General features: G+C 39.0%; 19 protein-coding genes, 8 long non-coding RNA genes and 1 pseudogene across 41 annotated transcripts; 12 read left to right on the forward strand and 16 right to left on the reverse strand.

Annotated features, from left to right (window-relative positions):
• Positions 1–2,186: 2,186 nt before the first annotated feature.
• On the reverse strand, positions 2,187–2,686 carry LOC148175600 (uncharacterized). Its single transcript, XM_088034713.1, has 2 exons — positions 2,592–2,686; positions 2,187–2,543 (listed from the first exon to the last, which is right to left on the reverse strand). Exons 1-2 carry the CDS (start codon positions 2,604–2,606, stop codon positions 2,244–2,246), a joined length of 315 nt encoding a protein of 104 aa, XP_087890839.1. The 5' UTR covers positions 2,607–2,686; the 3' UTR covers positions 2,187–2,243.
• A 13,176-nt stretch (positions 2,687–15,862) lies between these two features.
• LOC148175601 (uncharacterized) lies at positions 15,863–16,355 on the reverse strand. The gene is made up of 2 exons (XM_088034656.1): positions 16,261–16,355; positions 15,863–16,212 (listed from the first exon to the last, which is right to left on the reverse strand). The coding sequence occupies exons 1-2, from the start codon at positions 16,273–16,275 to the stop codon at positions 15,913–15,915; spliced, it is 315 nt and encodes a 104-aa protein (XP_087890782.1). The 5' UTR covers positions 16,276–16,355; the 3' UTR covers positions 15,863–15,912.
• Positions 16,356–18,062: 1,707 nt separating this feature from the next.
• Positions 18,063–19,100, reverse strand: LOC148175602 (uncharacterized). Its single transcript, XR_015769994.1, has 2 exons — positions 18,926–19,100; positions 18,063–18,294 (listed from the first exon to the last, which is right to left on the reverse strand). It is a non-coding gene; the product is annotated as an uncharacterized LOC148175602 (long non-coding RNA).
• Positions 19,101–19,110: 10 nt separating this feature from the next.
• On the reverse strand, positions 19,111–20,633 carry LOC148175603 (uncharacterized). Its single transcript, XR_015769995.1, has 5 exons — positions 20,026–20,633; positions 19,783–19,971; positions 19,414–19,719; positions 19,249–19,362; positions 19,111–19,198 (listed from the first exon to the last, which is right to left on the reverse strand). It is a non-coding gene; the product is annotated as an uncharacterized LOC148175603 (long non-coding RNA).
• Positions 20,634–21,326: 693 nt separating this feature from the next.
• LOC148175604 (uncharacterized) lies at positions 21,327–22,714 on the reverse strand. Its single transcript, XM_088034522.1, has 3 exons — positions 22,620–22,714; positions 22,216–22,571; positions 21,327–21,412 (listed from the first exon to the last, which is right to left on the reverse strand). The coding sequence occupies exons 1-2, from the start codon at positions 22,632–22,634 to the stop codon at positions 22,272–22,274; spliced, it is 315 nt and encodes a 104-aa protein (XP_087890648.1). The 5' UTR covers positions 22,635–22,714; the 3' UTR covers positions 21,327–21,412; positions 22,216–22,271.
• A 1,707-nt stretch (positions 22,715–24,421) lies between these two features.
• Positions 24,422–25,369, reverse strand: LOC148175605 (uncharacterized). Its single transcript, XR_015770031.1, has 2 exons — positions 25,285–25,369; positions 24,422–24,653 (listed from the first exon to the last, which is right to left on the reverse strand). It is a non-coding gene; the product is annotated as an uncharacterized LOC148175605 (long non-coding RNA).
• On the reverse strand, positions 24,890–26,138 carry LOC148175606 (uncharacterized). Its single transcript, XR_015770032.1, has 3 exons — positions 25,777–26,138; positions 25,612–25,725; positions 24,890–25,561 (listed from the first exon to the last, which is right to left on the reverse strand). It is a non-coding gene; the product is annotated as an uncharacterized LOC148175606 (long non-coding RNA).
• LOC148175607 (uncharacterized) lies at positions 25,997–28,385 on the reverse strand. The gene is made up of 4 exons (XR_015770033.1): positions 27,524–28,385; positions 26,389–26,573; positions 26,146–26,334; positions 25,997–26,082 (listed from the first exon to the last, which is right to left on the reverse strand). It is a non-coding gene; the product is annotated as an uncharacterized LOC148175607 (long non-coding RNA).
• Positions 28,386–29,586: 1,201 nt separating this feature from the next.
• Tbcd (tubulin folding cofactor D) lies at positions 29,587–33,559 on the forward strand. Its single transcript, XM_088033552.1, has 7 exons — positions 29,587–30,058; positions 30,106–30,374; positions 30,421–31,264; positions 31,302–31,571; positions 31,667–32,619; positions 32,668–33,175; positions 33,222–33,559. Exons 1-7 carry the CDS (start codon positions 29,699–29,701, stop codon positions 33,504–33,506), a joined length of 3,489 nt encoding a protein of 1,162 aa, XP_087889678.1. The 5' UTR covers positions 29,587–29,698; the 3' UTR covers positions 33,507–33,559.
• A 657-nt stretch (positions 33,560–34,216) lies between these two features.
• Agpat2 (1-Acylglycerol-3-phosphate O-acyltransferase 2) lies at positions 34,217–36,717 on the forward strand. Of its 3 annotated transcripts, none has more exons than XM_088033563.1 (4): positions 34,217–34,441; positions 35,705–35,915; positions 35,973–36,448; positions 36,494–36,717. In XM_088033563.1, the coding sequence occupies exons 2-4, from the start codon at positions 35,737–35,739 to the stop codon at positions 36,640–36,642; spliced, it is 804 nt and encodes a 267-aa protein (XP_087889689.1). In that variant the 5' UTR covers positions 34,217–34,441; positions 35,705–35,736; the 3' UTR covers positions 36,643–36,717. The 3 variants fall into 3 exon arrangements, with proteins under 3 accessions (XP_087889689.1, XP_087889687.1, XP_087889688.1); XM_088033561.1 differs by lacking the exon at positions 34,217–34,441 and adding an exon at positions 34,472–34,572; XM_088033562.1 differs by lacking the exon at positions 34,217–34,441 and adding an exon at positions 35,241–35,572.
• Positions 36,718–37,548: 831 nt separating this feature from the next.
• shi (dynamin-1 shibire) lies at positions 37,549–45,312 on the forward strand. 6 transcript variants are annotated; one of them, XM_088033554.1, is made up of 15 exons: positions 37,549–37,797; positions 38,022–38,095; positions 39,969–40,118; positions 40,169–40,372; positions 40,423–40,825; positions 40,884–41,091; positions 41,140–41,277; positions 41,330–41,487; positions 41,536–41,833; positions 41,884–42,003; positions 42,411–42,425; positions 42,573–42,782; positions 42,834–43,225; positions 43,923–44,045; positions 45,014–45,312. In XM_088033554.1, exons 1-15 carry the CDS (start codon positions 37,634–37,636, stop codon positions 45,075–45,077), a joined length of 2,721 nt encoding a protein of 906 aa, XP_087889680.1. In that variant the 5' UTR covers positions 37,549–37,633; the 3' UTR covers positions 45,078–45,312. The 6 variants fall into 6 exon arrangements, with proteins under 6 accessions (XP_087889680.1, XP_087889679.1, XP_087889681.1 ...); XM_088033553.1 differs by lacking the exon at positions 42,411–42,425 and having other exon boundaries at positions 41,884–42,036; XM_088033555.1 differs by lacking the exon at positions 42,411–42,425.
• ND-ASHI (NADH:ubiquinone oxidoreductase subunit ASHI) lies at positions 45,134–45,984 on the reverse strand. Its single transcript, XM_088033566.1, has 3 exons — positions 45,897–45,984; positions 45,625–45,845; positions 45,134–45,577 (listed from the first exon to the last, which is right to left on the reverse strand). Exons 1-3 carry the CDS (start codon positions 45,976–45,978, stop codon positions 45,362–45,364), a joined length of 519 nt encoding a protein of 172 aa, XP_087889692.1. The 5' UTR covers positions 45,979–45,984; the 3' UTR covers positions 45,134–45,361.
• LOC148175612 (uncharacterized) lies at positions 45,926–48,398 on the reverse strand. 3 transcript variants are annotated; one of them, XR_015769880.1, is made up of 5 exons: positions 48,207–48,398; positions 47,555–47,691; positions 47,297–47,349; positions 47,124–47,246; positions 45,926–46,160 (listed from the first exon to the last, which is right to left on the reverse strand). It is a non-coding gene; the product is annotated as an uncharacterized LOC148175612 (long non-coding RNA). The 3 variants fall into 3 exon arrangements; XR_015769881.1 differs by lacking the exon at positions 48,207–48,398 and adding an exon at positions 47,874–48,011; XR_015769882.1 differs by lacking the exons at positions 45,926–46,160; positions 47,124–47,246; positions 47,297–47,349 and adding an exon at positions 48,019–48,158 and having other exon boundaries at positions 47,566–47,691.
• A 150-nt stretch (positions 48,399–48,548) lies between these two features.
• Positions 48,549–52,086, forward strand: LOC148175613 (uncharacterized). The gene is made up of 8 exons (XM_088033559.1): positions 48,549–49,117; positions 49,169–49,362; positions 49,413–49,567; positions 49,623–49,709; positions 49,769–49,877; positions 50,064–50,117; positions 50,215–50,309; positions 50,941–52,086. The coding sequence occupies exons 1-8, from the start codon at positions 48,672–48,674 to the stop codon at positions 51,724–51,726; spliced, it is 1,926 nt and encodes a 641-aa protein (XP_087889685.1). The 5' UTR covers positions 48,549–48,671; the 3' UTR covers positions 51,727–52,086.
• On the forward strand, positions 51,697–52,207 carry LOC148175614 (uncharacterized). The gene is made up of 2 exons (XR_015769883.1): positions 51,697–51,785; positions 51,999–52,207. It is a non-coding gene; the product is annotated as an uncharacterized LOC148175614 (long non-coding RNA).
• A 28-nt stretch (positions 52,208–52,235) lies between these two features.
• Tango14 (transport and golgi organization 14) lies at positions 52,236–53,201 on the reverse strand. The gene is made up of 2 exons (XM_088033565.1): positions 52,774–53,201; positions 52,236–52,726 (listed from the first exon to the last, which is right to left on the reverse strand). Exons 1-2 carry the CDS (start codon positions 53,066–53,068, stop codon positions 52,293–52,295), a joined length of 729 nt encoding a protein of 242 aa, XP_087889691.1. The 5' UTR covers positions 53,069–53,201; the 3' UTR covers positions 52,236–52,292.
• Positions 53,202–53,264: 63 nt separating this feature from the next.
• On the reverse strand, positions 53,265–54,383 carry LOC148175616 (putative dimethyladenosine transferase). Its single transcript, XM_088033560.1, has one exon. It carries the CDS (start codon positions 54,202–54,204, stop codon positions 53,284–53,286), a length of 921 nt encoding a protein of 306 aa, XP_087889686.1. The 5' UTR covers positions 54,205–54,383; the 3' UTR covers positions 53,265–53,283.
• Positions 54,321–62,274, forward strand: sNPF (short neuropeptide F precursor). Of its 3 annotated transcripts, none has more exons than XM_088033568.1 (4): positions 54,321–54,369; positions 60,755–60,875; positions 61,482–61,627; positions 61,925–62,274. In XM_088033568.1, the coding sequence occupies exons 1-4, from the start codon at positions 54,346–54,348 to the stop codon at positions 61,970–61,972; spliced, it is 339 nt and encodes a 112-aa protein (XP_087889694.1). In that variant the 5' UTR covers positions 54,321–54,345; the 3' UTR covers positions 61,973–62,274. The 3 variants fall into 3 exon arrangements, with proteins under 3 accessions (XP_087889694.1, XP_087889695.1, XP_087889693.1); XM_088033569.1 differs by lacking the exon at positions 54,321–54,369 and adding an exon at positions 56,715–56,822; XM_088033567.1 differs by lacking the exon at positions 54,321–54,369 and adding an exon at positions 60,594–60,708.
• A 792-nt stretch (positions 62,275–63,066) lies between these two features.
• LOC148175618 (uncharacterized) lies at positions 63,067–67,280 on the reverse strand. Its single transcript, XM_088033784.1, has 3 exons — positions 67,202–67,280; positions 66,812–67,156; positions 63,067–66,767 (listed from the first exon to the last, which is right to left on the reverse strand). Exons 2-3 carry the CDS (start codon positions 67,109–67,111, stop codon positions 63,177–63,179), a joined length of 3,891 nt encoding a protein of 1,296 aa, XP_087889910.1. The 5' UTR covers positions 67,112–67,156; positions 67,202–67,280; the 3' UTR covers positions 63,067–63,176.
• Positions 67,281–67,693: 413 nt separating this feature from the next.
• Positions 67,694–74,238, forward strand: LOC148175619 (uncharacterized). The gene is made up of 4 exons (XM_088033782.1): positions 67,694–67,863; positions 70,102–70,362; positions 70,408–71,208; positions 71,258–74,238. The coding sequence occupies exons 2-4, from the start codon at positions 70,102–70,104 to the stop codon at positions 74,153–74,155; spliced, it is 3,960 nt and encodes a 1,319-aa protein (XP_087889908.1). The 5' UTR covers positions 67,694–67,863; the 3' UTR covers positions 74,156–74,238.
• A 27-nt stretch (positions 74,239–74,265) lies between these two features.
• Positions 74,266–83,862, reverse strand: drn (zinc finger AN1-type doctor no). Of its 2 annotated transcripts, XM_088033788.1 has the most exons (6): positions 83,698–83,862; positions 82,790–82,861; positions 76,419–76,628; positions 76,241–76,369; positions 75,812–75,989; positions 74,266–75,753 (listed from the first exon to the last, which is right to left on the reverse strand). In XM_088033788.1, the coding sequence occupies exons 3-6, from the start codon at positions 76,515–76,517 to the stop codon at positions 75,605–75,607; spliced, it is 555 nt and encodes a 184-aa protein (XP_087889914.1). In that variant the 5' UTR covers positions 76,518–76,628; positions 82,790–82,861; positions 83,698–83,862; the 3' UTR covers positions 74,266–75,604. The 2 variants fall into 2 exon arrangements, with proteins under 2 accessions (XP_087889914.1, XP_087889915.1); XM_088033789.1 differs by lacking the exons at positions 82,790–82,861; positions 83,698–83,862 and adding an exon at positions 80,731–80,889.
• eIF2Balpha (eukaryotic translation initiation factor 2B subunit alpha) lies at positions 83,833–85,548 on the forward strand. The gene is made up of 8 exons (XM_088033787.1): positions 83,833–84,287; positions 84,335–84,436; positions 84,492–84,631; positions 84,679–84,795; positions 84,842–84,954; positions 85,004–85,148; positions 85,195–85,320; positions 85,365–85,548. Exons 1-8 carry the CDS (start codon positions 84,275–84,277, stop codon positions 85,521–85,523), a joined length of 915 nt encoding a protein of 304 aa, XP_087889913.1. The 5' UTR covers positions 83,833–84,274; the 3' UTR covers positions 85,524–85,548.
• FER (tyrosine-protein kinase Fer) lies at positions 85,513–93,438 on the reverse strand. 2 transcript variants are annotated; one of them, XM_088033786.1, is made up of 12 exons: positions 92,899–93,438; positions 88,295–88,391; positions 87,984–88,179; positions 87,800–87,937; positions 87,530–87,751; positions 87,288–87,471; positions 87,077–87,235; positions 86,785–86,982; positions 86,560–86,736; positions 86,144–86,510; positions 85,972–86,094; positions 85,513–85,924 (listed from the first exon to the last, which is right to left on the reverse strand). In XM_088033786.1, the coding sequence occupies exons 1-12, from the start codon at positions 93,283–93,285 to the stop codon at positions 85,647–85,649; spliced, it is 2,526 nt and encodes an 841-aa protein (XP_087889912.1). In that variant the 5' UTR covers positions 93,286–93,438; the 3' UTR covers positions 85,513–85,646. The 2 variants fall into 2 exon arrangements, with proteins under 2 accessions (XP_087889912.1, XP_087889911.1); XM_088033785.1 differs by lacking the exon at positions 87,077–87,235 and having other exon boundaries at positions 92,899–93,375.
• Positions 93,439–93,448: 10 nt separating this feature from the next.
• LOC148175623 (uncharacterized) lies at positions 93,449–93,743 on the forward strand. The gene is made up of 2 exons (XR_015769894.1): positions 93,449–93,597; positions 93,651–93,743. It is a non-coding gene; the product is annotated as an uncharacterized LOC148175623 (long non-coding RNA).
• Positions 93,711–94,453, forward strand: mRpS24 (mitochondrial ribosomal protein S24). The gene is made up of 3 exons (XM_088033790.1): positions 93,711–93,838; positions 93,886–94,069; positions 94,117–94,453. The coding sequence occupies exons 1-3, from the start codon at positions 93,803–93,805 to the stop codon at positions 94,404–94,406; spliced, it is 510 nt and encodes a 169-aa protein (XP_087889916.1). The 5' UTR covers positions 93,711–93,802; the 3' UTR covers positions 94,407–94,453.
• A 472-nt stretch (positions 94,454–94,925) lies between these two features.
• On the forward strand, positions 94,926–96,265 carry mRpL1 (mitochondrial ribosomal protein L1). The gene is made up of 4 exons (XM_088033807.1): positions 94,926–95,060; positions 95,109–95,286; positions 95,331–96,044; positions 96,095–96,265. The coding sequence occupies exons 1-4, from the start codon at positions 95,042–95,044 to the stop codon at positions 96,219–96,221; spliced, it is 1,038 nt and encodes a 345-aa protein (XP_087889933.1). The 5' UTR covers positions 94,926–95,041; the 3' UTR covers positions 96,222–96,265.
• Positions 96,266–96,336: 71 nt separating this feature from the next.
• ss (aryl hydrocarbon receptor spineless) lies at positions 96,337–119,468 on the reverse strand. Of its 2 annotated transcripts, XM_088033805.1 has the most exons (8): positions 119,338–119,422; positions 110,301–110,491; positions 99,157–99,254; positions 99,018–99,107; positions 98,755–98,964; positions 98,408–98,702; positions 98,216–98,357; positions 96,337–98,154 (listed from the first exon to the last, which is right to left on the reverse strand). In XM_088033805.1, the coding sequence occupies exons 1-8, from the start codon at positions 119,391–119,393 to the stop codon at positions 97,053–97,055; spliced, it is 2,184 nt and encodes a 727-aa protein (XP_087889931.1). In that variant the 5' UTR covers positions 119,394–119,422; the 3' UTR covers positions 96,337–97,052. The 2 variants fall into 2 exon arrangements, with proteins under 2 accessions (XP_087889931.1, XP_087889932.1); XM_088033806.1 differs by lacking the exon at positions 110,301–110,491 and having other exon boundaries at positions 119,338–119,468.
• On the forward strand, positions 114,330–115,005 carry LOC148175627 (cytochrome b-c1 complex subunit Rieske, mitochondrial pseudogene; annotated as a pseudogene).
• Positions 119,469–126,097: the final 6,629 nt, after the last annotated feature.

Here is a 126,097-nt window from a genome sequence, read left to right on the forward strand (position 1 = left end):
TTCAAAAATTTGGCCATCTGGAGACAACCGAAAAATTCAAACGGCCATAACTCAGTTATTTGTTGTCGGATCTGAATTTAAATTCCAGATTTGGATTCAGCGTGAGATTCTGCGTAAAATGAGTCAAAATTTATTGAGTTTACCTACGAAATAAAGAAAGCATTGACCAAAAACTGTTTGGAAGTGGTCATTTTGGGGTGATTTTCAATCAATGTTTTCAAAATGAAAATGACGTTTAATAGCATTGAATTATATATCAGTCGAAAGAGGAGCTCAAAATCTATCCACTGGCCCAATTTGAGATCGATCAAACAAACGGTTTACGAGTTATGGTCAAAAATAAAAAAAAATAAAAATTTTCATCGTTTGAGTCGCAATTTTTTTTCGCGAAAAATCGACTATCGAATTTTGGGCTTTTAAGCACTTTTTCTAACGTAAAATGAGCCGAGAAAAACGATGGCGCAAACCGCATCTCAATATCTCTAATAGTTTCCGAGATATTTAACTTTGAAAATTGGGAAAAATGAGAAAAAATGAAAATCAACTATCCGAAACTTTGATCGGCCATAACTCGGTTATTTGTTGTCGGATCTGAATTTAAATCCCAGATTTGGAATCTGCGTAAAATTCTGCGTTCACTGATGTATAATAACTCGAGTTTACTCTAAAAAATAAGCGAGATATCGATATGAGAAGTTTGGCCATAGTTTTAGTCATGAATTTTTGCGAAAATTTGCAAATTTCGACTTTTGGAAAATCTAAAAACGATTTCTTATGTAAAAAATCGCGAGAAAAACGATGCCGCAAACCGCATTCCAATATCTGAAATAGTTTTCGAGATATCGAGCATGAATTGTTTGGAACCTTCAAAAATTTGGCCATCTGGCGACAACCCAAAAATTCAAACGGCCATAACTCAGTTATTTGTTGTCGGATCTGAATTTAAATTCCAGATTTGGATTCAGCGTGAGATTCTGCGTAAAATGAGTCAAAATTTATTGAGTTTACCTACGAAATAAAGAAAGCATTGACCAAAAACTGTTTGGAAGTGGTCATTTTGGGGTGATTTTCAATCAATGTTTTCAAAATGAAAATGACGTTTAATAGCATTGAATTATATATCAGTCGAAAGAGGAGCTCAAAATCTATCCACTGGCCCAATTTGAGATCGATCAAACAAACGGTTTAGGAGTTATGCCCAAAAATAAAAAAAAATAAAAATTTTCATCGTTTGAGTCGCAATTTTTTTTCGCGAAAAATCGACCATCGAATTTTGGGCTTTTAAGCACTTTTTCTAACGTAAAATGAGCCGAGAAAAACGATGGCGCAAACCGCATCTCAATATCTCTAATAGTTTCCGAGATATTTAACTTTGAAAATTGGGAAAAATGAGAAAAAATGAAAATCAACTATCCGAAACTTTGATCGGCCATAACTCAGTTATTTGTTGTCGGATCTGAATTTAAATCCCAGATTTGGAATCTGCGTAAAATTCTGCGTTCACTGATGTATAATAACTCGAGTTTACTCTAAAAAATAAGCGAGATATCGATATGAGAAGTTTGGCCATAGTTTTAGTCATGAATTTTTGCGAAAATTTGCAAATTTCGACTTTTGGAAAATCTAAAAACGATTTCTTATGTAAAAAATCGCGAGAAAAACGATGCCGCAAACCGCATTCCAATATCTGAAATAGTTTTCGAGATATCGAGCATGAATTGTTTGGAACCTTCAAAAATTTGGCCATCTGGCGACAACCCAAAAATTCAAACGGCCATAACTCAGTTATTTGTTGTCGGATCTGAATTTAAATTCCAGATTTGGATTCAGCGTGAGATTCTGCGTAAAATGAGTCAAAATTTATTGAGTTTACCTACGAAATAAAGAAAGCATTGACCAAAAACTGTTTGGAAGTGGTCATTTTGGGGTGATTTTCAATCACTATTTTTAATGTAAAAACGACGTTTAATTTCGACTTTTGGAAAATCTAAAAACGATTTCTTATGTAAAAAATCGCGAGAAAAACGATGCCGCAAACCGCATTCCAAAATTACGAATTTTACTGCACGTGACCATCAAATGCACTCGTCTAAAGTTGGTAGCAGCCCCTAGGGATGTTTATTGGTAACAGTTAACGTCTAGCGCAAGTTTGCCAAAAACCATAAATGGAGAGAAAAGAAAACAAACCTTCCATCCTTCCTCAAACAAGCAGCGATGCATCCAGAATTCCAGATCTCGCGTTTTCAAAAAACCAATAAAAATTCTCTATAAACTTCCATTCCTTGATGTTTCTTTGACTTCACAAAATAGCTGACAAGACACCAGATGACCTTCAGAGCCTTTGTAGTATTTTCTTTCTTGACAACTGCATCTCGATGATACTTTGTTTCCGTTGGTTGAGTTCCTTTGAGCCTTCTCTGGAGAAACACTCGTTTTTTGCTCGTAGACTCATCAGGTTTGAAAACGTTGCAAACTTCGTGCTCCCGCAATGAAATCAGCAACACTCTGAACATTTCCCAGTCACTGAACGACATCTTCAACCACTGGAAACAGAACATTTGACTTTGACTTAAAACATGTTTAAATTTAACCTTTTTCATCCACATTGCAGTAAAGCAGCACCTTTTTCATGATGTTATGCTCCTTGATCAATTCACTGTTCTCTGGGAGCACTGAATGGGTGGTTTCTTCAATTCTGTGCAATAACTTGCAGAGTCCTTTAGCGTTGAGCGACGACAACCGCCTTTTCGACATCTTAGGCTATGGGTATCATCCATCGATTCAGTCTCTTAATAATAAACTCTGGTAATGAAGTTGGAACCTGAAATACCACGAAACATTTCAAGGCTGGAATTCAAACAGTTTTCAGCTTACCTGCGTTTAAAAATTTCAAAAAGACCCATCAATTTGTTGCAAATCAACTCCAACTCTAAATAGCTTCAAATGAACTTCTTAACTTGTGTAATTTCTTTGCTACCATGCCCAGAAGAACGAGAAAGTAAACAGTAAAGAATTCTGGTAGTCTCTTGTGCAAGCAGGATCGTTGTTAATCATTTGTTGTACTCTGAAAATAAGTTTAGTAAATCATGAACATAACCTCAATGTGTGCTGTCAAAATATTCAAGTTAAGACATACGTTAAGATAGAGACACAATACCATTTTTAAATAATTAATAGAATCGTAACCAAGTCGTGAATGTTAAATCAGACTTCAGATTCTTACTCCTGAGGACAAAATTAATAAAAAGAGTATTTTCTTGCTTTAATTTTCATCGAAAAACTGCAAACCAAATAAAAGTTTCAAAAATTAATAAAAAATTAACGGAGCGTCGGATCGAAAAATCTTTGACGGATTCTTGTTCCTGAGGTCCAAATTGATGGAAAAAGTCGGTTTCAAAGAGATTTTATTTTTTGTCAAAATCGCCAAAATCCATGGATTAACCCCTTTGAACTTTTTTTGGCGAAAAACACGAAAGTTTTCAGATCGACACGAAACTTTGCACATGGCATAATTTGACATTTCTACATCCATTTCTGGTCTCCGTTCCTCGCTATCTGTGAGATTTTTTGAGAAAATGCAAATTAAAAATTTTAAAATTCAATTTCCCGCGTCAAGCAATCTGTCAACGAAGCATAGAAGCTAGGACATGCGTCAACAGTCTTTAGTCCATAAATAATATTAAATAAAATATTAACAAAGTCGTAAATCTTAAATCAAAGTTCAGATTCGTTTTTCTGAGGTTAAAATTAACAAGTTAAGTAGTTTATTGTATTTATTTACACCGAAAAGTGAGAGTAGTTTTTCCATAAAAGCCACCTAGCGGAATAACGCCGAAGTTGATAGTTCACGCCTCCTCTCACCAGAGGGCTAAACTTTTGTTTTTAAAACTTACAATTTTTGAATCAAAACCATTTGCAGGAATAAGGAAGAATGATAAAAAACAATACCCTCAAATTAAACTAAAGGAGTATTAATAAAATAAAAAAACACAAACTCGACACTCTCCCTCCTTCTTGCAAAAAGTGTGAAAAAGTTTCATTAGGAACATGTTTGTTGGCTTACCTAAAAAAGACGAGGGAAACAATCTGAAATGGACGAAGCTATCCATTCTTAATTAATGGTAATTGATTATTGCTCTAATTCCAACTGATCCAAGAGCCAAGAGCCAAGGTTAGACCTTCGCAAGTGGCGCTTCCTCAAAAATATCTCATTTAACGACTTCTTCAATTCTTGTAGATCATTGTTGTTTTTATATGCTGATGTAACCGCAGCCAGCTTGTCGGACATTTCAGTGCTCATTTCATTTTCCGACTAAAACAAACCAAATAGTTTTAGGTGTTAATCTTCCTCTGATACTACAAAAGCCATGACATCATAAAGACACTAAATTTAAATCCCAAATTTGCAATCTGCGTAAAATTCTGCGTTCACTGATGTATAATAACTCGAGTTTACTCTAAAAAATAAGCGAGATATCGATATGAGAAGTTTGGCCATAGTTTTAGTCATGAAATTTTGCGAAAATTTGCAAATTTCGACTTTTGGAAAATCTAAAAACGATTTCTTATGTAAAAAATCGCGAGAAAAACGATGCCGCAAACCGCATTCCAATATCTGAAATAGTTTTCGAGATATCGAGCATGAATTGTTTGGAACCTTCAAAAATTTGGCCATCTGGCGACAACCCAAAAATTCAAACGGCCATAACTCAGTTATTTGTTGTCGGATCTGAATTTAAATTCCAGATTTGGATTCAGCGTGAGATTCTGCGTAAAATGAGTCAAAATTTATTGAGTTTACCTACGAAATAAAGAAAGCATTGACCAAAAACTGTTTGGAAGTGGTCATTTTGGGGTGATTTTCAATCAATGTTTTCAAAATGAAAATGACGTTTAATAGCATTGAATTATATATCAGTCGAAAGAGGAGCTCAAAATCTATCCACTGGCCCAATTTGAGATCGATCAAACAAACGGTTTACGAGTTATGGTCAAAAATAAAAAAATTGAAAAATTTTCATCGTTTGGAGTCGCAATTTTTTTTCGCGAAAAATCGACTATCGAATTTTGGGCTTTTAAGCACTTTTTCTAACGTAAAATGAGCCGAGAAAAACGATGGCGCAAACCGCATCTCAATATCTCTAATAGTTTCCGAGATATTTAACTTTAAAATTCATGAACATAACCTGTTTGTGTGCTGTCAAAATAATCAAGTTCGGACATACGTTAAGATACCTGTCCTATGTTTAGACACTATAATTTTAAATAATTAATAGAATCGTAATCAAGTCGTGAATGTTAAATCAGACTTCAGATTCTTACTCCTGAGGACCAAATTAATAAAAAGAGTATTTTCTTGCTTTAATTTTCATCGAAAAAATGCAAATCAAATAAAAGTTTCAAAAATTAATAAAAAATTAACGGAGCGTCGGATCGAAAAATCTTTGACGGATTCTTGTTCCTGAGGTCCAAATTGATGGAAAAAGTCGGTTTCAAAGAGATTTTATTTTTTGTCAAAATCGCCAAAATCCATGGGTTAACCCCTTTGAACTTTTTTTGGCGAAAAACACGAAAGTTTTCAGATCGACACGAAACTTTGCACATGGCATAATTCGACATTTCTACATCCATTTCTGGTCTCCGTTCCTCGCTATCTGTGAGATTTTTTGAGAAAATGCAAATTAAAAATTTCAAAATTCAATTTCCCGCGTCAAGCGATATGTCAACGAAGCATAGAAGCTTGGAGATGCGTCAACAGATCTGTCCTATCTTTAGTCCATAAATAATATTAAATAAAATATTAACAAAGTCGTAAATCTTAAATCAAAGTTTTGATTCGTTTTTCTGAGGTTAAAATTAACAAGTTAAGTAGTTTATTGTATTTATTTACACTGAAAAATGAATGCATAATGTGTGTATAATTGGTTGCCTACCTACATTACAAATTTTAAGTAAACTTATAATTACGTTTTGAATCCGACTTTAGAGTACAGAATCTTGTTCCTGAAGTCTAAATTAATGAAAAAAAATGTTTCAAGAGGGTTTCGATTAAATTTCAAATATCAGTCGCGAAGAAACCTGTTTAGTTTTCAACCAATCACACACAGCCCAAATAAGAACCGGCAAATTTAAAGAAATTTATTAATAACACGAACATTAACATGAATAAATTAATGAGTACAAAGTTTCTACTTAAAAACTACAACAGGACATAGAAAGACGTTGAAAACCGCCTCGACTACACTCCTTACATTAAATCTCGCTTCTTTCGGTCTTTTGACCGTCGTTAAATTGTTGTTACTACAAGCGAGACAGCCGATTTCGTCTAACCCGACTTGTACCTTGAACCCCCCACCTCGTTATTGAAAAGTGTCCCCCCTTAAAATCCCCGCTTGCACTTTCGTGGTGATTTCGAACGTGTACAAGTTGTACCTCTTGTCGATTTGATCGCGCTGTAAAACGAGCTGCACTCTTCGCGGACTGCTTGCGTGATCGAAGATGGTGCGAAAACTGTTCGAAACCGAGCGGATTTTAATATCGTTTTTCAGTTTTCTGGGTTGATTTCAGGAGGATTAGAACCGAGAAGACGACTTGGATGAAAGCCGTGAATTTCTTGTACCGTGTTTGGGCGGTGAGGACCACGAAGAGGCAGAGAGACTGAAGATGAGGCCGGTGAAAACGAAGAAGGGCTAAGCTTCCGCGGAGTCAACGTCACGTGCATCGGAAGTCGTGGAACTCTCGCTTCACCTGCAACATTTGGAACGTGACAACTTGTCACTAGCATCAGCACCACCAGCAGCTGCGTTTCTGACTTCGCCAAAAAGAAAAAGGCTAGGAACCATACCAACTTCAAGTACAAGATCTTAAGGGCTAGATGTGGGTGGAGAATCGACCTCTGGACGGACCAAAGGGATGTGATCCAAAGCCTTCAGATCAGGATGGGATTAACAATGGGTAAATGTCCGTGGGAATAATCCACCGTGGCCGATGGGTAAAATGATGTATAATAACGCAAGTTTACACCAAAAAACAAGCGAGATATCGATATGAGAAGTTTGGCATAGTTTTTTTAATCATGAATTTTCGCGAAAATTTGTTTCATAAAAATATTATAATCTTCTATAACTAGACATTTAACAATCGTAGATAATATATATTAAAGAGCCACTTTGGGGTGATAAAAAATGACATAATAATTAAGTAGAAGCGAAAATTGCAAACGATTTGAGCACTTGTTTAGAAATGATAAGACAACAACGCTCGAATTCTGTTTTCGTGTTTGACGATCATCGCCTTCAACTTTCTTATTTCGTCGGCGAATTCTGGCAACGTTTTCTCCTAAATCAACAAAATTAGTTTAAGAAAAACCACAAACCTAAACTTGTGTTTGGTTTTGAGTCTTCCCCGATTTCGAAGAGCTTCGACACAGAAATGATCGCTTTCGATTCCATCCTTGAGCGAAATCAACAGACTCTTCAGTCGACAGCGCGCGCGCGCGCCGCACTGTCACCCAAAGTATCTGGATAGTCCGGTCAGTCCGGAGTTGTTTAGCCTATAAAACCTCGAGATTTCGCATCCTCTCTTCGGCATCATTCCTATGCCTGAGTTGAGTGTTGATGTAATATCACGCCTTCCACCATCTTCCTTCCTGCAAGAAGTGTAAAAAAGTTTCATCAAGAACATGTTTGTTTATCTCACCTGAAAAACTCTTCTTACTCTGTGCAGTCAATTGCTGTTTCTTCGCGGCAAAGCTTTTAATTGCGCCTGCTTCTTGACCAACAGGAAAGACAACAAAGTTGTGTTAAGCTGCAACTAAGAGATTAAGGTGAGACCATGAATGGAGAGAAAAGAAAACAAACAAACCTTCCATCCTTCCTGAACAAACAGATCTCGCGTTTTCAAGAAACCAATAAATGATGTTTCCTTGACTTCACAAAATAGCTCACAAGACACCAGATGACCTTCAGAGCCTTTGTAGTACATATTTTCTTTCTTGACAACTGCATCTCGATGATGCTCTGTTTCCGTTGGTTGAGTTCCTTTGGCTCTTCTCTAGAGGAGAATACTGGTTTTCTGCTCGTAGACTCAACATTGCAAACTTCGTGCTCCCGCAATGCAATAAGGCAACACTTGAAACATCTCCCAGTCACTGAACGACATCTTCAACCACTGGAAAAAGAACATTTGACTTTGAATTTAACCTTTTTCATCCATATTGCAGTAAAGCAGCACCTTTTTCGTGATGGATCAATTCACTGTACTCTGGGAGCACTGAATGGGTGGTTTCTTCAATTCTGTGCAATAACTTGCAGAGTCCTTCAGCGTTGAGCGACGACAACCGCCTTTTCGACATCTTAGGCTATGGGTATCATCCATCGATTCAGTCTCTTTAATAATAAACTCTGGTAATGAAGTTGGAACCTGGAAATACCACGAAACATTTCAAGGCTGGAATTCAAACAGTTTTCAGCTTACCTGCGTTTAAAAATTTCAATAAAGACCCATCAATTTGTTGCAAATCAACTCCAACTCTAAATAGCTTCAAATGAACTTCTTAACTTGTGTAATTTCTTTGCTACCATGCCCAGAAGAACGAGAAAGTAAACAGTAAAGAATTCTGGTAGTTTCTTGTTAAATCATGAACATAACCTCAATGTGTGCTGTCAAAATAGTCAAGTTAAGACATACGTTAAGATAGAGACACAATAATTTTTAATAATTAATAGAATCGTAACCAAGTCGTGAATGTTAAATCAGACTTTAGATTCTTACTCCTGAAGACAAAATTAATAAAAAGAGTATTTTCTTGCTTTAATTTTCATCGAAAAACTGCAAACCAAATAAAAGTTTGAAAAATTAATAAAACATTAACGGAGCGTCTGATCGAAAAATCTTTGACGGATTCTTGTTCCTGAGGTCCAAATTGATGGAAAAAGTCGGTTTCAAAGAGATTTTATTTTTTGTCGAAATCGCCAAAAATCCATGATGTTTAGTCTTTGAACTTTTTTTGGCGAAAAACGCGAAAGTTCGCAGATCGACACGAAACTATGCACATGGCATAATTTGACATTTCCACATCCATTTTTGGTCTCCGTTCCTCGCTATCTGCAAGATTTTTTGAGAAAATGCAAATTAAAAATTTTAAAATTCAATTTCCCGCGTCAAGCAATCTGTCAACGAAGCATAGAAGCTAGGACATGCGTCAACAGTCTTTAGTCCATAAATAATATTAAATAAAATATTAACAAAGTCGTAAATCTTAAATCAAAGTTCAGATTCGTTTTTCTGAGGTTAAAATTACCAAGTTAAGTAGTTTATTGTATTTATTTACACCGAAAAGTGAGAGAAGTTTTTCCATAAAAGCCACCTAGCGGAATAACGCCGAAGTTGATAGTTCACGCCTCCTCTCACCAGAGGGCTAAACTTTTGTTTTTAAAACTTACAATTTTTGAATCAAAACCATTTGCAGGAATAAGGAAGAATGATAAAAAACAATACCCTCAAATTAAACTAAAGGAGTATTAATAAAATAAAAAAACACAAACTCGACACTCTCCCTCCTTCTTGCAAAAAGTGTGAAAAAGTTTCATTAGGAACATGTTTGTTGGCTTACCTAAAAAAGACGAGGGAAACAATCTGAAATGGACGAAACTATCCATTCTTAATTAATGGTAATTGATTATTGCTCTAATTCCAACTGATCCAAGAGCCAAGAGCCAAGGTTAGTCCTTCGCAAGTGGCGCTTCCTCAAAAATATCTCATTTAACGACTTCTTCAATTCTTGTAGATCATTGTTGTTTTTATATGCTGATGTAACCGCAGCCAGCTTGTCGGACATTTCAGTGCTCATTTCTTTTTCCGACTAAAACAAACCAAATAGTTTTAGGTGTTAATCTTCCTCTGATACTACAAAAGCCATGACATCATAAAGACACTAAATTTAAATCCCAAATTTGCAATCTGCGTAAAATTCTGCGTTCACTGATGTATAATAACTCAAGTTTACTCTAAAAAATAAGCGAGATATCGATATGAGAAGTTTGGCCATAGTTTTAGTCATGAATTTTTGCGAAAATTTGCAAATTTCGACTTTTGGAAAATCTAAAAACGATTTCTTATGTAAAAAATCGCAAGAAAAACGATGCCGCAAACCGCATTCCAATATCTGAAATAGTTTTCGAGATATCGAGCATGAATTGTTTGGAACCTTCAAAAATTTGGCCATCTGGCGACAACCCAAAAATTCAAACGGCCATAACTCAGTTATTTGTTGTCGGATCTGAATTTAAATTCTAGATTTGGATTCAGCGTGAGATTCTGCGTAAAATGAGTCAAAATTTATTGAGTTTACCTACGAAATAAAGAAAGCATTGACCAAAAACTGTTTGGAAGTGGTCATTTTGGGGTGATTTTCAATCAATGTTTTCAAAATGAAAATGACGTTTAATAGCATTGAATTAAATATCAGTCGAAAGAGGAGCTCAAAATCTATCCACTGGCCCAATTTGAGATCGATCAAACAAACGGTTTAGGAGTTATGGCCAAAAATAAAAAAAAATAAAAATTTTCATCGTTTGAGTCGCAATTTTTTTTCGCGAAAAATCGACTATCGAATTTTGGGCTTTTAAGCACTTTTTCTAACGTAAAATGAGCCGAGAAAAACGATGGCGCAAACCGCATCTCAATATCTCTAATAGTTTCCGAGATATTTAACTTTGAAAATTGGGAAAAATGAGAAAAAATGAAAATCAACTATCCGAAACTTTGATCGGCCATAACTCAGTTATTTGTTGTCGGATCTGAATTTAAATCCGAGATTTGGAATCTGCGTAAAATTCTGCGTTCACTGATGTATAATAACTCGAGTTTACTCTAAAAAATAAGCGAGATATCGATATGAGAAGTTTGGCCATAGTTTTAGTCATGAATTTTTGCGAAAATTTGCAAATTTCGACTTTTGGAAAATCTAAAAACGATTTCTTATGTAAAAAATCGCGAGAAAAACGATGCCGCAAACCGCATTCCAATATCTGAAATAGTTTTCGAGATATCGAGCATGAATTGTTTGGAACCTTCAAAAATTTGGCCATCTGGCGACAACCCAAAAATTCAAACGGCCATAACTCAGTTATTTGTTGTCGGATCTGAATTTAAATTCCAGATTTGGATTCAGCGTGAGATTCTGCGTAAAATGAGTCAAAATTTATTGAGTTTACCTAAGAAATAAAGAAAGCATTGATCAAAAACTGTTTGGAAGTGGACATTTTGGGGTGATTTTCAATCAATGTTTTCAAAATGAAAATGACGTTTAATAGCATTGAATTATATATCAGTCGAAAGAGGAGCTCAAAATCTATCTACTGGCCCAATTTGAGATCGATCAAACAAACGGTTTAGGAGTTATGCCCAAAAATAAAAAAAAATAAAAATTTTCATCGTTTGAGTCGCAATTTTTTTTCGCGAAAAATTGACTACCGAATTTTGGGCTTTTAAGCACTTTTTCTAACGTAAAATGAGCCGAGAAAAACGATGGCGCAAACCGCATCTCAATATCTCTAATAGTTTCCGAGATATTTAACTTTGAAAATTGGGAAAAATGAGAAAAAATGAAAATCAACTATCCGAAACTTTGATCGGCCATAACTCAGTTATTTGTTGTCGGATCTGAATTTAAATCCCAGATTTGGAATCTGCGTAAAATTCTGCGTTCACTGATGTATAATAACTCGAGTTTACTCTAAAAAATAAGCGAGATATCGATATGAGAAGTTTGGCCATAGTTTTAGTCATGAATTTTTGCGAAAATTTGCAAATTTCGACTTTTGGAAAATCTAAAAACGATTTCTTATGTAAAAAATCGCAAGAAAAACGATGCCGCAAACCGCATTCCAATATCTGAAATAGTTTTCGAGATATCGAGCATGAATTGTTTGGAACCTTCAAAAATTTGGCCATCTGGCGACAACCCAAAAATTCAAACGGCCATAACTCAGTTATTTGTTGTCGGATCTGAATTTAAATTCTAGATTTGGATTCAGCGTGAGATTCTGCGTAAAATGAGTCAAAATTTATTGAGTTTACCTACGAAATAAAGAAAGCATTGACCAAAAACTGTTTGGAAGTGGTCATTTTGGGGTGATTTTCAATCAATGTTTTCAAAATGAAAATGACGTTTAATAGCATTGAATTATATATCAGTCGAAAGAGGAGCTCGAAATCTATCTACTGGCTCAATTTGAGATCGATCAAACAAACGGTTTAGGAGTTATGGCCAAAAATAAAAAAAAATAAAAATTTTCATCGTTTGAGTCGCAATTTTTTTTCGCGAAAAATCGACCATCGAATTTTGGGCTTTTAAGCACTTTTTCTAACGTAAAATGAGCCGAGAAAAACGATGGCGCAAACCGCATCTCAATATCTCTAATAGTTTCCGAGATATTTAACTTTGAAAATTGGGAAAAATGAGAAAAAATGAAAATCAACTATCCGAAACTTTGATCGGCCATAACTCAGTTATTTGTTGTCGGATCTGAATTTAAATCCCAGATTTGGAATCTGCGTAAAATTCTGCGTTCACTGATGTATAATAACTCGAGTTTACTCTAAAAAATAAGCGAGATATCGATATGAGAAGTTTGGCCATAGTTTTAGTCATGAATTTTTGCGAAAATTTGCAAATTTCGACTTTTGGAAAATCTAAAAACGATTTCTTATGTAAAAAATCGCAAGAAAAACGATGCCGCAAACCGCATTCCAATATCTGAAATAGTTTTCGAGATATCGAGCATGAATTGTTTGGAACCTTCAAAAATTTGGCCATCTGGCGACAACCCAAAAATTCAAACGGCCATAACTCAGTTATTTGTTGTCGGATCTGAATTTAAATTCTAGATTTGGATTCAGCGTGAGATTCTGCGTAAAATGAGTCAAAATTTATTGAGTTTACCTACGAAATAAAGAAAGCATTGACCAAAAACTGTTTGGAAGTGGTCATTTTGGGGTGATTTTCAATCAATGTTTTCAAAATGAAAATGACGTTTAATAGCATTGAATTATATATCAGTCGAAAGAGGAGCTCGAAATCTATCTACTGGCTCAATTTGAGATCGATCAAACAAACGGTTTAGGAGTTATGCCCAAAAATAAAAAAAAATAAAAATTTTCATCGTTTGAGTCGCAATTTTTTTTCGCGAAAAATCGACCATCGAATTTTGGGCTTTTAAGCACTTTTTCTAACGTAAAATGAGCCGAGAAAAACGATGGCGCAAACCGCATCTCAATATCTCTAATAGTTTCCGAGATATTTAACTTTGAAAATTGGGAAAAATGAGAAAAAATGAAAATCAACTATCCGAAACTTTGATCGGCCATAACTCAGTTATTTGTTGTCGGATCTGAATTTAAATCCCAGATTTGGAATCTGCGTAAAATTCTGCGTTTACTGATGTATAATAACTCGAGTTTACTCTAAAAAATAAGCGAGATATCGATATGAGAAATTTGGCCATAGTTTTAGTCATGAATTTTTGCGAAAATTTGCAAATTTCGACTTTTGGAAAATCTAAAAACGATTTCTTATGTAAAAAATCGCGAGAAAAACGATGCCGCAAACCGCATTCCAATATCTGAAATAGTTTTCGAGATATCGAGCATGAATTGTTTGGAACCTTCAAAAATTTGGCCATCTGGCGACAACCCAAAAATTCAAACGGCCATAACTCAGTTATTTGTTGTCGGATCTGAATTTAAATTCCAGATTTGGATTCAGCGTGAGATTCTGCGTAAAATGAGTCAAAATTTATTGAGTTTACCTAAGAAATAAAGAAAGCATTGACCAAAAACTGTTTGGAAGTGGACATTTTGGGGTGATTTTCAATCAATGTTTTCAAAATGAAAATGACGTTTAATAGCATTGAATTATATATCAGTCGAAAGAGGAGCTCAAAATCTATCTACTGGCCCAATTTGAGATCGATCAAACAAACGGTTTAGGAGTTATGCCCAAAAATAAAAAAAAATAAAAATTTTCATCGTTTGAGTCGCAATTTTTTTTCGCGAAAAATTGACTACCGAATTTTGGGCTTTTAAGCACTTTTTCTAACGTAAAATGAGCCGAGAAAAACGATGGCGCAAACCGCATCTCAATATCTCTAATAGTTTCCGAGATATTTAACTTTGAAAATTGGGAAAAATGAGAAAAAATGAAAATCAACTATCCGAAACTTTGATCGGCCATAACTCAGTTATTTGTTGTCGGATCTGAATTTAAATCCCAGATTTGGAATCTGCGTAAAATTCTGCGTTCACTGATGTATAATAACTCGAGTTTACTCTAAAAAATAAGCGAGATATCGATATGAGAAGTTTGGCCATAGTTTTAGTCATGAATTTTTGCGAAAATTTGCAAATTTCGACTTTTGGAAAATCTAAAAACGATTTCTTATGTAAAAAATCGCGAGAAAAACGATGCCGCAAACCGCATTCCAATATCTGAAATAGTTTTCGAGATATCGAGCATGAATTGTTTGGAACCTTCAAAAATTTGGCCATCTGGCGACAACCCAAAAATTCAAACGGCCATAACTCAGTTATTTGTTGTCGGATCTGAATTTAAATTCCAGATTTGGATTCAGCGTGAGATTCTGCGTAAAATGAGTCAAAATTTATTGAGTTTACCTACGAAATAAAGAAAGCATTGACCAAAAACTGTTTGGAAGTGGTCATTTTGGGGTGATTTTCAATCAATGTTTTCAAAATGAAAATGACGTTTAATAGCATTGAATTATATATCAGTCGAAAGAGGAGCTCAAAATCTATCCACTGGCCCAATTTGAGATCGATCAAACAAACGGTTTACGAGTTATGGTCAAAAATAAAAAAATTGAAAAATTTTCATCGTTTGGAGTCGCAATTTTTTTTCGCGAAAAATCGACTATCGAATTTTGGGCTTTTAAGCACTTTTTCTAACGTAAAATGAGCCGAGAAAAACGATGGCGCAAACCGCATCTCAATATCTCTAATAGTTTCCGAGATATTTAACTTTGAAAATTGGGAAAAATGAGAAAAAATGAAAATCAACTATCCGAAACTTTGATCGGCCATAACTCAGTTATTTGTTGTCGGATCTGAATTTAAATCCCAGATTTGGAATCTGCGTAAAATTCTGCGTTCACTGATGTATAATAACTCGAGTTTACTCTAAAAAATAAGCGAGATATCGATATGAGAAGTTTGGCCATAGTTTTAGTCATGAATTTTTGCGAAAATTTGCAAATTTCGACTTTTGGAAAATCTAAAAACGATTTCTTATGTAAAAAATCGCGAGAAAAACGATGCCGCAAACCGCATTCCAATATCTGAAATAGTTTTCGAGATATCGAGCATGAATTGTTTGGAACCTTCAAAAATTTGGCCATCTGGCGACAACCCAAAAATTCAAACGGCCATAACTCAGTTATTTGTTGTCGGATCTGAATTTAAATTCCAGATTTGGATTCAGCGTGAGATTCTGCGTAAAATGAGTCAAAATTTATTGAGTTTACCTACGAAATAAAGAAAGCATTGACCAAAAACTGTTTGGAAGTGGTCATTTTGGGGTGATTTTCAATCACTATTTTTAATGTAAAAACGACGTTTAATTTCGACTTTTGGAAAATCTAATAACGATTTCTTATGTAAAAAATCGCGAGAAAAACGATGCCGCAAACCGCATTCCAAAATTACGAATTTTACTGCACGTGACCATCAAATGCACTCGTCTAAAGTTGGTAGCAGCCCCTAGGGATGTTTATTGGTAACAGTTAACGTCTAGCGCAAGTTTGCCAAAAACCATAAATGGAGAGAAAAGAAAACAAACCTTCCATCCTTCCTCAAACAAGCAGCGATGCATCCAGAATTCCAGATCTCGCGTTTTCAAAAAACCAATAAAAATTCTCTATAAACTTCCATTCCTTGATGTTTCTTTGACTTCACAAAATAGCTGACAAGACACCAGATGACCTTCAGAGCCTTTGTAGTATTTTCTTTCTTGACAACTGCATCTCGATGATACTTTGTTTCCGTTGGTTGAGTTCCTTTGAGCCTTCTCTGGAGAAACACTCGTTTTTTGCTCGTAGACTCATCAGGTTTGAAAACGTTGCAAACTTCGTGCTCCCGCAATGAAATCAGCAACACTCTGAACATTTCCCAGTCACTGAACGACATCTTCAACCACTGGAAACAGAACATTTGACTTTGACTTAAAACATGTTTAAATTTAACCTTTTTCATCCACATTGCAGTAAAGCAGCACCTTTTTCATGATGTTATGCTCCTTGATCAATTCACTGTTCTCTGGGAGCACTGAATGGGTGGTTTCTTCAATTCTGTGCAATAACTTGCAGAGTCCTTTAGCGTTGAGCGACGACAACCGCCTTTTCGACATCTTAGGCTATGGGTATCATCCATCGATTCAGTCTCTTAATAATAAACTCTGGTAATGAAGTTGGAACCTGAAATACCACGAAACATTTCAAGGCTGGAATTCAAACAGTTTTCAGCTTACCTGCGTTTAAAAATTTCAAAAAGACCCATCAATTTGTTGCAAATCAACTCCAACTCTAAATAGCTTCAAATGAACTTCTTAACTTGTGTAATTTCTTTGCTACCATGCCCAGAAGAACGAGAAAGTAAACAGTAAAGAATTCTGGTAGTCTCTTGTGCAAGCAGGATCGTTGTTAATCATTTGTTGTACTCTGAAAATAAGTTTAGTAAATCATGAACATAACCTCAATGTGTGCTGTCAAAATATTCAAGTTAAGACATACGTTAAGATAGAGACACAATACCATTTTTAAATAATTAATAGAATCGTAACCAAGTCGTGAATGTTAAATCAGACTTCAGATTCTTACTCCTGAGGACAAAATTAATAAAAAGAGTATTTTCTTGCTTTAATTTTCATCGAAAAACTGCAAACCAAATAAAAGTTTCAAAAATTAATAAAAAATTAACGGAGCGTCGGATCGAAAAATCTTTGACGGATTCTTGTTCCTGAGGTCCAAATTGATGGAAAAAGTCGGTTTCAAAGAGATTTTATTTTTTGTCAAAATCGCCAAAATCCATGGATTAACCCCTTTGAACTTTTTTTGGCGAAAAACACGAAAGTTTTCAGATCGACACGAAACTTTGCACATGGCATAATTTGACATTTCTACATCCATTTCTGGTCTCCGTTCCTCGCTATCTGTGAGATTTTTTGAGAAAATGCAAATTAAAAATTTTAAAATTCAATTTCCCGCGTCAAGCAATCTGTCAACGAAGCATAGAAGCTAGGACATGCGTCAACAGTCTTTAGTCCATAAATAATATTAAATAAAATATTAACAAAGTCGTAAATCTTAAATCAAAGTTTTGATTCGTTTTTCTGAGGTTAAAATTAACAAGTTAAGTAGTTTATTGTATTTATTTACACCGAAAAATGAATGCATAATGTGTGTATAATTGGTTGCCTATCTACATTGCAAATTTTAAGTAAACTTATAATTACGTTTTGAATCCGACTTTAGAGTACAGAATCTTGTTCCTGAAGTCTAAATTAATAAAAAAAAATGTTTTAAGAAGGTTTCGATTAAATTTCAAATATCAGTCGCGAAGAAACCTGTTTAGTTTTCAACCAATCACACACAGCCCAAATAAGAACCGGCAAATTTAAAGAAATTTATTAATAACACGAACATTAACATGAATAAATTAATGAGTACAAAGTTTCTACTTAAAAACTACAACAGGACTTAGAAAGACGTTGAAAACCGCCTCGACTACACTCCTTACATTAAATCTCGCTTCTTTCGGTCTTTTGACCGTCGTTAAATTGTTGTTACTACAAGCGAGACAGCCGATTTCGTCTAACCCGACTTGTACCTTGAACCCCCCACCTCGTTGTTGAAAAGTGTCCCCGCTTGCACTTTCGTGGTGATTTCGAACGTGTACAAGTTGTACCTCTTGTCGATTTGATCGCGCTGTAAAACGAGCTGCACTCTTCGCGGACTGCTTGCGTGATCGAAGATGGTGCGAAAACTGTTCGAAACCGAGCGGATTTTAATATCGTTTTTCAGTTTTCTGGGTTGATTTCAGGAGGATTAGAACCGAGAAGACGACTTGGATGAAAGCCGTGAATTTCTTGTACCGTGTTTGGGCGGTGAGGACCACGAAGAGGCAGAGAGACTGAAGATGAGGCCGGTGAAAACGAAGAAGGGCTAAGCTTCCGCGGAGTCAACGTCACGTGCATCGGAAGTCGTGGAACTCTCGCTTCACCTGCAACATTTGGAACGTGACAACTTGTCACTAGCATCAGCACCACCAGCAGCTGCGTTTCTGACTTCGCCAAAAAGAAAAAGGCTAGGAACCATACCAACTTCAAGTACAAGATCTTAAGGGCTAGATGTGGGTGGAGAATCGACCTCTGGACGGACCAAAGGGATGTGATCCAAAGCCTTCAGATCAGGATGGGATTAACAATGGGTAAATGTCCGTGGGAATAATCCACCGTGGCCGATGGGTAAAATGATGTATAATAACGCAAGTTTACACCAAAAAACAAGCGAGATATCGATATGAGAAGTTTGGCATTGTTTTTTTAATCATGAATTTTCGCGAAAATTTGTTTCATAAAAATATTATAATCTTCTATAACTAGACATTTAACAATCGTAGATAATATATATTAAAGAGCCACCACTTTGGGGTGATAAAAAATGACATAATAATTAAGTAGAAGCGAAAATTGCAAACGATTTGAGCACTTGTTTAGAAATGATAAGACAACAACGCTCGAATTCTGTTTTCGTGTTTGACGATCATCGCCTTCAACTTTCTTATTTCGTCGGCGAATTCTGGCAACGTTTTCTCCTAAATCAACAAAATTAGTTTAAGAAAAACCACAAACCTAAACTTGTGTTTGGTTTTGAGTCTTCCCCGATTTCGAAGAGCTTCGACACAGAAATGATCGCTTTCGATTCCATCCTTGAGCGAAATCAACAGACTCTTCAGTCGACAGCGCGCGCGCGCGCCGCACTGTCACCCAAAGTATCTGGATAGTCCGGTCAGTCCGGAGTTGTTTAGCCTCTAAAACCTCGAGATTTCGCATCCTCTCTTCGGCATCATTCCTATGCCTGAGTTGAGTGTTGATGTAATATCACGCCTTCCACCATCTTCCTTCCTGCAAGAAGTGTAAAAAAGTTTCATCAAGAACATGTTTGTTTATCTCACCTGAAAAACTCTTCTTACTCTGTGCAGTCAATTGCTGTTTCTTCGCGGCAAAGCTTTTAATTGCGCCTGCTTCTTGACCAACAGGAAAGACAACAAAGTTGTGTTAAGCTGCAACTAAGAGATTAAGGTGAGACCATGAATGGAGAGAAAAGAAAACAAACAAACCTTCCATCCTTCCTGAACAAACAGATCTCGCGTTTTCAAGAAACCAATAAATGATGTTTCCTTGACTTCACAAAATAGCTCACAAGACACCAGATGACCTTCAGAGCCTTTGTAGTACATATTTTCTTTCTTGACAACTGCATCTCGATGATGCTCTGTTTCCGTTGGTTGAGTTCCTTTGGCTCTTCTCTAGAGGAGAATACTGGTTTTCTGCTCGTAGACTCAACATTGCAAACTTCGTGCTCCCGCAATGCAATAAGGCAACACTTGAAACATCTCCCAGTCACTGAACGACATCTTCAACCACTGGAAAAAGAACATTTGACTTTGAATTTAACCTTTTTCATCCATATTGCAGTAAAGCAGCACCTTTTTCGTGATGGATCAATTCACTGTACTCTGGGAGCACTGAATGGGTGGTTTCTTCAATTCTGTGCAATAACTTGCAGAGTCCTTCAGCGTTGAGCGACGACAACCGCCTTTTCGACATCTTAGGCTATGGGTATCATCCATCGATTCAGTCTCTTTAATAATAAACTCTGGTAATGAAGTTGGAACCTGGAAATACCACGAAACATTTCAAGGCTGGAATTCAAACAGTTTTCAGCTTACCTGCGTTTAAAAATTTCAATAAAGACCCATCAATTTGTTGCAAATCAACTCCAACTCTAAATAGCTTCAAATGAACTTCTTAACTTGTGTAATTTCTTTGCTACCATGCCCAGAAGAACGAGAAAGTAAACAGTAAAGAATTCTGGTAGTTTCTTGTTAAATCATGAACATAACCTCAATGTGTGCTGTCAAAATAGTCAAGTTAAGACATACGTTAAGATAGAGACACAATAATTTTTAATAATTAATAGAATCGTAACCAAGTCGTGAATGTTAAATCAGACTTTAGATTCTTACTCCTGAAGACAAAATTAATAAAAAGAGTATTTTCTTGCTTTAATTTTCATCGAAAAACTGCAAACCAAATAAAAGTTTGAAAAATTAATAAAACATTAACGGAGCGTCTGATCGAAAAATCTTTGACGGATTCTTGTTCCTGAGGTCCAAATTGATGGAAAAAGTCGGTTTCAAAGAGATTTTATTTTTTGTCGAAATCGCCAAAAATCCATGATGTTTAGTCTTTGAACTTTTTTTGGCGAAAAGCGCGAAAGTTCACAGATCGACACGAAACTATGCACATGGCATAATTTGACATTTCCACATCCATTTTTGGTCTCCGTTCCTCGCTATCTGCAAGATTTTTTGAGAAAATGCAAATTAAAAATTTTAAAATTCAATTTCCCGCGTCAAGCAATCTGTCAACGAAGCATAGAAGCTAGGACATGCGTCAACAGTCTTTAGTCCATAAATAATATTAAATAAAATATTAACAAAGTCGTAAATCTTAAATCAAAGTTCAGATTCGTTTTTCTGAGGTTAAAATTAACAAGTTAAGTAGTTTATTGTATTTATTTACACCGAAAAGTGAGAGAAGTTTTTCCATAAAAGCCACCTAGCGGAATAACGCCGAAGTTGATAGTTCACGCCTCCTCTCACCAGAGGGCTAAACTTTTGTTTTTAAAACTTACAATTTTTGAATCAAAACCATTTGCAGGAATAAGGAAGAATGATAAAAAACAATACCCTCAAATTAAACTAAAGGAGTATTAATAAAATAAAAAAACACAAACTCGACACTCTCCCTCCTTCTTGCAAAAAGTGTGAAAAAGTTTCATTAGGAACATGTTTGTTGGCTTACCTAAAAAAGACGAGGGAAACAATCTGAAATGGACGAAACTATCCATTCTTAATTAATGGTAATTGATTATTGCTCTAATTCCAACTGATCCAAGAGCCAAGAGCCAAGGTTAGTCCTTCGCAAGTGGCGCTTCCTCAAAAATATCTCATTTAACGACTTCTTCAATTCTTGTAGATCATTGTTGTTTTTATATGCTGATGTAACCGCAGCCAGCTTGTCGGACATTTCAGTGCTCATTTCTTTTTCCGACTAAAACAAACCAAATAGTTTTAGGTGTTCATCTTCCTCTGATACTACAAAAGCCATGACATCATAAAGACACTAAATTTAAATCCCAAATTTGCAATCTGCGTAAAATTCTGCGTTCACTGATGTATAATAACTCAAGTTTACTCTAAAAAATAAGCGAGATATCGATATGAGAAGTTTGGCCATAGTTTTAGTCATGAATTTTTGCGAAAATTTGCAAATTTCGACTTTTGGAAAATCTAAAAACGATTTCTTATGTAAAAAATCGCGAGAAAAACGATGCCGCAAACCGCATTCCAATATCTGAAATAGTTTTCGAGATATCGAGCATGAATTGTTTGGAACCTTCAAAAATTTGGCCATCTGGCGACAACCCAAAAATTCAAACGGCCATAACTCAGTTATTTGTTGTCGGATCTGAATTTAAATTCCAGATTTGGATTCAGCGTGAGATTCTGCGTAAAATGAGTCAAAATTTATTGAGTTTACCTACGAAATAAAGAAAGCATTGACCAAAAACTGTTTGGAAGTGGTCATTTTGGGGTGATTTTCAATCACTATTTTTAATGTAAAAACGACGTTTAATTTCGACTTTTGGAAAATCTAAAAACGATTTCTTATGTAAAAAATCGCGAGAAAAACGATGCCGCAAACCGCATTCCAAAATTACGAATTTTACTGCACGTGACCATCAAATGCACTCGTCTAAAGTTGGTAGCAGCCCCTAGGGATGTTTATTGGTAACAGTTAACGTCTAGCGCAAGTTTGCCAAAAACCATAAATGGAGAGAAAAGAAAACAAACCTTCCATCCTTCCTCAAACAAGCAGCGATGCATCCAGAATTCCAGATCTCGCGTTTTCAAAAAACCAATAAAAATTCTCTATAAACTTCCATTCCTTGATGTTTCTTTGACTTCACAAAATAGCTGACAAGACACCAGATGACCTTCAGAGCCTTTGTAGTATTTTCTTTCTTGACAACTGCATCTCGATGATACTTTGTTTCCGTTGGTTGAGTTCCTTTGAGCCTTCTCTGGAGAAACACTCGTTTTTTGCTCGTAGACTCATCAGGTTTGAAAACGTTGCAAACTTCGTGCTCCCGCAATGAAATCAGCAACACTCTGAACATTTCCCAGTCACTGAACGACATCTTCAACCACTGGAAACAGAACATTTGACTTTGACTTAAAACATGTTTAAATTTAACCTTTTTCATCCACATTGCAGTAAAGCAGCACCTTTTTCATGATGTTATGCTCCTTGATCAATTCACTGTTCTCTGGGAGCACTGAATGGGTGGTTTCTTCAATTCTGTGCAATAACTTGCAGAGTCCTTTAGCGTTGAGCGACGACAACCGCCTTTTCGACATCTTAGGCTATGGGTATCATCCATCGATTCAGTCTCTTAATAATAAACTCTGGTAATGAAGTTGGAACCTGAAATACCACGAAACATTTCAAGGCTGGAATTCAAACAGTTTTCAGCTTACCTGCGTTTAAAAATTTCAAAAAGACCCATCAATTTGTTGCAAATCAACTCCAACTCTAAATAGCTTCAAATGAACTTCTTAACTTGTGTAATTTCTTTGCTACCATGCCCAGAAGAACGAGAAAGTAAACAGTAAAGAATTCTGGTAGTCTCTTGTGCAAGCAGGATCGTTGTTAATCATTTGTTGTACTCTGAAAATAAGTTTAGTAAATCATGAACATAACCTCAATGTGTGCTGTCAAAATATTCAAGTTAAGACATACGTTAAGATAGAGACACAATACCATTTTTAAATAATTAATAGAATCGTAACCAAGTCGTGAATGTTAAATCAGACTTCAGATTCTTACTCCTGAGGACAAAATTAATAAAAAGAGTATTTTCTTGCTTTAATTTTCATCGAAAAACTGCAAACCAAATAAAAGTTTCAAAAATTAATAAAAAATTAACGGAGCGTCGGATCGAAAAATCTTTGACGGATTCTTGTTCCTGAGGTCCAAATTGATGGAAAAAGTCGGTTTCAAAGAGATTTTATTTTTTGTCAAAATCGCCAAAATCCATGGATTAACCCCTTTGAACTTTTTTTGGCGAAAAACACGAAAGTTTTCAGATCGACACGAAACTTTGCACATGGCATAATTTGACATTTCTACATCCATTTCTGGTCTCCGTTCCTCGCTATCTGTGAGATTTTTTGAGAAAATGCAAATTAAAAATTTTAAAATTCAATTTCCCGCGTCAAGCAATCTGTCAACGAAGCATAGAAGCTAGGACATGCGTCAACAGTCTTTAGTCCATAAATAATATTAAATAAAATATTAACAAAGTCGTAAATCTTAAATCAAAGTTTTGATTCGTTTTTCTGAGGTTAAAATTAACAAGTTAAGTAGTTTATTGTATTTATTTACACCGAAAAATGAATGCATAATGTGTGTATAATTGGTTGCCTATCTACATTGCAAATTTTAAGTAAACTTATAATTACGTTTTGAATCCGACTTTAGAGTACAGAATCTTGTTCCTGAAGTCTAAATTAATAAAAAAAAATGTTTTAAGAAGGTTTCGATTAAATTTCAAATATCAGTCGCGAAGAAACCTGTTTAGTTTTCAACCAATCACACACAGCCCAAATAAGAACCGGCAAATTTAAAGAAATTTATTAATAACACGAACATTAACATGAATAAATTAATGAGTACAAAGTTTCTACTTAAAAACTACAACAGGACTTAGAAAGACGTTGAAAACCGCCTCGACTACACTCCTTACATTAAATCTCGCTTCTTTCGGTCTTTTGACCGTCGTTAAATTGTTGTTACTACAAGCGAGACAGCCGATTTCGTCTAACCCGACTTGTACCTTGAACCCCCCACCTCGTTGTTGAAAAGTGTCCCCGCTTGCACTTTCGTGGTGATTTCGAACGTGTACAAGTTGTACCTCTTGTCGATTTGATCGCGCTGTAAAACGAGCTGCACTCTTCGCGGACTGCTTGCGTGATCGAAGATGGTGCGAAAACTGTTCGAAACCGAGCGGATTTTAATATCGTTTTTCAGTTTTCTGGGTTGATTTCAGGAGGATTAGAACCGAGAAGACGACTTGGATGAAAGCCGTGAATTTCTTGTACCGTGTTTGGGCGGTGAGGACCACGAAGAGGCAGAGAGACTGAAGATGAGGCCGGTGAAAACGAAGAAGGGCTAAGCTTCCGCGGAGTCAACGTCACGTGCATCGGAAGTCGTGGAACTCTCGCTTCACCTGCAACATTTGGAACGTGACAACTTGTCACTAGCATCAGCACCACCAGCAGCTGCGTTTCTGACTTCGCCAAAAAGAAAAAGGCTAGGAACCATACCAACTTCAAGTACAAGATCTTAAGGGCTAGATGTGGGTGGAGAATCGACCTCTGGACGGACCAAAGGGATGTGATCCAAAGCCTTCAGATCAGGATGGGATTAACAATGGGTAAATGTCCGTGGGAATAATCCACCGTGGCCGATGGGTAAAATGATGTATAATAACGCAAGTTTACACCAAAAAACAAGCGAGATATCGATATGAGAAGTTTGGCATTGTTTTTTTAATCATGAATTTTCGCGAAAATTTGTTTCATAAAAATATTATAATCTTCTATAACTAGACATTTAACAATCGTAGATAATATATATTAAAGAGCCACCACTTTGGGGTGATAAAAAATGACATAATAATTAAGTAGAAGCGAAAATTGCAAACGATTTGAGCACTTGTTTAGAAATGATAAGACAACAACGCTCGAATTCTGTTTTCGTGTTTGACGATCATCGCCTTCAACTTTCTTATTTCGTCGGCGAATTCTGGCAACGTTTTCTCCTAAATCAACAAAATTAGTTTAAGAAAAACCACAAACCTAAACTTGTGTTTGGTTTTGAGTCTTCCCCGATTTCGAAGAGCTTCGACACAGAAATGATCGCTTTCGATTCCATCCTTGAGCGAAATCAACAGACTCTTCAGTCGACAGCGCGCGCGCGCGCGCGCCGCACTGTCACCCAAAGTATCTGGATAGTCCGGTCAGTCCGGAGTTGTTTAGCCTATAAAACCTCGAGATTTCGCATCCTCTCTTCGGCATCATTCCTATGCCTGAGTTGAGTGTTGATGTAATATCACGCCTTCCACCATCTTCCTTCCTGCAAGAAGTGTAAAAAAGTTTCATCAAGAACATGTTTGTTTATCTCACCTGAAAAACTCTTCTTACTCTGTGCAGTCAATTGCTGTTTCTTCACGGCAAAGCTTTTAATTGCGCCTGCTTCTTGACCAACAGGAAAGACAACAAAGTTGTGTTAAGCTGCAACTAAGAGATTAAGGTGAGACCATGAATGGAGAGAAAAGAAAACAAACAAACCTTCCATCCTTCCTGAACAAACAGATCTCGCGTTTTCAAGAAACCAATAAATGATGTTTCCTTGACTGCACAAAATAGCTCACAAGACACCAGATGACCTTCAGAGCATTTGTAGTACATATTTTCTTTCTTGACAACTGCATCTCGATGATGCTCTGTTTCCGTTGGTTGAGTTCCTTTGGCTCTTCTCTAGAGGAGAATACTCGTTTTCTGCTCGTAGACTCAACATTGCAAACTTCGTGCTCCCGCAATGCAATAAGGCAACACTTGAAACATCTCCCAGTCACTGAACGACATCTTCAACCACTGGAAAAAGAACATTTGCCTTTGAATTTAACCTTTTTCATCCATATTGCAGTAAAGCAGCACCTTTTTCGTGATGGATCAATTCACTGTACTCTGGGAGCACTGAATGGGTGGTTTCTTCAATTCTGTGCAATAACTTGCAGAGTCCTTCAGCGTTGAGCGACGACAACCGCCTTTTCGACATCTTAGGCTATGGGTATCATCCATCGATTCAGTCTCTTTAATAATAAACTCTGGTAATGAAGTTGGAACCTGGAAATACCACGAAACATTTCAAGGCTGGAATTCAAACAGTTTTCAGCTTACCTGCGTTTAAAAATTTCAATAAAGACCCATCAATTTGTTGCAAATCAACTCCAACTCTAAATAGCTTCAAATGAACTTCTTAACTTGTGTAATTTCTTTGCTACCATGCCCAGAAGAACGAGAAAGTAAACAGTAAAGAATTCTGGTAGTTTCTTGTTAAATCATGAACATAACCTCAATGTGTGCTGTCAAAATAGTCAAGTTAAGACATACGTTAAGATAGAGACACAATAATTTTTAATAATTAATAGAATCGTAACCAAGTCGTGAATGTTAAATCAGACTTTAGATTCTTACTCCTGAGGACAAAATTAATAAAAAGAGTATTTTCTTGCTTTAATTTTCATCGAAAAACTGCAAACCAAATAAAAGTTTGAAAAATTAATAAAACATTAACGGAGCGTCTGATCGAAAAATCTTTGACGGATTCTTGTTCCTGAGGTCCAAATTGATGGAAAAAGTCGGTTTCAAAGAGATTTTATTTTTTGTCAAAATCGCCAAAATCCATGGGTTACCCTTTGAACTTTTTTTGGCGAAAAACGCGAAAGTTCGCAGATCGACACGAAACTATGCACATGGCATAATTTGACATTTCCACATCCATTTTTGGTCTCCGTTCCTCGCTATCTGCAAGATTTTTTGAGAAAATGCAAATTAAAAATTTTAAAATTCAATTTCCCGCGTCAAGCAATCTGTCAACGAAGCATAGAAGCTAGGACATGCGTCAACAGTCTTTAGTCCATAAATAATATTAAATAAAATATTAACAAAGTCGTAAATCTTAAATCAAAGTTCAGATTCGTTTTTCTGAGGTTAAAATTAACAAGTTAAGTAGTTTATTGTATTTATTTACACCGAAAAGTGAGAGAAGTTTTTCCATAAAAGCCACCTAGCGGAATAACGCCGAAGTTGATAGTTCACGCCTCCTCTCACCAGAGGGCTAAACTTTTGTTTTTAAAACTTACAATTTTTGAATCAAAACCATTTGCAGGAATAAGGAAGAATGATAAAAAACAATACCCTCAAATTAAACTAAAGGAGTATTAATAAAATAAAAAAACACAAACTCGACACTCTCCCTCCTTCTTGCAAAAAGTGTGAAAAAGTTTCATTAGGAACATGTTTGTTGGCTTACCTAAAAAAGACGAGGGAAACAATCTGAAATGGACGAAACTATCCATTCTTAATTAATGGTAATTGATTATTGCTCTAATTCCAACTGATCCAAGAGCCAAGAGCCAAGGTTAGTCCTTCGCAAGTGGCGCTTCCTCAAAAATATCTCATTTAACGACTTCTTCAATTCTTGTAGATCATTGTTGTTTTTATATGCTGATGTAACCGCAGCCAGCTTGTCGGACATTTCAGTGCTCATTTCTTTTTCCGACTAAAACAAACCAAATAGTTTTAGGTGTTAATCTTCCTCTGATACTACAAAAGCCATGACATCATAAAGACACTAAATTTAAATCCCAAATTTGCAATCTGCGTAAAATTCTGCGTTCACTGATGTATAATAACTCAAGTTTACTCTAAAAAATAAGCGAGATATCGATATGAGAAGTTTGGCCATAGTTTTAGTCATGAATTTTTGCGAAAATTTGCAAATTTCGACTTTTGGAAAATCTAAAAACGATTTCTTATGTAAAAAATCGCAAGAAAAACGATGCCGCAAACCGCATTCCAATATCTGAAATAGTTTTCGAGATATCGAGCATGAATTGTTTGGAACCTTCAAAAATTTGGCCATCTGGCGACAACCCAAAAATTCAAACGGCCATAACTCAGTTATTTGTTGTCGGATCTGAATTTAAATTCCAGATTTGGATTCAACGTGAGATTCTGCGTAAAATGAGTCAAAATTTATTGAGTTTACCTACGAAATATAGAAAGCATTGACCAAAAACTGTTTGGAAGTGGTCATTTTGGGGTGATTTTCAATCAATGTTTTCAAAATGAAAATGACGTTTAATAGCATTGAATTATATATCAGTCGAAAGAGGAGCTCAAAATCTATCCACTGGCCCAATTTGAGATCGATCGAACAAACGGTTTACGAGTTATGGTCAAAAATAAAAAAATTGAAAAATTTTCATCGTTTGAATCGCAATTTTTTTTCGCGAAAAATCGACTATCGAAGTTTGGGCTTTTAAGCACTTTTTCCAACGTAAAATGAGCCGAGAAAAACGATAGCGCAAACCGCATCTCAATATCTCTAATAGTTTCCGAGATATTTAACTTTAAAATTCATGAACATAACCTGTTTGTGTGCTGTCAAAATAATCAAGTTCGGACATACGTTAAGATACCTGTCCTATGTTTAGACACTATAATTTTAAATAATTAATAGAATCGTAATCAAGTCGTGAATGTTAAATCAGACTTCAGATTCTTACTCCTGAGGACCAAATTAATAAAAAGAGTATTTTCTTGCTTTAATTTTCATCGAAAAAATGCAAGTCAAATAAAAGTTTCAAAAATTAATAAAAAATTAACGGAGCGTCGGATCGAAAAATCTTTGACGGATTCTTGTTCCTGAGGTCCAAATTGATGGAAAAAGTCGGTTTCAAAGAGATTTTATTTTTTGTCAAAATCGCCAAAATCCATGGATTAACCCCTTTGAACTTTTTTTGGCGAAAAACACGAAAGTTTTCAGATCGACACGAAACTTTGCACATGGCATAATTTGACATTTCTACATCCATTTCTGGTCTCCGTTCCTCGCTATCTGTGAGATTTTTTGAGAAAATGCAAATTAAAAATTTCAAAATTCAATTTCCCGCGTCAAGCGATATGTCAACGAAGCATAGAAGCTTGGACATGCGTCAACAGATCTGTCCTATCTTTAGTCCATAAATAATATTAAATAAAATATTAACAAAGTCGTAAATCTTAAATCAAAGTTCAGATTTGTTTTTCTGAGGTTAAAATTAACAAGTTAAGTAGTTTATTGTATTTATTTACACCGAAAAGTGAGAGAAGTTTTTCCATAAAAGCCACCTAGCGGAATAACGCCGAAGTTGATAGTTCACGCCTCCTCTCACCAGAGGGTTAAACTTTTGTTTTTAAAACTTACAATTTTTGAGTCAAAACCATGACAATTCAAAAGTCCCTAAAGATTTAATTTCCATCCCAGTTCAAGACGAATTAAAAAACATTTTAATTCAAATTTCAGGGTTTTTAGTTTTTTCTCCATAAAGCCTGCCACTGAATAACTTATTGCTATCTTCACATGTGTTTCTCCTAGGCAACTTCTAAACATTGAACATAACCTGTTCTGTCACTCTGTCACTATTCTTTGTTTTGAATAAAAATGTCTCGTTGCGACACTAAAATGGAAACAGAGGCCGAAGAGGAGCCATTTGGGCTCGGTTGTGCCCTAGAAATGTTCACCGAAACGAAAGAAGTACTCGAAATGATCGACAATCTTGAGAAGATCTACACAGACAAGTCCGCCGGTGAAAAGGCCTACGAACGTTTCAGTGTGATTATCGGACAGTATAAGGAACAGCCCCATTTGTTGGATCCGCATATAGATGAGCTCCTTTCAAAGTGTATCAGTATTGTAAGAAACGACAGTGAAATGGGGCTCAAGCATCAGTTATTTAGATACATGTTTGTTGTCGTCAACGTGAGAGGATACAAAGTGATAGTGCGGCATCTCCCCCATGAGGTTGGGAAGTCTGTTGAGTTGAAACATTTACTAATTTCGAGTTTCAGGTTTCTGATTTTGAGGCTGTTTTAAGATTGTTGGAGTCCCAAGATCACAATGACCCTGAAACTTGGACTACTAGATACGTGCTGCTGTTGTGGCTGTCAATTATTATCATGATTCCTTTTGATTTGGCACGTTTTGATGGATTTAACGAGACCGAAACCAATTCCAAGACTGTCATGTGTAGAGTACTTGACCTTATAAAGGTTTATGTTGTGGTTCCGGACAAATGCAGAGACGCCGCGGCGTATCTGTCTGCTCGGTTTATCACGCGGTGAGTTGAAGATTTGTTCTTCTCAAGACTTTGCTTTTGATTTTAGTAACGACGTGAAGACGCAATATCTCTCGCAGTATTTCGACTGGTCCATTTCTTTGAGCACAAATCCAGGAAGCAACGTGTTTATCCAGCAAGGAACTCTAGCTTCAGTGGCAATGATTTTAAAACACGGCAAACGCGAAGACTTGCTCCCCTACGCCACAAAACTCCTTCAGTGGATAATCAACGACGAAATGAAACAAACCGCTGGAAAAAACGTCCAGAAACTCGTCTACAAACTCGTGCAAAGAATCGGCTTGACTTTTCTTCCTCCTCGAGTGGCCGCCTGGCGTTACAAACGAGGGCGTCGCTCCCTCGCTGCTAATCTCAGCGGTGGCGACGGAAACTCCTCTAAATCCTCCTCCAAATCGGACAATCTCTCCGACGAAGACATCGAAGTCCCCGACCAAGTCGAAGAAGTCATCGATCAATTGATTCAAGGCCTTCGCAGCAGCGATGGAGTCGTTCGATGGTCGGCTGCGAAAGGCGTAGGGAGAGTCACCGGACGACTCCCACAAGACCTCGCCGACGAAGTCGTCGGTTCCGTTCTGGAACTGTTTAATCCGCGGGAAGGAGACGGGGCTTGGCACGGGGGATGTTTAGCGTTGGCTGAATTGGGAAGAAGAGGGTTGCTTTTACCGAAACGACTCGCTGAAGTTGTTCCCGTGGTACTGAAAGCTCTGGTGTATGACGAGCCACGAGGCTATTCTTCTGTTGGTTCTCACATTAGAGATGCTGCGTGTTATGTTTGTTGGTCGTTTGCCAGGGCGTACGAGAAGGAAGTCTTACAGCCGTTTGTTAATACCATAGCGTCGACTTTGCTGATTGTTACGTGTTTTGATCGAGAGGTAAAAGAAACACAGTGTTGGATTTTAAGTTTGTTAGATTAATTGCAGGAGAGCCGCCTCGGCAGCGTTCCAAGAGAATGTGGGGCGCCAAGGAACGTTTCCTCATGGTATTGAGATCTTAACAGTCGCGGATTTCTTCGCTGTTAGTGTTAGAAACAACGCGTACTTGACCATTAGTCCGTACATCGCACAGTTTGATGAGTACACTGTGCCAATGATTGACCATCTCTTGAGTCGGAAAGTTGACCACTGGGACTGCGTGATCAGAGAACTGACTTCCAAAACGTTACATAATTTAACTCTAAAGGTAAATAGAAATAGGGAGAATGTATCAAATTTTGTAGAATATTGTTCAAATAACGCAGTGGTGCAAAAAATTTTCAAAAATATTGTAAATTGTAGGCTCCGGATTATATGGTTTCCACCGCCTTGCCTGCGCTTTTTGAAAAGACCACCAGCATTGACTTGAATAGTAGACACGGTGCTGTTCTTGCAATCGGTGAAATTGTCCACGCGTTGTCTCTCACTTCTTCAAGAATTGAAGAATTGATGACTTTAGACACTCTGGATCGAATCCAGACGTTGGTACCAACATTCCGAGAAAAGTTCTTCAAAGGCATGAGTGGGGCCCTCATGCGAAGTGCCTGTTGTCTCTTCATTGAAAAGTGTTCTTTAGCGTCTCTTACGCTCGAAGATGCCATCGTCGATGACTGGCTTCGTTTACTCAACGATTGTATTTCTAACACGGATTCTGGTATTCAAGCAGCCGCCGTCAAAGCTCTTCCTGTTCTTCTCACAAATTACTACCAATCCAACAGTCAAACGCAAGAACTCGTTCGTAATTACATCCACGAGTTGCTCCGCGAAGGCTCTCTTCAAGAAAACCGAATGGGACACGCTTGTGCTCTAGGAGCCCTCCCTAAATTCGTTTTGGCTCTTCATTTAGACCCAGTGGTTACCGCTCTATTGCAGGCTGCTCAAATCACTCCACACACGGCAAAGTGGGCTGAAAGCCGAAGAGACTCTATTAAAGCTCTAGCGACGGTCACTCAAACCATGAGCGAGGAAATCGGAAGAGATTTCAACAAAGAACACGTTTTGAACATCTACACCGCGTTCTTGGAGGGGTTGAACGACTACACTCACGACAAACGAGGAGATGTGGGAGCGTGGGTAAGAGAGGCCGCATTGACAGCCCTTCAATCCCACACTTTTGAAGTCGCGAAAAGGGACAAAGGGCTCTTGGAGACCAGTCTGGTGACTCGGATAATCGCCGGAGTGGCCCAACAAGCTGTAGAACGAATTGATCGGACTCGAGCTCTAGCAGCGAAGATCTTCTACTCGTTTCTCTACCAGTAAGAGTGAGTTTAACACGTTTCCTGTTTTAATATCGACAATTTTAGCGAGATTACCATTCCAAACATTCCTCATTACGACAGCGTCGTGACGACTTTCGACTTGGAATGCGACGATTTGAATTGGACCTCCGCGGCGGACACCTTCCCGAAATTCGTCGAGTTGTTAAAATTCCCAGAGTACACTTATCACGTCATGTTGGGGATGATCTGCAGTGTCGGCGGCCTCACCGAAAGCTTGGTGAAGAACTCGAGCTCTTCACTCTTCACGTACATTCAAAGAGAGAAGAAAACGAAAGGAGTGGAGGAAATCAACAGACTCTGCGAAGTAGTTTACGCGATTTTCAAAAACCACCAAAGAGTAGACAGAATCACGGTACCAACTCTGCGATTTCTAGACAAGTTGTTCAGTTCTGGTTGTATTGAACATTTGACCGAAGACCCTGAGAGCGACTTTTCTAAACGGTTGTTGAAACTGACTCTTTCGGAGATCTCAGGGTGTAAAGATATCTATAAGTTAATTGATGGGATTAATCTCTTGGGGCAGTTTATCCAGGTACGCAGCACGGATTTCTGTAACTAGAGATTGAGTTTTGTTGTAGGTGAAAAACGAAGCATGTCAGTCTGCTCTGTTCCAGTTGAGCATTCTGTTGTGTCACCGCCAGACGTATATTCGGAAGTCAACAGCGGCGATTTTTTACGAATCTCTTTTGGTTTATGGCGACAGCGCTGTTTTCAACACCGAAAATTTAGACCAAGTTATGCAGATTTTGAGCGATACGAATTGGGAGGACGCCATCGATGTTGTGAAACCCGTTCGGAATGAGTTGTGTAATCTGATGGGAATTCGAGTGCCCGTTGCCAAGAAGCCTGCTAATTCCTCCTGAAGCTTTAACACTGCTATTTATTAACCAATTTTTAATAAATTTTATACAAATGTGTTTTTAGGCGACTTAGACTGAAAATGGAATTTTTTAAGCCTAAAAGTAACGATCTATGGTGGCGCCATTTATTCATAGTTTTGTATATTACATCAAGACACCGATATTATCCCAAATTTTATAATTATTTCGGAAAAATCAAATCGATAAACTGCTGTAAAGTGCAACAAAGGCGTGTTGAATGATTGAAAATGAATATAGATAGCAGTGCTGCTGCAACAACATCTAAAAGCACTTCAAACCTAATTCATACAAGCTATACATGCCGAAACTGCAAATGTAAACTATGCAAAATATGAAGGATTCATAAATATTTAGAATTTTCCAGTTGCTATAAATGATTAATCAATAAATCAAAAATAAAAATTAATTAACTTGTAAATTTAAAGATCTTGCCTAAAAAATCTTGTGTGTATCACGGCCAAAAAGTGCCATTTTGCCCTCGGCAATTAAAAAACGGCTCGACCAAAAAAGAAACACTTTTTGGCCTTGGTACACAAATAACTATTATTGTAAACGGTGGCGCTGTTATCCAAATTTATCATTTATCGGTATAATTGACCGCATCGCCCCTTCCATTATATCATGCAATTTGCCATGTCCAATCGCAAAATCATGCTTAATTCTTCAATGATAACAATCACTACAAGGCTGCATGCAAGAGTGAATGCGCTGAAAACAATTTTCGTAAAGAATTAAGTGCGATATGCTCCGAACAAACAACGAAATTATCATAAACAATAAAAACATTTTCCTGTTAGATTCCTCCATGGTCGCAATAAAACTCAACCATTATTGTTAAGCGTGTGTTTGCTACATCGTCCGATAAAAAATCGCTAGTATTGGCGCGACTGTTGGAGCGGACTAAAATTTATTGAAAAGTAAGTTCGAGATTTTCCCCCTTTTTAGTTACAAGTTATATCAATAGGAAATTGATAAAAGTGATAAGAGTCAGCTGATTAAACTTAGTTTGGTGATTAGAACCGTCGGGTGGTGAAGACATTTGTGATAGGTAGGTAACCTCTACTGTATAATGTGGTTTTGAATAAGTAGTTCGCGCGTTTTCTTACTCGAAGAACCATGAGAAGGTGTGTCTTTATCTGTTTTAGTTATAACTGGAGATTGACCTTTCACGGCATCTATCTTATTTAAGAAGAATGATATTGCAAATTTACTTTATTGTCGCATTTTAATAGTTTGATTTTTAAATATTCTTTTTTGTTACTTTATATCCAATAATTGTATTTCAGTGATCGAGTCTATAGTTTTCACCAAAACCCAAGTCATAACTATTTAGGTCGATTGGCCGATAATAATTAGTTGAAAACAAACTAATTGATCTTTGATTACTGTTTTATCTAAAGCGTGTTCTAAGATTGTTGCTTACCTGTGCCAATGCATATCTACATATCCAGTTTGGCAATTTAGTTTTAAAGTCGCTTAAACAATGTAATTTTAATTTTTAAAAACAGGTAATAGGAAAGGGCCATTAAATTTAATGTCCTCAACTTTTTTTTTAATGGCTAGCCTCGGCTTATCTTAAACTACTAAGTGCTTACCTAATACATATGTACCTAAATAGAATTATTATTCAAACAATAATGTGAAATTGCATTCTTATGTTTTTTTCCTCTTATTTCAAAACAAAGTGTTTATAATATGCTGACTACCGTTAAAGTTGAAACAAAATTTACAATAGTAAACAATGGCGTAATCTTCTTCAAGGTAACAAAAGTATCTTTGTCGAGTACTGCGTCATCACCACCGGTCGCAAAAACAGATTCGCTTTTATCAAACTCATCACAATTCATTATTAGGTAATCTTTTGACTTTGATCACCGTTAAAAGTGCAAGTGATCTGAAACATTGTCACCAAGTCCATTTCCTCGAAAATCATGTTCAAATGTAAAGAAACGATTATTTAAAATACGATAGGAGTAAAGATAAGAAAATGTGTTTTATTAGAGACTTTAGTTAAGCTCGAGTTAACACCACTAAAAACTGGAATTAAAGTAAGTAAATACTGTTGTTTTATGTTGTAAATAATAAACCAAGAAAGTACCCACGACTTGATTTAATGGTTAATTAGTCATACATTGCGAAACCAAAACGAGTGGGTACTTAACATGCGTTGTTCGTTTCAGATTGACCGATTTTTGGTTTACGACACTGTGCAATGGCTCCGATTCTTCTTTACGCCATTATAGTGGCAATTGTGGTCACCATCCTCTACAGAAACAGCAATGTTGCGCGGTACTACTTCAAGTACGTACTTTTCGGCATCACAAGCTGTCTTTTGGCGTCAGTCCCCATACCTCTCATGCTTCTTAAACCGAGAGACCCCCGCAACGCTCTGTAAGTCGACTGGTGTGGTACCAATTAACTCTCATTTTAATTTAAAACAAATTGTAGAATTCCAGCAGCGGGTCTTCGTCTCGTTTGTCGCCTCTTGGGCATAACTTCCAGTCTCGAGGGCCACGAAAACATCATCCAAAATTCTGGTTGTGTTGTCCTCATCAATCACCAATCCATGTTGGATTTGATAGTTCTCGCCGAGCTGTGGCCCGCAATGAACAACTGCACGGTGATATCCAAAAAGGAGATCTTTTACTTCCAGCCGTTTGCCTCCGCTGCGTGGTTGTGGGGCACCATCTTCATAGATCGAGTGAAAAAAGAAGACGCACAAGCGGCTGTGAATAAAACTGGAGCGACAATACGAACGAGGAAAGCCAGAGTGCTCATGTTTCCTGAAGGAACCAGAAATCACACTGATAAACTCTTGCCTTTCAAAAAGGGGGCTTTCCATGTAGCGCTTGCTTCGAAATGTCCTATTCAACCGGTCGTAGTCAGTCGGTACAGATTTCTAGGGAAGCATAAATTCGGCGAAGGTGCGTTAAACACAATTGTGGTTCTCTCATGACTTTCTTTTTTAGGACACATTCGGATCAAGATTCTACCAGCGATTTCCACTGAGGGTTACACTGTTGATAACATGCAGGAATTGATGGATAAAACGTACAAAGTCATGTCGGAAAATGTTGATTTGGTAACGAAAGAAGAAAACGAAAGCAAGTCGAAATGATGGAGTTTTATAATTGCTGTTGATAATGTTATTTAGTGTTGATTTTTGTTGTACATACATTTCGTAATTTATTAATTTAATTGGTTTGATTAGTGAACTTGCGAGTGGGCATTTTTTTACATCTTGTTCCAAACAAAGCGGTATAAATCATGTAATATACCAGAGCTCATTACTATCGGTCCACTCATTAAAAAGTTAAGTTGGCAGCAGCCTCTAGCAATTTTTATCAATTATTGGCAGTAAGAGCGTTTGACCTGCGACAGTGACATACGTAGAAGCTAATCGTCTTGCACAACATTAGTAAAATTTGTTAATTTTTATTAAAAACTTCCTGTTGCAACAAATCTTTAATTAGTTTTTTATTAATACACTCAACTTTGACAACGTGTTAACCTTAAAAATCGCTACATTAATTTTTTTTCCTAATTTTCTCCCCAAAGATTTGAAAGCCTGATTTACACTCAAAAAGTTTAAAAGATTTACACAGGAGAGTGGACTGACAGCAATGAGCTGGACTTTAGATTGAAAAGAACTTGTATTTTTGTACTAACCGAATTGTTCATTGCCGGTTCTATGAATTTAACTCGGAGAGGTTTATTTGTCCAAACTATCGAGGTTTGACTGTATTAATTTGGGAAATATTTAAAAATCGTTGGTTATGCAACCAATAATACACCAGTGTCGCTAGTGCGCATGCGCGCCTGTATTGATATCGCCATCAATTTTGATTTTGAACCGTTGAATTAAAATAGCTCAATTGTCACATTTATTAAAGTCGTGTGTGTCGTCTCAATCTTATCTTATCAGTTCGGTGAACAATCGTAAGAAACTAATCTCAAGTGCGAGCAAAACCATCGAAAAACCTCTTATCGAAATGAATGAGTCATGCGCGTTTAGTTATTATTCGGCCATGTTCGTTGGTATACATTGGTAGAGTCCTCAAGTGTAATTAGTGTTTTTTGAGGGAAATTCGCACTGTTCCGGCCTAAAAATGGCAGGAAATACAGGAATGGAGCAGCTTATTCCTATCGTGAATAAGCTGCAAGATGCATTTACCCAGTTGGGGGTCCACATGACCCTGGATCTGCCCCAAATCGCCGTGGTGGGCGGACAATCCGCTGGAAAAAGCTCCGTTTTGGAGAATTTCGTCGGAAAGTAAGTGAAATTAAACTATTTTACGACTCGCAGCTCGTTGACTCCTCGGTTGACCCTTTATGCGATGACTAAGACCGAGGAGACTCATTTGACAATAAATTGTTGTGGTTGACGTCACTGTTTTTGCTTTGTGCTTCAACCACTCCACCATGTGGGCTGCAAAGGGATATTGATTCTTGAAAAAGTTTGATAAAAGAGTTGAATGACACATTATCTTGTTACAGAGACTTCCTTCCTAGAGGCTCCGGGATTGTCACTAGAAGACCCCTAATTCTACAGCTGATCAACTCAAATTCGGGTAAGAATTTACTCGTTTATTGTTGGAACGTAATAATAGAATAGTAGCCGCCCACCACGTATTTGTTCGCAATATTCAATAATCTCATGTGGGTAATAAAGTTTTGGGAAGTTGGCGGAAATGCCTCGTGTGTGGCAATACTGCGGTTACCTTGGCAACAATCTTAGAAAAAAACAATTTCGGGACAATTCATACGGATTTGTGACTTTTAGCATTTACTAGTGCGCACTCAAAACTGTTTAATGTCAAAATCAATATTTATTAGTACTAACATGTAAGAAGTTGCCTCTTTACAAACTCAACAATTGTACGGGAAAGTTTTTTTATCTGATAATTGAGTAAACTGAATTTAATTCTGTGCTTGGTTACATTAAAAGAAAGCTAAATGATTTGGTAAAAGAAGACGTGGAATTCAAAAGTATGTTGGTAGTTCATCAAACAAACAATTTCATTCAAACAAATAATTAATATCACTTGTTTCCTCTCCATGTTATTGTCAATGCTAGGCATTAATACTTTCCCTGATTTTCTTGTGATTTCGTCTAACTTCCCCTGATTTCTTTTTGATTTCGTCTAACTTCCTCTGATTTCCTTGTGATTTCGTCTAACTTCTGCTGATTTCCTTGTTATTTCGTTTAACTTCCTCTGAATTCCTTTTCATTTCGTCTAACTTTTCCTGATTTCCTTGTGATTTCGTCCAACTTCCCCTGATTTCCTTGGTATTTTGTCTAATTTCTCCTGATTTCCTTGTGATTTCGTCTAACTTCTCCTGATTTTCTTGTAATTTCGTCTAACTTCTCCTGATTTCCTTATGATTTCGTCTAACTTCCCGTGATTTTCTTATGATTTCGTCTAACTTCCTATGATTTTCTTTTAATTTCGTCTGACCTGACCTGACCTGACCTGATTTCTTTGTGATTTCGTATAACTTTCCTGATTTCTTTGTCATTTCGTCTACCTTCCCCTGATTTCCCTGTTAATTTTCCTGATCTCCCAATGATTTCCATTGATTTGCCGGTGATTCCTTATTGATTTCCCTGTATTCCTAATTCCCCCGATTTCCTAAAACTGATACACCGATATCCCAGGGAGGTTAACTCCTCGTGTCAATGGTACTGCGACAAAAATGAGCGGAATTTGATCTTTCAAATAAAACAAACAAAAGGGAAAGACGAAGTAGACTTAGATTCCAAATAAGTGCTGCCAACTTGTAAAAAAAGCACAAGGCCTCCTCTCATACCTTTCGTCATTCTTGTACTGTTTTTCTGAGGGCTCCACTTCATTGAATCTAAAGAAATAAATGTGTTATTTTCGGATAGTAAACAGTGCGATTTACGATCGCTTTGTTTCCCCACTCTCTGATTCAATTTTCAGTATGTTAAATCAAGGTGAAAGACCTTATCAGATTCCATTAACTAAATCAATATTTTTAAAAACTGCAAAAACAAATTGACTTTTTGTTTGGAACTGTTCCAGTTGGATTCATTCGAAATGCTAGCGGGTCATGGATGACATATTATTCCTAAGATAAATTTTTTTGTCGTTGCCATCGCACTAATTCGTAATTAAACAAAAGAACCGCCGTTAAAATTCGTGGAAGCATTTTATTGGCCGAATGAGTCACTCCGATAAATATTTAGCAGAAAACTTTTACACTTCTAGTAGTTGGACACGAGGGCTGTCAAGCAGAAAGAGTTTACGTGTGGTTTCTCACGTCAACTCTCGTGGAAAAGGGAAAACATGGGGGGGGGGGGGGGGATTCCGAGATCCGAGATTAATTAAATTCTTGCTATTTGAACTTCCCGTCTTGTTTGTTTTTATAATTCTTGCGCGAATGGACTACTGACTTCACTCATGCCATTGATTTTTCCAGAATATGCCGAATTCCTCCACTGCAAAGGCAAGAAATTCGTCGATTTCGACGAAGTTCGCCGCGAGATCGAAGGCGAAACGGATCGGGTCACAGGAGGCAACAAGGGCATTTCCAACATACCCATCAACTTGAGAGTCTACTCTCCTCTTGGTAAATCAAATTAACGTGTGTTTTCTTCAGACCTGATAATGTCTTTCTAGTGTTGAATTTAACCCTTATCGATCTCCCCGGTCTGACTAAAGTTCCTATCGGCGACCAACCAGCGGATATAGAACAACAAATTAGAAGCATGATAATGCAATTCATTAAAAGAGAATCGTGTCTTATCTTGGCGGTGACTCCAGCAAACACCGATCTGGCCAACTCTGACGCTCTTAAATTAGCGAAGGAGGTTGATTTGCAAGGTACGGCAATCAAATTAAGGCGCTCGAATAAAATTCGCCGATCTTTTTAGGTATTAGAACGATTGGAGTTATTACAAAACTAGATTTGATGGATGAAGGCACAGACGCTAGAGACATTCTAGAAAACAAATTGTTGCCTTTGAGAAGAGGATATATCGGAGTAGTCAACAGGTCACAGAAAGATATCGATGGACGAAAAGACATCAAAGCTGCTCTGGCAGCTGAAAGACAGTTCTTTTTAACTCATCCATCGTATCGCCATATTGCCGATCGTTTGGGCACTCCTTATTTACAAAGAGTCTTGAATCAACAACTCACTAATCATATCAGGGACACGCTACCTGGACTCCGAGATAAATTGCAAAAGCAACTGTTGACTTTGGAGAAGGATGTGGATCAATTCAAACACTTCAGACCCGACGATCCCGCCATTAAAACCAAGGCGATGTTACAGTAAGTCTGGGGGAAAACCGAAAGAGCTGAACTTTTCTAATGCAAACTTTGTTCATAGAATGATCCAACAATTACAAACAGACTTTGAACGGACCATCGAAGGCTCTGGCTCGGCTCAAATCAACACCAACGAATTGTCTGGTGGTGCAAAAATCAACCGTCTTTTCCACGAACGCTTTCCGTTCGAAATCGTCAAGATGGAATTCGACGAAAAGGAACTCCGAAGAGAAATTGCTTTCGCTATTAGGAACATTCACGGCATTCGAGTAAGATTTAGTCAAATCGAGGAATTGTCATTTCGTTGTTTTCTATAGGTGGGTCTTTTTACTCCCGACATGGCCTTCGAAGCCATCGTCAAAAAACAAATTGCCAGATTAAAAGAACCATCGTTGAAATGTACGGATTTAGTGGTGACCGAACTGTCTAATGTCGTTCGTATTTGTACAGACAAAGTAAGTAGTTTCGGGTTGTTGGTTTAGGTGTTGAGTTTTTATTTTATTGTAGATGTCGCGTTATCCACGTCTCCGTGAAGAAGCCGAGCGTATTATCACAACTCATATCAGACAGCGCGAGCAATATTGCAAGGAACAATTGTGTCTTTTGATCGACTGCGAGTTGGCTTACATGAACACAAACCACGAAGACTTTATCGGGTTTGCAAAGTGAGTCATCGCGTATCAAAAAACTTTGTCTAACTTTCTTTGAAACAGCGCCCAAAACCAGTCCGAAAACGCATCGAAAACAGGATCCAGAGGTACTTTGGGGAACCAGGTCATCCGGAAAGGATACATGTGTATTCATAATTTGGGAATAATGAAAGGAGGATCAAGAGATTACTGGTTCGTGCTAACTTCAGAGAACATCTCGTGGTTTAAGGATGAAGAAGAACGCGAGAAGAAGTACATGTTGCCTTTGGATGGACTCAAGCTGAGGGATATTGAGCAAGGGTTCATGTCGCGAAGACACATGTTTGCACTTTTCAATCCCGATGGAAGGAATGTTTATAAAGTAAGTGGAGAAATGAGAGTCACAACGCCTTTGTTGACACTTTTTTGTAGGATTACAAACAGTTGGAATTAAGCTGCGAAACTCTCGACGAAGTCGACTCTTGGAAAGCTTCGTTCTTGAGAGCCGGCGTTTATCCCGAGAAACAAACCGAGCAAGTGAATGGAGAGGAGGTAAATTTTTTCGGTTTTGAGGTACTCAAGCATGTAAGTGGTAGAATTAAAGACACACAACACACAGCTTTTTATATCAACAACTCCGAATTCGATGCTTTTTTTGGTTCCTTTCAATTTTTATTTATCTCAAATTGTACAAACACCCGCTGAATAAAGTTCCTTTGGTTTTGTTTTATTTTGCTCTTTACAAGGTACAGCTATTGACTATTCTTCACTAATCGTCGATTACTTTGTTGCCAGACTCGTCCGGCAAGTATTGCACACGTCCAGTGACTGGTCAGATGATTTTCAGATTTGATTTAACACGATTTTTAGTAGTTGACACGATTTTTTGCTATACCTTGGGACTTTTGCATGATAAAAACTAACTTTGTGTGTTTGTGTGTTTCGCTTTTCCGCCGCAGGGAGAGAATTATCAGGTTCGTACCGAATTATTTTTTCAAGTGTGAAAACAGAGTTTGTGTCGTTTGGGGAAGCCTTATACTGTTGCGTTTGTGTGAAAACATTAAATTTCTAACTTTTGCGGGTGTTTCTTTTCCGTTCTAACAAAAGTGTTATGTTATTAGGGCGGCGGCGAGAACGTCAACAGTTCCATGGACCCTCAGCTCGAGCGCCAGGTCGAAACAATCCGCAATTTGGTGGACAGCTACATGCGAATCGTCACGAAAACCACCAGAGACTTGGTACCAAAAACCATAATGTACATGATAATCAACCACACCAAAGACTTCATTAATGGGGAGCTCCTGGCCCACATCTACGCCAGCGGTGATCAGGTAAACCCCTTCTTTTCACCTGGCGCAATTTAAACAAATTTCCTTAAACAGTCTCAAATGATGGAAGAAGCCCCCGAAGAAGCCCAGAAGCGCGAGGAGATGCTCCGCATGTACCACGCCTGCAAAGAGGCGTTGAGGATCATCGGAGACGTGTCGATGGCGACGGTGTCCACCCCGGTGCCGCCACCGGTTAAGAACGACTGGTTGGCGAGTGGTTTGGAGAATCCGAGATTATCACCACCGAGCCCTGGAGGACCTAGAAAGACTGCGCCTAGTATGGGGCAAGTTGGTAGTGCTGGTTCTTTGGGCTCTCGGGCACCTCCACCTCCACCGAGTTCTGGTAGGCCGGCTCCTGCGATTCCAAACAGACCGGGAGGAGGAGCTCCTCCAATGCCTCCAGGGCGACCACAAGGACAAGCTTTGCCTGCGCCCCTCATTCCAACGTAAGTAGTCATTCTAAACTAACGAAAGGATGGTGCTAACTAGACGCCATTTCTTCATTGGTGTAGACAGAGTCTGAAAGAACGCCACAGGTTAATTTGAACTTGTGGTTTGTTTTCAGGAGGCGTTAAGAACATATTAACCATCACTAACCAATTGTTGACATCACATTATTTGAATTATAAGCTCGATTTCGATGGGCTTGTAATATGTTACTTAGTTTTGCACACTTGATTTCTCTACACGTGTTGAAATGTAGAGGAAATCAAGTGGGTAAAGTACACATATTAACCTAGGGTGCTATGTTTGTTACACGCTTTTGCTTATAGTGTATCATGTCTTGTGAAATATCTTGTAAAAATGTTATAATTGTACATTCAAATTTATTGTCTACTGTATATTCCTGAATGTTGACACGATGCTTGAGGAAAAAATACCAAAAAACACGTTGCATCAATCATATTTAATGGAAATATAGTGTAGATGTTAATGTCGATTGTCTGAATTGCCGATTGTTCCATACTTTTCTGTATACTAACAAAATTCTCTAACCCTTGATTATATACAGGGTGTAAAACGGTACATCCTGTATGAGATCCATTGGTGTAATGAAAACCGTGGCATGTATGGCGGGCAATCGAGAGTTATTGACGAATAAATGCTATAAATTCTGGGGCTAAGAATTATCTCTTGTAACAGTCGAATTGGGGGCCAAGGACAACAAGGGGGCGTCCAAGTGCCCCCTCAGGTGCAGATGGCAGTTGGAAGAGCTGTAACCAATGCTGCTATCAACGAACTCTCCAATGCCTTCAAGTTCCATAAGTAATTTTCTGTTCTTAACATGCTTGAATATACTTAACATTGTCTCTCTATACTAACACACTCGTTTGTGAACAAGAAAACACTGACTTGATTTCCTTTCGTATAATCGAAGAATGACATTCCTTATATTTTCACGGAGACATTTAGCGAGGGCGTCTCTTTGAGTAGGCTGTTAATATTAGGTGAAGAAATTGTTTAATTCAATTGTTGATGTGCAATTCCAGACGCACATTCAAGAAAATATGATCTTCCGTGTAGTGTAAAACAGCATAAATGTCTATCCTATCGCTTTCTATAACCGCCTCGGTGTCTCTTCACAGATCGTTTTTGCACAATTAGTTTGGCATATCAGTTCACGAGCTAGCGGAGTTTGTAGACAAATAATAAAAAATTAGATTTCTGTATTAGTCAATTACGACTCGTATTCATTCCAGTGATGTTATTACGCAATAGTATAGACTTATAAGATAGCTGCTGAAGCAGGATGAGTACAATTTAAATGAAAAAACTATCGATATTTTTATGACAGTTTCATTCTTTTGTAACATATTTCGAGATATTTGCTTCGTTGTTGTTAAGAATTTTCTAACTGGCTGCAAGAGAACTGTAGATAAAGGAATTTCAAAAGCAAAAGTGCTCTCTCAGCTTAAGTTGTTACTCCTTGTTTGAACGTCGTTGTTGTACATAAAAATTTGTATCTTTAACGTGTTAACATTTTAAAATAATTATAGAGGAGTGCACTCAAGCACGATATGTAGTTATTCTGAATGTGTAAATATAGAAATAATACATGAGTTTTTTTTTATTTCGTCTTAACCTTTCCCGTGTCGGTGGTGGGGCTCTTGTCTTTCTCTTGCTTTCTTTTCGATCTAACCGCACTGCAACTGTCGTCTTACTCACCTGTGTCTTAACTTTGTAGTCTCGAGAATGTTATACTGAGCACTTTTTATATGATGTCTTCATTTCAGTCGGCCCGTTCCAAATATACCTCCGAGAATACCTGATAGGCCTTACCCTGGGAAACCATATTAAGTTTCTAGTCAAAATTCAGATTGTGGGACCAACGAGATGTTTAACTTACTCAGTGATTAAGTAAGGGTTGAATTTTATTTTAAATTTGAGCTGTATGAACAGAACAATGACAGTTTGTACTACCTAGTCTACATTAGTATTATCCCACTTATAATTCTGAAGTTTATTTAATTTTATAAACACGCTGTATATATTGTTTGTACCCTACTTATTTGTAATATATTGTTTATTTTTATTATGTTTTCCTTTTAATTTGGACACCACTCCTCTAACTAGCTACACAATCAATCAGTTTCAAAAGTGTAGTGCTTCTTTCCATCTTTAGGATACTGCCTTGGGGTTAAAGGATGAAACATCTTAATCTTCTCGAAAAGCCAGTAAATCCCGAAAGTTCCGAACATCACCCCCAGAAACTGCACCCACTGATACCACAAAGGGTACCTCAGTCGTACCCCCAAATTGTACCGATCTTCTCTCAATAAATCAAATTCCGCGTGAACCTGCAACAGCCATTAACCCCAATTCACCACCATAAACTCAAACATACGGGTTCGTTAAAATTGCGCTTGAGCTCTGGATTGTCCCAGGGGTAGTAAGGATCCCGAGCGTCCACCCCCACGTCGGGGAGTTTGGGATAATCACCATAGCCCGTCCCGTCGTCGGGATAAGGTTTATATTCGGAAAGGTCCAAGCCATATCGTTCTGCCGCTCGTCGTCGCTCCTCCTCCGTTTTGGGATACAGGCCAGGTTTGTAGTCCTTGTTCCAGTCTAGGACGCGCAATTACATAACTAGATTTGGAGGTTAAAGGGACGACTTACGATGTCTGATGGCTGTCATGAGAATAGGATTGTTTTTTAAGCAGAGCTGGGTTGCTTTCGCCGATTTTATTAGCGAAGACATCCTTGTTTCGGGCTCAGTGTTTGACTTCTGTTAACCTAGAAACTTCGCTGACAGTGACAAGCTGTCAAAACGTGCTTTTGACAACAAGTACTTCAAATTGATTTTTTATTTCATCATCACAGAATCAAGCTTTAGGCAATACATTTTTGCCCTAAGAAACCCACAGAGTAATTCAATTAGAGCTGTAAGTAATTTAATAAATTCAATTAGTTTAAATTTCGCGAAATTATTTGAATAAGGTCACTAGATGAAAATTTTAGGGAGGTTGCACATTTGACTTTAGCGCCAACTAGCGGCGGTTAAATCATAAGTGGAATGAACAAAAACATTGACGATTTTTGTCTAAATTTTGAGAAAATTAAATAATATCTCAACATTGATAATATTGTTTCTGTCATTTCAGTTAATTCTAAACAAAGTCAACTGTCAACAAGACAATGCATGCGACCTAATAAACCAAAAAATATCACTAGGAGGTACAACCCGATGCACAACTTTGTGTACAGTCCCAAAATTTCGACACATGGTGGACTTTGGACCTCACGTTCAAAATAGCGTATAGTTAACAAGGTTTGTACTGAAAAAAAGGAAGTCCCTCCTAAAGTAAAATGGCCTTTTGATTCTGAATCTGAAGACAGTTTTGCTCCATCACGTCAGGATTCAGAGATAATCTGAGTTTCAGAGATTTTTAAGTTATGCTCAATAAATTTATTCTATTTTGCAAAATTGCAAAGTCATGAAATTGTGCAATACCGTTTTCGAAAACCAATTAAATAACATTTTCAACAAACTGTAAAACTCATCTCTAGGGTTAGTACTTTTTCAACTATTTGTAAAAAAAAACTGAAGTGATATTCAAAGTCAAGGCAAACATTATTTGCTTACTTATAAATACGAAAAATAAGCGCATAATCATGGAAACAGGGAAGCATCAATTTTTTTATGTTTATCTCATACCAGATGAAAGATAAAAAACCACATAAACAATCTTTAAATTTGAGCTCATAGTTGAACTGTACCATTTTGTCCTTAAATTACCTTCTATCTTAAGAAACGTGACAAGATAGCAGCAGCCAAACAGTGCTGTGAGATTTTGTTACAAAAACATGCAAAAGCAAAGATTACAGAATCTTCCACTTCCTAACCTAATTTGGAAAATCACATCGTAATCCTCTATAAAGAAGTCGGGACATCTCTTTTGGACACTTTTCCTCCCAGATTGAGACCAGAAACCAGAAACTCGTTGCAAATCCATTCTACTACACCAACTTAAAACAGCTTGAAATAAAATCCTTAACTTGTGTAATTTATGTCGTACCATTCCCAGGAAAACGAGAAAGTCAACAAGTATTCTGATGGTCTCTTTGTACTCTGAAAACAAGTCTAAATTAATAGAAACTACGACACGTAAACTGCAGCAAGTAGGCAACCAATAATACACTTTAGTTATTTCGCGGTGTATAGTCATTTTTGTTTGTTTTTTTAGGTTGATGTCAAGTTTGCACATTTGTTTAACTAATTGAAAGGAAGCAGCGCAAATTTGGCAACAAAACCTAAAATGATTCTTAAAACTCACCCAGTCAAAATAACAAGAATTGGCATCTCGCATTTATTTCAAGCTTTGGCACTTTGCGACACTGACTCGACTTTGTGCAAATTACACTGGCCTCCTTTTACTTCTACAACTTTTTGAAATCACCTCTGTTCTTGTTCCTAAAAGCAGAAAATTAGTCAGGCTAAAAAGCATTACGCAACGTTTATAAGCAGTGTTTTTCTTAACAAAGTTATGCGACAATCTTCCACGTAAAAATCGTTTTTCGTAATAAATTAAGTCACATCAAATCACCTCGATCGTATTTTGAAGACTTGAGAAAACATAAAAAACTTCCACTTACTATACACAATACCAGAGCGTGGAGTTAATAAAGACACATTTTAAACGCATAAGAGACCCAAGAAAACTAGCAAATCAATTTGAAACCGGTAAACATCGGAAAAAGTTTTTGGATCAAAGCAACCTTGGCAGTGGCGTAACTATACCGTTTGAGGCCCGTAGCAAATCTATCGGATGGGGCTCTTTCTCTATTGATTTTTAAGAAGCCCTCTTTGACCAGGGGCCCTTCCGGTTCGGGGCCTGTGGCATTTTGCCGTCTTGCCACCCTATTGTTACGCCACTGAACCTTGGGAAAGAATGCTAAATTTGTTAGTTTTAAGAAAACAAGACGTACCTTCAACTTGGTACAATGAGCCATCACAACTTCGTACCTAAAAGTACCACAACGTCTCGTTTAGTTTCAAGAAGGCCGTTGAAATCACGTGTCTGCGTCCACATCCTTACAATCTTCATTGTCCTTCTTTCCTTCCTCCTTCCTAAAAAGATTCTTGTTTTTCATGCAGAAGCAGCTCTGGCTTTCTCTGCAGTTGCTGACTGTTCACGTTAAGTGAAGCCGCTTCTTGATTACCTAATCCGAAATTCGATTTAAAATTTTTGAGACCTCTGCACCTCTGTTATTATTTATTCATTTTGCATGGAAACATTTTGTGTCCGGATTTTAGTGATTTAATTTCTGTTATATTGGCAGCACCACCTCCATCTAGTGGGAAATGCAGCCGGTGTGAAGTGTCACTCCGTCAAAACCAGAATTTCCTCGCAAAATAAACAAAATGTTGGTGAATTCTTCGCTATCGTAGTGATGTACTCCGGCAGCGATTCAACCGAGTCTCAAAACTACCCCCAGTGGGCACTCAACCCCTCAACTTATCAGAACATGTCCAACGAACAGGTCGATTGGGCCGCTTTGGCCCAACAGTGGATAATAATGAAAGAAGCGGGACCTCCTCCAGTTTGCTCATCTGAATCCAAGTCCAAACCAAAAAAAGAGTCGTTAAATGAAGGAGGTGAGGCCCCCATGGACGTGGAGACGGAAAAAGACGAAAGTCTTGAATGGACCGTTCCTAACCAACAAAACTGGAGTTGGAACGCGCAAAACCAGACGTGGGGGTGGAACAACGCGTGGACGCCACCTACAGGAGTGCCTCCACCTGTGCCCATGAAACCGCCACTTTTACCCACGCCAGCGAATTACAATCAGTTTAATGCTCCACCAGAAAGTAGCAGTGATAATGCTAACTTTCCTGGGTGAGGAAACTTTTCTGGGAGGCTTGAGAAATTCAAATGAGGTTGTTTTAGGTACACTGCGACCTCGAATAGTGAATACGGACCTGGTTATTGGGCAGGGGCAGGTAGTTCCAAGCAAATTAAGCCCCACAATAGAAGATTTAGTAAAGTTAACGTACCTAGACCTGTACAAGCGACTGTAGCGGAGCCCCAACCCGCCCTGGACGCCACGAAACGGAAACAGTTACCAGCCTGGATACGCGAGGGTATGTTTAAATTTTGCTGGATGTTTAATACCCAAACTATTTTAAATTAGGCTTGGAGAAAATGGAACGTGACAAACAGAAGCAGCTTGAAAGAGAAAAGGAGAAACAGGAACGTGAAGAATACAATGAAAAGTTGAAACAGAATGAAAAAGAAACCATGGAAATTTTAAAATCCACGATAAAAGAGCAACAACGTAGCAAATTCGTGAGTTTATAGAGCTTGATTTAAGTCGTTTTAATCTTAAAACCAAACGTAACAGGAGAGCGACGGTGACTACTCCGACGACGACGTTTCCGATCGCAAGAAACCTCTTCAGGAACCTGTGGTTCTAACACCTGCCGAGCAAGTAAACCACGTCACTTTTTCTCGCGCTTTCTGTTTGTATCGTACATTTGAAATTTCCAGATGATGAACGTCCGTCGCACTATGACCGAGATCCTCCTCAAAGTGACCAATCGGGAAATAGAATCCATCTGCCGAGAGGAACTACAGCGTCACCATAAGAAAAACAAAGGTATCGGTAGTACAGGTAGCCTTGTAAAATTCCAAATAAAAAAGGCTTTGGTCTCGGACGTTGGTTTGATTGAATTGTTCTTTCTCTTTCAAGTTGGCAAGAGGGACGTTCCCTCTTGTTTTGTCATTTTTTGTGAGATTGTTAACAGGCTTGATGGACATTGTGTATAATTTATGTAAACTTCAGCTTCAGATCAACGTGCATCCGCACCCAGCGGTGCCAACCTTATCGCAAAACTTGGTAAGTTAGTAAAAATCACGATTCCTTCTCATTTTTGCTTCCACTTTTGATTTCCTTTCCATTGTAATGATTTTTTGTAATTCGGTGTAAATGACAGGGCTGGGCATCTACGGCGGAGGGTCAGGGAGTAGCGGCAGTGACAACAGCGACGACGATAATCGCGAAGAGAAAGATTCAGACACGGAACTCAAGGTATAGTAAATCTGATGACGCCCAAGTAGGGTAAAACTACTAATAATAGTTGGCACCCGCCATACGTTTTTTCCGAAAATAAAAGTTGGGTGTATTGTAAAAGCCTGTCGAACATTCTAGACGGTAATCCTACTTTTTGGGAAGCTCTTTGGTACTTTAAGACACCTCTAAGAAGTATGACGACAGCTAAAAAATAGTTATTTGTGTACCAAGGCCAAAAAGTGTTTCTTTTTTGGCCGTAATACACACAAGATTGTTTAGGTGACTTCATTAATAAATAATTTTTGTTAGAATAATAACTATTATTATACCAATTTGCAATTTTGGTAATCCTCTTTAGAGTGTTTTGAAATGGTGTCCACTATTAGTCGAGAGCGGTGCCGACTATTGGCAAAAAAGGTGCCTATAATTAGCTTAATGCTGTATCTTGTAAATTTTGAAGATTTACGAGTTTTTAACATTATCTGGAGGTTACAACTATTCTTACAACAAGTGAAAATTTTTCTGAGGAAAATGCCAACAATCATACAGGCGTAAAACAAAAATTCAATTTTATACGTGCGTTGCGTTGAGAAATCTGCTAATGGTGCCGATTATTGGTAGTTTTACCCTAATCAACGCTCTTTTGTAGGACTCTATCAAACGGAAAAAGGCGGAATTTTCGAAAACGGAGAGAGAGATTGAAGACAAGTTGGCGGAGGCGGAAAACCGGAAACAGGAAATCAGTCGCACGCCGTCACCTGACACCAACGACAATGACACACAGGTAGACGCGAAAATACAAGGTCAGTATTGTTATAGTGCCAATTGTTTAACAAGAGTAACGAGTTTGAATAAGAAGAAAATCCCTAAAATAGCTCGATACTCTTTTCAAAGACACTGGGAGATCGCCTCAAAGAACTTGACCTCTAAATGTCGCACCGTCCGGTGGTGCTTGACTTCTCTACTCAACCAACCATATGCACTTCCAAATCTGACTGTTTCAGGAGCCCGCAAACACCGCTCTCTTTCCAACTCGAAATCCGCCATCAAACGTGCAAAATCTCGCTCATCTTCGAGCTCTTCCACTTCTTCTTACACCGAGTCGAGAAAACGATCTTCAACTTCGAGCAGCGGACGCGACACAAAGAAAACGCTAAAAAGGGGTCGAAGCCGATCAGTCACCCCCGAAAAGACTCGACACAGGACAAAATCGAAGAGGTCGAGATCGAGGTCCGAATCAAAACAAAGAAAAGATAGGTATTCAAAGAGGTCAAGATCACGATCGAGGTCATCTTCGTACAGGAGAAGACGGTCAAGGTCGAGGAGGAGGACGCGGAGTCCGTATTCCAAGAGTAGACGGTCGAGGAGCCGAAGCAGGCGAAAGAGATCCAGGTCGGCGAGTAGCGGGAGGGGTAAGAGGGCGCGCAGACGTTGAGGATGGCGTCGAGCATCGACGAAACAGGTTATATTTCGTTTCGAAGTTTTGGGACTGAGGTTAGGAAAGGGCAAATTGGGGCAGAGATAACAGGGGGAGCTGGTAAAAAAATAACACGATCGGAAACGTGTTCTATCAATGGCCAATTTGATTCACACGAGTGGTTGCGATAGTGTTGTCACGTACAGTTATGCCAACTTCACCCTGTACATGTCCCTATTATTTCATTGTTTCACCACCACATAACGCAATAATTCTGGTTTTCTGTTTAGGTTGAACTCGGATCCGGACGTTTATTTATTTCTAGGTTAGTTTCATGTAAATTGTGTAAAGTACTCTGTAAATATTGTTACACTTGGTTGCACCATCATGTGAAACACCATAATGATAATTACGTTGTAAGTTTTCTATCGTAGGTGTATTGTCTTCCTTGTAGCGATAACCTTTGATTTGATCGCAATAAAAAATTGACAAACGATTATTTGTGATTTTTAATTGACAGGCGCCAACATGATGTAATATCTTTTTTATTTTCGCAATAAATATCTTCACCTTTTTACAGACACTTATTTTCCAAGTCTTTGTTGACACTTAGTAAATCTACATAACAACTTAACAAAACCGTCAAAAGTGACGTCGTGATGGCTATTTAACGTTAAAAATTCCGTCACTCGCATCTGCCACGGGGGATACCCATACAAACTGAAAGTTTTTCCACAACACAACCCCAGATCAGGATCAGGGAATTCAAACTGTTTTTTCAGTCCTAAATCCAAACTGTTTAAGGTTATGTCCCCGGCGTCGAAAACCAAGTTTTTCGTCAGTTCGACCACACCCCCGCGCCCCTCATTCTCTGTTAGCACCTTTACATGAATTTTACGTCCAGTGTAGCCGTTTTTGTGCACCACATCAGGGTGGCTGTGCCAAACCACGTGATCGGCGATGTTCTTTTTCTCAGCGACGACTTGATGGAGTTTGTCCTCGTTTTTCCTTAAAATTCCTGGAATCGGAGGATAATTTCTTGTTATCAACAGCGATAGCACGTACCTTTGTGGTCGTAAAAACTAATAAATGGCACTCCCACCGCCAAGGACCACAGAATCAAGTTGGCTAGATCGTGGTACGAGGGGGCTTCGGTGCCGAGGAGCACCGTCACGTGTTGCGGGATTTTGGGGATTTTTCGGAAGTCTGTTGTCGTTGGGGGGAAGAACTCGTGACAAAGTTCAAGTAGTTTGTTTCTTACGGTGCTCCAACTTTGTTCGACGAGCTCATATAACGTGAAGACTGAATGTAGGAGGAGGTAAAACGCACGGTAGATCACAGTCGAGGACTTTCGGTCCATTTTTAGGCCGTTTTTCACATAATAAAGCGAGATTTTCTTGAAATTAGAGCGCAAACCGCTCAACTCACGCACCGAATGAACATGGGACACGGTGTCATCACCCCCACCTCCTTACATTGACAACTTTGACAGGTGACAGATGACAGGAGGTTGGCTACACTGGCTGACGTCGCGACCACGTGACTACATTTCCCGCCAATTTTCAAAAACTTTATTCAAGAAAAATGAATTCCTTCGCGATTAAAAGCGTGCAACAAAACTAAAAAATCGTCAATGTCCATTCCTCGTGCGCGTTTTTGCTCGGCTTCAACGGTGCCTAAGATTTCTTCCACTTTTTCCTTGATGCTAAATCCGTGATCCACTTCTTTGTTATTTAGGCTGCAATGTAACTTGTAGTTCTTCTCCAACGTCGCCAACACAACACTTTGTCTAAATGTGGCCCCCAAAGTCTTATTCTTTCTTGAGAAAGCGATTCTAGTCAATCCATCCCACTCTGTGTATGACACTGGGGGCGGTGGATTCCTCGGTTCAATCCTCACCACTGCAGATTCAACTTTTGGGGGCGGTCTGAAGTTATTTTTCCCCACCTTCATCAACATATCCACCCTTGCTAAAAGTTGCGTATTGATAGACAATCTGCAGTACAATTTATCGCCTGGTTTGGCCACCAAACGATCAGCAAACTCCTTCTGGAACATGAGAACAGCGCATCTAAAAAACGGACGATGTAACAACAATTTGAAGACAAGAGGTGAAGAAATTTGGTAAGGGATGTTGGCCACACAGACGCTGAAATAAGGAAGTTCCGTCTTTAGCACGTCTCCGATTAAAATCTGCAATTTCTGTTGGTACGGAGTGTTTTGAACGCGCTTCTGCAGTTCAGCCACCAAACGAGGATCGATTTCACACGCTACGACTTGCTTTACTTGTTCCAGGAGCTTCATGGTCATGTTTCCGGTTCCGGGACCTATTTCGAGGACGGTGTCTGTTGGTTTCAGAGCTGATTTATCAATCATTGAGGTTATGATCAGAGGGTTTTTTAAGATGTGTTGGCCAAAGTTTTTGTTGAATGTGATCCCTTGTTTCGCCACGGCGGCATGGATTCGAGATTTCTTTTCGGGCTTCACTTTCGGCATTTTTAGAGTAATTTCGTAGTTTTTAAACGGGCACCATCACTACCGAAGATGTCTGGGACACGAAGATCGACACGTGCGAATGTGACATTTCAGAGGTTATGTTTACCATGACATCTCTGCCATGACAGTGACAGCTGAACAATGACAGCTCTCACGATTTTGTTGGTAAGAATCCCGTTACTTTTCTGATTCACAAAATTATTGGAGCTCATTTTACACAGAATCCAAAATTGTGCGATTTTTTTATTCATTTAAAATTTTTGAAAAAATTAAGTTTTTAATTCTATAGGCAGAATTTTGTAACTTTGGTTTAACTCCGCCTACCTTTTGGGCCAATTGAATTTTAGCTGCAAGTCTGATTCACTCTGCAAAATTTTGATAGTTCGTCGATATTTGCTAAAAGTCGGGGTAGAAATGTCCACACATTAGAAGATGAAACACCATCAAAATCGACGAAACTTTCACGATTAATTGAATTCTGGCAAAACCGCAAATCTTCTTGACATGTGTGACATTTGAGCCGTCAAATTTTTGATTATGTTGAGTAAAGGAGGCTAGCCATTTCTTGATTCGACAAATTCAAATCGTCATTTGTTCATGTGGGCGGGGTTAAACCAAAGTTATAAAATTCCGACTATAATTCGGTCAATATCTCGCTTATTTATTATATTAAAGTATTGGTGCTCATTTTACGCAAAAGTTCACGTAGAATCCAAAACAGTAAGATTTGTGAAGATCGGTGCAGAAACAACTGAGTTATGAGCGTTCAAAATTTCGGATATTGAATTTTGTGTTGGAAAATTTTCAAAGCTCGATATCTTCGAAACTACAAGAGGTTTTTTGAAACGGTTTTCACCAGCGTTTTTCTTGGCTCATTTTACTTTAGAATCCGCCCTCAAAAGTCAAATTCGATGAGCAATTTTTTGGGCAAAAAATTTTTGCGACTCAATCGATGAAAAATTTTCAATTTTCCGTTTTTCGATCGCCCCTCGTAAACTATTTGCCCTATCGATCTGACATTTGGCCAGTTGATAGATCTGGAGTTCCTCTTTCGATCGATATATAATTCAATAATACTAAACGCAGTTTTCGCCCCGAAACAGCGTCTTGAAAATGACCCTAAAATCACCCTCTGAAAATGTAATTCGGTCGATATCACGTTTATTTGTTGAGCTACATGGGCTCATTTAACGCAGAATTTCGCGTTGAATCCAAAAATATCTTTATTTTTCTCGTCCGCTAACAAATAACGAGTTAGACACGTTTAAAATTTTGGGTTGTCGCCAGAGGGCCAAAATTTTGGAGGTTCGACAACGATTTTGCTTGATATCTCAGGAATTATAACAAATATCAAACAACCCTTTTCGAAATCGTTTTTCTCGGGATTTTTTAGCTTAGAAAACGGTCTTAAAATATTTAAGCACCGGAATTTTAGTACCCGATTTCCAATAAACTATGACAGATAAAAACCGATAACTAGACCAAAACGACGTAAAATATCAAATAGCATTTTTGCAACCATTTAGACAACTTTTGTTCACGAACAAACCATGAAAAATGACGTTATCTCGAAAGCTTTTTGACCCATCGATTCCATAGTCGACTCGAATACGAAAATTTCCAGCAAATGATTATGCAACAAAAGATATCTTATTATTTTTGATAGATAACAATCATTTTAATTATTATTCAACAAACGCAAGGAAGAGAGACTTTTAACGCCAATTGATTTCCGAGAAAATAACAAAACGAGATTTAGGGTTGCGAACGAAATAATGTATAAATTCAAGTTAGAATTTTTGTAAAAACAATACATAAAAGTGACCACCTGCAAGTTGTCGATCATGAAATCATACGTACAGATCCCTTAAGTCAACAAGAAAAATAAAATGACGCATATCTGATCGTATTTCATCAAAAACTTAATCTCCTTTGGTTAAAACGCTGATTTATGACCACCCATTGAAAAAAAGTCGTCCATGTCTTGTGACGTTAATTTGAACAGAATATTAATTAAATTAATCGGAATCGATTCCAACAGGTGCAACCGGCAGTTATTAGGTAAATGTGACAATTACATTCCTTCTGGAAGATTTTCGCGTGGAATTTATACAAGAGGGATGAAAGGGGGTGTAATTTTGTTGATTTTAATTGGTCAAGTGCTTTGCTTGAAATAGATCATGTTTATTGATTACGTCTAATGGCCACTTGTGATAATTCCAATATTTACACGTTAATTAACTCAAGGGCTTCTCTAGACAAATTATTTTATTTTTTACTAATAATTTATTTATACAAACTCTCGCCACCTCACCTTGTCTCCCCCCATTTCCAAATAAGTAAACTCAACTTTTCATCTCAAATTATCCTTTTCGTCCTTCGCATCTAAATCAATTCTCCTCGCAAACATCAGCGAACGTGTGAAGTTGCTCACGTCCAAAAAATGATTCTAATAAAACACAGCGTCGATGAATTAAAAATGAGCCAACGTACAACACTTTGACGCAGGCGTCGATCGGCGTCGCTTTCAAACTGATGCCTCTAACTTTACCTATATAAAGGATAACGCGCGTTGATTATCATTCTTCGTGGTGTCTTCTCCAACACTGCTACCACACGTAAGTTCAATATTTTTTTTTCGTGGCATGGTATGCCTGTATAAAAACAAAAGCGATTTTTTTTTGTTCGAATGGTTGGTTTTTGTCTTTGTGCGAAAGGGTTGAAAGCGCCCTTCTAAAAATAGAAGTGGAAAAGTAAATGTGTTAAGGTGAAAGAACAAGGGATGAGGGGCTGAGATCGATCGGGGGTTATTTAAAAGACCAAAGGCTATATTGACTATTTTCGAATTGCCTGAAATAAAAAAACGAGTTAATTTTAATTCGGCGAATTGAGGTAATTTGGGGGCTATTGGAGGATGTGGGGTGACACGCGACTTTTTCATTAATTTGATTAGCTCAGGGCGATTCGGGTGATTGGGGTTCAAATTTTAGATAACGGCTCTAATAATGAAATGAGCTGTTGGCCCTAGACTGGCTCTAAATTGTTCATCATTTTTAACAATTGGCCATGATAAAACTCGCTTCTGCAAATACAAAAACAGCTTCATGTAAAAAAACTAGGTTTTGTTTTAAAATAAACTTTTTTTTAATTAATAAAACTAAAATTTTGGGCGTTACTTTAATTTTAAGTTTTAACAATTGTTTACGAAAAGTATTTATTTTTTCCATATAGTTAGAGTCAAGAGTGTTGCCGAAGCAGGCAGAAACAATATTTTTATTGGCTTCAAACATTTGCCATAACACAAATGAACTAATTTTTGGTCAGTTTTCGCAAACTTCCGGAATTTTTTTCTGCATTTTATTAAAAACTGAACCTAACAATAGATGAAGTGAATATTTTTAGCTATTGCTAATGATAAAATGTTTTTTTTTTGGTAGAGTTAATTCCATTTGTTAAACTTGTAGATTCGTTTTATATACAGGCATGTACAAAAAGTGTGTGGTAATTGCTTGTCACAAATTGAGCCTATTAAGAGAAAACATTTTTAGTAAAAGTCTTTTTGTTTTCGAGATAAAATTATACAAAAATTTAAATGAATTTACTTGGGCGCCACTGATTTAAAAGTAAATAATAAATCGAGTTGCTGGTTGCTTTGGAAACAAGTCATTCCAGATGCGTTTTTTGCCAGTGGTGTAGAAAGTACATGGACTGGGGTTAATTTTACCTTATCAGTTTTTAATTAAAAAATTGTTTTTTCATACTTCATACTCATTCTGGAATAGCGCAGAATTTTTTTGTACATGCATTTCAAGAACACCCTGTATATTTACATATATTATTAAAAATCCTTCTCCTCCATCAATACCAATTTTAAGAAGACAAAATTGTTTATTTAAATTTCGTTCTTTGCTTATAAATTTTATAAGGGTCGGTAAATTAATGTAATACACAAGATATGGTATTACATAGAAACAAAACGTATTTTTTTTATACTTTATGTCATTGTTTTACACATTAAGTCACCCAACTTTTCCGAATATTAGAAATTATGGACATTTTTTTTTTATTTTTGAAACTGGACTAACCGTGTTATGTAATAAAATAAATTAATCAAATACAATAAATAAAGTTGTTTATAAATGCATCAAGGGTGACTATGAAAAGTCAAAAAAAATGCCGCTCAATACAAATCTGGGTTTAGATTTTCAACTGACATTTGTAGAGCAAAGCCAACTTTGAAAAAAAAAATAGTTCTAGTTGTGATTTTAGACCTTAAAATCAAAAACTTGGGCACAAAACCGTCCTGAAACGTCGACATATAAAAATAGGAATAATTTTTAACAATTATATTCACCATAAAATCAAAGCGACACGACAGAAATTCCAGAGCCACTCTTGCTGCTACAAACATTTATAAATACCTTGTATATGAACGATAACAGAGGACAGTTTTTTATGAAACGTCAATCGTGAATCGACGAATTTTCAGTTTTTTTCTTTCACCGCTCAGAAATTTATTGATCGTTTCATAATGAAAATTGCCCGTGTTTGCATCCCTTGAGACAAACATTGCATGCAACTGCTGGCATTCATAAAAGTATCACGAATTTTCGTTTACGAACTAATGAAAAAAGACACGCAATAACAAAAGTGACATTTTGAATTTTTTAGTGCCGTTTTGTATATTCCAGCCGAAATCACGTAAAGTGTAAACATAATTCGAGCACTAATAAAAGTTTAAGAGTCGTAATTCCAAAGTTTGTAGAAATGTTACATTGCGACCAATCCATCAATTCTGCCGGCTTAAAATTAACAACAAATGTCGCTTCTTCGGTGGCATTAATCCATCAATGGTGCCAACCTCATCAAAATCCCCCGGACAAGGGTTTAAGAAAGAGATTAAAAATGAAAGATGATTGACTCGTTCGCGTGTAAATTTCTCTTATCCAACATTAAACGATAAAAAACTCACATTAATCTCCTAGTAAAGTGTCAGCGTCTTTATGTAAGGTGAAAATAATTAATGACCAGAGCGATTTTTTCACGGACCTGTTGATGTCATCGGTGTATTGTGGGTTGCTGGCTTTGATGTATGTATTCAATTTTATTTATATTTCTTCCTTGGTCAAAGGACAAGAGATGAAAGGAAAATCTGCACTCTTTCGTATTTTTATGCGATTGCAAATTCGGTGTAGTTTAAAGGTGATTCCGGGAAAATGGAATTTCTGTCGCCTCCAGAGATTTCGATTTGGTCGGGATTAATGACGGGAAAGTTTGGGATAAAAGCAACAGTTAGTTGGAGCCGGGCGAGGATGATTACAGTGCGGAATCGGATGGTTTTGCTTTAAAAATTAACAGTTTAACGAGGCGTTGTTTGGATAATTCGACACCAAACACGGTTTAGTCGAATTAAACAGTTTTGCCCGGCGCATCCACCATTTGTCCAAAATTGAATAAATCGACTTCGAATGACGTCATGACTCCTTCGCATGTTTTCTATTTGTCCCAAAATAAACCGGAAACCTTTTCACTTTTTGCAACAACACAAATAACAAGTAGTGTCCGTTGATCACGTTCCTCTTTTATTCCCATCACTTTATTCCATCCAAAGCCACGTTTTTGACATTTGCAATCCCCGTCAAACGCAAGAAATATTTTGTTGACACAAACTCCAACACTGTTGTTTCGATTCTAATCCCTCGGTCAGTTTAAACTAATCCGTTTACGTGACGCATTCTACTTTGTAGCTTCTCTTCGCTAATTCCCTTTTGCTTGGATTAAACGCAATAAACGCCGAAATGATCGTCGGAATTTTCTTCAACAACCTCGTGCCGATAATTGTAAAGGAAACCTCGCAATTTCCTTGAAAAATATTTACGAAAAATTGCAGATAAAGGTAGAAATTTAACAAAGGAAACGTAAAGGGCTTCTTGCTTATTCTTGCAAAGTTTTAGAGGGTTTCGGTGTTTGTTTAAATGTGACGACTACTGGAGGAGCTCTAAGTAAGGTCAATTAGACACAATGGGTGGCAATTAAGTTTTGCTTTGTCGAGAAGAGTGGACAGTATACACGGTCGTTATTAGATACAATAGGGACGGTTTGGAGTGTTTGATTTCAGTACAATGAGAGCGTTTTATTGGTGGCGACTTGAGGGAAATTGGACGGATCGCTGAATCAGGACGAACATATGACTGCCGGATCCGCCATTTTTAAACAATAGCCCTCACACTTGAACAACTTGATTAGTTCTTAGTATTTTACGACAAGTTTATATAACTAATCACAACATGTTTATCCAGTCATAAATAATTCTTCCATAAATAGATACAATAGTTTTCATAACTCCCATTTACAATACGCTCTGACTATATGTAAACTGTAAACGACCGCCAACTCGATCAGACTTGTACTAAAACAGTTGTTACACGAACGTATTTACATTTTGATGCGCGAGTTGGGAGATAATTGTGTTTATTAATGTTGATTAGCGACATGATTGTGAAGGTAAATAAATAAAGAGCCGCGTTTTGACTGAAATCTCTTTTTGCAGGTGCACACTTTCGTTACAATGACAAACTACTCAGCGATGAAATGTTTGTGCGCCGTCACTTGCATTATCATCGTGGTCGCGACAGTGACTTCAGCAGCACCATCTTATGCAGATTACGACAGTAAGTTAATTATTTGTATTCGTCACGTGGAAAAAGCGGTCGGAGGACATCTGATAAAGAAATTGATGAATATTTGCACACAATGGAGCGGGTGCAGTTTAAGTAATTGGATTGACGAACGAACGAAATTGGGGATAAAGGGAAAAATTGGGTTATGCAACCGATAATGTGGGACCATGTGTGTAGAATGGGGTGCTCTTACGAGGGGTACTGTAATCATATTTCATCCGAGTTTCTGTTTTTTCGCACATTTTCGCCCTATGACGTAAAAAGCCGTATTTAAGCATGCACGCTCGTGTGAAAAATCTTAGTTTTATGGAAAACAGCGGTGATTACCTACGCTTCGCGTCCCGCAAATGAGCTGATTATTTCCACGCCGTCAACCGACCCGAGCGTTACTATTTCTGTAACAACTAATCAATGCAATTTTATTATCCATCGACAGGAGAAATACGCATAATTTCGTCGATTAAAGATGTCATCCAAATGCGGAAAAAGTTTGCGAGGAAATCCCTCGTGTAAACAACGCTTACTTTGCCAGAGATTCAGTTTTATTGAAATTTATACAGACGTGGATTGCTTTTAATGCGACTTTGGTTTTTTTAGATAACATCAGGGACTTATGGGAGATCCTCCTCCAGAAAGAAGCCCTTGAAGACAAATACGGCGTGCATCAGTTGGTCAGGAAATCGAGCCGATCGCCATCGTTGAGATTAAGATTCGGAAGGAGATCAGATTCTAGCATGACACCTGTAAGTAAAGGCAAACTCGAGTTTCCAACTTTTCCTTCATTGAAACAAAACCGAGCCAACATACCGCGAAAACAAAGGCGCGTTTCAATTCCCACATACTTTCCAAACATTGTTCTAAAATTAATTGGGGAAAACTTAGTAACTCTGATGAAGAACGCACGTACTCGAAACGCCGCGACATAATTTTTCCTATTGTCACGCGTTGGTCCAAGTTTTAATTGGGTTACGCTGTATAAACGTTCCCACTTACTGTCTGAATCTAATTAGCTCCTAATTCCATTATTTATCAAATTACAGGAAGCGGCGTTCATGATGGCTCAAGCGGTCGACCATGAAAACAATTAATTATCCTAATTCGCAATGTTGAAATGCCACCGATATCCTGATATAATCCTTCTATTAATAGTTCGACGAAGTATCATCCTTTCGAGTATTTTTTTAATTGCTGTTCATTCAACATCAACTTGCAGTGTATAGAAATGTGTGTTTCCGACGTTATTTTCTAAGTGTGAGAATTGTTGTATTTAGTGCTCTTTTTTCAAAATAAACAAGATTTTATCGCACCTGTCACACTCGCATGCTAATGTATAAGCTGTTGGTCATTTGTGTAAATTTCTGCAAGGAAATAAATAAATTTTGTGATGTAATTTCAGTTTTCTTTCACTCAAATACCCAAATCCAGCAGCTGTGGAGTGAATTATTTTCTATTTCTCATTTCTGATGATGGAAGGTCGTAGGAAAAATAGTGTACTTAACTAGTCTTAAAGTGCTGGCGCCTCGTGCATCTATATTCACACTCGTGCGAAAATGGTCACTTTCCACACTTATTATGTAAATATCTATTTCAGTAATCTAGTTTTTTTTACTTGAATAGTTCTGAATCAGGCAATTCAAATTTCGAGATTGTTTTTGCATTTTTTAAGCTCCTTCGATTGTTTCCTCACAAAACGTTCTTACAGTTAATAATTATAATAAAAATGTCCACTAACCTCGATCTTGTCCTTTTGACCATTTCAGCAATCACAGGAATTAGTAGTTTTCGTCCTCTTTTCGAAAGTTTTTCACTGTTTTATCACCACTTTCACAAAACTGCAAAAAGCTTCCGACTTGAGAAGAGATGGCGTCATCTATTCCACAAACTACTTGATGCTTTTAAAAAAAATTGTATTTCCAACGAAAAAATTCACCAGCGTTGGAATAAATGAACAAGTTACAAAATAAATAAGTGGAAACACTAAATTACAGACGTTTGCGTCCTTTGTGTGATTTCTAGCACTTTTACAACACATTTAAACACAAAAAACAATCGCCGTGAAAGTCGGCTTCAAATGTTTCTGGTTTTGACATTTGACAGGTGTACCAACCTCTGTTAAATGAAATCCCCAGTCAGCCGCGAAAATTAAAAAAGACGCAGTTTTTGAATTAATAAAACAAACGTGTATAGTGAAAATGTATTTTGTACGTTTGGTAAGTACCTTGTAATGCTTAAAACTCCATTTAAATTACAAAATTAACAACTAACAAAATTATTTACCACACAAATATAACATTACTTCTTATTTCTTGCCGATCGCCTTATTGCGCCTCCTTCCTGTCCAATCTCCCTTAAATTCCGCTCCAAATCCCTCCTTTTCCTGAGGTCATCTCGATTCTTCTCCGTACTCTTCAACTTTTCCGTTAAAAGTTCCGTTTTTTCTTGCAAATAATTCTTCGCCGGAGTGCACATTCCATTGGGTTTAATGTCTTTCAACACGGTCGCCTTTTTCTTAGGAACAGGAGTTTTAGCAGGTATCATAAATGTTGGCAAGTTCGTAGGCCACTCCTTTTCTTCTTTCTCTTCTTCATCAGAGCTCTCATAATTCAGAACTTTGGGTTGAATTATAGTAATCTGATTTAATTTGATTTTTGGAATGGAGAAAACCCCGGACTTGGATTGAGCAACTGGAGTTTTCGCATTCGCGTATTCTGGTCTAGATGGCAAAACTGGTGATAAAGGTGGATTTTCTTTGCTTCTTTCTTTTTCATCGAGAAGAAAGTTGAGCTGTTGGGACAGTATTTCGTTTTTGAGATAATGAGAGCGGATCGTGGTCGATTCTAGCTTGCTTAACGCTCGTTTGCTCATCTTCTTAGCGTCCGAAAACCGATCCTTGCGAAACAGTGAATTGGCGTACTCTAGGAGAAAATAACAGTAGCTTTCCAAGACTTTGTCTCGATGACTTCCAATTAAGATTGAGGGTATTTTCCGAGTGAAAGAATCGCGGCGGTCTCGTAAAAACACGTAGATTTTTTGGCACCCGCTGAAGAAGTTCTTAGCCAGAGAGTGGTTCTCCAAGTATTCGTACAACATGGCGTGTAAATACGCGTTCTTAAGAACAAAATCTTGATATTCTGAACAAGTGCAATAAAAGCAAAGACATTCGACCTCATGGGACATAAAGGGGACTGCTTTGAAACCCTCCGAGACGAAAGTCGGCGACCCCAAAGTCTTCGCACGAATAGAAGCGGCATCCAACATAATCTCCTCAAAGTGTCCAATAATCTCATCTAATCCATCGTGTTTCTCAGGTGTTTGGCACAACCCGTACCCTGAAGTGATCCCTAAAATATCCGAATGGTCTTTCATTTTCACAATACAATCATCGAACTTCAAAGTGGTGATGTCTGCATGCGCTAGATAAGTTAAGAAAGTGAGATTCCGCAATGGAAGAACCAACTTTTGCGCTAACACGGCGCCCTCTCTAGCGTAGCAGCGGACGTCTCGAGGTAGTCTCAAATCAAAGTACATCCTGGACACAGTTTCGTAAATATCGAAGTACATCCTCAGGTCGTACGAAGTGATATTTGCCGCCTCCAAATAATACAAGCGGATTTTGTCGATGGCGAGGTGAATCTTAACAATGGAGAACTCCTCATGTCCGATTACGTTGTAGTCACAGGGTAACATGATGAATTTGTGGTGGATGTGGTCGAGACGAGCCTGAAGAACCGGAGACACCTGGGGTTGGCTGAGTTCAAACGCGCGGACAAACGCAGCGTACGAAGTTTGGAAATCGACAAAGAAGTAAGCTTGGGACTTGGAAAGAAGAAAAGAAATGACGTCCTCGCGGTGGTCTTGTACAAGATCCTCGAACTCTGGTTCGTCCATTGGAGAAGAAACCTCCATGATGTAACCCGCGGCGTTGAGACGCTGCAATTTCGTCTCAGCCGCCCCCAAAGCGAGTTGAAAAGCCTCGACGGCTTTACTGGAGTTGCCGTGGAGAGCAAACTCGTTTCCTATGTTGACCAAGAGTTTGAAGACTCTCTCGTTTGGCTCGACGTGATGACGAATCATTTTCAAAGAAGTCTCCAGGTGCTTCATCATCTTAGTATAATGAGAGAGTCTCAAACTTTCATACGACGAAACGAGATCGCACTCGCCGTCTGGATCTTTGGGAGGTTCAGTGGCGTCCATCACTGACATGGTCCTCTCCATCTCGTCGCAGTTTTTCACTATAGTCTCTTTGACCCTGTATTTGTGTTGCAGGAAATAGAGATGAGCCAACAACTTCTTATTGGGATAAGAGTCCCGTTCCAGCTTCTTAATAGTGTCTCTGAGGAGCCCCGGAAGTGTTTGATGGACTTGCAAGTCCCCATCGCCCCAGATTTCTACGAAGACTTCAGCAGCACGTTGGGGCTCCACCAGCTGACTTAATCTAGCAAACACGACACTCATTGCCAACTTGCTCTTCCATTTCGCTTGATAATAACGTAGTTCCGAAACCAACAACTCTATTTTGTTTTTTAGAGACAAAGGAAAGCCCTCTTGGACCAATTCGACGTGTTTTTTTTCAAGAACGTCAACGATGGTTAGTTTCTGCAGCTCCAAATTCTCTTCTAAAGAATCCTCGCGACTTGTAGCTTTGATCCGCATCCACCTGTAGAACTCAATTTTCAGATTATCGGAGAAGATGGTGGCAAAACCAGTCCATATCAAAGACTTTTCATAGTCGCGTGCTTCTAAATACGTGTCGCCGATAAAATTCAGGGCGAGATTCAGGTACCGTTTACCCAAGACAGTCGGTGAGCATCCTTCAAATTCAATGTGACTTCTGCTGAACTTCTGCAGATACAACAATAACATTTCTGCGTCTTTGGTACAATAGGAACCAATAGTGTACAGGTGTCCGCCACAATTGTACCAAAATTTCGTCCATGGATGACAATCATTCGCTTTTAAAGTTCGTACAAAATCGACCAATTTCTCCAAAATGCGAAAAATATCCATCTTGTAAGTCCGCGAGACTTCATTCTTCGCAATGGTGAGTTTCCCTAATCCCACTATGGTATCCAAAGTTCGAGCAGCGTCGATCACATTGGTGCTACATGAACACTTTGAAAGACATTTCTGAGGAGACTTGGCAATGATGAGCGCCACATCGTTCAGAAACTTGTAAAACTGCTCATGGAGTTGGAGTTTCTGCCCCCACAAATCAGACTTTTTCAAAATGTGCAAAGAACTAAAAGCAGATGACGAAACGAATTCGCAGACTGACTGTAAATTTGTGGTGGAGCCGTAAGTTCGATGGTATTGTTTGAGTATCGAGTGGGCGCCTAAAGGGGCTTCTTTATCAACGTTCTCTGGGTTTATCCAATTCGCTGCGAGTAAAATCTCTCTTAAATATTCATAGTCGCGAGATTTGTACAGAGTGGAAAGATGATTAGAAGTGGCGATGAAACACTCCGATGCCAAATCCGTTCTTTGTTCTTTTAACAAGTGTGTGAAGACAAACGACAAGTTGTTGATGATGAGCGGGTAGAAAGAGTCGTCGGGACGGTCCAACAGCTTCAGAGTGAAAGAGTGGTAATTTGAGATGTCTTCAGGAGGAACTTCCAGCTGCACAAGACCTGACAGGCACTTGTAAGCATCCGCAAAAAGGTTTGTTAGATTGTCCATCTTCTTGTAGATTTTCGACAATAACCGACTGAATTTCAAAGCTAAGGCTCCGTGTTTTGGATCCTTTTTTTGGGCGAAATCGACCACAACGTTGTAGATACTTTTACAGATGTTAAAGTACACTTTTTGGATGTTTTCTGCGAGAACAACAGGGATGAAGTCGGGTAAAAAGAGTTGCTCCAACTGTAAGATGCAGTCAAAACTGCCCTGAAATTAAGAATCAAATTGTGTTCAAACAAAACTCGACGTACCTTTTTTACTAAGAACGCCAAGATGAAGATGACACTGTGGGCATATCTGTTGAACTGCTCCTCCTTTGGACGGTGGATAAACTTGAGAATTTCCTTAAGCAATGTCATCATTTCCTCCGCATTTAATTTGTCCACTGTCTTCATATTGGCATGACACGCGTTACAAATTGCGATAATAAATTTAACAGCGTCCCCGACTTCGACCCGCTGCGTTTTATTCGTGGTAATATTCTTATATACATGGTAAAAGTTTCCATTTAAAGCTGCATCAACCAATTCTCTTTGAGTGAGCGAACCCATAGATTTCTAGGTTAGGCACTTGAGAAAGACACTTTGTGAGTAAAACTGCAATGAAATGTAAATAATTGTAGCTGCAATCGATACAATTACCTCGAGAAAAAATTCTTGTTTTTTTAAATATTCAAAATGACCGTTAACATGAAATAGTAAAACGTCAAACAGTTTGGGGGAAACGAAAAGGAACTAAATTCGCCAGCAAGCGGTGTGTATTAATGGTTGCCTATAATAGAAACAAGCGACTGTATTACTAGTTGCATACTCCGATTCAATTTATTATTAAAAAGTTAATATTTATATTTAATACGGATTTACTGTTGAATTAAAACACTGAAAATTTGTTTTTTCGTCAAATTTTGTCTCTTCTCGCACTTCTCCATTCACAATACCCCGTGACCCACAGCCATTTCCGTTCCCGATAACATCTTCCTTATCAAAAACCCAATTATGTACTCCAACAATAAATCCTCCGAACGGTATTATATACCACCGAAGGATACGCTCGAGACAAGAGAAAGGTAACCGAGTACTTTTACCGCACTGATCAACGACGGAGGTGGTACCGGTCATCGCGTACTCACCAAAGAAAAAAAACCGCGACGTACGTCTTTCATGCAATTCCATCTTGGAAATCAGCTTCCAAGACCAGTACAAACCAACAGGTCGAAGAGTGAGTGCCGCGAGTGCTGTGACATGTTCGCGAAGTGGAAAGAATAAACATGACGACAAAACAGTGAAGAAGGAAAGACTGAAAAGTGAGTGCTAAAGTGACCTTTGGGGTGACTAAATTTCCAGAATTGGAACGTTTTTTAGACATTAGCTAATCGCAGAGAATGTGGAAAAACTTGATTTTTCGGGTGGAGGCCTAAAATTTTGCCAAACTGATTAACACGCGACCAAATGCAATAACATTTTGTCTTGGTGAAGCTTGAGCGTCCACTACCAGTAGCCTCGGTATTTTAAGGGCGCTTTTATAGTAAATTATAGTAAAAAGAAAAGATCCGAAAGTTGATCCCTGCGTGACTCCAACTTTTTTTTTTAATTACACACGTCGTGCTTTCGTAACTCTCGTGACTTTTCAATGAAGACCCATCGAGCCTTTTACTCCATATGGAAATGTGTGTTGATGTGCACATTATGTAAAAGCTAGACGCAAAATTTTGCTTTTTCTTTGGTCACGATCGTTTCGTAATCGTTAATGTACACAGCGGCGAAAAAATCGCTTGCGATGAGTGCGTAGAAAGCCGGTTTTATCGACGAGGGCTTCGATATCTTGGGGAAGACGTAAAAACCAAGAAACCGGGAGAAAGTCCGAGGAAAGTAAGTAGAGGAAAAAAGACTAGATAAAGTGTCTAATTGGTCAAAACAACAAAAACCGTAACAAAACGGTTAGTTTGGTAATTAAATTAGTCCAGTCGTGCTGGGAAATTTGACAAAAATGCGGCCTTGGTAAATCGTGGCCTCCACACCGACCGGATTTGGGAACATTAAAATTTCATAGATTCATGCTAAAGCGCATTTTAATCGGTTTACAGTTGCGAAAATTAAATCTAACGGGAAGAATTTCCAGCGCTCGAGGGAAAAACATCTTTGCCTTGACATTTCGGTTTTCAGGACCGGCTTATCGTTTGTTGTTACTTCCTCAGGGTGCCCTTTCTATTACTAGAAGGGTGTGCCTGCAAAAGGTCAAAATGCAGCGACCTTTAGCCATTTAGAGCAAACTATGACCTTCGTCTCTGCTGAAGACACCACAAGCGAACCCGAAACGACTTCTCTACAATGTGTAATAAACCTACTTATGACTTAGCGGTCGAAACGCCCTAAGGGCACTTTCCGTTGTCTCATTACACAATATTGAGGCCACGGAGCGAAGACTCTTCGTATTTTGCGTAAGAAATTTTCTCTTCAGGTCACTAACCCTGCGAATCAATGAAAATTTGTTAAATTGACAACGTTAGATTCAATTTTCATTCAGACGCGGCCTTTTACTAGTGAGAGTGAAGTGGAAAATTGCGATTATTTACCTCTTTTCGCCATCTGCGACGATTATATTCTCATTAGCGTGATTAGACGGCGATTTGGTCGAAAGAGAGATGTTGGAAATGAATCGAAGACAAACAGTTCGTTGGAGGTATTTATAACGGGACGCCGAACTGACCATTACACACCTGCTTGAACGCAGAAGTGTTGACTTTCTTCGGCTAGATTGTGGTGGACGAAATCGGCGATTTGTGGGCAAAAATTCATCGCCACTCCACCATATTTCAACTGTTATTTTAAACGCAAGATGACTTCTGCTACAGTTAGAATTAACATTATTTCGACGAGATCCCACAGAGACCAACAGCCGGTCCTCTTCTATTCCCAGTTTACTATTGCGCTGACATCTCCGTCAGAGGATGAGGTCGAAAAACGTGACTTTTATACAAGTTTTCGAATTATTATTCTCCCAGCACACGCAACGCCCACTCGATGGGTAATAAGGCAAAGAACTGCGGTCAACCTTGCGTTTTTTGTTTTGAATACCCACTTTGTTTCCGTAGGTTTCTTGGTTTTTATTAGTGACCTTGCTTGAAATTCCTGCACCAGAAAATGATCCCAAATTGTCTAACGGTGCGCGGAATTCACGCAGGAATGCTGCAGGACTTGCGTCTTGTCATTATAACGGCCTGAAACTCTTCCTTGTTTTTTTCACTCTCCAATCAAGCGGCGATAAGAGGAAATCGGAGAGAAGAGAGAAACTGCGACACTTAAAAGGCAATTCTACTACCTACCGCAGGAATATTTACTGCTGCGACTGCACAGTTTCACATCGCAGGAATTGCGATTTTGGATGAGAGACTATCAGTTCGAACAAAGTTAGAAAGTCTAATTAATTTGGAGCGTTCTCAGATCGCCATTTGTTTCGTTGTCACCAAATTCACACGGATGAAATAGTCGTTGGAAACAATAGAAAAGCGGAGAAGCAGGAATTGATTTTCTTTTATTTTCAGATGAAATTGTTCCTGCTGCTCTCCTTCCCCCTCGTCCTCACCGGTCTTGAATTCCGACCATGTTCAGAGATCTCCAGAGACTTTCGTTTCCCTTGCGCGTGTGCCTTGGGCCCCATAGAGGCAGCCCTAGATGACAATCCAGCGATCAGTGTCAACTGCGACCGTATCGTTTTCCCAGGTGATCTACCGTCGCTCCCCTATGGAGCCCCCATCGTCACTTTCAGCCAGAGATGGGCGGGACACCAAGCTCTACCAACACAGGTAAGCCCCTCCAATTTTAACACGTAAATTGTAACCCATTTGTAGATCTTCTCCTCCACCGGTCTCCCTCTGCGAACTATAGACTTGTCGGGGAATTCGCTCCGGAGACTCACTGAAAGACTTCTCCAAGGGCTTCAGATGACTCTGGTGGAGCTGCGCCTCTCTGATAATTTACTCGGGGACACTCTGAACCCTATTTTTTCCACGAGCGAGCTACGGGGGCTTTCCCACCTCCAAATCCTAGATCTGAGTGGGAACGTAATCAAAGCCGTGGAAGAAGGCATTTTGGAGGGCTGCGACAACTTACAAGAGCTCTACTTGGAGCGCAACAGCCTGACTTCCGTCCCTAGTTCATCTCTCAACGGCCCCAAAGCCCTGCGAATCCTTTCCTTGAGCCACAACCGATTAGGACTCGTCAAGAACGAAGCTTTCCAAGCACAGAGCCTCTTGGAACAAGTCGATTTGAGCCACAACCTCATCCACACCATAGAAGGAGGGAGTTTCGTCCCCCTCCAACATTTGAGGAGTCTTAAATTGGGGCACAACCATCTCACCCGGTTGAATAGCGACGTTTTCCAAGGCGCCGAGACTCTGCAGAGCCTCGACTTGTCACAGAACTTTATCTCAGAATTCCCAACAGTCGCTCTTAAAGTCTTCAAAGACTTGAAACATCTCAACTTGTCTTCGAATCTCATCCAAAGCCTCGACAACAACGACTTGCAAACTTTGATCAATTTAAATTATCTTGATCTGAGCAGGAATAACATCGCCAACATCGTCCCGGGGACGTTCCTGGGGCTCAAACACCTCCGAAGACTTGACATAAGTGTTAATTCGCTCAGAACGGTGAGTTTCAATGGTGTTGTAGTAATAAAAGTGATTGGTTTGGTTGCAGATCGAAGACGACGCCTTCGAAGGTTTAGACAACTTGGAGCACCTCAGTTTAAAAGACAACAACATCCTCCTTATCCCAGCGTCGGCTCTAGGAAGACTACCCAAACTCTCTTCGTTACAGTTGGATTATAATCGAGTAGCTGCACTTTCTGGAGACATTCTAAGATCGATTTCAGAGCGAGTCACCACTCTCGTCTTGGCCAGAAACGTCATCCGCGAACTTCCTCCAGCGTCATTTCAAGATTTCCAACATTTAACTTCCCTAGACTTGACGAGGAACTTACTGGCGAGTCTCAACGGCGACGCTTTCGTTGGTCTCGAAACGAGCCTTAAAACTCTGTTGTTATCACAGAACCGAATAGGGGGACTCGTGGGGGTGCCGTTATCTCTACCCAACTTGCGAATTCTCGACCTCAGTGATAACCATCTGACTGAGTTGTCTCAGTTTGAGGGGCTGTCGGGGCTCAAGTTTTTGAATCTTAGTCGCAACAATCATCTCGCGAGTATCCCCTCGAATTTGATACAAAAACTCGGCGAGTTGGAGGAGTTCGATATGAGCTACACAGGTCTTAAGATTCTCACGTCCGACTTCTTCAGCAAGTCTTCAAAGTTGGAGAAGATTCACCTGGGGCACAACGCCATCTCGGAGGTGACAGATGGAGTGTTTGCACATCTCCCTAATCTAACTTCGGTGGATCTTTCGTATAACAATATTGCCAACATCAAACCGGGGGCTTTTGTCAATGTTATGAACATTAAGACACTGAATCTTCGTGGTAACCAACTGAGTTCGTTCAAAGGAGAGTTTTTTAACACCGGTACCAGTCTGGAGGTCCTCGATATTTCAAACAACCAGTTGAGCTACCTCTTCCCGTCTTCGTTCAGGATCCATCCGAGACTCAAGAGAATCAATGCTGCCAACAACAAATTTAACTTTTTCCCGGCGGAGTTGATAGCAACCCTTCAGTTTTTGGACACGGTTGATCTGTCAGGCAACGCTCTGAAAACTGTGGAGGAGTTGGACTTCGCGCGACTCCCACGTCTGCGACAGCTCTTCCTCGGCCACAACGAACTCGAGTTTTTGAGTGAAATGGCCTTCCACAACTCCACGCAACTTCAGGTTCTCGATTTGGGACACAACAAGTTGGAGAGACTTGGAGAAAGGACGTTCGAAGGACTCGTGCGCTTAGAAATGTTGAATCTTGAAGAGAATCTCTTGGGGGACCTCCCAGAGACTATTTTTGAACGCGCGAGGCTGCAGATGTTGGAGAATGTTAAGTTGGGGGGCAACTTGTTTGAAGTGGCGCCTTTGAAGGCGTTGCAACGACAATACTTTTTCCTATTTTCTGTTGATCTGTCTCGGAATAAGCTGAAGAACATCCCAGCTGACGACAGCATCATGGTGAATATAAAGAAGTTGGATCTGTCGTTTAATCCGTTGTCTGCAGAGACTATAAGGAGCGTGTTGGGAGAGCCAAAAACCATGCGCCAACTCAACTTGGCGGGGACTGGAATCCAAGAACTCACCCAGCTCGAGACGCCGTTCTTAACTTCATTGAATTTGTCGTTTAACAATATTAGTGACTTGGAAAAGAAGATGTTTGAACGCACCACGCTCTTGGAGGAGTTGGATGTGTCTCATAATGTCATTTCTGATCTCACTCCGACCCCCCAGATTTGGGGGCTGTTATCCAACCTCCAGAGTCTCAATCTGTCGGCTAATCCCATTAAGAGTATCTCCCAAGGAGATTTGGATGGTTTAGGTAATCTCAGGTCGTTGAGCATCTCCTCCTTGCCCCAATGCGAGAAGATTGAAAAAGGGGCTTTTAAATCCGTGCCTAATCTCTCGACTCTGGAGGCTTTCGATTACCCAAAATTGGGCTACATCGACATCAAGGGGTTGCTACAAAACGTCCCTTCCCTATCGAGGGTCAACATCGAGACGAAGGACTCAGCAGTGGGTTCAGATCAACTCCAATCCGTTTTGCACTCTCGCCTCCAGGAACTGGGACTCAGAGGCCCGAGACTTCGAAGCATCTCCTCCGGCACTCTTTCCGGCCTGAAAGGCGCCGACGTCACCATAAGTCTCATGAACACATCCCTGCAATCGTTGCCTCCAGCTCTCTTCTTCCCGGTGCCTCGCTCTTCCAAAATCACGCTCGATGTGACCGGCAGCCGCCTTACAACTCTCTCGCCTCAAATTCTAGTGACGCTGGAAGACCGCCGGGGGGACTTGCAAATCAAAGGCCTCCAAACGAATCCGATTGTTTGCGACTGCAGTGCTCGTGCCCTCCGGCGGTGGCTTCCCTCTCACATGACGACTGTTCGGTGCGCCGCCCCCGACCACCTCCACAACCAACTCCTCGTGGAGATCGGAGACGACGAGCTCACGTGCGATCCGCGGAAAATCACCACTTCCACTCTGCCCCCAAGCTCCCTCCCTCACTCCCAGAGGCCGCAGATCAAAACAACCGAACCGGAAATCATCTGGTCCGTCCCGGCTGAAGAACCAAAAACGACGAAACCCATTATTAGCCAATCCACCCTTAACAATGACGATACGTTGATTATCGGAATCGTAGGCGGCGTGGTGGCTTTCATCGCCATTTTGATTATTATTATTTGTATAATTAGGTTGAGGATGAGTGGGGGGCAGTATCGGGGGCCTGTCATGCCGCCACCGGTCGTGGGGGCTGGGAGTAGTTGCGCGTGTAGCGTTAAAGGAGCCCCAGTTTTTCCGATGGGGTACGGACCTGGATTCTCGGCTACTTTGCCCCATAAAATGGGGGCGCCTATGAGACCCAGCAACTATTCAACGATGGGAAGAGTGCCGTACTATGGAAACAACGGCCAACCGTATTTCATAGCCGTGCCGGATGAAAACAAGATCTATCGGTAACCGGTTCAATCTGGTTTAAGTTAAGTTTGTTTATTGTAATGTAACTTTTTGTATAATAAACTTTTTTATTAAAAAATTGTGTTTGCGAGAAGGGAATTAATAAACAAATCTTGTAATAATAGATTTATTAGATATTGCGCCGCAATGGCTTTACTTATATAATAATAATAATAATAATAGTTATGTAAAGAGTTTGTATCTGATCAACTGATTATTCACACCATGAGGTTTAAAAACTCGAATTTGTTCGTTTCATCAATTATTATTAATCATAGAAAAACCATATTTTCCAAAAAAAAAACCTATTTACAAATCTGCTAGCTCCAGAGCTTCAGTAACCATCTGATTAAATACAAACCACATGTCTAACAAGTATGAGTCCATCACTGAAGAAATTTAGTGTTAGTGGCAAGAAACTTTGCTTCAATTTAATAAGTCAGTTTCGAGGAAAAATTATTGTCTATTACAATTCTAAACATAAAAAGAAGCAAAGTGATCAACAATCCAACGAAACAAATCGTGGTTACAAAAAGTTTAGTGCCACAAAACCCTGATTTATTAAATTGAATACAAGTCCATTACAACCAACGGTTACTATGTGAAGAAATAACTGCGGAAAAACCGTGACGGCCCATCTGAATTTCGTTTGAGAGAAAATAAAGAAAATAAGAGAACCGAAACGAATTCAGACAAACGTCAGTTGAGGTAACATATTATTTACATATCCATAGATTAACTTTTCTTTCTACATGCAGCATACGGACAGAAGGATAATTCGAAATTCTAAATACATGAAAAGCTCAATAACAAACTGTTAAATCGTAATAATAATAACAGAAGAAACAAGTAAGCAGTGTTTCCGTGTGGTCGCGGTTGGCTGCGGAAACGAAAATATGCACCCGGCCTCCGCTGATGCTAACACTCCCGTATTTGCAATCTCTATGCACTGACATGACGACACTAACTTTACTTTCCACAGTGTTGGCAACATTGAAACAAAAACATTTAATAAATCCACTTGACTCCAACCTAGTTAAAGTTTATCACTCTATATTTGCACAAAGTAAAATATTCTCGAAAAACTGCGGCGCCACGGCACGCATCTCTAACTAAACCAGAAAAAAAAGTAGATGGTGCTGCGTGCCGTCGCGCCTACTTAACCAAACTAAAATTTCGATTATCAATAATTGCATTTACTTCCGGTTTGGTAGTCCTGCTCCGGATATCGACTATATACACAACAACAAAAGAGAAAGAAAGAGAAAAGAAGCTAAAATGACATGTATCTATGAATTTATTCCCTCCGATTAGTGTTTTTAAGGTTGAATTTTCCTGATGCTTTTTTTACCGGTTATAGTTTGTCACTTTCACACTATTTTCAACAACACCCGCGGTGTAACAGTGTCCATTCACTTGTGCGGGATGGTGCATGGCACTGAGTGGCGGGGTTCATATTTTTTGAATCTTTTCTCCGACTACTACAGGGTTGTTGCGTCGAATCTCCTGGGCGCCCATCTCTCGGTAGTTAAAACTGCAGTCGTGTTTGTCGCTGTATCGATGGATGGCGCAAAACAGACCTCCGCAACGGCACTCGAAACCTACAAGACGACAAATTCAAATTTCCCTCCCAAAACGCACCATCAACTCCAAAACTACCTGTTAGTCCGACCTTCTTGCGACACGTGGCGCACCGATTCTTTTTCTTTTTCGCGTCTTTGTCGGCGTCCTTCTCGTCAGAACTGTTGTCGACATCCGGACTATTGGTGACGGTGTTGGCGACGGCGGAATCGGTAACTTCAATTGGCTCGCTGCTGGTCGCCCCCTCATCGACGGCCTGCCCAAAATAAAAAGTCGAATTGTAAAATTTGCCGCAAAATGCGTTCCGACCGCCAGCTTAATCAACCTCTTTTAAATATTTACTTGGTGCATCGTCATCGGGCGGCGGAGCGTCGTCCTCCTCGCTATGCGTCGAGGGGGGCAAGTGGTTTTTTGACATTGGAATTTTGAAAGAAACGTCGCAAAAATGACGTCATGACGACGACGCACAAAGCACTATGATCGATTAAAAAACGGAATTTTCTTTACCTCTCTGGGAAGCTCGGGTACTGGCGAAGACGAGATGTGGTTGATGGTGGTTTGGGCCGTCGCCGTGTCCCTGAGGGCGCTAAGACTCGTGGGCGTGGTGGGAAGCTGTTGTTTCTTTTTTAGCGCCTCCTACAAACATTCCCTCAACTCCAAGAGTCAAAACTGGCGACTATACTACCTTGTAACACAGTGAGCAAAGACCGTCGGTGGCGGGGCTGCCGTAAAATCCGCATCCGGACCGGCATAGCGCCTGCATCGGATTCGATTCACGCTCCATTTCTCCACCAAGAAGGCAACCCAAAAGAAAAAAAAAACTAAACAACGGTCCTCTTCTCTCGGTCCGAGTCGAGTGGATCCCCTGTCACGACCAAACGATATTTGGATTTATCTGCAACGACAGAAAAAGTACGAGGTTAACGACACGCCGACTATTTTCGTCAACATCTTTTTTTTCCCACCTGATCGATCAGGAAGCGCTGATATTTTTAACACACTCTTTCGTGCAAGAAACGGCGAAAGCGTTTTTGTTTTGACGGCAGGTGTCACTAAACCCGCATTACGACACTTGACAGATAACCATTTGATAATGAGGGCATCGACTTTGGGTCAGGTGCACGAGCGACGCCGGAAGCACCTGAACTGGACCCTTTTGAAAAGACGTTTCACAGTAATGGAGCATTTCCTGGTGTAAATTGCTACGTGGTCGTTTTGGAATGATAACAGCAAGAGGCGTTTCGTCAAAGAAGAAAAGAACTTATCTCAAGGTCGACGGACGCCATATAGTGGGCTGTTTTTAGAAAGAATTGACGCTCACGGTGTGTAAATATTAGCGAGTTTCTGCAATTAGCTCACAAGGGAAAGGCCTGACATGGAAAACTCAAAATCGTGTGATAATTTTTTATGCAATCTGTTTTGAATTTTATTAGACACGTGTCGCGGCTTTTTTTCTGGTGGGGCTTCTATTTTCGAGAGAAAAATGAAAATTGGAAATTTTACACCGTACATTTTAATACGATTTACGCCTTTTCAATTGTCAACCCATCCGAGTTTTTTGGTTCGAATCTTGCGAGGGACACTTTTTATTTTTTGTTTTTTTCTCAAATTTAAAGTTTTCGCGTCAAAGTAAATATGTATAATTGTATTACGTCAGTAATTAATTAAGATGCAAATTTAAAAAGTCACTCTCTATAATTATAACATGCGAATTTGCGAATGTTTTAAAAAACAAAAACGCCATTCAGAGGCCTTTTTAAATGTGACCTTACAACATTTTATCTACAATTATTCTCAATTTCCAATTTAAAAAAATTATGAAAAATCATCTCGAATCAAATGTCAAAATTGTTACGATATAATTAATAGTATATTGTATAACAAGTGTTGAAAATGGAAGATTTCACACGAGTTTTGCAGAATTGAGCCACGAGCCATAGGCGAGTGGCTTAAGCAAACGAGTGTGAAATCGAATTTTCAACACGTGTTGTACACGATATTTTTCCGACGACCACAAAAATCGCAGAGTTAATATTTATTTTTTTTAATTAAAGTTTATAATTTACACTCTTCCACTTGCTAATAACGGTGCAAAAACACGTCAAGTTATCTCTGTTCAAGTTAAAACTTAAAATGCATTCGGCAGAGCACCTAGCCGCCGACAAAATAATTATGCCGTTGCGCCGAAAGTTAGATACCGATAATGCCCGATCTGTATCGACCTGTGTGCAATATAAAAACACACAGCTGTCGGCCAATCAGAGATCTCAAATTTTTCATTGCACACGGGTATGCGCTTCCTTCATCTTCGCACTGAAATTGTTTGCAATTTTAAATTTTCACTACGAGAAAACTGTATGAAATGTGGCATATTTTATAGTGGTCGTCGGAAAAATCTTTTTCGGATTTGTTATCATTGTTTTTAGATGAAGATTGCAGAACATTGGATAAAACATGGTGGATAAAACGTTGAATCGAACTATTGGATTATAAAATATTGCCTACTTGAGAAATTTAACCTACTGTAGGTTAACTATACTTGGTATACGTAATCTAAAATAATCAACTTGTACCGTAAATAAATGTTAACTGTAGTGGCAAACGACAATTAAAATTAAGTAATTTCTTGAATTTTTTTTGCAATTTTGACATGACCGATTGTATCGGATTTGATAAATAATCAAGTTCAAAGTTTAGTTTTGGATAAAACAGTTTGAAAAAAATGTCCCTCGGCAAGATTCGAACCCCGAAACTCAGATTGAAAATTTTAAAAAACTTTTCTTTTAAAAATAGGAGCCCCACCACAAAAAAAAACGCGACACGTGTCTAATAAAAATCAAAGCAGATTGCATAAAAAAATTATCACACGATTTTGAGTTTTTGTCAGGTTTTTCCCTTGTCAAGCAAAAGGTCGCCACAGATGTTCGCTTTACCGACACCGCAAAATTACGCATTGTTTACAGGTAAGTTGACCTTTACCAATTAGAAAAATCCTCAATGCCACCGCAGTGCTACCAACCTACGTTATTTACAATTTGCACGAAATGAAAATAACATCACCGTTGCTACTATTTTTAACACCGTGGAAATAATAGCCAGCATAGTACACACGACGAAGGCCACAATTACATACCAATTCTCCCACAAGAATTGCAAAACGCTCATAATCACTTATCTGAGTAAACTTTGCTTAAAACCATCAATGACGTCACATGCATTGATATTACGTCATAACTGTTACCGCATTCTAACCTGCACAATAGTCAAGTAGGTCATTCCGCTGTCATTCAATTGTTTTTCGTTTGGATCGATGAGTGGGAGGGAGATGGGGGAGAAAGGAATGTTTATAAAAGTGTGTCGATGCAACGTTCACTTGTTTCGGCGATCTTCCACGAAGATTTCGGTTGCTCTGTAGAAAGTACGGCTACTAGGATGCGAACTAGAGCTGAAAGAGACACGTGTCGCGTACCATAGAAGAGGGAAAGGAAGGAAATGTCGCGACTGAAATGAAAAGTTGGTCACAGTGATGCGATGGATTCGTGAAGGTGGTACAACTGGGGCACATCGATTTTCTTCAAGGTTGAGGATGTTACGTGGACGATGGTTTTTACTCTGTATTTTTCATAGTGACCCAGATTTCTTATCAAAAGATTCACCGAACAGGTGCACGAGTCCCCGGAAAGCAAAACCTGCTCTCTAACCTTTAAAAAAACCCGTTCCAAAGATAAATTTTGCTAACGGATCCAAAAACTGCACCGAATTTTGCTTTCTCGAGTCGAACCAGTCGCGAAAGTCGGCCAACACGTTCCGTTATGTCTCTCCATTCTTTTCCGAATCTTTTACAACCTGCTCCACTTACCACGAAGAAGAAGAAGAGAAAAGCAACAAAAGAGAAGCGTGCGAAAAATTTTCGCGGTTACGCAAGCCGACGGCGATGCGATCCACTTCTTACACTTTCTACTTTTTTCTTTCTCCGTAGAGGAAAAAACGCGTTCGTTTTCGCGACCTACTCGGATTTTCGTTTGTCCTTTCGCAGATGTTGCAATTTAGAAAACGTTACGCACCGTTGGAGGTCGTTTTCGTCTTGACCAACCACGTGTCACAACTTATTTCAACCAATCACCTTTGATCCTACACATCCACGTGACGAAAATCAAATTCACCCTCCACGTGCCCGCGAAATTAAAATTGACGTTTTTCTTAATTTTCAATCCAATCCGAGTCAACCACACCAAGGTCGTTCGTGCACAATCACATCATTTCGTAACGTTAATTGCTCAAATTCATTACGCCCCCGACAAAAGAACATCGGATTTCACACATTTTTTATTAACGTATCAAAGTCCAAAAATGTGACGTCACGACCTTGCGACAGGTCTCTTCCGTCTCATTGATTGACATGGGGGGGCGGCGAGGGGGCAGACATTCTCACACCACACAGCATCGGAAAAATGCACGTGGTGAAGGTGAAGTGGTGTGAGTAACCTCGTCAAGGGCGTGCGCGGTTCGCCGCCGCCGCCACTCATTTCGCCCCCGGCTAATTGGCACACGCATGCACGCACATGTGGTCGGGGGCGGCGGGACCGCGGACGAATTGATCAAACGCGGAATTTTAAATTCGCAAAATTTTGTGATTCCCCAGGTTTTCTTGAAAATCATCATATCGTCATCCGTGACGTCACGAAATTCATCAAATGACTCACCGTCCGTTATTTTAAACAAAAATAAAAGAACGCCAGCGTTATCAGCTGTGACCCTAACGTTTATCACTGTCCATTCCAAGCCCTCGTGATTCCTGGTCCACGACGAACCTGAAGACGACGGCCACAAGAAGGTCGAAACACTCGCGAGAACGTGACTAACCCATCGGTATTTCCGCCAACGAAAGATAAACCGAGCGTACAAATTCGATTTTAATGCCAGTAACCTTGCAGGGTCATCGTCGAAACAAAGACGCAGTGATTTCCTTCAAACACCGTGTATATATTCACACTCACCTCAATTTTTTTGTTTTAATTAAACAACACACACGAAACAATAAATCCCAGAGGGCACTGACACGACACGCCGTTTGTTTTTCTTCCGAAACGATGTTGTATTGTTTCTCACGTGTCGTAGGCCGAGTGTTTCTTCATCTAGATGAGTGCAGAATGCGTCGTTAACGGATTTCTTTTCGCGATCTCACCTCCAACACCGACGACATCGAACTGACGTCGAAAGCTGAAAATTTTCGACGTTGATGCTTGTTGTGCGCAACTCGAGTGACACGTGCCGACTTATGCGTTGTACACGTGCGGAACAAAGACGAAACGTTGGCGCAAAGATGGCGGACCGTTGGAAAGTTGCCGAGTCAAGTTCGGGCGCCTTGGACGATTTACGGCGCAATCATTGATGATAAAAGTGCGATGGTTTTTTGACGAAAGACCAAAACAATAGGTTGTTGATCGGAGACGCTCTTTGTGCTATTTTCGGACCGATGATACTTCGGGGAACCAAAGAAAATTCGGCGGAAACCGGTGCGTCACTTTCATAAATACGACTTTTTTTTTTCGAAATTTTGACTTCGTGCGTTTGTTTAGAAATTCGACTTTGCTCCCGGCGCTTGACGTGTCGAAACGCATTGTTCGATATTAAATATAGAACCAAAGAAGGCCTAGATTTTAAATCAATCAAACGTGCCATGACTTTTCCGGAACTTTTTTTTTTTCGCCATTCCTAATCAGTTCCTCGTACGTCGCGTCATTGCCAACAGTGACGCACGAAAACACCAAATATCACCTTCGACAATGGTGCGAAATGAGCATAAAGAATCTAGAATGTTGTGAAACAAAGCCAACTACGATAATTGCCGTTTCTCCACCTGTATCCGTCATTTATCCGTCTCTCTCTTTGCACTTGTTTCGCGTTTCGACCTTCGAGTTTCGCGACCTTCTCCGTCAGCTGATGTGCGCAAAAATCACAGCCTGCTAATCACAGTGGCGTATCGTCGCGTCGATCAAGGCCGGCTGTTATCTCGTTGCGTTAAAAAAATTGCTTAGAAGGTGTACAGGTGGTGACGTGGGAAAGTGACGAAACGTCGCGATGTGACGAGGGGGAACGGTGAGGATGCGACCTATAGTGACATCCGATATTGAGAAACAGACGAAGTGGGCCATGAAATAAAATTCAGCAAATTTTAAAAATCTAGATGCTATGGGCTTTGAGGGGAGCCTATTCCAAAGACATTATAATAAACCCAACTTTCCCTCTTTCTGTTTGATTATTATCGTTCTCTTGTCGTTAACATAAATCTCTAACGAGCAGCTTATCGCAAATTCAAATACAAGTGTACCAACCGTAATTTAGACGATAAACGTCGATTTCTAAGTTCTAAATCCCTAAAAATCAACATTATCTCTGGCAATTAAAATTAATGATGATCAATATGTATTTTGCAGGAAAAGCCCAAACAAAATTAATTCCATTGTTCGTTCCCGAGACAGTCTTTGACCTTTACGCGTTTTCTGTGTACAAAATTAAACCACGCCAACTGCGATCCTTCACACTTATTAATAAAATAAAGCATCTTCATCCCACCGCGACCGAAACGTCGGTTCCTCAAAATTCCTCCCTCTGTCCGAAAGGGATGAAAAAAAATCCCCCCTCATTTGTAGGTTGTTGACCCCGCCACTCTCACGTGGGGGCCGCGCCCTCCCCTTTGGGTGCACCAAATCACGCGACCTTGTTATCCAGTCTTCTTCGATGCAACAATTTTCATTAACCGCCTCTTCACCCGCCCCCAGTGCGTGTGGCGGATCGATAAAAGACGAACGCACTGTCACAGACAGGACCGTACAGGCAAGAATCGATAGGCCCGTGTTGCCGCCCCCATCGGTGGAGGCGGTTTCACTCTCGGCTTTAAAGGGGATGGACGGCGGCGGTATCGATCGGGGGTGGGAACGCACCCCTTCGAGTGCATAATTTAATGTAAGACTAGACGCGGGGAAGGGTTAGAAAAGTTAATTCGGTCAGATGCGTTAATTATAAGCACAGTGGCGGCGGAACGAGAGGACTTACCATGCTAAATGAGACGATGGCGGCAGTTTCAGTGGCGGTGCAAGCACATGGGGAGGTTGGTGGGCACTGCACCTAAAAAAAATTGAAAAAGTCAATATCCGAAGTCGCGACAGGTAAAAACTGTAAAAAAAATATATAGGCGAAAATTATTCGGGCCCGGTCCTGATAAGCTCCTCTACATAAACATTTGCTGTACACCTCCCACCTTTACGAAAACATGAAGCCCACAATTTATCAGAAGCAAAAACAAAAACAACGTGACGTCAAAAATGGGACCTTCAATTATTTTCTCCTTGTCGCATTAATTCTCACTATTTTCTCTCGAGACAAAAATTACTTCCAACTGGCTGGAGGCCAAGTTTACAGCCTACTTCCGGGCGCACTGTGCCCAATTGGGCTATATTTTCAGCAGCCACTTTTGCCAACCTAAAAACCACATCTGCCAAAACAAGGCTTCTTGATGATTTTAACGGAAAATAACAAATCAAGTTTCTTTGTTGTCTTTGTCGTCTTTTGTTTTCCCAACAATCCTGAAAATAATTTAATGTAAAAAAAAACGTAAAGTAGGCTTGTTGTGACTTGAGGAGGCTGTGGAAAAAACAAATGCGTTGCGTAAGATCCCACAATGTAGCGATTTTCTCCTTTCCTTGGAATTTCACGCGAATAGAAATACGCGAATTGGTTTTACCGACGTCCTCTGATGGATTTTTGGGAATTTTACGGCTCAAATTTAGGGAAATTCGTCCAATAACAATGCAACAGAAAGTAACTGTACTGAGGAAAATGGCGACATACGATTATACATTCTGGGCACAACATATGCCAGATATTCGCCCAATCGGCGATAAAACAGCGAGTTTTTTAGCATCCACGCAAAGCAAACTTGTTAAAAAACAATTTGTACTTACATAAATGTAATTTTAGGCCAAAATAATCCAAAAAACTGAAGGATGACAGGGCAATCCACATCAACTACACAATTGATAAAGTCGTAGACTGGTATGTCCACGTGACGTTCATGGAGCTACCTGATTGGCCGGCGAGTGTCGAAGGGAAAACGCGACAGAGGCGCCACTAAAATTAAAAAAAAGTGACGCGTGAAAATGAATGGTCAAAACTGTTTGTAAACCCCCGTAAACACGACCAAATCAGAAATTCAAATCCAAAACTTGAGTGTAGGTGGTAATACAACTTTTTTTGTTTTAACCATACTTGTTGTGAGTGGAGACACAGCCGTGATGTGCGTTTATTTTGAAAGTAAATGTGGGAAAGGGAGATAATCTGATTTAATTTATGGACCCACATAAAGACACGTCGGTAGAATGTACATACTACGTCAGTTTCGAGAATGATTACTTTTCTAGCAGTTTTTTTCTTCCGCTTCGTCACTCTAACCACTTCCATGAAACGTCATTTTTTTGACAATTTAGGTTAGGTTTTCACACTTTTCACATATTGAGCTAATTTCGAGTTTTCGCTCCCAAAATGAAGACAGAAGGTTTGTTCCTACATTCTTCTTCAGTTTACATGTTTTATTCGTTTCAGAAGTCAAGGATTTCTTCAGTAAGACCGTAACTGAAAATGAAGACCTTTCCGTGGGGGTTGTCGCTATAATGACTTTAATGAAAATCATAGAGAAATACGAAGGTACCAACAATTTTGCACGGCTCTTTTTCCTGTGCTTTGAGCTATTGAATTGCAGATACAACAGTGCAAGGTTTGGATGAGAACCTCAAAATAGGAATTTCTGCTATTAAGACGATGGACCATCCAGTAACTGCCATAAATTCCGGTTGCGAGCTCTTTATGCGATTTATAACGTTCGCTAAACTAGACTTTACTGTAATTCCCGCCCTCAAAGTAGCACTTTTATTTGAGTCTTATTTTAGAGCTTTGAGCAATGCAGACAAGTGATGCTGAATCGGGGCCACATTTTCCTAAAACGGTTGCAACAGTGTCGGGGGAAAATCGTCAAATTGGCAACCAAGTTTATAGCTGATGGCTCTGTAAGTTTCTTTGAATTTTAACATGAGCACCAATGAGAAATTCCAGAAAGTGTTAACCCACTCTAGATCCAGAGTTGTCTTGAAGACTTTAACTGAAGCGTGGAAGCAAAACAAGCAGTTTGAAGTCTACGTTACGCAATCGGCCCCGGACAATAGCGGGTATGGAATTTTTTCCTTTGGTTGTCCAGACTTATGAACATATTTTTAGGGAGGTGATGATGAGGAATTTACGTGCAGAAGGAATCCCATGTACTCTTATTCTAGACAGCGCCGTTGGATACGTGATGGAACAGGTCGATTTTGTGATGGTTGGAGCTGAAGGAGTCGTGGAGAGCGGCGGCATCATCAACAAAGTATGCCTGCACAGCCAATGACCTTTATTGGATTGTTTTTTAATAGGTTGGTAGCTATACTATGGCAGTTTGTGCGCGTGAAATGAAGAAGCCTTTTTATGTCCTCACTGAAAGTTTCAAGTTTTCGCGGCTTTTCCCTTTGAATCAGGGCGACTTACCCGCGGAGTACAAAGTACGTTTCAAGGGTTTTAACACTCTCTGATTATTGAGTTGCAGTTTTCATCAAGTTCGGCGAAACTGGAGGAAAGGGCGCTAAAGGAGATCCACCCTTTGGTGGACTACACTCCTCCCTCCTACATCACGCTTTTATTCACGGATTTGGGGATTCTCACCCCTTCAGCTGTGAGCGACGAACTCATCCAACTTTATTTGTAATTAAAATACATTTATTCAAAACTCAGTCAAACTTAGTTATAAAATTTAACACAATCACAGAAATTAATAGCACACTCATTACTGTTAAACTAATCTGAGCTGTCTTCATCACAGTGTTAAAAGTCAGAGGAATGACACTCTATAAGCCGCACATAAAGTCTCGACAACAGTGTAGATTTGTTCAAAGTTTGGTCGATTCTCCGGTTTGTATTCCCAACATCTTAACATCATTCTGTACATCTCGTCGGGGGTGTTTTCGGGTGCGGGCATCCGATAACCAGAATCGATCTTCTCGCGAGCTTTCGAGTTACTCATGCCGCTGTAAGGCGTCCCTCCACGGGAGAAAATCTCCCAACAGAGAATCCCGTAGCTCCAGACATCACAAAGAGACGTGTATTTTCCTAAAAATCGAATAAATAATCTTGTTTTGTTGTGTTATTTTTCGTACCGAAATTAAGAGCTTCGGGCGCCGTCCATTTGATGGGAATTTGCTTCATGCCGTCGGAGACGATGTACTCTTCTTCCTCGCGCGACATCCCAAAGTCTGAGATCTTCACCACGTTGTTGTAACCTGTAATCTTCGAAATGAACACTCGCTTCTTCATTTTCCGAAATCTTACCAACTAAACAGTTCCGTGCAGCCAAATCCCTGTGGATGCAATTCTTAGATTCGAGATATCTCATCCCCGCGGCGGCGTCTAAACACATTTTCATGAGTTGCCCGTCGGCTAACGCCGCCGATTTCTTGCGCAAGAACGTCAGAAGAGATCCTCCAGGTACCAACTCCATCACGATCATAATGGGTTGTTTCTGCACGCAGATTCCGATGAGTTTTACGATGTTGGGGTGGTCGTACTGCTTGAGGATCCTCCCTTCTTGAAGGAACTTCTTCTTGTGATCTTCCGGTAGAGTGACTCTGCAGGTTTTAACAGCGACCACTTCGCTGCTGTTTTTCAGTTGCGCTCGATACACGTCCCCGAAGTTTCCCTGAAAATATATAAGATAGGATTTGGGGAGCTGCAGCTCGAATTCTTACTCTTCCTATTTTGTCCAGGAGAAGCACGTCGTCGTTGTTGAGTTCCCATCGTTCCCTCGGGATCGGTTTGTATAATATGGCACCAGAGCGGCCCGTCACGGGAAGACCGCTGTTGTACTGATAGAGAATGAGCTCGCGGATGCTGGGGAAAGCGGGTCCTTCAAAGCGGTAATGTCCCTGGAAGCACAAATGAAAAGACGTGTGAGTTGTGGAGTGACGACGTACCTCCGCTGTCGTTTGTACGATGAAGTGCTTGTGGCCTCCCCAGCACGCCGAAAGAACAGTTTGACACTCGTCGTTCCTCGTTGTCTCTCGGACCAAAAAATCGCCATCTTGAGTGAGGAGTCTGACGACTTCTTCGCGGGGCAGGACGCCGTGGAACCATTCTTCATCCACCAGCGACTTGTTGGTGGTCAAAGCGACCTAAATCAGAACGAGAATGAGTTTTCAACAACACTCAAAACTCGATGCTTTAGTTAGTAGAAGCAGAAATGTTAGAGTACGTGTTAGCACCTACAGGATCTCCCCCCTCGCTTCTGGGGGCAGAATCCCTCCTCGCCTTAGTACGTGGCGGCGCAACCGGCGACGACGGCACAGATTTCCGTCGGAACGGTTTCCTAAACATATTAACAATCTTTTGATGCCCGAACCCCCTTTTCGTTTCATTGCTGCCACCCTACAAGAGTAGTATAAACCCACCGCCACCACCAACCACCCCCGGCACTCACCTGTTCGCTCGTGTTACTAATAAAAGTCTGATTATCAATGGAAAGATCGCAACCGGACGGAACTTCTTCACACCCCAATTCGTTAAGAGCGCTCTTAATCAATTCGGTTTGTTTCAACATTTTGCGCTCTTGGCATTTGAGTTCGTTGATTTCTTTTTTCGTCGAGTCAACGCCTGGTAACAACCTGGAAAAAGCGACCGCTGCAATTAATCATTGCGACATCGAGGGTGAAAAGTGCTCACCTGTGATTCGAGTCGGTTTTGCCGTTGGAGAGGTTGTCGGACGTAAGAGACGAACGTTTTTCTTGGTTTTCTTTGATGCCGCTTTCGAGGTCGGAGAGTTTGTTGCGCAGCCACTCCACGGTGAGGTTGTCCACAGTGAGCTGGTTGGGCAGGAGCTTCCCTGCACTGTCCTCCACGAGGCTCTCGTCGAACGTGAACTTGACCGGCTCAGTAGGGGTCGTTCTAAACAAAAAAATAAGAAAACTGCGCGTTTATTCCAACTCAACTCACTTGTGCTTCTCGGTGAAGTCCTTGTACTCTTCGTTCGGCTTCACCGCCTCCAAACTCGCCTCGATTCTCTTCTGGACTTCCCTGAACTTGTCCGCAGTCAAATCCGAATGGCTGCTGACTTCTTGCAAGATCTGTTTCCTGTAATCTTGTGCCGTAGTGATTTTCTTCAAATGTTGCAACTCACCAAGCCAAGATGAAGGCCTCTTGTAAAGCCTGTTGATGCTCCAATAGTCCTGGCAACAGTACAGTTCGAAAATCCTTTTCGAATTCCACGGCTTCACACAATAACAAGACGTATTCGTTGTGCGTCAAGTGCAGTTTTCTGCAGGCTTTCTGGTACTTGTCTCGGACTTCGTCTAGTTTCCTTCCACCTCTTCCGGCTGCAACAGCGAAACGATTGGCAAAGTTCAGGTGAAACTAAATTTAATTTAGTTTATTCTTAGTTTTGGCTCGCGATTCAAGGTTAAGAGCACATTTTTTTCTCATGGTACTTACATTTGACGTAATGTTCTTCGAATCGAGAGCGCATGAGTTTGTAGAGTTCGAGGTACTTCTGGTACTCTGTTTTCTTTCGGTTGACTTCGTCCGACAACTGCAAAAATGCGTTTATTGAAACTCGAATTTCTCATGTGGGATGGCGGTGTAAATTTAGAATGATCGATTCAGGGTATATTTATGGTACTAATAGTCAAAGAAAAAATGTTCTTTCTCGCATATGAAGGTCGATTTTGAGGTGGCAACGTGTCTCTAGAGAATGTTCATCTTCGACCTGGTTCCGTTCGTCTCCTAACCTGGATTTCGGCTCAAGTACCACCTGGTACCCGCGAAAAGTGCGCCGTGCATTTCCGCTAATTAGAGCCGAGATGAAGGTGCGCCAGCGATCAAGTTCAATGACTCAGAAGACCTGCGATGTCCACAGGTGATTGGCCGTTGTGTGCGACTCAGCTGTACTTTGTACTACATAATACGACACTTTGGTACCGACGCGCATTCTTACCTACTTTGGTGGATCTAACAACACGCGTGGTGGCAATATAACTGTATTGTGGAGAATTGTCTTGGCGAAAATTTGCAACGGAAGTTGGAAATGGTAGTTTCATGTTTTTCCACTCTGTCGAGCTTATGAACGATGCAACCGACTGCAAAATGTTGAAGAAAAGTGCGTCGGTCCGACGACCACATGTTTGGCCTACAAAGTTTTATCGGTGCCATAAAAAGCACGACAATAGCGGAAAACGATCTCGATTGAATTTTCTGTGTTTTTAGAACGGCGAAACGCAGTTTCGTTCGCTTCGATGTTCAAAAGTCAAAAGTCTCTAACTAGTTATGCGGTGGTAAATGTCAAAGAAAACAAATATTTGCAAATATCTTGTCACTGGTGATTCCAATGGCAAAAATACTTATTATGAAAATTGTACCTTATTAAATTTGCCACAGAAAAGATTTCGTAATATTTTTTATGTAAAGCCTGACGAAGGAGGGCTTTTAATTTCCCAAGGGCCATAATCAATTATGCCCGTGGTACATACAACGTTTTATTCTATTTTATAATTTCTAAAATATTCAAGAATCAGTAGTTTCTTGCAAGCGCTTGTGACGATGCAAATTTTAGTGCTGTGTTGATAGTAGGCTATTTTGATGTTGTTATGGACACTGCTGTAAACAATTTTTTTAAAATGGAAATTGTCGAAGCAAATAACGTTTACTCTGAAGAGATTAGACGAATTTGAAGCTGCTCAAGGAAAACTGATTCCCCAGAAATCAAAGGATTTGTATGTGAAAGAATATGACAAGTTTTGCGAGTGGCGGTGCACGAAAAACGCGGGCAGCAACTGTGATGAAAAACTGGTGATAAGTTGCATTTAAATAACTAATAATCAGCAAATTATTCGGCTTCCTTTGTAGTCAAAAATTTACAAACCTTCCTCCCTGTGGTGCATCTATTCGAAGCTCAAGAAAATGATAAAAATTAAAGAAAACATTGATATATCAAGGTTTCTGATGATTACTGAATATATGAAGACTAACTCCGTGGGTGATGAAGGGAAGAAGTCTTGGGTACTTCAGCAAAAAGAAATACAAGAGTTCATGGTAAAGGCACCCGATCTTGTGTATTTGTTGGTCAAGGTAAAGGCTTTTCTTTACTTCTCATATCCAAATTTAATAAATTGTGTATTCCAGGTTGTTACTGCTTTCGGGATATTCGGAGCCTGTCGTCGTCAAGAGCTGCACGACTTAACCATTCAAGATGTGAGAACTGAAGGAACAGTCTTAGTAGTGAAAATTTGTAGGACCAAAACTTATACTTCTAGGCAGTTTACAATAGTCCCAAACGAGGGTCCCATGGATTATATAGCTTTGTACAACAAATACGTTGCTTTACGACCTAAATACGTGAAAACTAACAGTCTGTTTTTGTCGTATCACAATGGCAAGTGTACTTTGCAGCCGGTAGGAAAAAATACTTTCGGGAAAATGCGTTCAAGAATTGCTGAATTTCTGAAGTTACCAAATGCAAATAAATACACAGGACATTGTTTCCGCAGAAGTGCTGCAACCATTTTAGCCGAATATTGCGTAGAAAATTCTCTGCAGAACAAAATCAAAATTGCTCAGAAAATCTGCGGAGGAGCTTCAATTAACATACCACAGACAAATGAAGGATCTGTTAAAACCAACAGGTGTTGGTTCATGTAATCTTACAATTGCAAATCCTAGTAATTGTACTTTTAATTTCTATAAATAATTAACATGATTGTATGATTTTCTTTAACAATAAATGTTCGATTACAAAGCTTGTTTGAACACCATAAAAATCAAATTGCTTGGTGAATTTTGATTAATCTGTGCCATAAAGCTCAAATTATGCCCGCATTTCGGTGCTTATAAACAACATTATAATCTAATCTAATAATTTTTGAGATATGAAAGTATTTTTCAAAATTTCAAGAGTTTTATTCTTTGGTGCACCTCAGTTGAAACATGGAACTTAGTGCCTTTTTTTAGATTGAGGAAGCATTGAGTGAACTTTACCCACGAAATTTTCCAGCAACTTATGAAATTAATCTTCTGCAAATTCTTTTTCATGGTACTTATTTTCTTCAAGAACTTCTTCTAGTTTTTGAGAGTCCCCAAAAGAACAGGATGGATTTTATGTATATCTTTGTTGAAACCGTACAATTTAGACTCAATTATCTAAGATTCACATAAGATGAACCGCAACAATTACCACATACTGTTGAAAAATAAAACTTAACTTTTCCACGCAAAATTAAAACTAGAACTCTTACCACTATTAAAACAATTACTTTTCACTAGTTTATTTTAAATAAGTGAAGACACAGTTTTAATTGCCTTCTGAACTTCATTTTGGTCTTGATGTCTGTCTTCAGCAACAATCAGCAATAATAAAGTTGGTCATTACCAATATTTAAAATTCGTAATGAACAACATTTTTAACCATTTTGTCACTGTAAAATCCTTTAGAGTTCTTAAAAACAAAAATGGTTTTCAACCGGTTCGGTCCCAAAATAAAAAATTCTAAAATTGCTTTCTCTTGCTCTAAAATTGATTTAGTGTTTGAATTGTCAAAGTTACGTAATTTTAGAGAAAATAGTGCCATTTTTTATTCTTCCGAAGAACAAAAATTTCTAAAATTGTTCTTTCTTGCTCTAATATTTCGGCATTTAAATAGGCAGTAAATTCTCCAATTTTGATTGTCTTGACGTTAAAATTACCAAAATTACGAAATTTTAGTGTAAGTAGAGGGAAAATTTGATTTATTCTTTCAAACAAAAATTCTAGAATTGCTCTTTTTTGTTCTAATATTTTGGCATTCGGCACAGTTAATAAACATGTCGAATGTAGTATTTAGTCCAATTTTTTTTGAATTGGCGTTAAAACTGCCAAAGGTACTGAATTCAATAGAAAAAAGAGAAAAATTTTGGTCTATATTGTCAGTAAATATTTCAAAAATTGCTCTTTCTTGCTCCAATATTTTGGCATTTGACACTGTTAATAAACGTGTCAAAAGTAGTAACTTTGATTGTCTTAGTCCTAGTTTATTTTGCCTGGACTTATTTCGTTCTCTTCGATATTCCAAAACTGCCTTTTTCGGTACCTCATCTGTTGCAATGGTCATAACTTCGCTGCAACAGCATTTAAACGAGTTTAATTGATCCAATTGACTTCTTTATGGAGGTTGAGTGGCGTCAATCGTCTGTTCACAATTTTGAGGATCATAAATCCCGGCGAATTGAATTAGGGCGTGACACCACCAAATCAAAAGTCGGAAAAAGCGTCGAAAATTCCAACCCAAAGCCTTGAACCTCCTCGTTTATCGCTGAAAGTTGCTGTAATCGCCACAAACATTCGAAAACTGCTAATTTGAATACCAGTCGTTGCTTCGAATTCCTCGAAAGCGGAAAATGCACGTCGTTAACTAATGAGACGAAATGAAGATCGCTCGTTTGTTTATTTTAGAGTCGCCAGGTATAACATCATAAAACACCGTCTTTTGTGTCGTAACAAGTCTCAGGCCTTGACTTTTGTTGCCTGAAGATCAATCCTCTGTCTCTGCAACAGGTAGATTCTATTTATAAAAAGGTCCGACACCGCTGAAATTTATAATATTTGTTCGTCTGCGCGAGGTTGCTGCTGCTTCTACCTGTGACTGCATTATTCTAATCATTTCCGTTTGTTTACAACAAGATAAACAATCAAGATTGGAATTAATGCGTTTTGCTGAAAGTTCAGCAAAATTGCCAAGGATCTAGATCACTGCCATTAATAATCTCACGGGTTTTTCTCGATTGTGATGAAAATCTGCGTTTGGCCTTAATTCCGCGCGAGAATTGGAATAAATAAAAAAGGCTTTCTTAAGAGATTTCGCGGATTTTTTGGTGATTATGTAAGAACCGGAATAATTAGAAAAGTGAAGGTCATCTTGGGACCAAAAACCCGAAAACTTTCCGCCCGTCTTTCTTTTCCCATCGTTATTTATAAACCAAGCCATAAAACTTGGTCAGCCGCCACGAAACCTCTCAACTTCCCTCTGGAACTCCATTTAAAAATAGAATCGTTCTCGAAATAGCACTCACATGTGTGAACTGCTGCAGAATCCTCGTGTGTTCTTCCTGATACGCCTTCCTCACCTTCCTCTTCTCAGCATAGAGTCCATTGAGCGTTTCCAAAACTTTACTCTCAATCGAGTCCGCGTTCTGTTTAATCAACTTCCCCGTCGTATCCAACTCCTCCATCATCGTCCTCCACGTCGAAGCCACTAAACTACCTTGCAACTCGTCACTTCTGTCAATCTTGAGCCCTTGGTTGACCACCGAGGCCAACGCAAGAGCGTAATCGCGATCACTTCGAACTTTGCTGAGGATGCAGCGTTTCATCGAGTCCAGAAGGCGCAACTCGGCGTCTTGACGCGACAAGAGGGCTTCATGGGCACTTTTGCCCTGCAAGTTGGTGGAGAAGCCCATGGCACTTACATAATGCGGACGTGTCCGACGCGCACTGGGACTCCAAACACCGCCGCCGCTCGTATTTACAGTCGAATGGCTATTTTCGAGCGAGGAAGGAGTAAAGAGTGGACGCGAAGCGGCATCTTTTGTTGGAAGGCGAGCTAACAATGGAAAGGTAGATGGGTGGGTTGATCACGTGGGTGATGGGTGCGACGACCAAAAACACACCATGGTTGTTCAACGTTTTGCTGTTTTTTAAATTTTCGAATTTGGAGCACCGCGCGCCCCAAAGAAATGAAATTTTGAGATTAAACTCATTCGTCTTTGACTGTTGGCGTGACTCCCAAATCTTAATTATTTTCCTATAATACGGTCTTTTATAGATCAGATTATCCAGCCTCCCAACATCAATGATGGCTGAGACGATGGAAAAAAAGCAGCGCCCAAGAAGTTTTTAAAATTCGCGCCACACCTACATTTCACCAATGTGACCAACATCAAAAAACCGAAAACCCTATGAGAGAAAACTGAGGTTATGTCACTTACAATGTCGCTTGTTCAAATTCAAAACGTAGGTTTATTTTTCGCTTTTACCTTTCCATTCGCACACTGTTTTAGGCCTTGGCGTCTCTGAAGCCCCAAAAGACAGTTTTTCGTCTTCTTCACACTACCGCAGCTGCTCAAAAAAACCGCTCCGGTCGCTACCGGATTACCCCCAGGAAAGACTTCCCTCTCACGTACGAAATGGCTAATCCCCCCCATCAGATAGCCCACAGAAAAACGTGGAATTCGTGGAACACCTGTAAGTGTGGCCTCCTTGTTTGAGCAATCTATCTTTGGTTGTTTCAGCGAATCTAGAAGGAGGTCTTCGCTCGTCTGAGACAGCAATTGAAGACATGTTTATAAGGAAATTTATGACGGGAACCTGGCATGCGTTGTTTGTTAGCGAAATTATAATTAAGCGCCAACATAATGTTGTGAGAATCGCGGGGATCATTAGGAGGAGCATAGGCGCAAGGAAAATGTATTTTCTCATTGGTTACACGGAAGAGTTGTTGAGTTTTTGGCTGCAGTGTCCTGTGAAGTTGGAATTACAAACTGTCGCTGATAAAAATGACGTTATTTTTAAGTATATTTAGGTTCATTGAGTACTAATTAGTTTATTTTAATAAATTGCGAGTTATGTTCCTGTTTTGTCTTCTAGTCTTGAAAAAAAGTAACTCTTACATACACAAAGTCGAGTCAGCAAAGGAAAAATGTCTATTATAACAACAGAAATAACATGTTAACCTTTTTTTTATTTTTAATATTTATAATTTAAATTTGGTTTTAAGATAGGCAACCAATTATACACATCAATGTTATTGTAAAAACTTAGCTTTTATTTTTACAATTAACAGAAAACTGATACAAAGGCGGAAATAGATTTAAAAGTCTCATATACTAGTGTGAGCAAAATTTTGTGACGATCTAAAGCTTTTTAATTTTTTTGCTCATTTTTTTTTAATAGCCACCTAGCGGAATAATGCTGAACCTATTAGTTCACATGTTTCTTCACTAGAGGGCCAAACTTTTAGAAAAGCCACCTAGCGGAATAATCCTAAAGTTGTTAGTTCACATGTTTCTTCACTAGAGGGCCAAACTTTTAGAAAAGCCACCTAGCGGAATAATCCTAAAGTTGTTAGTTCACACGTTTTCTCACCAGAGGGTTAAATTTTTCGGTTTTGACATTTAAAATTTTCATTTTGAGGTTATTTTTGTCCAAAATAAAAACATGTTTGGACTCATAACCAGTAAGTTACCCTTATGAGCCCTAATCCATTTCTAACTCAAATTTTCAGAGTTGTCACCCCACAAATCCTTCTCGCTCGCCAAAATTCTCATTGAATCGTCTTATGTGCCCGCAAGAGAATACGCCGCTCGGAAAGGCACCAGAGAACGAAAGCAGAAAAAGAAAGTAAAGAAGGAGGTTGAAGTCAAGCCCAAATTTATTCCCCACAATCAAAGAAATAAAGAATTGTAAGTGACATTGAGGTTATGTCCATGTCAGTGTGGTATTTCAGACTGTTGGCGTCGCGGCGCTCGCTGAAATTCGACGATTCTAAGCGCCCCCTTCCCCAAGATGACGTCTATGAGATGAGATATTACAAATGGAAAGTTTATCCTTTTGAGGAGGCCGTCCAAAGCCACCGAGAGACTCACCATCCAGACATGTTCAATGAGCCCCAAGCAAATCTTCATGTTCGCATCGAATTGAATATGCAGGCGGAGAAGTCCACTCGTTTTGTTGATGATTTCAGTAGTATCGCTCTCATTCCGCATAAATTTGACCATGGGGAAGAACGGGCGATTATTGCGTTTGGTAAAAGCGAGGAGGCTCTTAAACAGGCGTTGGATAGCGGTGCTCAACTCGCTGGAGGTCTCGAATTGATCAAGCAGGTTCAGAGTGGGGCTGTCGCTTTGAAGAACTTTCAGTATATAGTGGCACATCCTGATATTTTGCCAGATTTAGTTCCCTTAAGAGGTCTCATGAAGAGGCGATTTCCAAGTCCACGGTTGGGGACGCTCGATGTGGATTTGGGAACTGCAACTCAGAAGTTTATCAATGGAGTTGGTTATAGTGCCAAAAAGGATGAATATGAGAAAGATTTTGGTCTTGTCGAGACAATTATAGGGACTTTGGACATGGAAAGTTGGCAATTGGAAGAGAATTTTGGGGCTCTGGTTCGAGATGTGAATAAAAGGAGACCGAGAAGGGAAGGAGATTTTATAACGAGGTTTGTAGGAATCTGATTGGTTGATTTTTCATAAAACTGCCATCTTCTAGGTGCCTATTGGTTTGTCCACCATCTTCTGAGAGATTTAAAGTCGATCATAACCTCTACATTATTCAAGAAGAGGAAACCGAAAAGAAGCTCGATGAAGGAGAAGAAGGAGAGAGAGTGGCGTTGTAGTTTAGTCATTTAAAGTTTGTAAAACAAATATAGTGAATAATCAATTTACGTGTTTCTGTGACCCGGCGCATCCACCATTTTTCAATTATGGACTATAAAAAGCGCAGTTTCAGTGTTTCTGTTGTAATATAATGTATTTTACTTTTATAATATAATTTTCATACACGTTACAAGTAATACAAGATTCTTAAACGTTAATGTACAATTCAGATTTTTTTTGTATATTTTTCAATGGAATTAGGCGCACATGATCGTCCCTAAAAAGATCATTTATCATTAAGTATATTATAGTCGTTTGCTCATAATTTGTAAATAACGTCGTTTTGTAAATATTCATAGAAAACAATAATTTGCTGAACAATAAACTATGTCCTACGAATTATATGACTACATTCATAAATAATAATATACAACATAATATACAAGTAACCAGTTGAGAATGACTAGCATGTTTTCACAAAATATAAAAATAAATAACAAAGGTACAAACGGAAACTCACTCGACGTACTAAGAGTATTAACGATCTAATCGAAGACATCGACAACGAAAATCAGGGGCGTAGCGACCGATTCTACCAAGCCCACACAAAATAAATATCCTCGAATTTTACGCAGGCTGCTGTCATTTGCCGCAGCAAAGTTTAATAAATTGACAGCTGTTTTGACGTTAAAATTCCTGCTTTACCAAACAGCGTCCCACGTAAAATACTTTGCCGGGGCCTGAAATCTTGCCGGAAGCTACAGCCCTGCCAAAAACACAGGAAGATATGTTTCTTGGTGGAATATTAAAGTGTGTGCGGATTATGTAATAATATGTACAACGGCCCATCATCACAGAACCATTACAACTCTCGAATTGTGATGGTTGTGATGGTTTTGATGATGTTGATGTGGACTGTCCGTGTCGCCGCTCTGAACGACCTCACTCTTGTTCTCCTCGCTCCACTTGCACAAGTCAGGATTGTTGATTTCCAAGTTTTTCAGCTCTTCGGCGGTGGGGGTGGCGTATTCTTGACTCGGGGGGCGAGGGGCGGGATTCGAACCCCACATGAGCACAGTTTGGCGCTCTTGCACCAGCGGTTCGATCGAGTCCGTCTTGATCTCCTCCATTTTGGGAGTGAGGAGACCGGCGACTGGAGGAGACGAATGGTTGCTCACACAATCAACGGAGGCATGTTTAGTGATTTTGCACGGCTTGCCGAGTTCCATGACTTGTATCGGTTGAATGATGCCCGAAGATGGACTGACTGAGTAAGGCCAGCCGACGTCGAGACACTTGTTGTAGCTCCTGGAAGAGTCCACGTAGGCTGGGTACTTGGCGGGCGTGTCCACCACCTGCTGGCAAGGGTAGGAGGCGTGGTGAGTGGCGGAGGCGGGGCTTGGATCGTAGGTTGGAAAACCGTTGCCCACGTACGGACTCGTCGCGGTGCTCGAGTGATACTCTGGATAATAAGAACTGAGCGGTCTGTACTGATGGAACAGATTCTCCGTCGTCGCCGCCAAGTACCGGTTGTCGAGGCCGCCAGGGGCGGCGTACACATGTTGGAAATTCGAATGACTCATATAGGACATGTGATCGGGGGCGGCTGGGGGATACGTTGTGCTGTACATGTTGTATGCATCGGGGGCGATGTAATCCACCGCTGGCATCGGACTCACCACCGCCGCCGTCACCGTGGCGGTGGCTGGAGGCGTCACTTGACCCGAGGATGACGACAGTTTGCGCTTGGTGCGACAAGTCGATAAGAAATCGCGAAGTTGCGTCTTGTAGCGGCGATTGACGCGAGATGGCGTGACGGGGATGTTGTGTTGAGCGACGGAGGTGGTGAGTTGATCCGATTCGGAAAAGTAGCTGTTTGGAAGACCCGCGTCGAGATAACTCACTTTGAAGTCCATGGTGCGTTTGCCGAGGAGGTCACGGCCTTCTTCCTCCCTAAAAAAAATAAAACAATGCCGAATCTCCGATGGAGAAGCTCGCTGCTAAATACACTCACATTAGAGGGCGGTGCGTGCTGATGACAAAGTCAGGTTTCGAGTTCTTGTACACGAGACGCGAACTTGTCTGCAGCCACTGCCATTGCCCGTCTTTTGTTTGGAACCTGTAGGCAATCATTCCAGAGGCGCCTGTTTTGATCACTGAAAATTATCAACATTCACTCAGAGCTAACCAACTTGATTTTTCTCACGTTCGTGATGCGCACTGGACACGTACGCCAAGTCGTCGTAGTGCACCAGGTCGTACCCCCCCATCGTCGCCAACTCCGAATCCGAGTACCCCAAAAGCATCTTCCCTCTCTGGTCCATGGAGACGAGCGCCAAATCCAACTTGTGCTTGCTCTTGAACATGACTTCTTTCTGGGGAATTTCCAAGAGCGACGGTGGCCCGAAAGGCGTACAAATGGCGAAGAGCGCCAGTGGCGCCTCGTCAGACTTCCGATTCTGACCGTGCAGGACTTTGACGCGACCTCGGATATCTAAACGCTGCAAACAATCGCATTATTAAAACACCAACAAGAGCGACATGGAAAAGTACCAAAAAACCGGAAGTATTGTCTAAGAGACATCGGAAGCGCACTGTGAAGCTCCTTTCTAACAAGTGACAGTTTTCGGGTTGGAGGACGTCTTGGAGACCCATGTTGGCCGACTCCGGAGGAAGAAAGGAGTTCCACATGAGTTGGCGTTGGAGTTCCTCGCGGTCTTCGGAATGTACGAGTTCATAGACGGATTGATGGACAATGTCGGACTGTCAAAACAACAGGATTAGACAGCCAGCAATACACTAATCGTTGAGTTTACCTGGTGGAACCCCAGGTAGCCCTCGATGCTGTGCGTGGCGAAAAAGACCTCTCCTTCGCAAGTTAGAATCATGAGGAAGCCGTTCAAGGCCTTGAATAATTCATTAAATTGTGTTGCTCGTTCGTGTAAAATGATTTACCTGCAAGAACATTTCCCCGTCCAAAGGTGTATGATCGAAAGCGGTGAGATCCCTCGGTCTATGTAGGCCGCCATCGTCCTTATCTTTGTGCATAACAACTGCAAGAAAAACAATTATTTCTTAATTATTGCTACTCTGATTATTATTGAACATTGTAGATTTATCAGAATTAACCAAGAATAGGCATGAAAATGAGCGGAACAATATGTAATTATATCTAATTAGTGTTATCTTATACCGCCTCGCGGAACAAAAGTCGGGAAGCGTGAAAATCGGACAAGAAGAGGATTTCTTCACAACAAACAAACGTTAAAATATAGATTTTTAATCCCGCGCGTCTATTAGCGGCGTCACGACGCCGTCAATAAAAGAGTAACTTACCGCCTGCCACGCTCCAATCACGATGCACACATTAAGCCGTTGATTCAATAGACAGGTTAAATAGATATATGACAAGTTGCAGCATCATCGTGACTTTGACAAAAAGCGGTTCTTTATGACCACCACATTACACCCATATTAACCGCGCTAACAACTCCATTCGACCGTACAAACGAAAAGTCGTGTCATGTGACGTGGCGTCGAATTACAATAGGTATTTACATACCAAGTACGGAAAGTGACCAATTTCGCACGAATGTGAATGTAGATGCACTAGGCGCAGTTATTTCATGAGTGCAAGAAACACACTTTTTGACGAGTTTTGTACACTATTTTTCCTACGACCGTCCATCATCAGGAAGATACTATAAGTTTCGACATAGTTCATTTTTTATTTATTCTAAATGTCATTTTTCTACGATCTCATATAAAAGTGACTTATTCCACATAGTTAGATGATTGATGGTTTGAATGGTTGATGATTTACAAAAGTAAAAGTCACTAATGTAATATGAAATATCCGGACAGGCTTGTCAAAATAGTCTTGCCAGAAACGACATAACCAATTCATTTTTACCATTGTGCTTGTTGTTTTACAGTGAATCGTCTAGATGTTTGAGACAAAAATTTAAGAATTACATTTGTATTTCAAAATAAGTGTCAGTTTTGACATGTCTGTGCAGATATATTCATATCACACTAGGGATTAGATTCCTTAAGAAGTATTATGTTAAATTATGGTCGTACAAAAAGTATTGTATACAACAAGTGGCTAAAATAGTGCTTTTTTTTACGCGTGGGCCATTTATATGCACGAGCCGAAGGCGAACCACTATTTAGCCACGTGTTGTATACAATACTTTTTGTACGACCATAATTTAACATAATACTTCTTAAGAAATCTAATTATTTTTATTTAAGTCAAAGTAATTTTTAAACTATGAATGAAACGTAAGCTACTTTAAATAAAAATGAAGAATCTCGTATCCAAAGTTTTTTCTAAATGCGAAGAATGGTCCTCCATGTCGGCATCTTTCTGAAAACGGACAGGAATTTTTGATCAAAATTTCCTGAATGATGTTGATGTTACTAAGGAAAAATTGTCAATAACCTAAATTTGCAACACAAAACGTGCACAAAACACGATGAGTGATAGCGAAACAGATTTTTCTTGTACTCCTCCTGAAATTAGACAAGAAGCAAATGATGCATCCCTCGATTTATTACCAAGAAAGTCACGTATTTTATACGAAAAGGAGTATGAAGGATTTAAGCAGTGGTGCGAACAGAAGACCGCAAGCAAAATATCGGAATCCGTTCTTCTAGCGTACTTGAGTGAGAAGTCGAGAACATGCAAATCTTCAACATTGTGGTCTAAATTCTCAATGCTAAAGTCAGTATTATGCGTTAAGGATCATGTTGATGTGACTAAATACTATGAACTGAAGGCAATTTTGAAGAGACAGCCTGTCGGATATCGACCGAAGAAATCTAAAGTGTTTTTTAGGGAAGATGTGGAAAATTTTCTGTTGAATGCTGCAGATGACACGTACTTGCTGTACAAAGTGACGTTAATAATGGGACTAGCAGGGGCTTGTCGTCGGGAAGAACTTTGCAACATGACCACAACATGACTATCGATGACATTGTCAAAAAAGAGTCAATTCTTCTCGTCAAGATACCTGATTCTAAAACACATACTGAACGGACATTTACTGTCATAGGTGAGGAAGTTAACGGCATAAATCTACTCGATGTTTACGAAAAATACTCTGCTCTACGTCCGGTTCATGTGAAATACAGACGGTTTTTCCTACAGTATCAGAAAGGAAAATGTAGCGTACAATGTGTTGGGATTAACCAGTTTTCAAAAATACCAAGTTTAATAGCTCATTACCTAAAGTTACCTAATCCCGAACGGTACACTGGGCACAGTTTTAGAAGATCTTCGGCATCGTTGTTGGCAAGTTCTGGGACAGACATCCTAACATTAAAACGACTAGGAGGGTGGAAGTCGTCAAGTGTTGCTGAAGGATACGTGGAAGAAAGTGGATATAGCAAAAAAATATTTGCTAGTAAAGGTGGAAATAGTTCTGTTGATGCTGAGAAAAATGAAGTTAATATTCCTGATCCAGAACCTTCAGCTCAGTGTAAGATACGTGGCCCTAATATTACATGCTCCTCGGGAGCTTTACTTCCAGGAATAAACATTAATAATGTTCAAAATAATACAATCCACATTACTTTTCGTTAACAAGTTTTTATGTTTTTTATTAAGAATTTTAAATATTTGTACTTGCATGTTGAATAAAATCTTATTAAAAATGGTTAAATTATTAATTGCAGCTTGAATTATTTGCAATTACATGTTCTAATCTATTGTTCAAGTTTTTTATCACGCCGTGAAAAAAAGAAATTTTAACGCTCCTCGAAAAAGCCATACTTTTGACGTTCGTAAGGAGTGTCAAAAATGTCATTTTAGGTTATGGTCGTACAAAAAAGTTTTTTTTTTCGGATCGATTTTTGACTTTCACGCGTTCATCCCCTCGGTGCGATGCATATCTGGGGCCAACATAAATAGGGCGGAGTCTGACAGTTGCAATCAGTCTGTCACGATGTTTCGATAAGATAACGGAGGCTTATTTACATAGGCATCGGTTTGAAAGGCGACCACTGAATTTCACAGAACGAGTGTAATTAATTTGCAGTTAAATTCCAATTTGTTCGTTAAATTTGCGGCGATAAGAGCCGGTAATGATGGTTGTAGGAAAAAGTTCACTGTGACGTCAACGCCTACTGCGACTTTCGGGTGACAGTTTTTTTTGCGTCAATTGTTTGTGGAGAAAATTGTAGTCAACGCCTCCCGCGACGGGTTGAAAAAGTGTCGGGTTCCAATTTGTGTTTCTTGTTCTTTTTGTGGTTCGTCCGTTGAGAGAATGCGTATAAAATAAATTAAAACGAGCTCGGAGAGAATAAATAAGACGCAGCTTGGCGTTGAAACGCCGCGTATTCTCATAAGTCAATAAATTTTTATATTTGACGTGTTAGTTTACGATTACAATTATGAGATATTTATTAGAACGGGTATTTATAATGCAGACATATTTATTAGTGGTGGAAATAAAACAAATAATTCGTAATAAATATAGTACATAGTTATAGATTCATGGTGAGCCGGTCTTGGGCTAAGATTGGGCCGACGTAAAACACTAAATTATATAGTGTTTTTGTATATTGATTAGGCGAGGGCAGACCGCAAGTCTGGCGCTGCTCTGCAGGAGGCCCCGAGTATTGATCAAATAAATATGCTTTACGAATAACCTGCCTGTTATTCCACTACCTTTTAGACTTTTCACATCCACCGACCGATACGGGCCCGTGACTCATCGATGGAAACTCTTCCGAAGTGTCCTGAAAACTGAAAAATCCCTGCATGTTCCCAACTCGTTACAAATGCAATGAATACCTCCCAGCCATCATTGATCATGTTATAAAACGAATTAATTATGCAGATGGGACAATCATACCCGCTCAACTTAATAGTTTCATCAATATAAAGGCATGAAAAAATCAGTATTTTATTGAAAAAGAGTAAAAAGTGCCCTTCAATTAACACATCATCAACACGCATATTCCGCTCGTCTTTGGCTCGACATGAAAGTTGCATTAGTCGTTAAATATTAAAACGGCTTATTAATTTGATTTCGGCGCGAGCTTTGTGTAACGTCAACTCTTTGACATATTATAATAAAGGTCATTAAGTGACCTCATAAAATGATCGATTAAGAAAGAGGGCGTGCTGTTGGCCCAGCCGAAGCCTAATGGTCATTTCTTATCGGCAAAATGCAAATTCTTATCTATAATTCCCCAAACGCAGGATATTTAGCATAATCTTCAAATAATGAAGTTGGTATTATGAATGGGCTGTCATACGCGCATGAACGGTTCGAAGCTCGCACGTTTATCGGACCTTTAATTCCACCAAGTCACGGAACGTGCCAAGACTATTTAAATACTAATTAATATTTCTAATTGTGGGCCAGAAAGGCGCTTTTTCAAATGACGCCGCCGCCGCCGCCGCTGCCAGAATGCCCCCGAACTCTGACGTTAATAGTAAGAAAATAAGAGTTGGGTGTATTCTATAAAAGTTTGACGAACATTCTAAACAGTAATCCTACTTTTTGGGAAGCCCTTTGGTACTTTAAGACACCTCTAAGAAGTATGACGATAGCTAAAAAAAATATTTTACTCGATGGTTATCATGCGTTTCCAAAAGTGAACTGTTCTTAATTTTTTGCTAAGAAATTGCTTGCTATTTTATTTTTGTTTTGACCTGCAATGTCTATTTTTTTTGGCTTTTCGTGACAACGTGTTATCCTCAGTTCTAGCTTTCCATTAAGATCCTTTTTAATTAAATTTATAAAATAATAGTGTCAGTATTTGGTGTGCCCAGTATTAGATAAAATATGTATAACTCATTTTTCTATAGTTGGCATAGAAGTGCCATAGAAGTGCCAACTATTGGATGACGATATTTTTCGATTCATTTTGAAGTTTTTATAGTTTTCTTTTAGTTAACTTTTGTTTACTAAATCACTTGAAAATCTATTTTGTTTTTCCATGTGTTCTTCCACATTTCGGCACGCCACATAACTAATAATGGGCAGTGTCGATTATTGAATAACCAGCATGCCTACTTATGATAAAATTTCCAAATAAAAATTAACATTTAACATTTATTTAACACTGTTTGTATCTAATTTGAAATGGTGAAGTCTAATTCTCAAAAAAGAGTAATAAAAAAATAAGTAACATCTTGTCAAAGTCCATTTCTCCTCAATAATGTGTTCATATTTCATACTTAAGTAAGGTTACTAGTCACAGAATATAAAAAAATCCATTTGGAAAAGAAAGCGAAAAAGAAAATTGCCTAAGAGTCGAAAAAGACAAAGGAAATTGAGAGAGAAAAGAAGCAGAACGCAAATGTGCTATTCTAAGCCAAAAAGAAAAAACTAGGGCAAAAGACTTTTACAATAAATAATTTTTGTTAGAATAATAACTAATTATTATACCAATTTACAATTTTGCAATTTTGGTAATCCCCTAGAGTGTTTTGAAATGGTGCCCACTATTAGTCGAGAGCGGTGCCGACTATTAGCCAAAGAGGTGCCCATAATTAGCTTAATGCTGTGTCTTGTGAATTTTGAAGATTTATACAGCGTTTTGAAGTTGAAATATCTGCTAATGATGCCGATTATTTAGTAGTTTTACCCTACAAATCGAAACGTAATAGCCTTTGGATCTATGCATGTAATCACTCCTCCGACGATTTTAATTCAATTAAATTTTTAGCGAAATTCGAACTGCGGAATAATCACCGTTTTCAATCTAGCAGGCTGCAGGCGAGGAGAAAAAAATCGACACGAAACGGTGTTGTTTCCACATTTTCCTGGTCTGTTAATTGCGAAACGAAGAAAAAAAATCTTATGATGTTCCAGGTTAAGGGTTATTTCGAACGATGAATAATTCGAGTTAAAGATAAAATAATTATTGTAATTAGTTTAATAGCTACGTGGAGGAACATCGACCGCTACGAATTAGGACGAGCTGCTTTCAATCCACTTTCAAGAAAATTTAATTCTAGCTTTTAGACGTAATGTAAATTGATCCAGGGGGGTTTTGAAAATTCCGAATCGACGGATTAGCAGGCCAACGAACGAACCTCGTCTCGTCGTCGTCGTCGTCGACGCTGTGAAAAAGTGTACAACAATAAATAAAAGGGTTGTGAGCGGCGCGAGCTCATTAACCCAGAAGAAGTTGGTTATTTACGATGTTTTCGCCCCCCTCCGCCGCCCCCGCACTCTCTCGGTAATTATTTCAGCTTATCACCCTCGGCCGAGGATGGGACACTGCCCGAAGAGATCCGATATCGAAAGGAGCACATAAATTTGCCTCGGTTCATTAAATGTGAGATTTTCAAACAGATACATTAGCTGCAAGAACAAACATAATTCCGAAGACAACCCACGCTTTTAACACCTTTCGCTACTGAATGAAGCAGGACAGGACTCGGCCCAGGATCAATCTGCTTAAGAGCAATAAAAGTGGATCCCTCTCTGCCTGCAAGCGAATTGTCATTTAGCATTGTCTTCGGTAGTATGTATACGTATAAACTAACTACATTTGAGTTTTGCGTGACCTGTGCATATTTCGTCTTCGAGACCGGCACGCGATGGTGCGTTCATTCGTCGAATTCTGATTGTGGCAGGGCCACGTGCCATTGTTCCGGACTCCCTCGCCGACGGTCGACGCTCGGACCAATTTTGGACGAGCCACAGCCGAAAGATTGATTTCCAAAAAAAAAAGTTTATTAAATTACACGCCCGTTTCGCTTTTCCAAACTTGTTCTATTAATAAACAAATTCTAAAATTCTTGTTCCTCTTTTAATAATTAATCGAGTATTATTAGAGGCGGCTTTGAATAATAAAAAGCGTCCGCCAACTGACAAGAGAAAACGTGTCGCGCCTTTTTTATTGAAAAAAATTGCCAATTTTCAAAAATTTTTCTCTCGAAAATAGAAGCTAATAAAATTCAAAGCAGATTGCATAAAAAAATTATCACACGATTTTGAGTTTTCCATGTCAGGCCTTTCCCTTGTGAGATGAAATTAAAGTGTCGCCGCCTGCTGCGCCCCCGCCGTTTTTTTCTCTAATCTCTCTAAAATCTGCCGTGTTTTCCGATAATTAACTTAATAACTAGCACAGTTAGGGGATTTATGAACATATGATCTCGTCGTAAATTTCCTATATGCGCATTAATATCGGACCGGAAGTTGTACAACGCATTGTGAATCAGAGGCGGCTGATTGTATCAGGGGTTGTGCGCGTTTAATTTATGTCGAAAGAGACGCAGACGTATTATTTACAACATCGTAATTTTTTATTGGGCCCATTTCGTAATTAACTAAATCCAGGCAGGCTCTGAAAAGCGAAACGTGGCCAACTCGATTCGAAGGAGATGTATGGACATTGAAATGGAGAATATGGAAGGGCGTGATGGGATACAACAGCTGGACAGTTCCAGGTGAAAATAATGAAATCAACGAGCCGAAACAAAGCACCCTATGCATCAGCCGACTGTCATTTATTTCGTATCGGTAGTGGAGCCGATCGAAACGTTGTCTCAGTTACAATTGTCAAATCAAGGCCGACCAAGTTTTTGTGTTAATGCGTCAGATCCCGTTAGTCGAAAAAATCGTCGTCATCATCATCATCATCGGATTTTTTCGTGTGTTTCCACACTCACATTCTCACAATTAAGTGAAAGGGAACCATTCCCAATTATGGGGCCCCTCAAATCCCAGCACGTGTTATTGGAAAAAGGATTTGATGGTCTTAAGTTGGCGTGTACTGGTCCTTTGAACGATTGTCTAAGCTGGCTTTGGTTTGAAACAATCATTCGCTGACCTTAATAATTTTCGTTTCTTTTCCGTTGTTCGAGATCGCAGATAGGGTAGAAACAACCGTTGGTGCACAGAGGGTAAAAGCGGAAACTTCGACATCGACAGAGGGCGTTCACTATCGCGACAGTCGACCGGAAATGGAGTTGAGTCACCTTGGCCAACTCCGTCGAAGGTGTTATCATCTTGGATTGCTGTATTTCCCCGAATCGCCGTCGAAACACGCGATCTCGATAGCGATCGTGCAATAAATTAAGGAACGTTCCGAAATTCACAATTTTTCTCGTAAATCGCAAGTGCAATGAGACGTTAATACGCCACAAAGTCGTTCAATTACACTACATAATAGGATCCTGGGGTACCGCATTGACCCCGACGCGTGCCGATTGTGTTCATATGCTTTGTGGACACCCCATGTTTACATTCGAGATCCGTATATCACTACATTAGTTCGTCATTAATCCATGTCGCAAACATCCCCAACTTCATTCATGGCCGACTAATATTTTATTAATGCGCGGACTATTAATAGGGTTGCGTAAGCGAAACCTATGAATATTTCAAGGGGTGGAAAGACAACTCGCAGGTGCAACCATTTCTCGGAAAATAAATACCACAAAGAAACTCATTTTCTCTCAAGTCAAGAAAAACCAATGACGGTGCGCGGGCGAGCTTTTCCCTTTTCCGATTGGCGATCCGAATAACCGACACCGATGATTAGACAAATCAGACTGCTAATTAACATCGTTGCCAAGACGACCACGGCACTCTTGGTAATTGGTTACGATCAACAAAACTGTCAAAATCATGATCAATATTTTGCGATTTGCATTTCGCAACCTTGAGAATGCGCCCCTCTTTTGTTTTCTATTAAGTAGAATTTAATCACAACCATCAAGACACCTCCGAAGCGTCTATTTTCTACCTACAAAGCGTTTCTTAACAACCGCATCTGTCATTCTCTCCATGCCAACTAGATTTTGTTAAAAGTTGAGCCTGCTCTATATTTTCGGGCAGCCCTCTTCTCCATTTAATTAAAGTCGCCCCCTTGGAAATTAATTATGTATTCTCATCCACACATAAATTTCCCGTTTCTTTTTGATTTATGTTAACACTCGTCCAGTCTCGTTCCAACCGAATTATTAGATAACAGTCTAATTACACACGTCCGAATTTTTTCGTGTGTCGCCCATGCATACTGCAAACCGTAATTAGCTAATTACACGTATATCATTTACGTCACGTAAGTGGCCAACTGACTGTCAGAGCAGCTGTCTGTCCAAAGATTGGGGTTGATGCGTTCATTTATCTCTCCAGACAACCCTAATTATTTTCCCTAGGCCAACTCAGACAAATTACCACCGACGCGATCATCGATTACTGATATCTAGATTAGGGGAAAAATTGAAAAAATCAAGATAGCGGTGCTCGCCTACTTTGACAAATTTTATCGCTCGTTTTTTTCCCCCCGTTGCAACCGGATTAATTCAGTAGCCTCGCCTTTTCGTATCAGACCTCAGCATCTCGCAAGAATTATATATCAAGTTTCAGAAAAAAAAAACAACCAGTCGCGTGTAATATTGAGTTTCACACAAAAAAGTGAGCTGTGAAAAAAACAAGGGCTAAATTTTATTGTAATATTTTTCCATTACGGTAATTAGCGAGGGCGCGGTTTTAATTAATTTGTATTTTCGTTGCAGTGTTACCAACAATAGAAAAAATAATCGGCATTTAGAGGCAATTGCGTGTCCGTTTATTGGAATTATCAATTTATAAGCATTGACGTCACATTTCGGGAAAAAAAAGTGTCAAGTGGGCTTTATGCAACTGCAACCTCAGTAAAACACGCGAGAGTCTCGTTATACTATTCTCGACCACCTCTATATGTCATACAGTATGCATATTTCGAACTGGTCCCAAATCTAGCAGTCGTAGACTGGAGCCAACTAGATTGCACCGTTTGCGTGTTCCGTTGCAGCCGAGATCGTAGAGTGTTGTGCTCACGCTATTGCGTGGACTTTGTATGAGTATTTATGTGTTCTTTTGTCAAGCCGTTTTACGCCATCATCAGCTGATTTTTAGCATCCAAGACGAAAACGCGATCGATATCGAAGGAGGCGAAACGGAAAGTACCCACCGATTTAATCAAAAGGGAGACGTTTTAAATTTAAGGCAGGCAACGACGGCTAATTCGCAGTTACCAAGGCGACCAGCGTCGGCCCCTCCTTTCGTCGCGACGCCCGTAATGGCGGAGCGGAGTCTGGGGAGCGGTGGCGGCGGCGGGAGGCGGCGAAGGACGAAGAAAGTTGAAGGATTTTATCGAACTTTGAAAATGGAAAAGACGTTATGACTTATGACAATTTGGTGAAAAATCTGTTTGAATAATAATTTTTCCAATCATTGGATAATAATAAATTCGTGAAACTTTAAAAGTTAAATTTTCGCTCCTCCACATCTTCCTTGGTAAAAAATGTTGAAATGGCGATCGATTGTACTCCCTTCCGCATTAGATATTGATGATGTAAAATTCCGAAACGTTTTCCCTCCTTCCCCAGATCAATACCCGCAAGGTGAGGTCCGTGTCGTTCCTCCACCAACATTTCAGCGATTCCCGAGCAGATGCTTTTGTCTTTAAATCCACGCGCCTACCGCGACCGAATTTATGACCACCTGCTAATCACTCATAAAATACAAATGACCGTATTAAGATATTTGGATTGATAAAAAAAAAAGTGAGCAGAGCCGGACTTTGTTTCGATTCAGATTTGTTGCTTGTTTGAAAGATGATTAATAAATAAAAAAACGAAAAAAAGTTAGTTTTAATGAAGAGATCGTCTGAGAACTGGATCCAATTTAGTGTTTTACGAACTAATTGTTATTTATGGTCTACAACACTAATATTTCATTTGTATTCCTCGAGTACTATACCTACGTCTCAATTATAATCTAGCTCACGAGTAATAAAATTCGTCGGTTTATAGTGAGTGTGTCGTTAAATCATTACAAAGTATACGTACAGTGTTGTGGCACAATTAAGGATACATAAAATGGAGAAAAAGTCGTTAAAAGGGGACGCTTTGTCTGTGGGAGGATAAGGATCGCGAGGTGCACACAAAATTGTCCTCTGCAACTCTAAAACGTACTAATCCAGAAGGCTGTTGAGGATATGGCGCCGGGACACGCGATTGCTGCGAATCGATAGAAGGAAACGCGATTTTCACAAAAATCGCAGTGGTCAGGGGAACAGTTGACAAGCGTCTTTAAATTACCGTGGCAACGAATTTCAAACGTCAGATGTGTTACCTTGAAAGTAGCTCTTGGTGCGTAGATAGCTCACGGAAAGCCTCAAAATGGAAAGTCTGTCCAATTTCGAAAGAATATTTTGTTCAAACGGTAAAAGACTAGCGAGAGTGTCCAATTCGGCGTTCAATCGTTCTCGATGACGTTTGCTTGGATTGCTCTTCGTTACACCATCTTTGGGCGTCGGCTTTAAACTGTAACAAAAACATTTGTTTAAAATGTATCGACCAATAAAAAAGAGTTCTTGGAACGACATGTGTACGACAATTGCTCATTGTGTACGAAGGAAGAGAGAGAAAAGAGAACTGTAATTAGTGCCAGCGATGGATAGAGCCCAAGACTTGATGACTGTTATTAAGAAGCGAGGGAGAAAATGGTTCGTTTTCAAAGAAAAATGCTAAATTTCAAAGACAAAACTTGACGGAAACATAAGAAAAATGACAAATGATGTTTACTTTTTCGAGCCATCAATTTCCCGTCTTTATCAAAGAGTTATTAATTACTTCCACCATGTCAATTTTACGTAACGCGGTCTCTGTTAACGCAGCGAACAAATTTTCTGATTCGTTCAACAAATCACCAAACGTGAAATCGTTTCTTAATTTAATTCCAGCGAGCAGGAAATTCTTCAAATTTATTTATTCTAATTTGATCCATAAATATAACTCGCCATTAATTTTTACCTAACGGATGTAAAATTAGCGTTGACAAATGGTTAGCATAAATCAACGATAAATTATGCCTATAAATCGAAAAGTGCATTCTTCGTGGGCGCGATTAATCACAAGGAGGCGGTCAAGTTTTAATTACAAATCAAGACGTCTGGAAGACAATGAATTTCGGGCAGTTAACCTCTCAAATTGTCAAAATGACATTTCACGGCCTACTGAAAGAACGTTTTGCATCTCGACCGAACCGCGCATTATCGCGCAACTTGTGATTATTTCAAGATTAGACTTTGAAGAATATGCAAAATCTTTGCGTCCGGCATTAAAAAAATAATCCATCATTAAGAAACCGATCTGAAATTACGAGAACAAATTATAAAGAAATTTGGGGCCTTGTTCAGACATTTTAAAAAGTTCCTCCTAACTCTTTTGTAATGACAGGCTGTACGCACTGCTATTAGCTCCCAGCCACGGCTCGCTTGATTATATGACCTATGTAAATGTGAATTCTTTCGGACTTTCAAGAAAATTACACATTTTTCGTCGCAAAATGCGATTTTTTCCATGTCTGCGCTAATTTCTATATAATTGATAAACGCAACGTGTAATTATATCTATAAATATTCATGAGGGTCCGAACAAACGAACGCGGGTCTGAGTGAGGCGACTTGATGGATTCCGGAATCTAATGTGTTTTTTTTGTTTTTGTTTTTTTGAGGTAACGACCGGACCATGACCCACGATGGTTTGGGGGGTAATTTACCATGGTAACGGGGTTTCTTGTGAAAAATTCGAATTACGTAATTAATCGTAGACAGCTTGTAATTAAATGGTGATGTTTCGGTAATTTATGCAGAGTTGGCCCACACATGCCGTCGGTAATTGTGATTGGCACATTTTCATCCAATCACACAAAAACCAAAAGAGTGACGTGTATTTTTACTATAAAATCCAGTTGGCGGGTAGTGGGTCGTACTATCACCCATCAAGTGACCGTGGGCTCGATTTATAGCCCAGACTGTAGATAATACAGCGTATATCCGAAAAGAATGTTGGGACTCGCTCTCGTAATGGCTTTTTAAGTGAAATCAGGATTTCTAATCTGTCATATTATCAACAGTACGTATCTGTGGTACCACCGGTAGCTGATGAATGGTAGCATGGGTACTACGATTTATTACCATGAGCCCCAACACCACGTTTAACGACCACGATCGATAATGACTATTATTAACTCGAACTGATTGATTTTCACGATCAAGACACCATCGAAAAAATTGTTTCCATAGATGACTATATTTGCGTCCGATTTTCAGAGGCTTGTCGATTTATGGTTTATCCACGTGAAGTTGCATTAAGTTACAGTTGCGATCGATAAATTATATCACAACTTTCATTAGCTCATGTTTATTTATGGACGAATTATACGGCGGAGGGATTTTTTTGTTTTTTTCGCGAAAAGACCAAAACGCGAAAGTAGGTGAAGACTGTGTAAACAAATGCACGTGTCTGCGTGAATGCAACAAGACATGCACAGCACACTTTATAGTGTGTGAAGATTTCATTGAGACGAGCATAGCACGCTACATTCCATATGCGCCGCCCTCCGACACGAACCGAGAAATTCAAATTTAACACTTGCCACGAAGAAGAAAAGACACGGCGGCGTGAAGGCCGCTCTCGCTTTCAGGAAATGGACGCGTTTCTGCGCTTGCTGCGAAAAGGACGAACGGCCGAAAAGTCGTCTCGATAAAAATTCGGTCGGCTCTGAGGTGAAGTCCTTCACGTTTGTCGCGCCAGTGTTTTATTATCACGGCAAACTTGATGTATGGTGTGTTAGTGGCACTATTAGCATAGCGACTGTCTCGGTCCCGGTCTTTAATGGGCTCTTGGTGATGTCTTCATCGTCGCTACCGGTTCGGTAGCGCTATCTCGGACATCGAATGCCTCTTCTGATGATGTCGTGTAGGACGTGTACCGAACACTGCTACTTTTGCATATCCGAGTGCCATCAGAGCCGCCCCGATTTACGACTCGAAAAAAACATTCCTTTGTTTCGAGTACACACTTGATTTTTTCCGAAATAAAACGAAATTCTCACATCTAAGTGCTTCTCGGTGTTATTTAGACAAGAAAATTGATGACTCGACACGAACGTTTAGTTTAATCTCGGCCTCATCGATGATGATTAAGTCGTTATCGCCACTAAAAATGTAAAATAGCCGGAATTTTCTCTCAATCTCATTATCTTTGAATTAATTCCAATTTATTACCGATCGGTTATGTTAATTGATTTTTTGGGCCACCACATGACGACTTTTTATTGATTGGTCGACACATTAGAAAGAGAGGAAAAAAATCGAGTCATCATCATTGCGTACTTTGCAACGATCATAATTACACGCTAGCTTCATTTCAGCTCGTGAATGGGAAAAAGTCGCAATAAAACATACACTTAGCTTGTCATTCCCTTTAATTATAACTGTTGAGAAATCCGAACCGCTCATTACGATGGGAATGGAAGAAACGAGCGAAAAAACGACGATTTTCGGTAATGGTTCGCCGTGGCTTAGAAACGATCGAGGATTAGGACCGACAGAAAACGAGTTTTTTGACGGAGAAGCCCGTGGGCGGATTTTTTTTAATGATGGGACGAGCATGAGTTAACCCACATTGCCAGAAATCCAAAACCACCGAACAAATGCTCGATTTCGAAAAAGCCAAAGAAGGCTGTGCGCGATTCCTTCTTCATTCGTTTTTGATTGATCGTCATCTGTCATCCGTCACAGGTGGTCAGCAGCTCACGTGATCGTCGGACATAGTGATCACGTTATCTTTGGTGTCATGTTTTGTGTGATGTGTATGTAATCTAGTAGGTATCCATGACCTATCCCTCTTTCGTGTTTGATTGTTTCGCGTGCCGCGCACAATCACTTTACGCACCAGCCTCCTACGACTTCCCTTCAAACTCTTTGCCTAACTCGACTTTACAACGCGACGCTTTTCGACTGTTTACATGAAACGCCAACTTCATTCATAAAACCACCAGATCCGCTCCGAGGAAGTTTCACTGTACGTAAATGAACATAATAACGAAGCAACATTGTTTCAAAAACAATGAACGTCAACGTTTAATGGCCGCTATCAAAAGTTATAAAAGGAAAATATTAAATCCGGCGTTATTAAAAACGGCAATAAAATCAAGCAGCAAGGGCGCATGAATCATTTGTTGGTTCGATGCGTCGTCGTAAAGGGGGCGCCAGTGTGGGGGTGTGTCCGTTTCTGCCAATGCTAACGGGCGATGTCGCCTTGGTAACGATCGCAGGAAAAAATTGAATGCCCCCCCAACTAAATTAACATAGTTGGCTGATTGATGACAGTTTGGCAAAATGTCACTTGTCAATTTCGTCCGTCGCTTCGCGGCTCCCATGGGCATCTCGCGTTTAGCCCACACGGACATCACCGTCCCCGACTGGACGCCTTACCGTCGCTCTTGCGTGAAAAACCCCACCGCCAACAGCCACGCCACCGTCGCCGACCGAAATCTCATCCCTTACATTGTCGCAGGCACCGGATTAACCGTCTCCGCCTACGTCGCCAAATCCGAAGTGACGCGTTACGTCTTGTTCATGGCGCCTTCTGCAGAAGTGCTCGCTCTGGCACAAATCGAAATCAAACTGGCCGATATTCCAGAAGGAATCACCAAGACGTACAAGTGGCGCGGAAAACCGCTCTTCGTCAAGCACCGCACCGCCGAAGAAATCGAACGAGAAAGAAGTGTTGACATTGCGACGCTGCGAGATCCAGAAGCTGATGAAGACAGAGTGGTGAAACCGGAATGGTTGGTGGTAATTGGGGTTTGTACACATTTGGGATGCGTCCCGACGCCAGATGCCGGAGATTGGCCGGGAGGCTCGTATTGTCCATGTCATGGGTCGCATTACGACGGAGCTGGGAGGATACGGAAAGGACCGGCGCCGAAGAACATGGAAGTTCCAACACACGTTTTCGTCGATGAGGCAACGCTGTTGGTTGGTTAACTTATTATTCAATTTAGTAAAAAAGAAATCAGCACTTGGTGTATCTTTTCGTTGCGCTTTTAATCAGATAGGAGTAGAATAAAACTCGCGGAAACAAAGGTGATAATTATACATGAAACTAATAATAAGAAGGATATGTGAGGTATAAATATGGATGGAAATGAACTTTAGCAACTGAAGGAAGGTTTAAAGACCTTTGAGTTTGAGATAGAAATGTAAATGAGTGAATATGAGCAATGGAATGAGTTTATCTCATTGTTATTATCTAATTATTTTCGTTGTTAATCTCGGGGTTGATTTATGTCGTCGACGAAAATAGCTCCGACAATTTCCCGATTAGCAGCTCCATAATTTCGTTTTTATCAGTTCGTTCATTCCTCGATCCAACCCCAATAAAACCTCCAAGAGAACATTTTGCATGTTTCGTCGAATTTCCATAAACGAGTGTCATAAAAATATTTTATTTTTGTGAAATGGCTGTTATATATCAAGCGACCCTCTAACGAATAATTTCCTCGACTCTCGTGGGCGCAGCACCCTTATCTGATAAGGGTTTTTTAGGGGAAATGTAATTATTAATGAATATGCGTAAATGCGGCCGGTAACGTTCGACGAAATGTTGAAAAAACTCGACGAAATTTGCATTTTTCAACTTTTAGCATACATTAACGGGGGAGATTACGGTGGAATTATGCTAAATGAAGCGTACGGAGGCTCTTGGAGCGACGCTAATAATACAGAAGTCGATTGGAACAGAAGAGGAATTATTGGTTGGATATTGATGGAATGTTAAATGGCAGATTTGCAACAACCGTGAGAATAACCTCCGACACCGCCGGCTTCTACTTAACCACCAGACCATGAATAATTAACATATAGGTACGTGGCCAAAGTGGACGGATTTTGATAGGGGCTCGTTAAGAGGGCGAGACAAAAAATGAGAAAAACCGACGAGTGCCTTAGATTTGGTGGTGACCTGGCAATTGTCATGTTTCCTACATTACACACGTCGCCATTACCATATCAAAAACAATTACATCCCATTTTCATATGTTGAATGTCACAACATTTCTGAGAATAGGAATTTTTCTTCTCACTACCACATAATTCCATTGTTGGCTCATTTCATGGATAATTGTCGTTGCGATCCGTTCGTCATTAAGAAAATTTTTGTCATTCACGTTGAAATTGCATGTAATTACGTAATTGCCGTTGGATTTTTGCTTATTATGGTCGACTCTTTTTCGAAATGGCGAAATTCCTAAAGCCCAACTGTGGCAATTTTCTGGTCTGGAGCCCGTACTTAAAAACGCATAATTATTTTCTTAACAGCCGTGGATAATAAGCATTTTTCCGATAAGTACGGTGTTTGGAATAAGGCCGTTCTACATGAAATGTCAAGGTTATGTAAACTGTTTGGACGCGATCTGTCAAAATAGATAGCCATGATTCCCCAGCCGCCTCAGTTCATCTGCCTTCGTAATTATCGAAAATATTAATTGGCGTCGTTGAGGAGGACAGGTGTCCAAGTCGCGAAAATAACGACAAGGGCAGCTGACGCGCGTAATCGACAAATCTATATTTAGGCTTTATCAAGTGCATCGTAATTTCGGTCTCAATCGATAAAAGCGTGCGCTTTTTTTTTAATTGTCACCGATACTCTCGAATTAAAATGCGAGCAAGGTGGCGCGAAAATCTCGCTATAAATCATATAAGAGACGTGGTCATTATCTAGAAAAAACCGCCGAAAGAAAAAGTGGACCTCATACAAAATCCATTAGAGGTTTCTTGTGCTGGGTAATGAGCGATGTTTTCTTGTTCTGAATCAGATACAGTTTCAGGCAATTGATTGCGGCTTTTGTTCCGGTTCCAACGTTGGTAAAAGCTCCGGAAGAGAACCGGAGTAATGACGGGGGTAAAAGCGATTTCAAATGTCAAAATAATGTTGCTACGATGGAATTTCAAACAAAAACTTTCATTACTTCGACTTGTGTGGTTGGTAATGAATCTTTTTTATTTAATTAATTATAACGGCTGTTTGTATTACAAGCGTTGGAAAGAAAAATGATGGATTATTATATGGATGTGATGAAGTGAAATCTACTCACAATCCACCTGTAAAACTGTCCAAAATGACAAACAAAACAAACTATCTAGTAGCTCGTGAAATGGCTTTAAAAATCCTGCCAACTTGATGAAAACTGGAAAAATGCTACTTTAACAAACACCATTTTACGTAATTGGTATAGTAAGAGCTGTTTTAACAGGCAGCGCATTACGCACACCCTTTTTATCTGCCTAGAGTCTAGAAGCCTTAATTCACTTTCAAAACTTATTCAAATTTATACAGATGTGTGGATTTTTGTGCAAATGTCGAAACTAAATGTTTCGTATAAATAAATCGTTTTTTCGTCTCTTTTTCATTCCTATGCAAATTTAATGCACATAAAAGATTTATTTAACTTTGAATAAATTTGTAATGCAAATGGATTAGACAAATTAGTGAATTCGCAAAGAAAATAACACAAAAATATATACCGAGTGATGCAGAAAAGTGAAAATTTCCCGATTTCTCCGCCAAATTGTGAGACGTTGGTTATTGTTTATGTTCACCTTGTATATATCGAGTCTGTTATCAGGCGTCGACAAGGACACGAAGGTCCTGCGATTGCACAATGGTCGTAATGGCATCAACACACGCCCGTTTACAAATTGCCGTGTGCCTAAATGTCTACGTCACAACACGTAAAGGTAAATAGATATAGCTCTTTGCTTCTACAGGTAGTAGGCATGGTATAACAGGCACGCATCACCATCACGCAATTTCTATCGCATTACAATTTAACAACATTTATGCCGTGCTCACATGCTTCCGAGATGCGAGGTGTTTGTGCCAATTAACTCTCAATTATGTGCACTCATTCCACACTCGGTCAAGATATGCACCAATTATGGGAGATGTACGCTATGGATTTTGCCAATTGGGTCGCAAATTGGAAATTCGAGACCTTTCGAGCGCTCCTCGTATAAGAGAACATGTTGTATGTGTGCGCTTTACTCTTTTATTTTTTATTGCAAAAGAAAATAGAGTGAAAAGAACAAAAGTTTTTGCTAAAAGACATAACAATGAGAAGAAACGAAGAAAAAGACCCGAAAGAAACAAATGCGAATAAAAAAATGGCATCTACACTGTGGCGACGATACCATGGAATCCCCAAAATTTTTATTTAGAGTAGGCCATAAAGAAGAGAAACAAACATACAAGTCATGTCAGTAAAATTTTAGTTTTCGACATAATTTTAATTTTTTGATGAAAATAACATTATGAAGGTCCGAATAAAAGGAAATGCTGTATAACAAACCCCAGATTCAATAATTTATCAAAAATCGATTAAAAATTAAATGACAAATGTCAAAATCCTGTCAATTTCTTCTCGACTTATGTAAATTATCTCAAAGCCCACTCTAAATATTATAAGTATGGTTGGCTGTGTTTTTAAAATAATTTCTGAAATAATGCAACGCCGATTTGACTTTTCTATTCAAATTGTGCAAAATACAGGTTTTACAGAATTGTAAGTATTTTGTAAACAATTTATGTTATGTTATTGAGTAATTTGATGTAGTAATTTCGCTATTACTTTATTTTCTGTCATTTTCTGTTTAAATTACGCGAAACTTGAATAAATTTAGTAATTTCTATAAGTGCATTTGCTTATCAAATGTATTCAAATTAAATTATGTATCCACATTTGAACTTACTATCGCGGAATCAAAATTTCGAACATAACTTTTTGACATGGCAATTTAAATCAAGCTTTATTGTCATTGTGACTGACATACAAAGCAAATTTCTGACACTTGCTGAGTCTTTTATAAATTTTAAGGTTATAAAGACAAAGGACAGTTTACAATTTTTAAACATCAATCAATTTGATGTTCGAAATTTTGTTTCCGCGATAGTAGATTCGTTTTTGTCATTTTTCAAAATTAAAAATAAAGAGAAATAAAGTAAAAATATCTGAATTCGGTGTTAAAATTAATAGAAAAAATTGTAAAGTTTGCAATAAGAGAAATACAGATAAAGAAAATCCGTGAAACAAAAGAAAAGATAGAACACTTGTTTCCAAAATATCACCGCTAACGTCGGATCCCGCCAACTGCGATGTAGGTACAAAAAAGTGAAAATTTGGGCACCACCTCGCAAAATTAATAAAATTTTTGATAAACAAAAGTGCGTTTATCATTTATCAATCAAAGCCGCCGTCGCAACTTAAGATTGAGCGCTTCGCTCGACTTCCCGAATTTCGCCACTGCACTCTCCGTCGGTACCTTTTGCCGTTCCTCCGTCGTCGCTTGGTGGCATAAACCGTCCCCAGTTGGTTCATGGCTGGCGGCGGCGGCGCCGCGACGCTCACAGGTGCGGGCGCCAGCACTTCCGCCGAATCACCTCCAAAGCCGCCTCCAACCGACGTCGGCACCGTCGAAGTCGCTGCACATTGGCCGATGAATTCCACGTTGGCGAACAAAATTCACAAATTCACTCGACTTAAAAATTTTTGAAAATTCTACCGCCGCACCAACCTTTTCACGCAAACTACACGAGGCGACTGCCGTTTCCCACCCGATGGATACGCGCCCCTCTACGGAAATTTTTCTATTGGTCGGTGGCAACGATGACGTCACAACATGGCCGAATTGGGAAAGTGGGGTGATTTTGCTTTTCTTTCTATTTGATGGTCTCTTTTGCGACGGCGGGGGTGGAGGGGGGAGATTCAATTAGAAAATTCATTTAGATCGACGATGTGACAAAATATGATAAGATCTTTATTGAGAAGATTATGAAAGAGGAGGTTTTCACGAGGGGGAGTAATGAAGTAATTGTTGATGGAATTCTCGAAAATTTTATCTTTTTGATGGATCTAGGTGGCAGTAGATATGCAAGTTTTGGGGGGAAAAGTGGATTAAAATTCTCGGAGAAAATTTCTAAATTAATTACAACCTAAGAAATTATGTCAGCAACTTTTACGAAGGTATGTATCTAAGTGAATTCATTTAGTGTAATTAAGTCAGAATTAACTGGTATTGAATCCAAAGTAATTAAACGTGACGCAAAGAAAATCACTATTGTTTCAACAGCGTCAATTTGTTCTTTATTTATAGAGCAATATCAACTTGTCTAGTTCAATTAGGTATAGAAGAAACGTCATTCAAAATAATTTTTTTAGATAAATAAAAAATTTAAAGTTAATTTAAAGTTGGCGAAAACAAAAATTTCGAAACAGTTGACAAACGTGGAATATAACTTGACGTTTCTAATGTCAAAAGTTCATTTTTAAAGTTTCAAATTCGACGAGAATTTTACTTTGTGCGAGAAAAATGAAAAAAAAATCAAAATTTCTACATTGAGAGCAATCAACTGGATCCTCTAGTTGCCTTAGATAGGCTAAAATAAAATAAATAAATATAACATTAACAACAAACTTCAAAGTACAGTCCGCAGAGAATACGATTTATGCAGATGGCCAAGTACACTCAATTTACAAAGGTAATTTGATTTGTCTGTTTTGTGAATTTTTCAAGTATTTTGATGCTTTTATGTCAAGTTTCAAACCGCCAACTAGATGAAGAATTCAATTGATTACTCTGTAAAATTTTGGTTCAAAATCAAGTTTCGAAGAATTGAATGAACAATGTAATGAGCAAACACGAGGAAATTTAGTTGGTGATCACATCTTCACCTACTTTAGATGACTCCAACCTGCAGCAGGTAATATAAAATGACAAAATAAAAAAATTGATCGTTGGGTTGTAAAGATAGATCAATTGAATTATTCATCTAAGGAGGCGGCTATTATAACTCTGTGAACGTAGGTCTTGATATCTGTCATTTATATTACGTTGAAACAAGTTCAGAATATGCCAGCCTACTAGATAAACAATGCATCTCATTACGCCATGTTGCAGTTTTTAAATTAAAAACAAAAAATGTAAAATTCCCATTAGAAAAATTAAATCTAGTTGTTTAGAATTTTTCAATTTTCTCACAGGAAATCAATTTTCTAAAAATAATTATTAAACAGGATATTAAACAAAACTGTTAGAAAAACTGTTTGCAAAAATAAGCCTTATTGAAACAATGTCTAATCAAATTTTACTGAAATTAGAAAAAAAAACAGAAAAAATTGCTGCAGATCAAATCTGTCCACTTTTGAAAATTTAATTTACCAAATTTGGTCCATTTTAGATTTATTTAGAACATGTTTTATTAGATTTTACCCAAAATTTACATCCTTTTCTGTTTTTATCTTTATTTAATGGTCATTTTAAACTGAAAATAGTAAATCTATAAGTTTCATAAGATCAAGTAAAATCCTGGGTCGAAAAGGCGTTGAAAACTTTCAACTATTTCCCTTTTTAAAAGTGTACATTGACAGATCTAGTGACAATTGTTGAAAATTTGCCAACTCACCTTAAATCTGTGCCAAGAAGCGAAATTTAGAAAACTCAAAAAGCAATAAATGAGATTAAAAAGCAAAACGATCAAAAACCGAAGCGAATGGATAAATTGGAAATTGGATAAATTGTTGATGTTCTCAAGCGTTGGCGGGAAATTTAAATTTTACACTGTCACAAACAATTTATTTAAAGCTAAATACGCCAAGAAATTTGGACGCAGGTTATACAGGTGTCCCAGAAATCATGGCCCATACAGAAAGGGAGAGTGCCGACAGAAATAGTGAATTTCAAAACAAAAATAGATTAAGTTTAACAGTATTCAAGAAAGAACAAAAAATTAAGAACCAATCTTGAAAGCTTATTCTAGAGATGAAGTAAAAGGCCATCGAAATTTCCTAGGCAACGAGAGTGTAATGTTTAACTGACCAATGGATGATAGTATGTGTCCATATTTACCGATTTTCAAATTCTGTTCAGCTTTCGGATTGGTTACCGTTTTTTCGTCTTAAATGGATTATTTTTTGAGCTAAAAATTTTTTGTTTCAAAATTTTGATTCAGAAGTGTTTCTACAGATGTATTTTCGTGTTGACCCCCATTCTGATTTAATAGTCTATTCTGATTTATTAAAAAATAATTTTATTATTCAGCTAAATAGCTTTCGAATTTCCGTTTTCTGTGCATTTTTCCACCTCACTTTATCTCTTTCATCCCGTCATCTGCGTGCACATTTTTCCGCCCTACTCCGTCGATAATGCAGCAAACACGCCAAGATTTTTTACTCATTCCTTGAAAAAATTATTCCGCACTCGTATTTCATTAAATGCGACATTTCTGCCCCTTTGCTCTCCAATTTCGGTGCAAGTTATCTCCGATCGCTGCATTAATATTCATCGTATATCTATAGTCGATATTATGCATATGAGAGACATGTTTTACATTTTATGTGTACAGAGAATGATAACATCAGCCACTGTGTATATTCATGTTGCATTTTTAATTTCTTCGACTTATTTGGACATCGAGGGCAATTGTTGCCTTGTTAAGAGGTGTTATTAGTGTGAACATTGCTAACGAATTTTACTAACATTACATGACAAGGCGTCGAAAAAATCGAATAAGAGAGCGAAATTTCATTTTACGTCCCTCGGGCCGGAGCAATTATTATCGACTATTTACTAATATGAACGCCGCCGTTCACTTTCTCATCCAAGTCAACACATTTCAGAATTTTTTCTCAGTTTCATGCACATATTTTAATAATAATTTTCAGTGTGCGTTGGCATTTATTTGTTTCTTTTTTTTATCAAAAAATCATACTTCCTTTGTACATTTCCATGTCTGTATACATCTAGTAGCCATAGTTATACGTATGAAAAAACAAAACATGCATAAATTCACACAAAGCGACTTTTTAATGTACATGTCGACGGAGATAACGAAATTAGATGATATGATTGGACGATACGGTATAATAAAATGAATTGCATTTGTGGCGTTGCGTGGGCGTGTGCGATTGTTTGCAGCCACGCCTCTTGTGTCTATTGGTGAGTGGACGCATTTCAGGCACGCCTTTTTCCGTCACTGTCAATAATGTTCAATCACACGACGATCGATTGCTGTTTGGCCAAGTCGAGGGTATGAATTATTTCGATTGGGTGACGAATAAACAACCCTTTTGAGCGAGGGGTGACAATTGGGGTGAGCTTGGAAAAGGGAAAAAATTGGGACCAGGGGAAAATTTGCCTGGTTTATTGATGAGGGAGCAAAAGTATTCAAAGTTCGGTGGGTATTTTACAGGGAGGAAATCGTTTTAGTTGTCGCCAACGGCTGATTTTCTGAAGGAGTTGAATTTGAAAAGTTGGAGTATTTAAAGATTATTAATTTAATTATACCTATGCCTTCTATGTTTTTCTAACATTCTTTAGAACTGATGTGAGACAAAAAATTTAACAATTTGTAAGAGAATAGTGAAATCGTAATCGTAAATAATTTTTTGTTTAATTCGACAATTGAACATTTAAATTTTGGTTAAATTTGAACGGATTTAGGTAGAATTTATTTTTGTCACTAAATAGTTAGGTACTAAACTGCAGGATAACAGAGCTGCCAACACGAAAAGATGTGTTAAGGCCCTCCAAACCAAAGTTTTGTTGACATTTTAGAAATTCTTCTATTTTGGTGCTTTATAGACTCATTTTGACACTGTTCAGATTATAAATTCTCAAAAAATATTTTTTTTTGTTTTTTGCGGCCTTTTGAATGCATTACTTTTAATATTGAAAGTTTCAGAAATCTAACAAAATTCTAAATTCTGCTACTTTTAATGCTACAGTAACGAATTTTGCCATGGTTACTACTTTTAACATGCTGATGCTAATCGTGCCAAATTACAAACTTCTAGAAGAGACACTTTTTAGAAAATATTTTTTGAAGATCCACCCTTTCTCATAACAAAATGAAGAATGTGATTGAAATCGGATTAAAACCAAAAAAAAGAATTCGGGCGATTGGCTGGCATTCTCTTTATCAAAAAAGTTTTTATAATAAAAAACGCACCGTTTATTGGATCGATTTCTTAGCTAATTAAATCCATGCACAAAAAAGTATCATTCATTCAAAATTTGTAAAATTTGAGTCTCCCTCTTTATAATTTAGCAATTTGAGGGAGTTTATACACGACGCAAAAGTAATAACTTCCCCAATTTCGTAGCTGTAGCTCTAAAATTACTAAAATTTCAAATTTTACTGAAGGATGCCGGAAATTTTTGCTTGGATCTCACAATAAACATTTCTAAAATTTAAGTTTTTCGCTCTAGATTTTTGCAATTTGAGAGAGTTAATCAAGTTAGTAACTGAGATCTTTTTCTTTCTACTCTATTATTGGCTTAAGAAGTGTAATTTTTAGCGATTTTTTGAGTATGACTAATAAAAATATTTTATTTAAAATCTAGGACAAATCGTGTATAAAATTCGAGAAGAAAACGCTGTTTATCAAGTTAGTTTCGAAATTCATGACGGGACAGTTGCAAACTATTTTATTCATTTGTTTGAAAGTCAAATCATACCTAAATCATACCTTGAAAGTCATAATTTCATACCTATAAAGTAACACTTTTGTTAAATCTATAAAGTAGACAGATGACATTGGTGACACCAAGTAACTCGATAAAACAGCATTTTTTCCTAAAATTTTAAACACAATTTGCATAAAATCTTAACTGATAACTGAGATGTTTGTAACACTTTTTATGCCTTTTGAAAAACAAATAAAATAGCGGCTGGTTCCATAAACCTTCGAATATCGCTTAAAATAATATTTAATTTTATAATTTAAGACGTCGCGCCGTCAAAACTATTAGCAATAAAAACAAAATTTTGCTTTATATCCTAGAGTTAAACGTATACTAAATTAAATAAATAAATTTCAAATGTTTTGAATCATTAATATAGTGAAGTCCGTTTTTTTTTTAAACCACCAACACCGCAATCTTCCCCTGGATTACAACCGGCAACGTTGCCTAGGGAGATTTTTCGTGACAAAATAGTTGTCAAATTTTTTACATTTCTGAAATTTAGGCAGTGTTTTCGTTAAAAATGTTTCTTTTACAGCCTGTTGGATTGCAAATCAAATGATTTAATAGTGAAAAGACTCCGCACAGCCTGAAAGGCTGTTTTGTGTAATCAAATTGTCAATTAGGCAGTTAACCTATTTGATTTTATCACCAAAAAGTCACCATCGACGACGTTGCCGGTTGTAAAGTGGTGGGAGAGTGCGGTGTTAGTGGTTTTTTAATAAAAAAAAAACGGACTTTAGGTACACTCTGTTCTTGGTAGATTAAGTTTGCCTTTATCTTAGCACTGACAGATTCAAAAATTAATCAAGACGTCAAGAATTACAGCATTTGTCACTTTGACATAACCTAATTCTAGAAAACCCACAACCACATAAGTAGCCAAAAAATTATCAAAATGCTGCTACTTGATATTTAAAATGTAGGTACGCGATTTTATTGAAGGCTGCTGTACAGGTTGGCAAAAACAAAATATTTTAAACCTAACAGTTGGCGCCAGTGGTAAATAAATAAACAGTTGACGTTTCTAATGTTAAAAGTTCAATTTCAAAGGTACAAATTCGACTAGAATTTTACTTTGGGCGAGAAATAAGAAAGAAAATGAAAATTTCTATACTTGTAGAGGTATCAACTAATAAATCACACTTTCTTTAGGTATGTAGGTACCTAAAATTAAATAAATAAATCTGACATTAACAATAAACTTCAAAGTACAGTCCGAAAGAGAATTCGATTCATGCAGATCGAGAGGTACACTCCGATTTACCAAAAATCTCAAATGATTTGATTTTTATGTTTTGCGAATGAATATTAGTTATATTCACTATTAAAAAAGCGACAAAATGGCGGATAATCACACTTTTAATGTATTTAAAAGCAACTTTTAGTGAAATTAAAAGAAGTTTTAAATCAAACTAATTGTGTAAAAATTATTAAAATTTACTAATCGTCATTTTAAGAAGAGGTTAACAATATGCGGATCAAAATCTTCTTGAGGTGTGTGACTTCAAGAAGTGTATAGTGTTAAAATTATGGTAGGTTGTGCAAATAGAACTTTACT

The sequence above is a fragment of the Gnatocerus cornutus genome, chromosome 4 (genome assembly GCF_029298725.1).
Source record: "Gnatocerus cornutus isolate USDA-ARS CGAHR chromosome 4, icGnaCorn1.1, whole genome shotgun sequence".
Taxonomy (NCBI): domain Eukaryota; kingdom Metazoa; phylum Arthropoda; class Insecta; order Coleoptera; family Tenebrionidae; genus Gnatocerus; species Gnatocerus cornutus.

What these genes read in the sequence shown, in the direction of transcription:
- mRpS24 (XM_088033790.1), top strand. Translation starts at nt 93,803, where the DNA reads ATGTCACTTACAATGTCGCTTGTTCAAATTCAAAAC. An exon ending in CGCTTGTTCAAATTCAAAAC is followed by an intron (nt 93,839 to 93,885) that starts GTAGGTTTATTT and finishes ACACTGTTTTAG; the next exon opens with GCCTTGGCGTCTCTGAAGCC. An exon ending in GTGGAATTCGTGGAACACCT is followed by an intron (nt 94,070 to 94,116) that starts GTAAGTGTGGCC and finishes TGGTTGTTTCAG; the next exon opens with CGAATCTAGAAGGAGGTCTT.
- LOC148175616 (XM_088033560.1), bottom strand. Translation starts at nt 54,204, where the DNA reads ATGCCGAAAGTGAAGCCCGAAAAGAAATCTCGAATCCATGCCGCCGTG.
- ND-ASHI (XM_088033566.1), bottom strand. Translation starts at nt 45,978, where the DNA reads ATGTCTTCGCTAATAAAATCGGCGAAAGCAACCCAGCTCTGCTTAAAA. An exon ending in CATGACAGCCATCAGACATC is followed by an intron (nt 45,846 to 45,896) that starts GTAAGTCGTCCC and finishes TGCGCGTCCTAG; the next exon opens with ACTGGAACAAGGACTACAAA. An exon ending in AGCGCAATTTTAACGAACCC is followed by an intron (nt 45,578 to 45,624) that starts GTATGTTTGAGT and finishes TGGCTGTTGCAG; the next exon opens with GTTCACGCGGAATTTGATTT.
- drn (XM_088033788.1), bottom strand. Translation starts at nt 76,517, where the DNA reads ATGGAGCGTGAATCGAATCCGATGCAGGCGCTATGCCGGTCCGGATGC. An exon ending in TTTGCTCACTGTGTTACAAG is followed by an intron (nt 76,370 to 76,418) that starts GTAGTATAGTCG and finishes GAATGTTTGTAG; the next exon opens with GAGGCGCTAAAAAAGAAACA. An exon ending in TACCCGAGCTTCCCAGAGAG is followed by an intron (nt 75,990 to 76,240) that starts GTAAAGAAAATT and finishes TATTTTGGGCAG; the next exon opens with GCCGTCGATGAGGGGGCGAC.
- Agpat2 (XM_088033563.1), top strand. Translation starts at nt 35,737, where the DNA reads ATGGCTCCGATTCTTCTTTACGCCATTATAGTGGCAATTGTGGTCACC. An exon ending in AGAGACCCCCGCAACGCTCT is followed by an intron (nt 35,916 to 35,972) that starts GTAAGTCGACTG and finishes AACAAATTGTAG; the next exon opens with AATTCCAGCAGCGGGTCTTC. An exon ending in GAAGCATAAATTCGGCGAAG is followed by an intron (nt 36,449 to 36,493) that starts GTGCGTTAAACA and finishes TTTCTTTTTTAG; the next exon opens with GACACATTCGGATCAAGATT.
- eIF2Balpha (XM_088033787.1), top strand. An exon ending in TCGGCCCCGGACAATAGCGG is followed by an intron (nt 84,955 to 85,003) that starts GTATGGAATTTT and finishes ACATATTTTTAG; the next exon opens with GGAGGTGATGATGAGGAATT. An exon ending in ACTTACCCGCGGAGTACAAA is followed by an intron (nt 85,321 to 85,364) that starts GTACGTTTCAAG and finishes ATTGAGTTGCAG; the next exon opens with TTTTCATCAAGTTCGGCGAA.
- LOC148175619 (XM_088033782.1), top strand. Translation starts at nt 70,102, where the DNA reads ATGAAATTGTTCCTGCTGCTCTCCTTCCCCCTCGTCCTCACCGGTCTT. An exon ending in ACCAAGCTCTACCAACACAG is followed by an intron (nt 70,363 to 70,407) that starts GTAAGCCCCTCC and finishes ACCCATTTGTAG; the next exon opens with ATCTTCTCCTCCACCGGTCT. An exon ending in GTGTTAATTCGCTCAGAACG is followed by an intron (nt 71,209 to 71,257) that starts GTGAGTTTCAAT and finishes GTTTGGTTGCAG; the next exon opens with ATCGAAGACGACGCCTTCGA.
- shi (XM_088033553.1), top strand. Translation starts at nt 37,634, where the DNA reads ATGGCAGGAAATACAGGAATGGAGCAGCTTATTCCTATCGTGAATAAG. An exon ending in AAAACCAAGGCGATGTTACA is followed by an intron (nt 40,826 to 40,883) that starts GTAAGTCTGGGG and finishes CTTTGTTCATAG; the next exon opens with AATGATCCAACAATTACAAA. An exon ending in CCTGCGCCCCTCATTCCAAC is followed by an intron (nt 43,226 to 43,922) that starts GTAAGTAGTCAT and finishes CTCTTGTAACAG; the next exon opens with TCGAATTGGGGGCCAAGGAC.
- FER (XM_088033786.1), bottom strand. Translation starts at nt 93,285, where the DNA reads ATGGGCTTCTCCACCAACTTGCAGGGCAAAAGTGCCCATGAAGCCCTC. An exon ending in GACTTCACCGAGAAGCACAA is followed by an intron (nt 87,752 to 87,799) that starts GTGAGTTGAGTT and finishes TTTTTTGTTTAG; the next exon opens with AACGACCCCTACTGAGCCGG. An exon ending in AAAACCGACTCGAATCACAG is followed by an intron (nt 87,472 to 87,529) that starts GTGAGCACTTTT and finishes CGCTTTTTCCAG; the next exon opens with GTTGTTACCAGGCGTTGACT.
- mRpL1 (XM_088033807.1), top strand. An exon ending in AATCAAAGAAATAAAGAATT is followed by an intron (nt 95,287 to 95,330) that starts GTAAGTGACATT and finishes GTGGTATTTCAG; the next exon opens with ACTGTTGGCGTCGCGGCGCT. An exon ending in GAAGGAGATTTTATAACGAG is followed by an intron (nt 96,045 to 96,094) that starts GTTTGTAGGAAT and finishes GCCATCTTCTAG; the next exon opens with GTGCCTATTGGTTTGTCCAC.
- Tbcd (XM_088033552.1), top strand. Translation starts at nt 29,699, where the DNA reads ATGTCTCGTTGCGACACTAAAATGGAAACAGAGGCCGAAGAGGAGCCA. An exon ending in TGCGGCATCTCCCCCATGAG is followed by an intron (nt 30,059 to 30,105) that starts GTTGGGAAGTCT and finishes TTCGAGTTTCAG; the next exon opens with GTTTCTGATTTTGAGGCTGT. An exon ending in TTACGTGTTTTGATCGAGAG is followed by an intron (nt 31,265 to 31,301) that starts GTAAAAGAAACA and finishes TAAGTTTGTTAG; the next exon opens with ATTAATTGCAGGAGAGCCGC.
- LOC148175613 (XM_088033559.1), top strand. Translation starts at nt 48,672, where the DNA reads ATGTACTCCGGCAGCGATTCAACCGAGTCTCAAAACTACCCCCAGTGG. An exon ending in ACCAGCCTGGATACGCGAGG is followed by an intron (nt 49,363 to 49,412) that starts GTATGTTTAAAT and finishes ATTTTAAATTAG; the next exon opens with GCTTGGAGAAAATGGAACGT. An exon ending in CAACCTTATCGCAAAACTTG is followed by an intron (nt 50,118 to 50,214) that starts GTAAGTTAGTAA and finishes TGTAAATGACAG; the next exon opens with GGCTGGGCATCTACGGCGGA.
- sNPF (XM_088033567.1), top strand. Translation starts at nt 60,682, where the DNA reads ATGTTGATTAGCGACATGATTGTGAAG. An exon ending in TTAGCGACATGATTGTGAAG is followed by an intron (nt 60,709 to 60,754) that starts GTAAATAAATAA and finishes CTCTTTTTGCAG; the next exon opens with GTGCACACTTTCGTTACAAT. An exon ending in ATCTTATGCAGATTACGACA is followed by an intron (nt 60,876 to 61,481) that starts GTAAGTTAATTA and finishes TGGTTTTTTTAG; the next exon opens with ATAACATCAGGGACTTATGG.
- Tango14 (XM_088033565.1), bottom strand. Translation starts at nt 53,068, where the DNA reads ATGGACCGAAAGTCCTCGACTGTGATCTACCGTGCGTTTTACCTCCTC. An exon ending in TAGTTTTTACGACCACAAAG is followed by an intron (nt 52,727 to 52,773) that starts GTACGTGCTATC and finishes CTCCGATTCCAG; the next exon opens with GAATTTTAAGGAAAAACGAG.
- ss (XM_088033805.1), bottom strand. Translation starts at nt 119,393, where the DNA reads ATGAACCAACTGGGGACGGTTTATGCCACCAAGCGACGACGGAGGAAC. An exon ending in GCTACCTGGGGTTCCACCAG is followed by an intron (nt 98,965 to 99,017) that starts GTAAACTCAACG and finishes TTGTTTTGACAG; the next exon opens with TCCGACATTGTCCATCAATC. An exon ending in ACAATACTTCCGGTTTTTTG is followed by an intron (nt 98,703 to 98,754) that starts GTACTTTTCCAT and finishes GATTGTTTGCAG; the next exon opens with CGTTTAGATATCCGAGGTCG.
- LOC148175618 (XM_088033784.1), bottom strand. Translation starts at nt 67,111, where the DNA reads ATGGGTTCGCTCACTCAAAGAGAATTGGTTGATGCAGCTTTAAATGGA. An exon ending in TGGCGTTCTTAGTAAAAAAG is followed by an intron (nt 66,768 to 66,811) that starts GTACGTCGAGTT and finishes TCTTAATTTCAG; the next exon opens with GGCAGTTTTGACTGCATCTT.